General features: G+C 41.1%; 4 protein-coding genes across 5 annotated transcripts; 2 read left to right on the top strand and 2 right to left on the bottom strand.

The window, feature by feature from the left end:
* Window positions 1–227: 227 nt before the first annotated feature.
* On the bottom strand, window positions 228–12,966 carry LOC109641227 (noelin-3). The gene is made up of 6 exons (XM_020105612.2): window positions 12,661–12,966; window positions 9,670–9,813; window positions 8,363–8,518; window positions 6,687–6,906; window positions 4,735–4,841; window positions 228–3,150 (listed from the first exon to the last, which is right to left on the bottom strand). Exons 1-6 carry the CDS (start codon window positions 12,727–12,729, stop codon window positions 2,473–2,475), a joined length of 1,374 nt encoding a protein of 457 aa, XP_019961171.1. The 5' UTR covers window positions 12,730–12,966; the 3' UTR covers window positions 228–2,472.
* Window positions 12,967–18,504: 5,538 nt separating this feature from the next.
* Window positions 18,505–96,409, bottom strand: LOC109645414 (collagen alpha-1(XI) chain-like). Of its 2 annotated transcripts, XM_020111022.2 has the most exons (67): window positions 96,116–96,409; window positions 90,430–90,594; window positions 87,378–87,591; window positions 86,192–86,354; window positions 76,140–76,268; window positions 72,749–72,841; window positions 72,367–72,465; window positions 70,244–70,552; window positions 69,000–69,065; window positions 67,722–67,763; window positions 67,233–67,295; window positions 64,165–64,239; window positions 63,534–63,617; window positions 61,443–61,499; window positions 60,930–60,983; window positions 60,705–60,758; window positions 60,283–60,336; window positions 60,148–60,201; window positions 59,421–59,474; window positions 59,273–59,317; window positions 58,475–58,528; window positions 58,328–58,372; window positions 57,072–57,125; window positions 55,980–56,024; window positions 55,569–55,622; window positions 55,438–55,482; window positions 54,905–54,958; window positions 54,766–54,810; window positions 53,891–53,944; window positions 53,686–53,793; window positions 52,366–52,419; window positions 49,666–49,719; window positions 48,155–48,199; window positions 47,787–47,840; window positions 46,849–46,893; window positions 46,493–46,546; window positions 46,289–46,342; window positions 45,522–45,575; window positions 45,150–45,257; window positions 44,925–45,014; window positions 42,248–42,301; window positions 39,346–39,453; window positions 39,128–39,235; window positions 37,596–37,649; window positions 37,078–37,131; window positions 33,916–34,023; window positions 31,554–31,607; window positions 30,735–30,788; window positions 30,574–30,627; window positions 30,246–30,299; window positions 29,030–29,137; window positions 28,853–28,906; window positions 28,552–28,605; window positions 28,064–28,117; window positions 26,531–26,584; window positions 24,910–25,017; window positions 24,616–24,669; window positions 24,266–24,319; window positions 23,529–23,636; window positions 23,175–23,228; window positions 23,054–23,089; window positions 22,875–22,928; window positions 22,215–22,473; window positions 21,399–21,511; window positions 21,201–21,269; window positions 20,650–20,883; window positions 18,505–19,816 (listed from the first exon to the last, which is right to left on the bottom strand). In XM_020111022.2, exons 1-67 carry the CDS (start codon window positions 96,228–96,230, stop codon window positions 19,670–19,672), a joined length of 5,475 nt encoding a protein of 1,824 aa, XP_019966581.2. In that variant the 5' UTR covers window positions 96,231–96,409; the 3' UTR covers window positions 18,505–19,669. The 2 variants fall into 2 exon arrangements, with proteins under 2 accessions (XP_019966581.2, XP_069367332.1); XM_069511231.1 differs by lacking the exon at window positions 72,749–72,841.
* Window positions 96,410–120,180: 23,771 nt separating this feature from the next.
* Window positions 120,181–124,932, top strand: LOC109639001 (alpha-amylase). Its single transcript, XM_069511015.1, has 9 exons — window positions 120,181–120,597; window positions 121,246–121,392; window positions 121,522–121,719; window positions 122,665–122,895; window positions 123,281–123,414; window positions 123,638–123,860; window positions 124,159–124,280; window positions 124,406–124,531; window positions 124,694–124,932. The coding sequence occupies exons 1-9, from the start codon at window positions 120,430–120,432 to the stop codon at window positions 124,881–124,883; spliced, it is 1,539 nt and encodes a 512-aa protein (XP_069367116.1). The 5' UTR covers window positions 120,181–120,429; the 3' UTR covers window positions 124,884–124,932.
* Window positions 124,933–126,080: 1,148 nt separating this feature from the next.
* LOC109641175 (alpha-amylase-like) lies at window positions 126,081–130,669 on the top strand. Its single transcript, XM_020105545.2, has 9 exons — window positions 126,081–126,366; window positions 127,070–127,216; window positions 127,499–127,696; window positions 128,219–128,449; window positions 129,118–129,251; window positions 129,379–129,601; window positions 129,690–129,811; window positions 130,057–130,182; window positions 130,435–130,669. Exons 1-9 carry the CDS (start codon window positions 126,091–126,093, stop codon window positions 130,622–130,624), a joined length of 1,647 nt encoding a protein of 548 aa, XP_019961104.2. The 5' UTR covers window positions 126,081–126,090; the 3' UTR covers window positions 130,625–130,669.
* Window positions 130,670–144,179: the final 13,510 nt, after the last annotated feature.

The following is a 144,179-nucleotide window of genomic DNA, read 5'->3' on the forward strand; positions in this document are numbered from 1 at the left end:
GGTGGGTGTGTATGCATACTTGTGTGTAGTACAGAAAATATTGTTCCAACACTGTTAGTTACCTCTGGGCATTGGGCAGTGGACACACACACACACACACACACACACACACACACACACACACACACACACACACACACACACACGGTTATCTCTACTCCGATCCAAAAATGTTGTTGGCTCCATATATAACACCTTTTTTAATCTGTAAATTAATATTAACATCGTCCACAGAAAGTCTTAGTTTATTTACTCACAAGTTATTTGCTTGGACACAGATTCTGACAAAATGTGAAGCTTGAACTGAAAAACTAAAGTCTTCTTGTCCTGTTTCATCCACAAACATTCAGTCCTCGTCCATCTGAGTCATTGACATGTGAGACGTCTGGCACCAATGGTCCTGGTTACATTCAAATAAAATTATTTTTAAATTAGACAACATGTGTAAAACATTACAATAAACTTTAGACCTTGACTGCTTAACTCAAAGAAAACACCTTTGCATTTAGAGAAACATGTTTGTAAAATTCACTTTAATATTTGAATTAAAAACTGCATCTGATCACATGGTCACAAACCCACAAATTTCTTTTAAATGTATTTATGATAAAATATTTAAAAGTGCTTGTCTAGTTATTATTTCTGGAGTCCTAATTGAGTCTCAGGTGTAAAACAATAATATTTTTTTTCTATTCAAACCAACATGAAAACGTCTGAGGCTGAATACATCTGACTGAATGAAGACTTTTAACATTTCTCCGCCTCATGTCCCATTTCCTCTTCACTAATGTTCGCTAACTGCGAATGAAGTCAACACCAGAACAAAGTATTTCCAGCGGCTCACTGTACAGAACAAAACTGCAACACATGTCCAATCAATACAGCACGGCTGAAAGTCACAATCAATAATCAAAACGCAGTGAAGCCGACGCACACAAACCAGAGCTCGAAGCTTTGATGAGCTGTTGTCCTCCAGAACAAAGTGTGTGTGGAAGCTGCTTCTCCCTCACTGAGAGTAACATGAAAAACACACACGTCCATAAAAACACACACGTCCATAGACAAAGATGTAAAATGGAGAAATAAGAAAAGAATAATATCTTTATAATAACAATACATTTATTCGTGTAGAACTTATCTAAACAAGGTTACAAAGTGCTTCACAAAAACCCAATGAATAAAATAAATAAATTTAAGTCACGTAACAGGTTGAAGTTTTAGAGGACAGAGGGGTGACTCTATTTTGGCTGAGAAGCTCTAATGCGCTCACGTCGGTGGCTTGAAAGTGACGTCAAATGAAATACAACATTTTTCTTTTTCCCTCCTGTTGCAGAAAAGCGTCTGGAACGAGTTAACGAGTTCACGTGACATCCTGAGAACACAAATACACAGAGCGCCGCTTTAATGAAAACAATGCTTTTATTTTTTTTAAGTGATGTATAACTTCTTATTTACACCAACAAATGTCCGTTAACTGTATCTACTGCTGGCTTTATAAATGGATCTTCATCGTAGCTGGAGGGGAGGAGAGTGGGATGTTGTGCAAATACAAAATACACAGAAATACAGTTACAGTAAAAATGCTATTGGGATAGCCAACATTCATGCACAAGAGCTGTTATCCTTGGGCTTAAAGAAGGTACTTCACTGAATAAGGCATACAAACTGTCGCTGGAAATACAAAAACTACATCTCAAAGTATTAAGTTAAAGGCAGCCAGATTCTCCGTTTGTACTTTGACTTAGTACTTGCAGATATCCTGTGACCTGCACGACTGAGAAATCTTTGTCGACACACAAAAAAAAATAAGCAAAGTACAATAACTACACAGGTTCATTAGGGTTCGGCGTATTCCTCATTGTCTTGTACAAGGTCAAGTGCAAAATAACCTCTGAAAGGAAAAGTAGAAAGAGGCATTGAAAGCTAAGTGGTGGTGGTGAAAGGCTGGAATAAATTAGCAGATGATGACGAACAAATGGCGAAGGGAAGAATGGAAACAAAATGAACAATTAGTGAACACGGTCGAAAAATATGAATAAATTAAGGGGGGGGAGGTGAATAAAAATGCAATTGAGGATGAGAGAACCATTTTAAATACAACGAGTTCACTTCGTGGAAAAGCTTTCAATTCGTAGAGAAAAGGGAAACGGTAGAAATCCTCAGTAGTTCAGTCATTCTAAAACTTAGCAAAGTAAAAGTGCCAGTATTGAGTCCAAAATATATCTCCTGCAGTATGTCCCACCATGTGCCACAAACTGGTTTTAATTTGTACGGTAATTTATTTTGTAGGAAGAGTGGAGAATATTTTCAATCTCAGGGATGGTGTGGAAACAGCTCGATGACGCTAAATAAATGTGCACCAAACTAATCAGAGGAATAAAATAAATGAGCTAATAAATAAAATTCATCAGAACATTCAGGTGAGACCATCAATTCAATCATTTCCTTCATGTGGTTCCTTCATTCCTCCGCTTAAGAGTCGTCCTCAGTTTTAATGATGTGGAAAAGTGTGACATTGAACAGGACCTGGTGGCCGTTGTTCCAGCCGTACAGGGTTCGATCCCTGGCGTTGTAGTCCAGCATCGACATGTGGAAGTACTGGTTATGAAAGGGGATGTCTGTGTACTCGTACGTGGACGTCTTAGTGGAGTAAGCGTAGTACACCTTGGCCCCCGTGAGGTGGGAGTTAGTGATGTAGAGTGTCCCGCAGATCATAAAAGACTCGCCGGCGTTCCTCTTCGAGTACTCCGTGTTCCACGTGTTGAGGATTTGGAGCGTGTCGGGGTTCAGCTGGCTGATGACGATGTTCCCGGCGTTCTGGTTGGTCGCGTACACGGCCCACAGGCCCAGCTCGTCCGCCATCAGGTCGATGTCTGAGAAGCCTCCCCACGTGTAGGGGTACACGTTGTGGAAGCCCGCCGACTCCAGGGCCCTCTGCGTGACCACGCGGCCCGTCTCGAAGCTGTACCTCACCACGATGTTGCTCTGCATCTTGTTGTAGTACAGCGAGCCGTTGTACACCACGTGGTTGGTCCCGGCCCATTTGAAAGGAAGGTTGTATGTTCTCGACTCGACTCCCGCCACGAAATCATCAACGGATTTAAACTCTTTAACGATCTTGTTGTTGGTGTAGCTGTCCATGTACCAGACCTGCAGACGAGTGAACACAGAGAATAATCCAGTGATTTTTGGTCCAAGGTCAGTTTGCAAGAAACTCTATCTTTACTGAAAAACAAATATGAAACGATGCATTCTGTAAAAAAGAGCCAACTAGTTAACGTTTAACTTTTAGTAAAGAACACTGCAACTAAGGACAGGCTGTTTCAGCTACCCGTAGAAATAAGAGGATTCTTTTTTGTCGATGAAGTATTCGAGGGAGTTTGTTTGTCTGCAAGTTTACAGATTTCCATGAAACTTGTTGGGAGGACATGGGCTTTTTTTTTTTTTTAACTTTCTTTAACATCTTTCAACATTTTCACCAATTTCCCAGAACACAATTCCCAGATGTTAAAAAATCATTAAGAAGACTAAATAATAGATATTCTGATATATGTTTCCGTCTAAGAAACAAAAAGGAATCTTCATTTAGCACAGAATTCAAAATGACGATTATAGTTGCACTTTAATTACAGAAAGAAAGATTCTTCTGTTCCCCTCATGACTCCCCACGGTGTCTGTGTTTTTACGTTCGTGTTCCATTATTACAGCTCAGACTATCAGAGGAGACACGAGTGGTGATAATTGGACTTAAAAATATTCTCTCTGTTGTTTTTTTAATACACAAATAATTCACACTGTGTTAAATAGTTCCCTATGAATATAAATGCAACACTTCAGTCACGCAGAGCTTATTAAACATGAACTACTTATTCTTCTCTCATTCTCTCTGCTTCGGCAGCAGGAACGTTATCTGTACGTTTTTTAAATATTTTATTCGTCACTAGACTCAAAGATGTATTCAGTTCAGTTATTACAGCACAAACCATAGATCCATATTTCGAAAAATCAATTAATTTCATGTTCCGATGTTGCTATGACCAAATTCTACAGCAGATGTAACAGAAGAAGATCGCTGCTGGTTTCGTTTAGTTAAAGCTCGGATGGATCCAAACACATGTATTTTAAAAACACTGCATCAAAAAAACAGAGAAAGTTCAGAGCAAATTTAGAATAGATGTGTGAAAAGCTTCTACTTGTTGGATGTAATGACTGAGATGTGACATCTGACAAATAAAAGGCTTTTTTCCCAAGATTTTTCGACCTTAAGAACTCAGTCCTTGTGAAAACGGCACCAGACCTCTGCAGCTTTAGTTTATACAAGAAAGAAATGCAGATTATCTTGATGCACTGTAATTAAAATCACAAGAAGTTTTCCACAGGGTAACACCCTCCTCGTTTCTGTGCCTCTACCCTTTGACTATTTGCATGTAAAGTTTTTCAAAAGCAGTTTTAACTGTCAACTGGTTTTAAATGCGTAAACATTTCTAAAGATGCTTCCCCCTTAAAAGGCTCAGCATTAATGTGTCTAGCTGGTGGAGTATATATATTAGCTATGGTGAAGACTGTGCCAAGCAGTAAAAAGTGCACACACATTATTAGTGTTATTGATTAGTTATTTCACATTGAGATAAAAGCAATAAACAACATGTCTTCCCTCTAAACAACAGGGAAGCAGTAAGTCAGTGCATTATTAAACCTGACTGGAAGATAAAGAAAAGCACATTAAGGCCTCACCCGGTTGTTTTTGGGAGACGCCTGCGGGTCGGTCATCCAGGCTCCGAATCTCGTCCCTGATGTTTTCACTGTCAGCGGCCCGGTGATCTTCATTAGCTTCCCACATGCTGCGAACACATCACACAGCTCCGGTCACACACAGCTCAAACTTCTCCCTCCCCACATGATACAACCGCAGCCAATGTTGTGATGTGACTTCTGGAATAAATATCAAAGCACTGGAGTGATTAAATCTGTCAGTGGCTGATTTCTCCAACCAGAAATAAAAGTCAAAGTTTTTTGACTCAGTGTGCAGCATCTCTGCATAAATGAAATACGGAGGATAAGAAGAAAATCTGCCACAACACCACAACCTGTGAAACAGCGTCTCATGATCTCAAAGCCAGTTTAACATTTTATCCCACATGGTTTAATATCATCTCCCCACACTCCTCGAATTGTTCCAAATGACAGTAGATTTGAACTTGAGCTTAAGTGTAAGAACTTAAACAGCTATTTTACCTAAATGTCAGAGCTTAAGCACATCGAATGCTCAAGCAATCGTTTAGAGCTCCGAAAGATTTCCAGCCACTTTCCATTAGCATTCACGTTAGGTATTTACACTGACACTTTGACAGGTCCCATCCCTGTTGATAACCCGGCAGTTGGCAAATTGGAGCTTCAGTTATGCAAAACCTTTATCAGAGACAAAGCTGCTCCGGAGGCAGAATTGATCTTATTAACTGAGTTCACTGTCGATGGGCGGAGCAAAGAAAAACAGCAGCTTCTCAGTGCCCGGTCACAATAAAATAAAGAAATTATATGGTGCTTTTCCAAAAGGTTTCATGAGACAACAATAACACAGATGAGTCATAAAATCATCAGAATTAAAAGAAAACTGTTCAAAATGTCCAGATCAAGTAAAATCAAGAGAGTGTCTGATAAAAGCATGTCTTTAAAAAAAACGCCTTAAAAGAATCTAATGAGTCGGCTGACTTGATTTCCTCGGGCAGATTGTTCCAGAGCCTCGGGCCCTGACTGCAAAAGCTCTGTCCCCTTTAGTTTCTGGAACAGATAAGAGACCTCTGCCTCAGGATGTGAAGGTTAGAGCACTCAAAGGTACGATCTACTCCAAACCAATGTCGTTAAGAATCGTAGAACTGATCATTGAGATCTTATAATCATTTAAATAAGATGTTGGGAGCCAGTCTGAAGAAGCTAAACCAGGAGTAAGGTGATCGTGTTTCCTGGCTGCTGAGTTTTGCTCAGTTGCAGTCGATAAAGAGATTTTTAGAAGATGTGCAGGATAGTCGCTGTGTCTTTAAAACTTCAAATAGAAGGTGTTTTCTATGATGGTTAATATTGACAGGTATTAACCGGTTCTATGGCAGGTTGATATGTTCCACTAGGGCACCAGCAGGTGGCAGGATTTGAGTTAAGGGATCTCTATTTTGCTTGAGTTTAACATCATTGGGAAAAGACATGAGGTGAGCTCAGCATTCCAGGTTCTGTGGGTCTGACAGGTACATCAGCGTGTCATCAGCATAACAATGGAGAGAGACACCATGTGTGTCCAGAAAGTGATTAAAGATGTGTAAAGACAATAAATTGGTCCCAGAACAGACCCATGTGGTACACCAGACTTAACAATAGAAAATGATAAAACATAGAGACACAGAACCTTTTATATGACAGTTGAAAAACACTGTAGGGTTGTACCAGATATCCTCACCCAGTTCTTTAGTCTGTAGATGATACAGATCTAGAATTATTATTTTTTTTAAAATGATGCAGCCGCTTTTTATCTTAAAATGGGAAAAAGAAAAGTTGGTTCTGAAAGCAGAGGGGACCCAGCACACTTTCTGCCTCCAGCAGCAGGTCTTTGTCTGTCCCTGTAAGAAATGTGTCAGTGATCCCTTTGGCATTAACAAATCTAGAGTCCCCGAGCCCAGCTGGGATTTTTCTGGACTTACTGAGTTTGTTCATACAGTTACGAAGCCTATTTTCCAGGTTCAGGACCCTCTGCTGCAGCTCCTCGTAGTCGTAGGCTCCCATCTCCTCCTGGATTCCCATCAACACACCCGACAGGTTTCTGATCTCCTCTTTGAACTGGGAGATAAGCTTGGTGTCTGTCTTGTATTGCTCCAGTACAGGGATCAGCGGCTGCAGGGACTCCATCTTTCCCTTCAGCTCCTAGACACAATAACAGCAAAGTGAGAAAAAAAAATGCATACCTGTCTGAACAAAGTCTGTCTGGAAGACGAATTGTTTGTTGTGAATGCAGCAGGATGTTTTGCTGTAATAGAGCCAACATCTTTAACAGAGGCAGAAAGTGTTGTCTCCTCCCGACTGGCAGCTGCTTTCATTTGTGTAAGAAAACTGAGCTCCTCAGACTCAGATCAATACCAAAATATAGATATGTTCTTATGGCAGTGAGTCAATAAACACTTTCAATTGTTTTTGCACAAATGACGACTTTTTGTCCACATCTTACTTATGGATTATTATTGAACTCACCAGACTTAATGGGGGAAAGGCATATATTGATTTTCTTTCATGTTATTGAAATAACACCATAACATTGACAGCAGCGAATGTCTATATTGAAACTTTATCATTTGTGCTGTGATGGAGGAGAAGGGCGGAGGGAGAAGCTGCTGTTGGAACCAAACAATTTTCACTGATGATAATAGCTATAATTATTATTGTAATTACTCTTATTATTGTTATGTAAAGGCAATGTCAATTATATAATGTCAGTTCATGTTGAAGTCATCGCTCCTCTGTGAAAGTTCTTTCAGAATTGTTCACAGTGGAAATTATCTTTGTATCAGAAGATTTGGATTTCAAGAAAATCTACATCTTGGATTTATTGTGACAGAAAACTTCCTTGTTGAGGAATAAACCACATTAACTCACGTTCTTTCTGAGTCATTTCTAACTATGCTGCTTGGTCACTGCTGTAACAAGTATTCCATTTTTTTATTTGTGTATTTATTTCGAACATGTTAAAACTAAATATATGAATAATACAAAGGAAAACCCAAAAACATCAGCTGACATATCAAAATCCCAGAGTAAGAAACTCATAGAGTCCCTTTATTGTGCCAGATTTTTTAAAATCAAGATCGTATGAATTATTCTCTGTAATCTCTCTAAAATCTGAAATCTTGCAATGTTAAAGAAAGAAAGACAGAAATCCTGGATCTGTCCACGGATCTGTATCCACACCAAAACTCAGTGGGTACTTCTCTGACCCTTCTCATCCTTCCACTGCGCTTCGTGAGAATCCGCAGAGTAGTTTTTGTATAATGATGCTAACAATTGGACAAACAAAGAAACACTGATATAAACATCCTCCTCCTTGGTGGAGCTAATGAGACAATCAGAATAAATAAAAACCTGCACTCAGACAGTTCCCTCTCCTTCCTAAGAACAAACTGAATAACTTCATGGAACAGTCGCTCTCACTGATGCAGAGTCTTCAGTAGGTGTGATGGATACTGTCCTCCCAGCCTGTCCAGCTCTAAAGACAATCATGTCCATGTTGGACCTGAATTGATCTTATCCAGAGTGAAAGTTGACAGGTTCAGATGCAACAGATATTTTCTTCTGTGATATTTCTCACTCGCTTCTCAACACAGTGTACCTGAAAGTTCTTGTTGACGAGAGTCTTCCTGTCCGACTCGATCTGCCGGAACTTTGACCGCAGCCCCTTGATCTGGCTCTCCATCCTCATGATGTACTGAAAGTCCCTCTGTGTCCGCAGGTTCAACACCTCGATTGACTGTGACATGTTCTGCACCTTTTTGAAAAGAGTGAAACAGCGCAGCATTGATTTTCCCGTCTGGCACAAGATTAAAACGTCCTCCGTGTTCAGCCGTCTCGGGGCCCGCTGAGCTCCAGCGTCCAGAGGAATAAATCAACATTTTGACCTCGTACGTGTTTGTCTTGAAGGCGTTTACTTGTGATCAGAATGTTTCCCGGACCTGGGACTCTTACGTGGTCGTATTCTCTGTTTTCTCTCAGTATTTGAACATATTATTCACTTTATCAGTTTTAAATTGCTCGTGGTTTTAAGAATAAACTATAATCTGCTGCTTGAGAACACATTTATTTGATGCTTTTATAAAAGCTCACTAGAAATGTAATGCAACCAGCCAACACTATTGGAGCCCATCAGTGGAAAAGTGGCTCAACACTCACACTGTACTCTGAATACTTTTCCAGCTCTGGTAGACGGATCCTGAAATGGCCTCACAGAAGCCCAGGAGCAGCTTAGTACATTAGTGTCAAAAGGCCCCAGTGAATGACAGTGAACGCCCTTTGGCGTAACACATTAAAATGTAGGTTAGAGTGGTGCTTCCTTACATGGCATACTAATTGTTTGTTTGTAGAAAATGCATTAAATCACTATTGTGATAAAGGAAAAAAAAAAACATGGAATTAAATGTGATGTTTGCACTTCAGTTCACAATCTTGGCTGTTTTGTTTGGTTTATTTCATGAAATCAATAGAGAATTCATGCTTTTGTGGTAGAAAACAAATCACACGAATTCTTTAAAAGCCGAGTCGCCTTTCTGACAGAAATAACATTCCCAAAATGTGTAATAAATAAAACTCCAACAGCCTTGACTGGCTTGTTGCAGGACAACCAGGGGCAGCTCCGTTTTGTGAAGATGAGATGGAGAACGCTTTCACCTTCACAAGCCGCCATTCAGCTGATGTCACTCATGTAATATATGCATTAGTAGAAAATAGGGTTAGGGACCTGGCGGGGCCAATCTCTGCGAGGATTTGGGCAACAAAGAGGCTGAATGACGAAAGAAATCGATGTCGTGTGTCTACGTGGATTCAGGTGGGCTGGTTGCTTGCAGTAAATATGCGAGAGTGTGTGTGTGTGTGTTTGTGTGTGTTGTCACATAAACAGAAATGCGTGTGGCTGCCTGCACGCACCTTCTCCAGGAGCTGGCGGAGCTGTCTCCCTTTGGCATCTCTGGAGCACAGATTCTGTTCAGGTGCCACCACTGTGCAGACACAACGGCCATCTGCATCCTGAGCTGAGCTGTAGACCTGCCACCCCTCCTTTGGCCTGATGGTCTGCACACCAAACAGAGGCAGGGACGTAAATTCACAGCACGGACACACACACACACACACACACACACACACAAACACACACACACTTCTACACAGAGACACACAAAATTAATCCAACTCTGATGATATCACCAACATGAAATTGCGACAACCGGTTGCTATAGTTTTCTTATTTTCATCTCACAGGTCATCCATTGTTCTGCGTCATGCCCCCCCAAGCTTTGACACCAGCCACTTCCCCTGACTTATAAAACGTCCAGGCTTTGAGAAAACAACGTGCTCACAGTCGACGGTCTCCAGTGAATTTCCTCCTCTACAATAAATACTGTTTCCTGGCCTTGATGAATCGCCCGGGTGTTGAAATTCCTCTGTTTCTCCTCGCCAGGCCTTCCGACGGCTTAACTGAATGTCCTGCCGCGAGACGCAGATAAACGTGATTTGTGGGAGCTTTTCCTGCTCTTTATTACATTCAATATGCTCCACAGCTCAAGAGCATAAAGTCTAAAGAACATAAAGTTATGCATCATAAGCCAATGCAGCAAATTGCAATGCAACAACATCAAACACTGTCAGGAGTGAGCGCAGTAAAAACTAGTTTTGCTCCAAATATTGATCAAAGTGCCCTGAAGTGCTGGAAAAGTTGGAACCTATTGGACACACAAACAGAATAAGTACTTGAACAATACTTCTGTTCGCTGTCAGCCTGGGAAATTAACACAAGCCTGCAGCCAAATACTGGCAACCTTTGACTGCAGATGGTAAATCTGTCTGCACCACTCTCCTCATTGGCAGAAAACCAGATATCATTTGAATTTGTTGTTTCCGTTCCATCTGTGGGGAGAATAACGTGTGGAACATGTGAACGGCGGAACCCCGGCAGCGGCCTTTTGAAGCTGGCAGACCGAAAATGGAAGGACCCTGTTTAGAGTGCGGGCATTATTTCCTCCTCCCATTCATCCTTGCTTGTCGGCCGTGGCAGTTTAAAGAGCGTTTGGAATCAGCAATGAAAGATCATGTCCCTTCCGAGCAGACAAAGACGTCAGGCTAAGGAGAATGAGCAGCTTCGACTCATCATTTTCACTTATGAAGCTGCTTCTCTGCAGGTAAAAGATATTTCAGAGTTTATATTGGAAATTCGCTATTTTTAAGCCAATGAAAAAGTGTTTTGAGGCTAAAATAAAGAAATAATTTGCAGAACAGAATGTGATACTCCTTCTTATTATGTTGTTTTTTTCCCTCTCGGATCCTGACTCCACTGCCACATCTTCATCTTTCATTTTGAAAAATAAAGAAATAAAGAAAATGCTATGCTATCAGTCTCCTGAGCTTTCATTCTTTTCCCAGAACATCTCTCTTATGTTACTTTATCAGATTGTGAGAAAATTGTTTCTGGTATTATCAAAGCAGACCGATCGTTGTCCACCTTCCTATTGGTTGCTGGTTACGTTTGTGATCCGGGGAATTAAAGCTCAATTGACTGATGCCCCTGATGTAATGTAATATAAAAAGGAGCCGAGGTAAAAGCCTTCAAAGTGGGCTATGATAATGTCACCTTTACAATGTCACCTCGTGTATGTTTCACCTGTGGACTTCAGTCTGATGTTCATGAAGAACAAAACCACAACAAAGCAGCAGAAGAGACACTTGACTGAAACATCATGGAGGTCACGTGTGGTAAATTGTCAGGGAGACTAGATGTCTCCATGCATCATGGCTGTACCTGGATCTCTCTCATTGCATCATGGCTGAATGGAATGAGAGAGGAAGAGGGAGAGAAAAAAAAATCCTCAGCTTCCTCACTTTGCTTTGAAAGCGACAGTTTCTCTAATCTACTAAAGCGCTCTTTCTCCTCTGTCTCTTGAGTGACGCACATCCTTTCCTCTCCTCTCACTTGCACTTCTCCCCACATCAAAATGAATTTGTTGCATGGCCAAGACAGATGCACTCTCCAGCGAGGCTTTTTTATTTTTGCGAGGAACTCTGCACAAAGAGTTTTTTCTCTCATTAAATACTCCAGACAGCTGGCTCCTCTTTTGTTTTAGCCGTTCATTAAGATTTTCTGACAGGATCCGAATTCAGTTTTTTTGAGTGCTCACTTAGCCCGTAAACATCTCCTGTTTCCTTCCCTCCCAGAATAAATGAACAACATTTATTCTGCAAACAACTTTCAATCATGGCGAAGTGATACTATGTGGGGCTCAGCTTTGCAATCAAGACACTGGCACAGGCGTTATTTTCTGCATGGGTGGGATGGACCTAATCGACCACTGTTCTTGTCCAAATGGCTTGGTGATCTGATCTGCTCCCATGTGCATCTCGGGGAGGCTCAAACTGGCAGCATGCATTTCCTTTTTAACATTTTGATAGCGTGAAATAGAAAACTGCAAGTCAGTTTTCACAGTCAGTATCACTACAGCGCTGCTGCCTCTTTTTAACAATGTCCAACTCTCCCTTCAAAGTGACTTATATTCTCGGCAGCACTCCAGGATCAATATAAATGCTATGTGGTTGATGTAAGCAATAAACAGGAATGCTGTGAGTGAGCCTCTTCCTCCACCAATACTTCCTATTCCATATTCTTATTATAAATTCGTCCCCCGCACATTTGGTGTCAGGTAACGCTTGCACTGGAGTGTGCACTGGTTGCATGGACAATAGCAAAGAATCAGCCAAACATGCAAGAATAGCATGGAAACTGAAATGACTCATTCTGTGTGTGCAGCGCTCCACCCAAATAAAATCCCATCCCCACTGACCTGAACTTTACAGCAGCATGTTACAGTGACAGTGTGAACAGAGTGTGTGTTTGTGTTTGTTGAGGGAGGAATGTAAAGTCATGTAACTCACCACTGAAGGACAGTAACCGAACAGCAGCAGGAACAGCAGCGGGTTCAGCACCACGGACAGCGACCTCATTCTGTAGCCTGATGCTGATGCTGATTCTGGACCTAAACCTAATCCTGGTCCTGGTCCTGCCCTGGTCCTGGTCCTGGTCCTGGTCCTGCCCTGGTCCTGGTCCTGGTCCTGGTCCTGGTCCTGCCCTGGTCCTGGTCCTGTCCTGGTCCTGATCCTAAACTTGATCCTGCTCCGGATCCTTGTCCTGGTCCTGGTCCTCCTCCTCCTCAGCCGCGACGGGAACAAAATAAATTTTCACGCAAGTTTCTGTCCCCGGGCTCGAACTACCGCCACCACCACCGCCTCCACTACACGCTGGTGAAAGCCGAGGCTTCCTGAGGAGGAGGAGGAGGAGGAGGAGAAGGAAGAGGAGGAGGAGGAGGAGGAGAAGGGACGCACATCCATCCACTCGTCCCCGTTACGCATGGCAGGTGGGCAGCGGGGAGAAGCATCGTCACTGTGCGAGGGAGGAAGAAAGTTTGTGAGCGTGCAGCGAAATAAAAAAAGACCCGAGCAGCGTCCAGGTCACAGGGAGACGTCTTCTTCACGGATATGACATCATCCAGCTGCCTCGCTTGACTTCACTAATGTGTGTGTGTGTGTGTGTGTGTGTGTGTGTGTGTGTGTGTGTGTGTGTGTTTGTGGCAGATGTGCAGACAAAATTTGCACGTGGTAGAATTCAGCAGATGATGATAAGAAGGTAGAGGAGCCGCATCACATCAGAGCTGCTGCGTCTGAGGGGGTTGTGGAAAACAAATATTAATACAATCTGTGAATATCTATTGTTAAAATACAAAACAGCCAACATCAAAGGATCTGTACGGAAGTCAACACGTGCCAAAAAGAAACCAGTAAAAGTTATGTAGATAAAAAAAATTCACCTATGAAATATCAAATCTAAATCCGAAGCACTAGAAGGTCACGTGTACAGAGAACAAATATATGAAACAAAAGTTTTAGATATAAAATATAAAAAATATATGAGGATAAAGTAAAACTTATTTGTACAGAAGCCTGTGTGTGCCAAGAACACAAACGGAGGAAAAAGTTTAAGATGATATGTACTAAAAAAAAAAATCTTTTTATGAAACGCAGTAATAACAAACTATGAGATAATAAGTCGAAGTCACTCCCTGTATGGAAGCTGATATGTTCCAAGAAACAAGGGTAAAAGTTATAGATATAAAACATACTCATTAAAATATAAGTAAAAACAAATTACTACCACTTGTTAGATTTACTAGATTTCCATATCTGTTGAAGTCCAAACCTAAGAGCAACAGCTAAAGCTAAAGCCAGTTGACAGGGATCCGGCCAATCAGAGCTGCTGCTTCTGTTGTGTGGGTTGTTCATTCATATTAATGTGCAGTCATGCTGAATTCTCTTTCTATTCATGTCTATGTGAAATAGGGCGAGACACATTAGCTTCAGGTCAGAAACAACAAAACAAAAAGAAAACCCATTTACCTCCATTGTATTTGGTTGGAAACAGACTGATGAGGCAAAACCTTGACTAACAAAGTCGAGAGATCTTATTTATTATTATTATTATTATCTTATATATTCTGAGTGAACTGACTTCTAAGACCAGAAGAATCTAAAATCAGTCATAGAGGTGAAATCACCTAGAACCAGAATTACTCACTCTACAATACGGATCCTCCCCTCATGCAATGTCTCTGCCTTCCTTCTGTACCTCTGCATTAGTCTCCCACGCACCTGACCAGACGCCCCTCACAGTTTGAAAAGCTCTGGACGGATAGAGATGTCTTCCTCGCTGATATGGCTGAACGACCTAGAAACAGCCAATGACTCGGGGCCTGAGCCACAGGCTTTTGTACTTGCGTTGTCATTCAGACTTTTCCCAAGATGCAGTTCCCTGTGTGCCAAAGTTTGTTCTCCGACAGCAGGAGTCACCTTCAGCCGTCCACTTTGATATAAGAAGCCCTAAAGTCAGTAGATTGTTCTTTTTATGTTTGTTTAGATATAATATATGTGCAATAAAAGAGGGTGCAAAGCTCCGGAGGATTAACAAGGCGGGGCACGACTGGTTTCAGAGATCCGGTGTGTGGTGTGGTCAGATATTAAGCTTTTTCAGGGCGCTCCAGGCAATACTGGACAGTATAAATTGGACACTAAGGGCTAGTGGCGTCCCCAGGCCGTCTTCAGATCAGCAGTCATCAGCAGGTTATAGGGCGAAGTGATGGATTGTGCAAAGATGCACACAGTATTGTTGGAGTGTTTCCCAGTGAAACAGTTTGAAAGGGGAATACTTGAACTCAAGGAGTGTCTTTGACAGTAGGAGACAGAAGTTTCTTGGCTCACTTGAACAAAGGGTTTTCTGTCTTGAGCCGTGACCTGCATTCCTGATCAGCTTCTCTCCAGCAACAACAGGAGCTTCAGCTCGCTTTGTGGCTCATCCCAGCTCAAATTGGCTATGACACATGCTGAGCCCGGGGTATCTCTGTGGTTCAAATGCAAAATATCAAGAACACAAAGTTGCTATAAAGGAGACACGAGTCAATACAAATGGTTTACAGCATTTTTCTTCGGAAACCTGAAAGATCATCGTGTTGACTACACAAGTTGCCTTCATCTTTCTTTATCCAGGAACTTGTACACTTGTTTTTACTCTTTTGCTTTAGTTACAAACTTTTGCCTCCATCATTTCTCCAGCTCTTGGTATCAGAACAGTTTCCTGACTTTTGAGAAATTTTGGCCAAATGTGTCGTCACAGTACAATTTGCTGTGTTAAAAAAACACAGTAAAGGTCTAAAGATTGGAGTAGTATGTGGTACAGATACTCACTGGAGGCCAGTTTCTGAGTTCTACATGAATAAACAAAATTAAACCTGAAAACCGACTGTTAGAGATGTATTTTAAAACCATTTCCGTTTATCGATACACAAATCAAAAGTAGGTAGGTTCTCCTTCATGCTTGGAAGGTGAGAATTAGGTGACGGGTATCCAACTGCAACATGTGACCTCACCACTAGATGTCACTTATTCCTACACACTGAAACTTTATGTAGAAACACCTGCAATAAGAAGTAACTGTGTAAAAGTAAGTGAATAAGTGTGTTGAAATATGTTTTTTTGGATTGTTTGTGTTGGGGTTTGGGTGCATTTGAGTTTCGTCCGATTTAAAACCATCATCTTAAAGATAATCTGAGACTTGAATTGTTCTTGTCCTCTGGCTTAATTCAGTCCAGCCCTTCATGACACAGGAGAGGATTCAATGGAAAGAGAAAGAAAGAACTGCAGAGGGAGAATTTCCAAAGAATAGAAAAATAACTCCTCCTCTGGTTTCTTCCTTTTGGAATCAGATGTGACTGTAGCCCAAAGCAGCTCTTACATTCTGACAGAGTTATTTGGGATCAGATTGTGACCGGCTGGGTTTACGCCAGGTTATTGAAGTGGATACGTTTGTAAATTATAAGCAAGCAGTCGTGCCACCAGCAAAATCCGCTCATTGCACTCCAGCCTCATTTTCTATTACTTGCTTGGACTCTGCAACACAACATGTTGTTCTGCTTTCAACGATGAAAAACAGGTGGCTGTGTAGTAATTTAAAAATGAGACCAAACTGTTGGGCTCCCAAACTTCGAGATTAGTCATGACCATATGTGCTTTCCCTGACCGAACATGGTGACAGCATGCAGGTTTAACAAGTACACACAGAATTCTACGAACAGATGTAATGATTCATACGGAATGAAAACAATTCCACCAGTTCTCATGAAAGTCAAAATGTTTTTTTATGTGTAGGTTAAAAGTATTTCTTATATCTTTATCTCTAATGTGAATATTTTGCAAAACACGGAAAATAGAGATTCATTTTTAGATTCAAAATTTTCAAATACTGCTCATACTACGAGCACAGTAGTGACCACCTCATGGATATATTCTTCGGCTAACCATTCAAGTTTTAGTTGTATTAGTTCGTTCTCACAAAAATAATATATAGTGAAGACTTAAAAGGTATCTGGATTGTTTAGTTTTGTCATAATCATTGTGTAGTTCTTGAGTTCTGGAAAACAAGTTTTAGGTCGCAGTGACCTTTACCTTTGACCAACAAATGTCTTTTCATTCATCCTTGACTCTACGTTTGTGTCCCGAATTAGACGGGCAGACATCTTTACGTACATATACAGTATTTTTGGACGGATGGATGGACAACTCAAACAACTGCAGCCTTGTGGTCCCTACAAATTACACCTCATACAAACTAAACCTACTCAAACGACGGCGAATATCATAACCACTTATCTGTAACCCTCGTCCTAAACCACAACCCACAAAACAGATTTGGAGGCTGAACTTCCTGATCCTGTTTGTCCTTCAGGTTTCCCCCGGCTGCAGCTGGATACTGTCACAGCTGTCACTGGTGTCGAGGCAGAAAAAGTGAACCAGATTAGTTGAAACCAGCAGATCTGAGACAAATAGTTTGTTAAAATCTCATTAACAAAACATTAACTTCATGTTTATGAGTCGTCATCCTTTGCTTCCAAATCACCTCTTTGAAAAAGACCCACCACTCCGAGGATCTCCTGACAAGTTGACATTAGGCAAGGGTACATAAATATTTAATGGTGGGCAATGGTCTGTTGTTGCTTTTGACACTGTAATAACATTTTACGAGAGCATAAAGTCTGCCATTACATGTTTTATGTACTTGGCAAACCAGAGAGGATGTGTCAGAGACGTTTGGAAACTAAAGAGCTTTTAGCTTTGACAGAGTCGTGTCATTGTCGACAACAACAACAAAACAAAAATCAGCTTGAAAAATAATAACAGGCTGCAGCTCACTTATCTCCCGACCGAAAACAAACAACTGACCAAACCTAAAACCAAACCGTAGAACCATAGATGCAGATTTAATAGATCAAATCCTTTACATCTTATTGCTTTAACTGCTCCTACAGGAAAACAAGGATTACACTGTTTTCAGTGTGATGGAAAGTCATACTTTATTTTCTGTCCAATCGTTTTTTTTTTTATAAAATCAGATGGTTTGCATGCTTCACTATCATAGTATCTACTTAAGTGCTTTTGTTGGATAAATACACAGAACTGCATGGTGCTGCTGTCTGTTGCTTAACACTCACACATAACAATGTTTTTGACCGCAGCCCCTAGAAACTCCTTCACAGAACATCGCCAATGTGAACGTTGAGATAATTAATGAAAAACTGCACTTTTGAAGCGACAGTAGCACTTTGGAGTGAGTTTGTGTGACGTGTGGTTTGATTAAAGAGCAATTAGGAAGCGTCACAGCCTGGGGAGTGTTGTCATGCAGTGTTGACACACAGACATGCACTGTATGATTAACCGTCATCATAAACTGGCTGAATACATCAGTTATAGTGATGTGATTCCCTCACTATTCAGATAAAGGATCATGTGTAAGTGAATGCAAACCAGTGTGCATTGGGCAAAGCACCAAACATTTATTTCAGTTGTACATAGATTGTAAACATAGTGTAATTACACAGGTTTGAAAGCGGCTCTGGAGTCTATGCTGGCATCGCTGTGAGCTCAGGAGATGCACACAGATCTTGATCAAAGTCAAATCTGAGTCAGGGGGAGGAAAGTGGAGGAGATCACAGCCCCTGGGCTCAGCACAATCACTCACATGAGCCCAAACACTTGGAAGAGCTAATCCTCCTAATCTTAAATTATCATGGCGGAAGGAAGGTAATACGTATAAGGAGGCGGCGGCGGCGGCGGCGCAGAATCACAAAAAGAGCACGAATCATTTCTACACAGCCAACAATACAGACATTCAACCCGACATGTTTCAGAATCCAGTTTTAATATTTTTGGAATGAACAATTCAAGGCACATGAAAACATTTTGTTCATAGTTACAAAGAAGAAAATTCAATGGAGCGTTTTTTTGTGAATTAGTGTAAAAAAACACAACTGGATGAATTTAACTACACAAAAATGTTTTCTCTTTGTTAGTTAGTCACCACAAATAATGTTCAAACTTGATTGTGTTTCCAAGATATAAGGACGAGGGATGAGGAGCCAAATATGTCCACATTTTGAAAAGAAACTGAGGTATAACATCAGGGTGAATAAAGTCTGTCTGGAAGAATAAGCCTTTTCTTACAATATTTATATTACTATCTCATCTTATTATTATGGCTTAATTTCCTAATGGACATACCGATGTGGTATGACATGAAAAAAAAGACAAAAATGATTTTAGAGTTAAGTGTCGTGTTCCAGTTTTGTTTGTTCTCATACAAGTCAAATAATGAAAGTTATATTATTTACAAAAGGATTATTTTATACTTACAATTTTAAGCTTTTGTCAAATTACGTCACGAATCTACCATTTCTCGAATTTGTTCTCAACAAACATCAAATATATTTATAGACTTTTCTAATATAGCGAACCGAATATTTATTTAAACTTAAAGAGCTGGGGCACATGCAAGTTTTTAGAGTGGATTCGGAAAGGAACAATATTGTACAAAATAATAATAATAATTACAGTTTTATCAAAAGCACTTTTTGTAGCACCTGGAGTGTTTTGTGATTCTGCACAAAGCACCTCTGTGGTTGTATTCAGAGCAGCACCTGGAGCATCCAGAGAGGGAGGCGTGGTGGGAGGGGGAGGACGAGGGAGGATGGGGCTTGGGGTGAGTGGATCCTCTCTCTGTTGCTGAAAGTGCGCCACTGTCCGCCACGGCATCAAATGCCCTTTTCCTGATGTCACTCAAAGTCATGTGATTCTGGCCCTACAAGGGCGAGGAGCAGTTTCCCCTGGTCAGCGCTTTCATGACAGGGCCTGGGGGGGGCACACTTCTTCTCCGGGCTTGAGTGGATCTTCTCGGCAACAAAAGAAAACACAGGTTTTTTGCTTCGCGGGGAGAGAAGGTAAAAGGATGTCGGATCTCAGCATGTGGGTGTTGATATGACCCTGTCCTTCAGCGGGAGTAGGGGCGTGTCTAGCCGAGGAAACAGACGGGGCCGACCTCGAAGCCGAACCTCTGGTTGGAGTCCCCAAAGTCATTCAGCATGACGTCAATGATGGGCAACTGGTCGATGCGAGGAGTGTTGATCTCCATCACTGACCTCGAATAGCCCTGCTTCAGCTGCGGACACGAGGGACAAACGAGACCAAGGATATTTAACAAAGTGGTCCAGGTATGTTTTAGTAACCACGACCTTGAAAATAGCAGGTACAGAAAATGGATGGATCTAAAGACAGGACTCGATTTCTTGTGTTTATGAATGAGTAGGAATTTGACTTTGTTTTCATTGCTGCATACTGACCAATAAAAAGTAATCAACAAAAAATTTGACATTCAAGGTAATTTATCATTAAAAAATTCCAAAAATTCTCAGTTTCCAGCTTCTCAAGTTCAAATATTTCATCATTTTTACGCACATGTAAATATTTGATGATGTCATCTTGGCCACTGGTAAACATTTTAAATATTGAAAGTGTGATTTAGTTAAAAAATAATTTAAAGTTGGAACTTTCTTTCCTTATTTGTTGTAAAATGTAAAAATTGCATCAATGAATCAACAAAAAGTAAATATTTCATATTCCATTCGGGCTGCAACTATATTTGTTCTGTTTCTAAATTCAGCGATAGTCAGTGATTCATTTATTGACCGAGAGTCAAATATTCTAGTTCATATTATAGAAAAAAAGAGGAAAATAAAACATTTATATTTCAGAATGTAAACCGTGAATATTTGGTATTTTTGTTTTGTTTTAATCGTCTCAGACTCACTTTTCAAATACAAACCATTCAAATGAGCATCAAACTGGATCAGCTGGTACAAAGAGTCCAGATTCTACCATTGGATTTCTTGGGTCTCTATGTTTACGAATGATATTTTGTGAAATTTTTTCTCCATATTTTTGAGGATTAATACGATTTCACCGCAGACAGAATGTTAGGAAATCAATGTTTACCGAGCAGCCGTCCGTCAGCGGCTTGATGAAGGGATTATTGTCGTACGACATCTCCTCATCGTTGGAGCCCAGGAAGCGCAGCGCCTTGTCATAGTTGTCAGCGTCGGCGTCGTACCAGGCCACAGACTGATGGCAAATGTAAGTGAAGTTCTGCCTTGCGGAGGAGCTGAGCAGCTTCAGGAAGGTCATCTGCACCGTGTTGATGGTGTTTTCCGCCACGTCGACGTAGTTCAACTAGGGACGGATAAAAAAAACAGTGAAAAGAAGAAAAGATAGAGAGACAAGTGGTAAAGAAAGAAGCAGATAGACGATAAATAAAAAGATGCAGCGAGGAAAGGTCAGGGTGAAGGAAAGAGAAAATGAAGACAAGAAAGGATGAAAAGGGTAAAGGGAGGAGAAGTATGACAGAGGAGGAGAGGGATCAGTGAGAGTTACTGTAAATGAGACTAAGTGATGAAGCAGAAAAATGGAAAAATGCATCTAAAATGGACGTGAGCGTTCGGCTGGGAGGTAATGAAAAAGAAAATAAGAAGTCGTCGGGGTTGACTCACAATTTTGCCACGTTTAAATTCACTGAACCATGAACCTGGAGACTCCTTGGGCCAGTTGGATATTCTAACCTACAACACAAAACAAAACATGTGATCCTGACGGTTACTGTGCAGAGCTTTTTAAACTTTTCACAGAATTCAGAGAGCAAAAAATATCGGTTCTGTTTTAATCAGGTGCTGATGAAGCCTTTCACTTACTCCTGTGGATTTCTTATCTGGGTAGATGCACGTTTCTCCCCCTGCTGTGAAGTTGCAGAGCACTTTGATGGCGTCTCCTATGCAGCCCTGATTTGGATCGATCCAGTATTCACCTGGGGGAGAAACGCAGCCATGAGACGAGGACAAAAGACGGAAAGTTGAGGCCGCTGTCATTCAATTTTCACATCGTCGTCCTTGACAAGATTGCTCAACTATTTCCAAAACAGACTGTGGTGTTATGAATTCCAGGTTTCCACATGGGAGAGTGTTAACGGGGAAAAAGATGTAGGGAAAGAAATGAGCTATGGGGTTATGTCAGTTTCCATATAGAGCGATATATTATAAACTCTGTGCACTTCTGTGTCGATTAGTTCTTGAACAATGATCATTGACTCTGCGCCGTATCAAAGAGTCTCGACTGAAAATCATTGTCTCAAGGCTGAATTCATCTTTTTCCATCATCTCCAAGAAATAAGTGACCGTCATTGATTGAATTAATTAATTAGCAGCTGATTTGAGTTGATCAATCATTTGCCACAAGCCAAACATTTGATGAGTCCAGATTTTTCTCCTTTTCTTGGTTTTACATTGAAGTAAAGTTAATATTTTGACAGTTTGTAAAACAGGCTGAGAGACAAAAAACAGGCTGGGAGACAAAACCCTGTGCACAAAGATCCAGAACCACATTCGGATGTTTTCAAAGCCTAACTCCTCTGATCTAAATGGGACTCGGGTTAGCGCGTCAGAATTTTCTGGACTTTGGTAGCTGGACATTGAGAAGACACTGGTTAGAGGTGGTGATGGTCGTCGTTTTACCATCTGGGAAGTCGGGCTGACTGAGGTGCAGGTCATTGCAGGTCCTGGCAGGATTGTCCTGGGTGCCCATTGGGAACTTCATGCGCTCAATGTCTTGTTTGAGGTTGTTGAGGGATCCAAAGACGTCCTCCATTCCCTCCATGCCCACACCGTCCACGCCGTAGTCAGACAGCGCCTCGTCTCCCTGCATCTCAGCCTGACGTCTCGTCTTTCTGGAGTGCTGCATGGGCAGCGGCTGGATGATGTCACCAGGTGGACCCTGAAGCGCAAAGGTAAAAGGTCAAGGATTATTTATAGAGATTTTCTCTGCATGAATCGTCTTTGTCAACGCAACGAGTGTCCCAGGATGAAATAAATCTACGTGGTCATTTTCACAATCAGTTTATCCGTCAATTATTTTCCAACAAAATCAATTACTAGTTCACATTACCTGAGTGACGTCTTCAGAATGTTTGTTTAACCATTTAAAATCCAAACACATTAAATTTGCAAAGATACAAAGCAGAAAAAAGCACCTGTTTGTATTCGAGAAAAGGTTTTAAGAAAATTATAGTTGATAATTCAAGATTAATGATGATTTATCATGTATTGTTATCTATTAGGTATTTTCTGATCATATTATTATTGTTGCACGTTAAGATGATTGAACAGGAAACGTACAGGAGGTCCAGGAGGTCCAATCAGTCCAGTGTCTCCCTTCTGACCAGTTGAACCCTGACAAAAGAAAAGAAAGACATCAAATATCACCGACACAAACACAAAGGGAACCCATGCTTACACGTATTTCCAGATGAATGTTATAAAACACTGAAAATGATGGAAACTTTGAGTTGACTCACGGATGATCCCTTGGATCCCTTCTGTCCTTGAGCGCCCTGTTGACAAACATTAACATGTGAGCAAGTTGTGATTTAACAGAGTGCAAAAATACACGTTTAACTGAGAGGAGGTGGAACTTACAGGAATACCAGGGGGACCAGGAGGCCCGAGAGGCCCGTGGGGACCACCAGTACCCTGATAACAGATAACAGAGTCAGAATCCAGCCAATGGAGATTTCATTTAAGATGATGTTTGATCGATGTGTTTGTCCAAAATGTCTTCGAGTTTGATGAGGACAAGGTTGAATATGATACACAAGTATATTTTAAATATTCATATACAGTGAATAAGAATAGGGCGCACATTTACATAAAATAAACAAATATACAGACTGAGTGCATAACATAAAAACTCTTTAAACAGTGTATACTGCATTTTTTCAGCATTCACAAAAAACCCTGAAAGCACTGTCTGCCTGACAGAGACTGACTTACAGCATCACCCTTGCCACCTGTAGATCCCTGAGGTCCAGGCAGACCTCTGTCTCCCTTCTCTCCGGACTCACCAGGGGGTCCGATCAAACCAATTAAACCTGGATGACCCTGGAGAAAAAAAAGAAAGAACAGGGAGTGAGACAAAAACAGCATCGAAACAAAAAGCAGACACCAAAAACAATATTTTCCAATTATCCGTCCGACAGAAAGCAATTTTCAAATCCACGGAAATGTAATTTTTGCTCATTTATCACCAGTAGAAAGTAAAAGCCATTTTACTCTAGTAAAACAAAAATGCTAATTCACCTCCGGCTTCCTGCACAACGCCGCACAACGCCACACGACCTCACACACACACTCTTATTTCTGCCTATAAATAATTCGAGTGTTTATAGTGGTCGTCATATTTAACAATAGTGGTCTGTCTCGGCACCTGCTGCTGTGCAGAGTTATGGCAATCTGCATCTGACTACTGCATGCTGGCATTAGACCAATGACCATTACAAAGATGATATTATTGGACCTATACATATTCATCCACTGCATCAAATGGCTGTGTGAAAAACTCCTCACAGAGCAGAGGCTTTCATGGTCTCACTGGGACAGAGCGAACAAAGAGATAGAGGCAACAGGCCTGGACGTTTGCTTACTTTGGAGGCTTCAGATAAGGTGCATAAGCAGATATGAGAAATACACAGTGAAGCAATTTGAGATTAGCATCATAATAACGTTCTTGCCTTCTCCCCCTTGTATCCAGAGTCACCTTTCATACCAGGAAGTCCAGGGGGTCCCTATGGAGAGAGGGGATCAGTTCATCAGGCAGCGCTGACAGTGACATGAGTTTGCATTATTTTACAGCCGGAGCAGAGCTGTGCATTCAGGACGACTATTCTGCTTCTGTCCTGCAACGGCTGCAAACAAGACAGCAAGTAGCAGACAGACATTTTGTAATGAGGAGTGGGCAGCTATAGTCCTGCTGTATTTTACATTCAGCACATTTCTTGACTTTTACAATAACAAGCTTTGTGCAATGAGTCGATGCAGGTTTGACAGGTTTCTAGTTGGGAGGTGGAAGAAAACGTCTTACGAGAGGTCCAGGAGGGCCGTCCTGACCAGAAGCACCAGGGAGGCCTTGTTCACCCTGAGAAAAAGGGAATAACAAATTATTCTTAGTATAAAGGGCCTTTTGTGGGGTAAAGAAAACTACAATTCATACAATTTAGATGAAATGAATGAGTGAAAACATCATGAGGATTATTCTACATTAAATTTCTGCCAATAGATCCTTTCACCTGAATCTTACACACTAAACCTTTAATTCTTCCATTCTAATTATTCAATATTTGACACCAAAGTTTTTCTATCACCACAATCTACTCACAACAGGGCCAGGGATTCCACGGAGTCCCTCAGGACCAGACTTTCCGTTTGGACCCTGAGGTCCCACAGGTCCGGTTTTGCCAACAGGTCCCTCTGCTCCAGCTTCTCCCTGTTAATCAAAGGGACGGTGTCAGAAAATTCCCTTTTCATGGTCAATAGAATTCACTTCTATACATATTAATCTTGTATTTACTGTTTGTCATCAATATGTGTTGTGTGTGTCCTTGAGGCCGAACAAACACTAAAGGCATTTTTTCTTTCGTCTCGGTTTGAGATGCAAACAAATGAGAACCCGCTCTTACAGTCTTTGCTCCACAGCGCTACTAGTGGTCAAAAACTCCACATCATTCCTTTAATACAGTAATTTATAATGCCAGAAACGTTCTATGATCCCTGAACCACACACGTCACAATAAATGTCGCATACGTCTGACAGTAATTAATAATGAAAGCAATCTTGTATTCTGGAGTCACATTGATCGATATCATGTTTTCCTCTAACAAAACCTCAGATTAGAAGGAATCCAGAATTTGTACCATCCGCACAAATCAAATGTTACCACAACTCATCTACTGTCTCTGAGCAGGAACAGCATTTTCTCAATGTATTGAATTTCCACAGATGTCATATCAACTCGGAGATAAGGACGGGATTAAAGTGACAACCAATTATGCCTGGATGTGTCACTTAGGAATCGCCACCCAGACTTTGTCTTGTCTCATCATGTCAACTCTAATCCTCAATGTGGATGGAATGAGCGTCATCGTGTGTGTGTGTGTTCGCTCTCACAGTGTGAATTTGTGAAGAAGAGGAATAAAGACATGGAGAAACAACAGAAGAGGCCGTGTTTGAGATTCGACAGGTTTCTGTCTGAGCGTTTCTTTGAACCATCTGATTTGAAGACAAGCGGTTTCTTTAAGCCTCACAGAGACAGCTCCTATTTGATGCTCTTCAACTGTGTAAACACATGGATTTTAACAAAGAAATCAAACACGCTGCAAACTTCAACAAAGAACGGGTTTGAACGGGTGTTGTTTTGCGCTCTAGGTTATCAGCTTGAAATCGATCATAACATTTTTTTTCATATTTTTCAATATATTTAAAACAACTTCAGGTTGTAAAGAGTAACTACTGCTGAATGCTTTATGTTGAAATGTACTGATGGATTTACAGCACTAAATCTGCAAACAAAAGAAATCCTTCAATATTTCTTGAAAATAAAACCATTCCAGGACTGATTATACACACAATTTATTTATTTAAAAAATGTAATAAATAGAAAATGTGACCAGTCACTCGTCCATACCTTTTTTTTTTCTTGGATGGAACCAGACAGAATAGAAGTCTGATTGATTCTACGAAGGTTTGACAGATTTTCTTTTGTAGTTCAGATGTTCAAATGTGAATTCTTCACTTTTGTCGACTTGAACTGAATTTGAATTTGAACTGATAATATATTATAAGTGCTAATATTTCTTCACTGACCTGATTTAATTCTCCTTGATGTGATGTTATCATTGTAAAAACGATTCAGCTGCATTTCTTTGCTTCCCCATATTTATCCGTTTAACTGTGATCCCCCCAAGAATTAGAATCACATGTAATTATGTTAGTGACTTACCTTGGATCCCTTCTCTCCCTGTTTGCCCTCCTGACCTGTTTTTCCTAGAGGTCCCTAAAAAGAATAACAACAAAGCCATTAAAACTTAGACATGAATTCTTAACATAAACAACACATTAATGGAATTAACACACACATTCACTGTAAAACCTTTTACAACCTACTGAAAAGAACACAACACAGGTCCTGTGTGATCAAACCTGGCATGCAGGAATTTTGTGCACACTCTGACCGTCCAGCTGAATATTCTCTGACCTTCAGTCTTTGCAAAGAGAGAAGGTTATGTGGGGCCACACGACATCAGTGCAGGCAAATTGCCCTACATTTCAAACACACTGGGCTAAAAGCACATCAGCATATTCACCAAACAGCCTCTGGTCAGAACCTTGAAAGTGGGCTGTCATTTGCCATTAGACACCATAATCAAACAGACCAAACAAAAGCCGTCCGTCTTCAATGTAGGTTATGAGCCTCGCCAACTGTGTTTGTGCATTAGTGGATGTGTGCTGAATGTGCGTGCGTGTGCTAATGTAGTCAAGCGGCCACATGCATCAATGAACACCGAACCTGAGTCAATTTAGAAGAGATATTGGGGAAAGAGACTAACTCAGAATAACGGTGGTGAAGGATGAAAAATCATATCACAAACTCCATTAATATGGACATGGACCTGGGCTCTAATTTGTTTTGTAGCCGCCGTCACCTGGATACCCCCCCTTAGAATCCAAATCCTGGAACTAAGAAATGTTTACTATGCCAGCGTTTTAAAAACCTACAATCAACGTCCCAGACCTGCATCTAAAATCAATCCTACTGCAGCAAAAGTAAGAAAAATCTACTGACAATATTAAAGACGTGTGCTTGCCCATATGAATGTACAATAAATGATTATACCTCACATTAGATGATTAATATCGATGCATCGCTAACAACCAAGTAGTTTATTATTGTATTTGGCCAAGTCGGGGCTAGTTTTAGCTACTTTACATACAGCTTGTTAGAAGTAGTACTCGCAATACAAAAGCAGAAAGTAGAAAGAAGTTCTGCTACAATTTATAATTAGTCATTTTCTTTTCAACTCTGGTTGATGTTGATGCTCCGGAGAATGATTTAAACTTTTTTTGAGCGACATTTCTGCTGAACTACTCAACAGACGAGAATAAAATAACTTTAAATATAAATCTCTCTTCTTTCTTTTCATTTCATTTCGCCATCCTCCCATACAGTACAAAGATGGCATGCTTTATTGCCAACTGTAAAACATTATTAGTGTAAATGGAAGGTATCGTAAAAAACGCTGCACCAGAGAAATTGAATAATCTCAGCTCAAGTCTGATGTGACAGAAGGGCATCGAGAGCCAGAAATTAAAGTGACAAGTTAATTTCCTGACAGTCGCAGCAGTGGAGCTACTGCTTTCACAATACTGGCCGTCAAAGTCGCAATATGTCATTGTCCCCCACTTGATTGATTTCTATCATTAATTATTTTATCACGCTTTTTATCACATGCATCACTTTTGGGAAAGTACTCACCCGTTTGCCGGGAGGTCCTGGTACGCCAGCCTCACCAGATGGACCAGGAGGACCCTGAAGTCCAGAAGACATAAAACTTAATTTCACAAAGTTCACAAAAAACTGAAGACGCTTGTCTCTACATTTGTAGAATTTATTTTCATTGATTAGATTCTGTTAGGTTCTCCTTCGGACTCCATCACCATATTGTTGCTACATTTACAGCCTTGTACTTTTTAGTATCACAGAATTACAAATGAACAATAAACTACCAATGTGATTTCAAAAGGCACAGATACAAGATTTATTTCCATTACTGCTATTTCTTTCATACATTTTGATTCTGCTTATTCAGGTTATGGCAAACATTAAGGAGTGAATTTCCCTCTATTCTCCCACATCATTGAGCACACAGGAAATTGTTCTGAGAAGCAGAATGTGAATGGCCAAAGTTTTTAATATCTTTACTCGGAAAGTTTTCAACAAGTTTAGACGTCTGCTTGACTTACAGGTTGACCGGCATCTCCATCATCTCCTTTGTCCCCTGCTAAACCGTCAAGACCCTAAAAAAACACAGAAATTAGTCAAAAAATAAAAAAATAAAAAACTTAACTTGAATCAATATATTTCTTCCCTCAAAAATAATTCAAAAACCTCTTGCAAAATATAACGAAATCCAGAAACAGTAAAATGACTAATGTCTTCTCAAAAGTTAATGAAGCACAAAGAAAATGAATTTAATGCTCACTCATTGTTATAATGCCCTTAACATGAAACGCCAACTTTAGACTGGTCAAATTCAACACTTACAGCAGCACCAGGCTCACCAGGGGGACCTGGGTCTCCTGGGAATCCGACAGGACCCTGTGGACAGATTGAGACACAGGTTGATCTTTGACATCACATCACTGAGGAAAGTTTGACTGAGAATTCACAGAGAGCTCTAATAATGCATCAGACATGGCTGTGTGTGTGTGTGTGACGTACAGGGTTACCCTTGGGACCATCATCTCCAGAGGGTCCGCGGGGACCGGCGGGTCCAGCAGCTCCTGGAGGGCCAGATTCTCCCTTCTCACCGGTCTCTCCTCTGGGGCCCTGAGAAAAACAAGCATCACAGGCTTGTGAGCATGTAGACCACGTGAGGGCACAACACGACTTTGACAACATCGTGCTAAATGAGGCGTGAGACAAATGTTTTATCAGATCCGTCACTCCAGCTGGCATCAAAAAAACGCACCAAGCGGACTCTGAGAACTCAAAGCATGACTTTGGAGAAAAAAGAAGCTAAGATGAACCTTTAGGATCATCCTCTGTAGTAAATTATTTTTTCATCTAATAAATGATTACACCGCTCATCGCTCCAATATCTAGTAATTGCTGACACGATGTCTTAAATTGTTGGCCATGACTCAGACCAGCAGCTGAAACATAATTACAAGCCCAGAATCGTTAGTTGGCTTATTAGAGCCGAGTGCTTCTCTAGTCGATGCCAGCATGGCACCTTTGAAATTGATCCGCGTGTGACGTGCAACACCGGCTCTATCTGTCACTGTAAACAGACGCGTGGCGGCAGACGGATACGTCAATACAACCTGATGGACTCAGGAGGAGTCGACGGGGGCGACTGGCCCGTGCCCCCGAACTAAGGAGAAGCCTCCCTGGTGTACACAGCAGATCTCTACTGCTTAGTCTGAATCGATGGCACTGCTCTGATGTGAGATATTCAATATATCAGGCCGCCTACTGTGAATACTTTATCCTTATTTGTGCGACTGAGATGTAAAAAGAAGAGGCGGTTTGCAGGCGAGCACAATATGCAGCATCGTGACACAGATTTTATGCACGTCATGCTGCCAGGTGCATGATGAAATGAAATTCCTGTCATTTATGCTCTTGTGGTGAAATGCCTCACGGGCTATTCTGACTTTTGCCTCTATTAACAGCCTGGTATAGGACTTTGGATTAATGACACCAGCAGCAGAGGTATCCAAATGTGGCCGAGTTAATTATCTGCCGAGAAGCCCACAGGTTGCAAGGATTACTGCACATCAGCCTGAATTCAAGCAGCTGCTTGTGGGGAGAATTGTACACGAGGAAACAAGGCAGGAGGCTTTCTACTTTTAAATACTGTTTACACATTTAGAAATCATCGGTTGCTTTTCATTTTCTCCAAGATGAAACTTAGGCACAATGGTGTACTTACCCCAATACCAGGCTCTCCAGGTGATCCTGGGTTTCCAGCCTCTCCGGTTTCTCCCTGTTGAGACAGAGTAAATGTGAAACAGCACAAACCCATTAAATTACATTCAGGAGTTTTATCAGTCTAGTCAGTGCTTTAGGTTAGACTCTTCTACTTCTATTTCAAACACACATTTTATCGCACGGCAGAAAAAATATGTCCTTCAGAAGCAGAAAGAAAAACATTATGCGGAAGTCACTTATATTGACAAAGACAATACTGAAGTAAATGAAAGGAGTATGTCTTTAGAAGCTAGGAAGTACTAACATAAAAAAATATCACCAGTTCTTACCTTCTCACCGACACCTCCCATTGAACCGATACCACCGGGAGGACCTTGTGCACCCTGTGGATCAATTACACTGGCATCAGTTCATTAGATTTTAGATTCACAGACATTTTTGAAGTTTCAATTGATAAAATGTTGAGTCTGAAGAAAGAATTGAAACTTACATTGGCTCCGCTGGAACCTTGAGGACCTCTGGGGCCTGGAGGACCAGGTGGACCCTGTCAGAAGAAAACTGAATTTAGTCTCTGTCCAAAACAGCAAGGTGCCACAAGCAATATATATACTCTAAAGGAAATGTATGTTCTACCTCCCAAATAAATTTAAAAGCACCAGGTGCTAAAGTAATGTTTTTTTTCCAAAACATAAATCTTGGTAAGAAAAAAGCCATGTCATGGCAGCTATTAAAGGAAATGCACATTTCAATTTAATTATTTTCAGAACGTTTTGTTTAGATGACACCTGCTGCAGAAAAGCTGTGCATGTGAATGACAACCTGTGTGTTTCCTGGCAACACACGATGTCTTGGCAGCAACTGTGACAAAAACATAAAACTCATTTGGTTCAGAATTTCAAAGACTAGACCTAAGATATGACTATGTGAACACAGTCAGACACAGATGAGGATGCACTGAGTGCGCTTGTTCTGCAGGTGTGAAATATGTTTGAAAATCAAACCCACGTTCAAAATACTTCAAAAATACTGCCTTTGTACTTTTATTGTACTGACAAAAGAAATAAATGATAGAAGGGAAACACATTATTTAAAAAAAGAGAATGCAAAGTTTTCACCGGCTGAAATGTGTATTTTGTGAATTGTGTCGAAACATCTTTCAAAGGCTTCAAAAACATCTGCCAAGTGAGGGATAGCGTTGCCAAACTCCGCCACCGGCCAAAAACTTCAGAACAATCAGAACAATTTCCCACCTCACCAGGTTGTACGTGCAAACAATGTGAATTCCTGCAAGAGAAAGACCAAAGCTCACCATCGCTCCGACGTCTCCATTCTCTCCCTTCTCACCGGGAGGGCCGGGCAAACCCTGAGAAAAAGACAAATGCTCTTCAGAACAACAAAAACTGCACATTGAAGAGTCCACACACAAGACGAGAGCATAAATATATTTTTCAGCTCATTACCAGGTGCGCTCAGACGATGTGTATTGAATAGTGGGCTTTTGGATGCGATGTGATGAAGAATGCATTAATACGAGCAGAACCCCTGAGAGTAAACACACAATTAGTCAAAAAAGACACCTATTGTAATTAAAGGGTATGGGAGTCCTGGGAATAATCAGGCTGTGTAAATTACAGGGCGGGAGCTCCATCTATCTATGTCCGCAGCAAAGTGGAAACAAAAGGGGAAAGCACGAGCGCTGCATATTACCCAGTTCTGGGATTCAATCATGCTTGAATAAAACAGTTTGAATACAACCTAGGAAGGTGTATCTGTAACAAAAATGAAGGAGCTCTCACTTTGCCATTGTGGCTTATTGTCTATCTGCATAATTGCAGTTCTTACTCGTTGTGCTGGTTTAACTCTGATGACGGAGCGTGAATAATCAATAGGTGGCTGGAAAGCAGCGGCGATGATAAGTTGGGGCGAAACAGAAATGACGTGGATATCGATCACTGAGATCACATACGTGTAGTTTCAGCCCATTTTACTGATTTACTGTACCTGCGTTGGCGGAGGGGGCTAATTTATAACAGACTCTGACTGGGACGTTAGTCAGAGTAATAAAGCATGAGGGTAGCGAGAATGGAAAAATAAATAAAGCATCAACTTATTTCATGTATAATGTTTGGAGGTGACAGGTTCTTGATCAGCGTGGGACTTGTTTGTAAAATGTATGAAGCAGTGGATTAGAAGCTGGTAAATCTAGATGGAGTAAAACTAACACACATTTATATGTCTGCATATTTACTACAATGATTCTCATCTTATTTGCTTTTATTCTCTCTTATTGATTTTCATTTTTCACATATTTTCTTGTTTTTATATCTGTAATAGGCTTTTCTCTTATATATTTTCATCGCATACGTTTTGTCAATCAAATCTGCGGCCACATCTCAACCTTTCATCTGATCAATCCACAGCAAACACAGCCCCCAATGATGGAAGGCTTTCAAACTGAGGCCATTCATTCCCTCAAAAAATCATTAATGCTACAGATAATTGAATTGAAGAGCCGAGCTCGCAGTGGCTGCTTCCATCTATTGAAGGGCAGCTTAGTCAAACATAATTAAAAGAGTGGAGACGGAGTGCATTATGGCCAATTAAAAGCCAATTGCACTTAATAACAATGTTATCTGGCCCTATTGACCAGCGGGGGCTTCGCTCTAATTTCATCCTCAGTCAGTCCTTGGATAATTGACTTTGAGATTTTCTCAAGAATGTTGTTTCTTTATTCACTGCCACCAAAGCGAGTTTCTTTGACTCCAGCGCTCAGCTGTCTGACATTTACCCTCCTTCTTTCTCCCTGTTCTACTTGTAAGGAAAAGAGAAGAGAACAAAGTAGTGGAACAGCAGTGATATAAAGTTTAGTTTGTCTGAGTTTTATGTCGAAACCTGACACGTGGTCAAATTAGTGACAGAAAGTGAGAAACATTTACTGAACAGAAACTACTGCAGCCAGAGTGGCAACTGAGACAGAGACAGAGATGCTAAAATACAACTGTAGACGACAAACTGACTCCTCACGTTCAGTTAAAGAAGAAGAAGAAGAAGGGGTGATTAGGAGAAAAAGAAAATTTCATAATTTGTAATTTCACCAAATGAAGAGGAGGGAGAGGATGCATTTATGCAATAAATACTGCATGTACAATCTAATATGCCTTAAGACGAGACACATTTGGAAGAGGCTGCTTAAGTTATGATACACTGATTGAGACACCTGATATCTGGTATTTTCTTCCCCCAGCGGGGGAGCAGTTCAATTTCGTGATAACGATGAAGAAGAAGAAAAAACAACGTCCGTCTCCCCTCCAACATTAACGTCGCGGCAAAATGACAAATGCAAAATATTGGCTCCGGTGATGGATTTTTAACAGTGTCTACGCTGAGGAAAGTCCTTGAGGGGGAAAAAAGCATTATTTGCCCGGGAGCAATAGAAATTGTTGTTTGGAGCCGAGGCTGCATTAATAAATGATGCTGTGTTTTGATGTAATGTAAATGATGTAAAGACGGATGAAATGTTGTCGGTTTAAGGAGTAAGGAGAAGCTCATTCTGCTCCGGCCGGCTCTGATAGAGGGAAAGTGATGTGCGGTTGTGTTTCCACGTGATCTGGTTTTCATGTGTCCAGAGAATAATCGATATGTGTGTGTTTCTCTATAGGACGCAGACTTACCTGCAGCCCGATTGGTCCTGGTAGACCTGGGAATCCTCTAGATCCTTCGTCTCCTTTCTGGCCAAACATACCCTGCTGTCCTCTCGGTCCAGACTCGCCGTCGCTGCCCTGTGGAAGGTCAAAGTTCACACAATTCAAACATCTTTATTCTGAGCAAACACTGATATCTATGTGGTTTTTCCTCTTTGCCCTGTTAATCCTCCTCAAGGTTACGCAGTTTATTCAAGCTCACATGGAAAAGAGTGGGTCAGTGCCCATATTCAAACACAGGCTGAGGATGGAGAGTTGCCTTAATGCCTTTTCTGAAGGTCAATTTATGGCAATATCATCCATCCACCAATTCTCTCCCCCCACACGTTTTTACTTTAGTGTCAGGACCATTAACTCTGGGCAGGCCGATAGTCTCCATCTCAGGGCTAATGCAAAAAATGCCACGCAGAGTTTAGAGGGAAACGCATGGATGATATTTAAACTCAAAACAAAAAAGGACAGGGATGAGGCAACAGTCCTTGCCATTGATGATCCACTGTGTTGCTGTGCTACCCGAGGACACAGCAGACATCCTACTAAAGCGTCTCATTAGGGGAAGCAGGATAAAGTGTAGCCAATGGGTTGTGATAAAGATGCGAAAGATGCTGACTTCATCTCTGAAGTCAGATGTGCAGATAGAAAGGGGAGGCTACAGGGAAGGAGTGAAGAGTGCTGACAAACTGGGAGTTTTCAGTTCAAACGCATGTCAGCACTTGAAAGTGCTCGAGGAGTTCTCACTGAGCCCTGGGACACGGAGGCGGCCTCAGGTGCTTGTACTGAATGCAGATCAGTTAGGAGGGAAATGTGATTACAGGTAGCGTGACTACATCTTTGAACTACAGTGGGAGAGACGAGGAGGACGAAAGTTAAGAGAGACTACAAACAGTAAAAGAAGTCGCAAATCTTGCTGTGCCAACCGCTGCTCGGGGGGACTGGACTCAGAAATGGCTGTAAAATCTAAAAACTTAAATACAGGATCATTTTTAACACTTTAGGCACAAATTGCACCATCATCCGTTTTGATGCAGTGCTTGATGAAATTGGAAAGAGAAATCCTATCAACATGGAGGGCAGCCCAGAACTTGAGGTTACAAAGGTAACCCTGGTTCTCTGATAACAGGAGGTATCTCACCATGGGGCATGTCTCTATGCGTAGTCATCAGAAGTCCGATATAACTACTCCAGCCCCCTGATAGTACACCGGCTGCGATCACCTGGTATGTTCGGCATCGACAGCGCCACGGTGGGAAAATCTCACTTTTGGCAAAGCGTATTTAGCAAGCATGCCACTAGTATGGAGGCTAAGTATCCGCTACAGCTAATGTGGAAGCAGGCTAATGCTAGCTGGACTAAGGTGTTTGGTTTTACTGTTTGGCAACAAGATAATTTGAAGTCAAGTATAAATGTGATCATGAGGAGATATCACATTATAATCATAATCAACATTGCAAGTGTAAAACTGTTTTGTAAGATGTTTAAAGTTGCAAACCAAGATTTGGGAACATCCTAATTGTCCTTGATTCAATAGTCAGCAGGTCTAACGCCTACAACTGTCCACATGTCTCCATTACTGTCCATCATTCACTTGTATCATACCTGTGGGTATAAGAGATGTTTAGGCCTGGAGGCATTACTCACTCAGGTGTCAGCCGTCACCTCAAGTTGCCTGACTTTATGTAATGTCACAAACTTTTTAATCGTAAAAAATATGATTTAAATAAAAACTTTATATTTTATCTACAAACTATTTTATAGAATAGGAAGTCTGCCATGATGAAGATCTAAACTCTCCTGATATCAATTATTTTATTCTCAGTGCTTGACCTCTTTTGCCTCCTGAGGACAACAACACTGGTGATTGAGCTGGAAACCAGATCAAGCCTTAAACTGAAAAAGGAAATTGCATAATTTTCCCAACAAACAGCAACATTTCTCCTGGAGTGAAAGGTGAGCTGGATGTAGTCAAAAGTGTTGACAGCGTCAGGACATGGCAGTAATTAAAAAAAGAGGGCAGATAATGTTGAAACTGCACAGCACGAGTCAGGACTCAGCGATGAAGATATGAATACACATGAGCAGACTGACTCACCAGGACAAACAACTGTTAATTTGTTATTCAGCTTGGGCGCACTACCTGCTTCCGGCAATCCGTCTCACCAGGTCTATTCTAGCCCCCACAGAGCCCTGCAGATGCTGAATATTTGCTAGAATGGTTGTTAAGGCCTGATAATTCACAGCAATGAGGTGTTAGTTGCCCAGAGGCCATCAGCCCATTGTTGTGTTGTTGTGTTAATGAGGTGGATGAAAAGATGATGCTTTGGAGCGTACGCTGCAGTATTTTCTGCTAGGTCTGCTGCCATGTGAGGATATAGGCTGAAATTGGCAGGTTGGGGTACCATTGTGCTTTGCAAATGGAAGGTCACAAGTTTATTCCTATATAACAGTCATGAAGCAATGCATCATCTGAATTCATAAGTGTACTGTAGAAAACCTTCTACTAAAGGTCAAGATGTCAGTAACTGTGATGACAAAACTTCTTGTGCAGTATCCTGACATTAATGCGCTACATTAAGCAAGCTCATATCACAACACTCAAATAAAATATGGGATTTAGATGGGATTTATGAAACAATATGATGATAAAGGTAGTGGGATTTTTAAATAAAGGGGGACTGCAGCTAAAGGCTGGACTGCAGAGGAAAGAGGAAAAGAAGGAATGCCTCTGGCACAAAGTATCCCTGACCTCACTGGAACAGAGTTAAATGTCCATCATGAGAATAAAACATTGTTTTTTTTAAATTAGACTACGATGTTTTTGTAGGGATTTCTAAGTATGCACCATTAGGAAGTAGGTGTCTACCTTTTAAAAAGTAAAAACCTGCATACAGTACACATTACTCTTTACATAACAAAGTTGGAAACTACTGGATAGCTGGGTATAGTACTGCAGAAACAATATTTCAAGTATTTCAATATTTCAAACTTGTTTTGCCATTTCTGGTGAAGACTTGTAAAATGAATACTGGCGAGCCCTGTAGTAGAACTCTTTTCATTTTATCCTGACTGTGACGTCCTTTAACAAAAGCATACATGATGATATTTCATGAAACGGACAAAGAAAGTGACACTTACAGCCGGACCAGGAGCTCCGACCACACCCTGAAGACCACTTGGACCTGGTGGACCCTAAAAACACAAGGAATAATGAATAATATGCAAAATAAGATAGACTCACTGTTTGACACACTAGAGCAAAAGGTAATCATAAATCTGTTTATCCTCACACAGTCTACCTGAAAGGAAGGTACTTTCTCAAGGAGAGAAACATATTTCAAAATGTACTTTATTTGTGATCCAAACCTTGGTTGGTTAAAAAAACAGATGTTTAAAATGAGGACTGAGCAAACTGGTATTCTTTATTATATCAAAGCAGCCTTTTAGGAAACATAACAGCGCTTCAGTTAATAATTTATATGCTGCAGACCATTTAGGTCATGATAACCTTAGATTAGTCATTGCCAAGTAACCAGTGTTCTTTAATTTATTCAGCTCATTTGAGAATTATACTGTTAGTGTTCTTTGCACATTTTGCATGGATTATCATTCAAAGTTATGTAAGAAGTTATAACAGAGTGAAAATCAAGACTCACCAGTTCTCCCTTGTCTCCTTTGCTTCCCTTCTGTCCAGGTCCACCAACTTCTCCCTGTGGTGCAACGCAAACAGCACAGTTCACATCTTTGCTCCCATGTTGAGTCAAAGTCCAATATCTTAGCGTCACCTCTGCCACCACAGGGGTGGTTCATACTTCTCCAGAGATCCTGCTTTGATTGGAGCGACTCAAATCATTGGCTTCCTGTCTAAACCCAGTGGCACTGTGATTGACGTGATGCCGTGATAGCAGATGTGACTGGGATTTGAGAGGTGTGATGGTTACAAATGCAAAGACGCAGATCCGTGGATCAACTGATGATGTGGGATTTTCTGGCCTGAGGGTAAACAGGATGTGTTGGTGCTCTCAATAAATATACTTGCTTATCTGTGTACAGTGGAAAACAAAAAAATAGGTCAACCCTTTGGAATTACCTGTATTGGTGTATAAATGTGTCTTCCTCTGATTGTTTTTATTAATTCTCAGTTTTTCAAGTCCTTGGGGCAAATGAAGTAATCATAAGAGGTTATTTTAAAATTCACATGATGTCGACAACGATAGCCTTAACACTGTAAAAGCACTCAGTTTTCACCACACCCTCGACCTTGTTCTGGCTTATGGCTTAGAAATTCAACATTTAATAGTCGTCCCTCAGAATCCTCTTTTATCAGACCTCTATTTAATTACTTTTAAACTCCTATTACTGGCCTCGACAGAAATGTCTTGATAGAGCTGTAACTAAATTTAAGAAAGTGATTCCATCGCCACTTAACCTAGGACTCCTGTGCTAAATTTAGTCCTTCCCAAATTAATTTTATCAATAGTGTTTCAGGCTCTGCTGACTCTATCCCCTCAGTACATGTAAGGTAATATAGCAAATACTCCATGGTATAACTCAAAAAATTTGAAAAAGATACAGCACTCCACCTAACCTGAGGAATCCTGGATGGTCTTGAAAGATAGTTTTAAAGACATAAAGTAAGTTTCTCTGTAATACCACAAGAACATATTACTCAGTCATAAAGTAAAACAATCCTTTGTTTCTTTACAGCAGAGTCCCAGCTCTGTTGATTCTTATATCTCATTAACTTCTTTAATGATACAATTCATGCTATCAGAGGCAAAATGCAAAACTTCCTTCCCTCAATTTATCTTCAAACACAGGAACCTTAGAAACATTTGTAAAACCTGAAATATATTCAGACCCTCATCAACTATCTTCAACAATTTGTTTGTCTCAATCTGTTTCTTGAGACTCAATCACAACTAGTCTGCCGTATTGAGGTTTTACCTTAAGTTAGATATATTTTACTAGATATGTGCAATGCTAACAGGCTAGCAGCTTAAACTGAGAGGAACTTAATTGTTTATGGATGTGCCCTTCTGAAATAGCCATGATGCATCATATGTAATACCAATATATGCAGATGTTCAAAAAGAAAAAGGTTTTGCATTCTTTGGAATGGAGAAAACGTTGGACATTACTGATGAAATACCAATGAAGTAGTCTAGAATGTGAAGATGTATTCTACCTTGTCACCGTCCTCTCCAGGGGGACCTTGAGGACCACCTGGGCCAGGAAGACCAACGGGACCTTGAATGCCATCACGGCCGGCAGGGCCCATGGGACCTTTCTCTCCCTAGACAGCACATTGATAACAGACGTAAGGCAGTGACACGTCACCAGCGGACAAATCATCAGTTTGCAGATTCACAGAAGAGTTTGACTGAATAATAGAGAATTACTCACAGGACCCCCCTTTTCTCCAGCAGGGCCGGGTGGTCCTTGGGGACCGTTTCGTCCTGTCAGACCAATGGGACCTCCAGGGCCAGCGGCACCTCTCTCTCCGGGTGAACCCTGTCACCAAGGAACAGAGGCCGATCACTCACTGCTGCTTTAAGTGGCCGTGAACACGAAGTCCCGGAGTAAAGATACAGTAGCACATGAAAGCCACAGGAACTTGAAACAGGACAAGTTTGACTTTGTTATTAAGATCTGCTGATTAAGTCAATTTCAAGAAATGTCCTTCTTCTTCAGCCAGTGATGAACTTTACATGGTAAATGAATACGATTCACTGTTTTCCTCAATTATCACAGAACAATAACATATTGAATGTTTTAAGGACAAATAAGAATCAGTTTATATTGAATTAGAATAGAATTCATGTTTTTATTTATCATTTGATTATTTACTTATTTGACAGCTGCAACGAGCTGTTACATCAATAATTTAAACTTTGATTTATGAGAATAAAATTCCAAACCCCTCATGAACATTAACCCTGTTGTCAGCCTCAGAGTCAGAACTGTGGAGCTGAGAAAATTCTTATGTAACTAAAAGGGTTCGGCCTCATAGAAGGACTTTCTTTTCTTCCCCCACATTAGCATGTCTGATTACCCTGCTCTCCACTCTGGGAGCCCGTCGCTGTGTAGGCGGCTCAAATCACATAAAGTGCAGATACATCTTTGATCACCAGGTCATTATGGAGACATTCTACCTGAGGAAGGTCTGAGGCAAATAAATCACACCGAAACACACAAACACACACAAACACACACTTTGATTCAGCTGCCACCTGGCACTCACATCCCGGGCCCATTTCACAATAGACATTGCCAGTAGTGACACACACACACACACACACAAACACACACAGGGCTCTAAACTGTCAACCCCAGCCTGCCCACAGACACACACACACACACATTTGTACAGCTATCTTAGTGAGGACACTCATGCATTCCCCAGCTCCTTAACCTAACCCGAACCCCAAAACCAAGTCTTGACCCCCAAACAGTCGATTAAAGGGGGGGGTCATAAAGTGAGGACGTTTTGGCCAAAAATGTCCTCACTCGATAGGTTAAAGGCCAAAACTGGTCCTCACAAAGACAGCTGTACAAACACACACAAGTTTCTCTGCCTCGTGTAACTTCATTTTCTATCTGAATATTTTCCTCCCTCTCATTTCATCAATGTTTTTCTCCCGCATGTGAATCTGTGGCGAGAGATCAAAAACAAACTCAAAAACAAAAACATGCAGACACACAACCAGAGTTTCCCGTTCAGCTGGTCCCATTCATCCACCGTGTTTTCTGCTCAGCTCATTCTGGGTCCGTCTCTTTCAAACACATGCACACAAACTTCATAAAAGACTATGAAACCGCAACACACACACACACACACACACACAGATGCACACACACAGCACTCAGACTTTCCCACAGCAAAACAGCAGCTCAGTGTCTGGCAGGAAATCGATGGAGGAAAATATCAGATCTCTCTTGTGCGTGGGCACTGTACGCTGTCCTCTCTCTTTGCTTTTTTCCAGGAGTTTTTCAGACACTACCAAAACAGTCAATCGCATGTTTTCAGCCAATGGCTCACTTTCAAGCCAATTTAAGAAAAACTATCTCATTTCGCTGTGGAAACGATTTGACTCTTTCAGAGCGAGCCCCTCTCCTCACTTTCATCATCTTTTCAGCCGTGCTCTGCATATCCGCTGTCATCTAATCTGGTGTTGCTCTGTCGCTGGTGAGCGTGGGGCAATTATCGGGAGCCTGCGTTTAACGCTTGAACAAAATGTCAGGCGGTTCAAAGCTGCCTGTCAGTCAGCGTTCTGTACAGATTCACCGCCAGAGCTCCCGAGGCTGGGCTCAAAGACAAAGGCAGCAAAAGAAGTGGCCCACTTATTTTATGGATTACCATGCCACTCCTGCTGCTTTTTAGGGTCCTACATTATGTGAGTGCAAGTCAGATGTGGGACAGTACAGTGCACGGCTGCAGCTACAGAATCTAAAAGGATGCACATTACTGCGATTAAGTCAGGGATGCAGAAGATGTGAAAGATTATAATAAAAGTGAAAATTTTCTCTAAAGGTGGGGATCCTAAACATTGTTGCTATAGTAACAATTACATGTAAGTGGATAACATCACACACAAATCAAGTTACTGGGATGAAAAGTAGTTATTGTTAGATCAGGCAACTTAGCAATGAATAGACCGTGTCCATTTCATACCTAAGAATATCTTTTAGCTGCCGTAACTCAAGCAGTGTGCTGCTTTTATCAACATGTGTTACATATATTCACAGGCTTCTTATTTTCAAACTGCTGAAGCTTGATCATTATAAACCTACCTTAATACTTGTGGTCTTCCTCAGTTAAAAGTTTTTGATTTGTTAATGGACAGAGGATGTCAAACCTTGCACAGATTCTTAAGCCCTATGAGGCAAAATTGGGATTTTTGAATATGGGTAAATAGAAAATTTAAATTTAATTTGATTTGATACTGAAACACTGGTGATGTTCAGTTAAATTTGATATATTTGCAAATTGAGTAAAAGTGATATTTTTTCAATTCAACTAAACAAATAAACCAAAAATAGAAACGACATTAGACATTTAACACCCTGATTCACAATCATATTGAACGCCACGTTTTTAACCATACTGGTGTTGAATATTGATTTCACTCACTCTGCCCTGCTCTACTTTACCATCCTCAACAACGAAGCTTACATCGCACACGCTGCTGAATCACCGGAGCAACACAGCATGTGCAGCAACTCCATTCTCCAAAAGCACAAGTCACTTTTCACTGCAATGTCTGTAGCGGAAGAGATGAGGTAACCATAGCAACAGGCTACTTACGATGGGGCCGGGGGGACCCTGAGGACCTTCTCCTCCCTTTAAGCCAGCTGGACCCTGAAAGCAGAGGACAGGGGAGGGTTAGATCTCACTCGCTGCAGGCCGCTGCTCAATGCCATTCCACGAGTGGTAATTACAGCTGTCAAATGGAGCTTTAAATGTTACTGTGTGCGTGCATGGATGTGTGAATAACATTCAGTGAGCATGTGTGTACAGAGGACTTGGCAACAGTGTTAATACTAAAGAGCAGCGGCAATTATACATCTTAAAAAAGAGAGGAAATCATATACTGATTAAAATTCGGTCGACTCTCTTGTTTTGACTCTCAAGTTTCTATACCCTACTTACAGAAAATACCTTGTTAATTTATGTACATACAAGATGTGCTTTCTCCTCATTTTACGCCCACGGTCGGTGCGTTATTAGCTCTCAAAGTACTGAGGCAGCAGGTCAATAAAATACCAAAAAAAAACATGTTTTGTCTATTACTCCCAGACGTATCCGGCCCAGCAGATACCTTTGATTTTACTTTTTTTCTTCCATCTTCATCACAAAGAGCTGAAAGGCTCTTTGGCTGTGGTGCTCTCAGTCAGGAAAATTACATTGAAAATATCCAGCAGCACAGATTTTACAGCTACTACTTTCTGCCACAGGAATTGTTCACACTGAGGTCTTTGGATTATCCAGAGAAACGAAATGAGAGATCTTTCTGGACAGAGATGCAGCTGCTGAATCCTTTAAATTAAATATTTTTACCTCCATTTTCTTGGGTGGTGAAAGAAATCTTAGAGACAGACCATAACCAAAGCTATCGTCATGGTTATAACAGTCCATTGATCAATTTTCTTGATTTTCTACTTTTATTTCAGCTGTTTAAGTCAACAAAAATATTAAAGGTGACCTGTACGATGCCCAAGGTCAAAACAAATTTCATAGAAATTTAAAATGAAATTCATAGACATTTAAATAACATTGTTTTATCTAAATTTAGCAAAATATTATCTTTTATTTATCTATTGTCTAGATTATTAACTGATCTCATCAACTAAACGTTAGGGTTATCGTCAGGGTTAGGGTGACCCTTATAAATTGGTTTTCAGTTTGAACCTGTTTCCCTGGTTCATGCCTATATTACCATTTGCCACTGCGGTGCATACAGTAGCTGCAGAACAGAATACGTTATGTATTTGATAAGCAGAGCGGCAGGTGAGCTGCTGAACGGTGGGTGGGGACAGAGGTGGGGGTGATTTGCAAATTCATATATCTGTGAATACCAAATGAGGCAAAGGTGTAGAATTGCATCCAAGCCAATTTAAGGCCCTAAAGGGATGTCCTTTTTTTAAAATAAACTTCTGAATAGGTAATTTGAGGATGAGATTTGAAAGGCTCAATCAATGGCAGAAGAGCTGCTTTAAAAGGAGCCAATAAATGAGGTTCAAAAGAAATGAAAAAACGAAGGGATGAGGTCTGCAGGGGGTGAAAAGGTTCAGGTATGGTCCATCTATCTCTGGAATCCCTGTCACCTCCTCCAGATCCCCGCCCTTGAATGGCAGTGCCCGTGCTGCTGAATCATAGCACCAGGAGGCTGAGGCTGCATATGGAAAACACAGTTCACTGGAGGCAGTAAAGACTTTCATTATAATAACTAATTTACAGGCTCTGACAGAGCCAGGAGGTGCGAAAGCTGCCAAGCTGGCTCTCCTCCTCCCCGGCTTCCACAGTTTACCACGCTGCATTAGAAGCCTGGAAGGATCTTTCTGTGCCGGACACACAAACACGTTATTTACTGGCTTTTATATATCGTCACTGTGCCTTTCCTGTGTTGCTCTATGCCAAAACCAAAAGAGAAAAACAAACTATACACATGAGTACCTCTCAGCAAAAGGAGCGAGATAAACGTTAAAGCTTTTGCTCGTACAACAGGTGTGTGACTGGATGGGAACACTTGAAGCGAGCGTGGGAGGATGTGTGTGTGAGTTTGCTTGAGCAGCGTGTTCTACAGTTGTAAAGAAGAAATCATCCTTCTACACACGCGGAACAGACATCACTGCGGTAATAAGTCTGGGCAGCGCTGTCGTCTCTTCACTTAATGGTCAGCCTTGCGATGAGCTCAGGCCTCCGTCGCTCCCGAGCTGATCCTCTGTCAGCCTCTAACAACCACCCACTCTCACCTTGAACTTTTCTCACCCACGCCCACTCCCTTTGAGGATTAATTTGAGTTACTCAGGCACGGCTGCACGCTCACAAAGATGTTGGCTTTGACTCATTCTTCCATCTGAAGGATTGGAAGAAAAAGGCTCCGAAACTAGCGTAGCTGTGAATGTAGAGTTAAACGCCCTGAACACAGCGAAATATACCAGTTCAAAAGCTTTGCCAGAGCCACATTTACAACCCGGTACAACCTACTTCAACCTTGCAGAGTTAAATGATGACAAAGTGGGTTAATATTGCGTGTGGATTAGTCCTCTCCATTTCATCCATGTAAGCTAATTCTGCCCCTTGTCGTCAGGTCCACTGCCAAGCCTGACATTTGGTTACACAGCAGGTTGTTAGCCCAGTAATTAGAGTTTGGAAGCTAAATTCAACCGAGTGTGAGCAGGATGTGGGATAACACACTGCTAAGTGCACATGTGAGTAGGTTTGCATTGGTGTGTTAGAGTGTGGGTGGTCTGTGTGTTACCATGGCCCCTGGAAGACCTCTAACACCCTGGAAGCCCCTCAGGCCAGCGGGTCCTGCCTTGCCACCAGGACCCTGTGAACCTGGATCACCCTACAGAGGGAGACACAAGAATATCTGCTTAACTGACATCTCAGACAATGTCAGGTAATCGTTAAACACAGAATTTTAGGTGTTACACTAAGGCGTTAAAAATCCAGTGTGCAGGATTTATCAGAATCCATTTACCTTTCCTCCCTCTTTTCCGGCAGATCCAGGAAGACCTTGCTCACCAGGTGGACCAGGAGAGCCTGGGTGTCCTCGCTCTCCGCTGGGTCCTGTCTCACCAGTTGGTCCCTGTCGAGCACAACGGAGATGTATTAAGGTCAATGTACAATAAATAACCTGTGTTCTAAAGGACATAAATGACATTGATGCAATACAAGTACTAGTGTGTCAAAGGGTTTTTCATGCATCTTGATTGTTATCTGTCCATACAGGTATTGTTCTGTAAGATTTCAGCTGTTGTTACAGTTATATACTGAGATTTATCCAAAACCAGACACAGGATGAAGGAGGAAGCAGATGCAACCAAAGTAGTGAAGTGTGCTGAGTATCTACCTGTGGTCCAACCACCCCTCCGGGTCCTGGAGGCCCTGTCTTTCCTTGGAAGCCCTGAAGAGGAGAACAAAGATAAAACTGACTCTACACAGGTAGATTCATATTGTATGCACCGTCTATGAAAAGGGTCTAAAGTGTCTGAGCCAAAGATCCAAAGATATCAGATATGATGCAATTAGAGGAAAATTAAATGTCCCGTTTCCTTGAATAAAACAGGTGATTTCTCTGGGTTCACAAGTCAAGAAAATATATAGAGATAGTTTATAGATATTTTAATAAATAAATTGTTACACTTAATATTTTTCAGTTCTTTTACTGTACATACCCTATTGGCTAATATTTCCTTTTGGGGACAAATATTTCTCGTCTCTGTAAAGCTCAGTTACATTCCAAAAATAAGGAAAATATATTTTTCCATCAGAGGGAAAGACATGTAGGATTAAACCTAATTAGACAGTATTGATCCCTATGTATAGAGTCAGGCCCCGAAGACAAATAATCAATGATCTTGGACTGAAATCAGTGAATGTCAAACGCAAGTGTACTGAATCTGCTGAGGTGTATTGCAGTGTCTATACTGTCGACAGCTTCTGCCTCTCGCTCTACAAACACTTTGCCATTTCAGTTTTCTTCTTCCTTGCTGTATTTTCTGTTTAACCTATCCGAGGGGGCGAGAGGCTGAGCTGGAAGTGAGTCTGCACTAATGCACGATGTTCAGGATCAGGTGTCGGGACACAAAACATTCAGAGATGAAACTGCCCACTCACAGTCTCTCCTCTCTGTCCGGGATGACCAGGCAGCCCATCCTTTCCTGGCGGGCCCTGGGGGGTTGAAAAATTAAACAGTTCATCAAAATCAAAGCATCGTGGTTGTAAGTGTGTTTTAATATTTAAAAAGCTTATGTAAAAAGCAAACTGGGACATTGCTGTGGACGGTGCAAACTCACAGACAGTTTGACAGCAGCTACTTACGTTGGGTCCTTTGGGTCCAGGGAAGCCGACAGGTCCCTGTGGTCCTTGAGGTCCCTTGGATGAAAATGAAAAGAGTGGAGTGAGTGAGTGGAGAAACACAACATGACCAAACTTGTCAAAGCACTTTAATTGGATTTTAACTTGTAATTTCCACTTTTTTAGAATTGTAATTGGGAAACAATTTTCATTATCATTCCAGTAAAAAGGTTCAGAATCCACCTTTTGATTTTGACGTGAGAAATAACTGTGATTCACTTTTAGTTAAGATTCAGGTACAATGTCCCTGGAGTACGTTTACGGTTTAACTCTAAACCTTAAAATTTCAAGAGCCACTGAAGAAATAATCTGATACTGACCCTCTCTCCTGGTGGGCCGGCGGCTCCATCATTGCCTGAGGTGCCCTGAGGAAAAAGAAAAGGTGTAGAGAAAAGTTTGTCAAAAATGTAAAAGTCTGAAATGAACCTGAATTAATCAATAAATCAACTGACATCATCTGATGACAGATCAAGCAGGGTGGTATTATATTACATGCATCTTTGTCACAATCAAATCAACGTTACTGTTAACCAGTCTTTTATGAACTGTAATTCCTCATTCAAGCCCTCGTCAGTTCTCCAGACATGGGAGCTCATGTGTATAGTGTGGAGTCGTCTGCGTGTGTTGCACAGCTGGCATTATCCAAAGGGCTAGAAATAATAATAATAATAATAATAAAATGATAACAATAATAATAATAAGAGGAACTGTCTGGCATACGTGCAGACAGACGATTTAAAACTAGACAGACCCCTTTTTCTCTTTTTTGTTGCTATGCACTTGGCAGATGTAACTTCAGAGTTCATGTCCTTTCTTGATGATGATCCTCTTGTTGACCCCGATCTGTGTAGCTAGCAAACTTCCTCTTTCATGCAGAAGCAAGAGCAGAGAGCTTCCTGTTTCAACCAGACTGCAGGTAGCTTCAGTTTTCATGCTATTACTCAGAAAGAACTTATGTTTCCTGTTTACCCGACTGCATAAAAACCTTCTCCTTTCACTATTCGAGGTGTTGCACTCTGAGCATTCATGCTGAGTGTGAAACCCTCTGCAGAGCTTCTATTAAAGACCCGCTCCGGTCTGAGAAACTCTTTATTTCACATCTCGAGATACATGTCCACCACAGTAACTACTGACCAATTACAGTATATCAAATCTAAATATTCCACCTCCGATCTGTTTTATCGTTTTGTTGACATTTCGACACATTCATTTTTTAATGAACTGAATTCCAGGAGTCAACAATGACCCTTGTTCTCACCTTTGCACCAGGTTTTCCTGTTGGTCCTCTTGCACCGCGTCCACCACGTGGACCCTGGACACAGTTTATAAAACAATGGAGCAATGTTCTGGTAAATAAATGCCATTTAAAGAATTTTGCTCTATATTCGAAAGTCTAACAATAGTATAAAAAAACTAAACAGAGTAACAGCATAAAGCGGAGGTAATTAACATCTACTGCCCTCCCTGCCTGTTTCTACAATTCCCCATGCAGTGCGTATCTCCTTCAAATGAACACGAAAATAAAGGCAATACATGACTACACAAAGAAGGAGATTTTCATTTGAACATAATAAATCATTCATGCGGATGGCTCGGGCTGCGTGGGCAGACAGAAGAATTGCTTACCGTTGGGCCACGTTGCCCTCTGGGGCCAGATTTGCCGGCGATTCCCTGAGATAGAAAAACAAAAGCTTTGATTTAGCACAAAATCATCAGTCAGTAAAACTTCATCTCACTTCAGAACTTTGAGCCAAAGAAATTCTTAACTACAAAATACGCTCAAACATATCAGGGACAGAAAGGGGGGGGGGCGCTGAGGGGGTTTGGGACTGAGACGAAATAGAACCATCTGAGCGTCTTTGGACAAAAAATAAATAATCAAATTGCTAAGTGATTACACAGAGGCACTTGACAGGTGGAACTACCTGTCAGTTGTAGCACGATGGGGCCAGGAGGTGTCTGCCTCTCAATGTCCCTCTCAGAGCGGAGAGGAGCTCGTCTTGACAATAACAACCCTCCACATCATTCTGCAACCCTCCCTCTCATCGCTTAAGCGCTAACCCTTTTCAACTGGACCCACTCTACGGTGACGATCACAGAGCTGAACATAGCTGTTAGTCCTGCACTGAGTTTTAAAACCTGATCACACCACTACACAGAAAGTATACAGACACTCCAGGTCAAATCTTATTGGGCATTTTTGTCTGGCGGTGCTTTTCGTGGTTTAGCTCCGATTAAGGTAAATCCTGATGCTACAACAAGTGATGATAGTTGCTGGAGATAAGTGTAGAAGGTTTGAGGCTTGGAAAACAGCCCTTTCCCTATTTCTAAATGACAGTGATGTAAATAAATACTTGGTTTTCCTGGTCTTTTGTGCAGGAGCTAGACTCGTCTGTCCTTACCTCAGTTCCATCCAGAAGAGCTGGAACAACAGGCTTTATCACTTAAGTGGATGAGCAGGAGAAAATACCCCAAAAGCTAGTTTCTGAAATCCTCCCAACAAAGTGGAGAATGTGATAGCAGCATAATATTGCTATTTGTTCTCGATTCGAAATAAAGCAATCACCAGTTCAGGTGTCGAGGTACTTTGTTCTGTTGTTTACATACTTTAAAGTGCAGTTCATACACAGTTGGGTTATAAAAACTCTTATATCAATGCTTGACTCTATTTTATGCCTGGACCCAGTCTTAGGGCCTTTCTAACATAAAAGACCAGACATATTTACAACCCGTCGTCATCATCTACGTGCGAAGCATCTACTTTTACTTGACATTTATTGATTTAGAGCATCCAACGTCAGCGTGTTGTCAGTTATTTACTTATTATTATTTTAATAAAGAGTCAGATTCATTTCTTAAATTTTCTTGCCAATATAATATCATAATTACTACCATCTTCTTCTATTGTTTAATGACGTCCCTGCTTTCTTAATTGGTCCCAAAGTCCAAACTATCCACACAGCAAACAAACAGACAGAGTCCGAAGGTCCAGAACAAACAAGTTAAAGTGTGATTGGTTCTTTATTGTGCATCTTAAACTGCTAAGAATCCTCGACCATGATGTGTTTTAATATTCGACATGCCCTGCCATTACTTCCCTTTCAACAGGAAAGAGCATAATACATTTTGTGACTCACTCTTGCTCCTTTCTCGCCATTTGCCCCAGGGAATCCTGGGAAGCCATTGGAGCCCTGTGAGACACATAAAGAAAATGTGAGAAACAGAAAGGTATGAGTGAAGGGGGGTATAAAATAAGAGAGGACCTCACAGAGTTTCTCTCGTACTTTACTGACAAATGATAATTAAAGGTCCAACCATAAATACTGCTATACCAGCCAGCACATTGTTTCCATTAGGTTACAGTTTGTGATTCATGAGTTCCGGCTGATAAATGAGCACCTTCTTTAAATGAACAAACTCAGAAGGATAATTTGTTCCTCCTCCCTGTGAGAGAAGTGCTGTTAGGATGTTGGCACAGTTAGGAGGCAGGAAGAGGAGGTGAAAAAAACAGCCAGAGGGAGCAAATAAAGACAAAGGACGGGGAAAGAGCAGCTCCCCTTTGATACCCATCAGCAATTTAGTTATTGGGCTTTCGCAGGCTGTGCCCTCTGATAGCAGGTTTGGTGCCAGTCAAACAAATACTACGGAGTGGAATCACTATTGGATGAATGAAATGAGTTCCAAGCAGCTTAGCAGTGCAGCTTCACTTAATGCAACATTAGGTGGGATAAACGCTGAATATATTACGGCTATTTAAGTTAAATATTTATTTGTCTCCGGTTTGTCTTTGTGTTTAGAACATAATCCAATGCAGGGCACATCTGTAGCGCTCATTACTGATTACAGGCATATGTATACAAGGCGTAATTATGTGTCATGTACGCGGGAGCAACCTAACAAGGTGCCGTGGCCAGAATTGCAAGAGGTAAAACTGCCCAACAACTGTGGAGGCAGCAGGAAAGGAGATCTATGCAGTTTAATGAGTTTTTCACAGAGGTGCAGTTATGGTAAACTGAAAGGATGACCGGTGCCGGACGAGCATGACTTGTGCCACAGAGATAAGAAGGCACTCTGTAGCTATTGCTAATGGCATCGGGAGTTAACAGTGTGGCAAGGCTGTTAACAGAGGGTGATGGGGTGCAGCAGCCAAAAACACAGCCAGTGGAGGGATTCATGCACACGGCTGATGGACGAGGATAAAGGCTGCAAACGAGCAGCCTCAATGGCATTGACCCTGAACTTACTCATGAGGACAATGTGACATTTTACAACACTGGTGTTACTCTGCAGTAGTATCAGGCTTTGTAATGCAATCATGTGCAGATGGTCTCCTAAAAACTAAGGGGATAATAAGGTTCGGTGAAGAATACAGTTAAAATTATCTTAGGGTTTGGTCTCTGAGAGCATTCTCATTATAAATTAACAGTGACAGCTTCAAACTTTGTTTCAACTCACATCTATTAAACGCTGGAAAAAAAAGAAAAAGGGACCGTGGCTCTGTTTATACCGTTGTAGAGTCAAGATGCTTTTATTCTCTCTCTGCCTCTCTCTCTCCAAAAACACTTGAAGGAGTCTAAAAAGAAGATGGGATCCACTGGGGACCTTTGTGGGCAGCCTTTGTTTACAGACTTTTATGGATACAAACAGAAGGGAATCCTTTGTATTTTCCCTATTACTGCAAGCTTTTATTGCTTATTCATTACAGCCATTTCACGTGTGAACTGTTTTATTCCACAGTGAAAAACGCCACTAAACAAAGTGAACTACCTGACTTTAAATGACTGCAACAAATGATCACTTCTCCCGAATCTTCGAAGTCTCTCCCAATTTATTTCGGCCTCGTATTAATTTGTGTGGCACACTCGGATCTGATCTGGCTGACATTAACAGACAGAGCGTCTGGGTGTTGTGAGAGAGGGTGTGTCCGACTCATCATATCAGTGCCAAGCTGTCAGTGCTGACAGCAGCAGAGGTGAACCAGCTGCAGCAGCACATTTAGTTTGCAGGGGCCGTGGCACGCGATGGTCAGGGCTGCAGTTCAAGGAACTCCAGAGCGTTAGATAATGTCTGGAGGAGTTTAAGGAGGGGGGACAGCTGATGACTGCGGCAGGTGACTGTGCAAGTTAAGCGCCCTCTGAGAGTCGTGGCGAAGGGGCGGTGGATGTCTGCTCGAGTTTGTGTTCGTGCAAATCGGGGTCGGTCAGCTAATCAGCAACTTTTAGAGAGACATGCAGGAGCAAATTTAGAAAAGAGCCAACTCTGAGACTTATGTGTGAATCTTGAGGAAATTGTTCAGACATATTTAGGGGGTTGGTCATGATAAGTCCCGATCCAAATAAAAATCTGGATTTAGTGGATTTAGGTGATCTTTTTCAGCTGCTGGACAGGAACAAATCAGAGTTAGATCAGAGTCACTTCCCTCAACATGTAGCTGAGAGATGTACAGGGACCCGAGCAATAAGATTTGTTGTAATTTAAGTCGATTGCTGGGCCTTGATGGAGGCATGAGCTCTACTGAGTGCAACTCTATTACAATTAAGTTAATGTTTAAACATGAAAATCAAGTTTTAATTAGATTTCTCTATTATAAGGTTTTGGATTTTTGAAAATATATATGTCAGCTGATATGCTTCTTACTCCCTAATATCAGTTTCGACATTCGCCCTGAAAAAAATCATTCAGACACATTTCTCAGCTTTTTAGTTTCCACACTGACAAGCAGACTGAAAAAATCATCCCTCAAAAGTTCACATTTCTGTGATGGCAGTGAACGGCTTCTCTTCTGATTCTCTTCTTATTTCTACACATTGACCAGCGGAGGTTGGTTCATCACATACCTTGGAGCCTTGTCTTCCAGGGTAACCAGGCAAACCAGGGACTCCAAGTTTTCCCTAAAAAAGAAAAAAAGAAAACAAAAGACACTGTATTCTCATTGTGTCACTGGAGACTGCAGCAAAGTTCACAGAAGCGTTAAAGCAATAAACTTATAACAATAAAGTTTTACTCCTGGAGTGGGAATTATTTTAATACCATGTTTATGAACATGACATCATCCGTGCACACACTTTTCTGCTTTTGCACCCAAATGTGGATTCGTGTTGGTCCATCCAGACTCTTTTAGATGGTGTATGGTCATTATGAATTACACAGAATCCGATGCAACTCTCCTGGGTGCTTCTAAACATAAAGGTCAAGTCATATATTTTCATGCAGAGACTATGAATCTGATACTTCTCACGTCCGTGCTGGAATTTGAATTTCTACTTAACAGCTGCAACAGTTCCAAAAAAAAAAAAAAAAGCTCAAGATGAAGATGACAAGAAAAAATGTGAAATTTATTGATTAGATATTTTGAATATTAGTGATATACAGCAGCAGAAGCAGCTCAGAGAAGTCAGTTATAATAATGTCTGCCATTACACCAGGTGGGATTCGTTTATCTGTGAGGCGAAGGTTGAGTTCAATTTTAGCAAAAGGATTAAAATAACTAGCGGTAAATCATTTTCCTTAAGTCTCCTTTTCACATGGCGTCTAATTATCTTTCAGTATTTCCCTTCCACAGTTATCGAAATCATAATTTCTTTCTTTATTGTGCAGTTTTACCCACAAACAAATTAATCTAAGCCTATTTACTGTAAAAAAAAAAAACAGTTCATTAATCAAAACGGATGAAAACATCCCTTGATACTGTACTGAAACCTTATTTTTAATAGTATAAATACTGCAGCACTACACAGTGTGAAAACTCACTGGAGAAACATTGTCAACACGAGCCAATTAAAACGGGTCTGAGTGCCGAGCTGAAGGGAGCTGGAGAAAATCTTATCTTCACATGATCAAAATGGCTGCAAAACTAAAGCGGACAGTTCCTCACAGACCTGTGTCTTTCCGGTTCAGTTCACTAAAGACGTGTTATTAAATCCCTGTTTACTGAAAGAAGAGAGCAGTTGTTTCTGTGGTCTCAGTCCCACAGCCCCCGTAAATACTTTATCTATTCACATATGACAGACTATCTATATGTGTATGTTTACACCGTTTATTACACTTTGAAGCACTTTGATTTGGATACTCGTCCATTACGTTTAAAACAACACAATAATCAATTAAGGCAACACGGAGAATCCACAGCTTTATAATCCAATCAGGTGATTATTTACCTTCTCTCCAGCTGATCCCAAGGGGCCGGCCTCTCCGCCAGGTCCTGACTTGCCCTTGGGGCCCTCTGGACCGTCCTCTCCTCTGGATCCTTCCACACCGACTTCACCCTGGATGCAAAGAACACATGTATACAAATGGAGTTCCTTTACTAGGCACATGATTCATCTCTTATGCGAGTATCATTCTTTGGAGTTGATGATTCACCTTGTCGCCCTTGAGACCCATGTCTCCCTTAAAGCCGGGGAATCCATCTTCTCCCTGAAGACGTAAAACAACAAATTAGTCAAATACTGTTCAGAGCTGAGAGTTGAGTCCAGTGTCACATTGTCTCAGTATCTCATTGTCAAATCTTGTTAAATAGTTTACACATAAAGTAATAATGCTCAAGTGGTACAATAGTAACGATAATAACAGTGATAAATATTTACAATAATGCTGACTGACAGGCTCATTATGACAATACTGACATCTAGTGGCCTTTCTGGCAATGCATTCACATAGGCACTTTTGAAGTTAGTGTTATTCTACTGACATCTGGTGGTTGATACTGAGAATGCAGTTTTAAACGTTTTCAAAAGTCCTTTGGTCATTGTTTTTAATGAAAGCTGTGTTTTCTGTATTATATTATATTTTATCACAATACAGTAAAATATATAATGTTATAACTTGAAATGTTGGCATTGTTCAGATATTTAGGAAGGAATGCACAAGACATTAGCTGTTAATGATATATTCATGTATTTCAGATAATTTCTACAATCCTCTAACAATTAGTGTAAAATCTACACGGTGCCATCAGGCTACGTTCAATCCAAGAACACAATGTCAACTGATCAGTCTGCACGGAAACTGCAGAACAAACAGCCTCATTCTAGTTTAATGCTCCACACTCAATTACAGCTCAGCGGCGTGACGACTTAACTGCCAGCCTGATGGGCCTCTGTTAGATTTTTTTTCCACTTGATGGATTCAAACGAGGCCTCGTTTGAGGAGGGAGTTACAACTGTGATGGCAGGACTTTTAGAAGAATGACATTTGTCCACAGCTGAATAGAAGGAGGAGAGTGGGAAAGTGTTTACCTTTTCTCCTTTGCCACCTTTAAGGCCTCTGATGCCCTCGGCTCCCTGGAGACAAAATAAGAGTCAGAAATGACATTCAGGGAGGATGTGATTGTATCATGGCAGGGTGGTGACACTGGATGATGAAGACAGTGCTTACTTTCACACCACGGGGCCCAGGGTAGCCGATGGATCCCATAGGACCAGGATGACCCTAAAAAGTATGAGAAACAGCCATGTGATGTAGTTTCTTTACTTTTATTTGTCTCTGATGTATATTCATTGATGATTTTTCCATTAAATTAAAGACAAAACCAAGTGGACAAAGGTAAATGGACAGTACCATCTGGTTCCTAGTGGACATACACTATAAAAATGTAACTAGTAAGGTTTCACGGCATCCAAACTTTCAAAAATCTACAATGCAACCTGTGGACATGATTTTACCAACAAAGACAAACAAAGATCGTGTGCTTTAATTTGCAAAATTAAAAACTTTCCGCACACTAAACCTAAACAAATGCTAAATATAATATTATATATAATATATATATATATATATATATATATATATATATATATATATATATAAACTTCCTGACTCAGCCTGTGCAGTGACACTTTGGGGGAAAAACCATAATTACACATTTTACTGTGAAATCCAAGTTAAAAACTAAACTACATGATACTCACAGATGCTCCTTTCTCGCCTGCAGGACCCTCTTTTCCTGGATGACCCTGAAGAAGTCAGATTCATGATTTATCAAGAGGTGAAGATGTAAATAAACGAACAGGATGAAAATTATAGTGAGTGGGTTACTTACAGGAGGACCATCTGCACCAGAAAGCCCAGCCAAACCTTGTTTACCTTGAGGTCCCTACGGAGACAGGATAACAGGTACGTCAGACACACTACACCAGCATTACTGTACGAAGATTGCCAAGAGTTCAAATTCTGTTTTATATATTATCAAATCCACAAAACCACTAAACAATACTTTGAGTCACACAGTAAGTGCTTACACAGGGGCACTCTTACAGTGAAATCTACATAGTGTGCACGTCTGTGTGTGTTTTAGCCGTCAGTGCTGTGCGGAGCCGCCAGTAAAAGGCCTATAGCTCAGACAGCAGCGAGTCTGCAGGATCACTTATGAGGTCTTGAAACGTTCACTTATCGGTGCAGCAGAGACGTGGTGGGGGGACTGAAGGGAGGACTGGGCTCCCACTTCACTTACTTTGTCACCAGGAGGACCGATTGGACCTTGAGGACCAATAAGACCCTGAAACACAATGGAAATATGTATTAGAACAGTCAGGCTAGTTAGTCTTTTCCCATAACAGGACTTGAACAAAATGACGCAGGGAACAGAACACTGGTTTTTGTCAGTTTGGAAAAGTCTGTGTGATGCATCTGTAATTTACATATTTTTACTATAATTCACCTTCTCTTTTCTAAGTCCAACCATTGTTTTTATTGGTCGGCTACTTTATGCTGCATTTTCGCATCTGTTCTTTCAGCTGTGCAAAGAGAGGTTCATTATTTTCTACAGTTCATTTTTTAAAGACGTGTTTGGAAGTCGCCCAAAGGAGAATTAAGGAAAAAAAAAAAAAGGTGTTAACGACTTAAAATAAAAGAGCTGTGTTATTCATCTATGGCCTTCAGTAGATGCCATCAATCTGCCTCAGGCCTGGTAAAACTAAAAGGAGCAAGTTATTTACTCGACCTGTTTACCACCAGGACAGGTTCCTGCTAATACTTTCCAGGGAAATGACGTCTTCGTGTCCAGGCTGTGAGTGTCAGCAGGACTTCCAAACTTTTACCTGGCGATGGCCACAATACAACGTGTTCTGGTTTGTAATAAGGATGGAAAGTTTTTCACTGTGCCACCAACTGAACAAAGTAATCAGTGCTACCAGATAAAAACAATACATCTCATCTCAGCAGGACAAAAAGGATGTTTTAACTTCTCCGTGGCAGCAGAGAAAACATGTGGGTGACAACAAAGTTCAAACTGAATATGAGTGAGTGTTTTGAAATGCCTCACAGAGCGGTGGTTATTTAAGGAATGAGGAATAGATAGAGCAGGGAGAGGAAGTAAAGAGAAATAAAAACATGCCTGCGAACATCTGATTAAGAAAACAGGAGTGCGAGTGATCACCTGGGTTCCCCCCGCTGCAAAAGAGAAATGGCAAAGAGGAGCATGAAAGGGGACAGATATGAGGCAGGGACAAAAGAGAGGGAGACACAGCAAGAACGACAAGGGTGATCCAACAGGGTTAGGAAAAACAGAAAGATACTTAGAGAGAGGGAAGGAGAAGGAACTTACATGTGGACCAGGCAAACCCTGCTGCCCATGAGGCCCTGCCTCTCCTTGTGGACCCTGCACATGAGAAAGACAAAGGAAAGGGTGCGATTAATGTTTATTTCTGCAACTGATTCCCTTCTACTCATTATTAAACATGGCAAGTACGAAAAAACAATTCAGCCCAAATATGACATACATATTAAACAAACACAGCGTAAATCTAATCCAATGTCTAAACTTTACAAAGACTTAAGTGCATCATGTCTTTTGCTCTAAAGCACTGGATTCAAACGAACAGCTACTCTACAAGAAAACTGGAGCTGGCTTGAGTGAGAACTTTGGATGACCTTGTTTGGTTAGATTAGATGAATCCATGTCAGGAATGTGCAGTTAGAATTGGTGTTAACGTTTGGGGGGGCGGTAATGTCTTCTTTCTGGTGAAGTTTGGTAAATGAATTACTTCCTCTGAACACACGTTGCCATCAGCGTATGGAGTAAAGCTGATAAGACTGAAAGTGGTGGGCTGCTCCGTGGCCCTGCTGAGATTTAGTGTGCCACAAAACAAACAAATACAAAAACAGAGCGCAGCCCTGTGACGCAGTCTGATCCAGCTGTTGCAACAAACACTCAATACAAACAGCGTCAGCGCGGCCTTTAAAGGAAATTTAAAAACTGAGCTTAAATGAAGAACTGGAGTGAAGTGATTAGAAACATTTGGGTTTCTCACTCTTAAAGGATGATATAAAACCTCCATATGTTCGAGGAGCACCGTGAGGCACCATAAACCCGCTGGACAGCTTCGCTACTTTGGATACGATCTGCTTCGATTTTGAGAAAACGCCAAGATCAACAGCACGTTTGGAGAAATTAATGAGAAGCACACATCATTTCTCTTGTGATGTGGTGTTTCAACAGCTGTTTGTTTCTTTGGCTCGGTTTCTCAATGATTTAGCGACTCACTCCGCAACCACAGACAATGTGCGAGCTTGTCCAACTGTCATGACCAATGATCAGTTTACCTCACTCAAAACGTCCCACTGGGACCCTCCGGGAAGCTGAATGCGTGATGGGACCACAAGCAGACAGGATTTTCTGTTGTACCCCTCACTAAGACTTAAAGCCTCTTCAGCATGGACTACTCAAGTCAGCAGACTTTGTTAGAGAAGTATGATTAGACAGTCTCTGCTGCGAATTACCATCTTTAATCAGCAAATAAGATGAGTTCCTAGTTTTCCTGGCTTAATATTACAAAAGAGCAAAACATAGATATTTCTCACCATGTTTCCTTTGGGACCGGCTTGCCCATCAAGTCCGGGAAGGCCCTATGGAAATCAGAATTTCAGAATTACAGTTGATAGCTTCATTAAACCTAAAAACTCTTAACGAGTGGTGTAAGAATTGTAACGTATGGAGAATGTACTTACGCGCTGTCCCCCAGGACCTTGAGACCCTCTGGGGCCAAGCAAACCTCTAGGACCCTGTAGATAGAGACCATTGTGAGTTAGTTAAAATAGTGTAATATTATTATCTAATATAAATTCATTTATTCTAATCTGACTGAAACAGTTGAAAATAAATGTCCAGGACTTAAGATGCACTGGTAATCCTTTGAGTGATTCACTATGTAGAATACTGACCTCATGAGGTCATGCATGGTAACTGCAGGTGCAATTCAGGGAATGAATAAAAGTTGATTTTATCCTCAAACTCTTGAGATGTTCATTTACAATCAGTTTCCTTACTCTGCTCTTTTATCGTACAGACACCGAGTGATGAAATAGTGAGCAACAATTTAGTTTAAAAGGACAATATTGTTTTGGGTAAGAAAGGGAGCGAGTCATTTTTCATGCAGCTCGTTGGTTCATTTAGACGGAACCAGGCAGAATATGGCAGTTTCTCATAGAGTAATGACAGAACAACACATTTCCCCCTTTTCTATTTTCATGATCTATTATTCAGAGCCATTCTGACTTGGCAAGGACAAGACTACGAGTGCAGTGGTCCTTTGCAGACAGGAATGTTGATACAAGACGAGAGGAGGGCGAGGCTATGTATTAAAATAATTGCCAGAATGAATGTCGGGGTAAAGGAATGAGGGGAAGAGGACTGCGGCAGCAAAGGAAAGGAGTGGTTGTGTTAGTTATGTTTCGTATCGTATTCTCTTCTGTGACGTGAGCCGCACTTTAACCATCCTGGTTCGTTCAGATCATAAATGTACTTACACTCTCTCCGGCCACACCTCTCTGTCCAACCTGGCCATCTTCACCCTGCGAATAGACAGAAATACAGATGTTTATTGATGAGGGTAGAGGGATTATGATGGCGTTTCAGAACAAGGTGAAGGTGAATGGTGACTGAGGTGCTACTTACTCTTGGGCCGTCCTCTCCTGGAGGACCCGGAGGACCCGATGGACCGTGTTCTCCCTGGAGAGAGATCACAGGAGAAGGGATATGAACAAAGGAGTGGGAGCGGCGGGGTCACAGCGTCTAGAAGCTAGAAAGATGCTCCTTCTACTTTTTTTTAAATATGATATGGGTTGCGAATTCAGAAGCAACAAAGTGTCTTTAATCTACAATAAGCTCGGTCACCACAATTGGCACTGGCCTATATGGTTTCCACTATTCATAGTGCTCTATAAGAACTAGTCTACCCCGGGTGGCCCTGTAATTACTTAGTATAGGATAAGGCATGTCTAGAAATACCCCTCTGTGATCTCAGTGCTCTTTTACGCAAGGCCCCTGAATTCCACAAACACCGCACTCCCTGTTCGCCTCCAGGCCTGGTTAAAGGCAGCGCAAGCGGTTCTGGAGTCAGTCCCACCGCTTGTAACTGGGTCAAGTGCCCTAATGAGTTCCACTCCTTCAGAATTTATATCTGTCAACAATGGGGCGCGCGTGAGATGGATGGGAGGTGGCCTCTGAGCTACCAATTGGACGTGATGCTGCTGTAAGGATAAGGGCAGAAACTACTGGGATCTACAGAGACCAGAAATAAGAGACTGTGGGATGTTATTTTTGGAGACGGAAGTTTCTGATGATGTGTTTCCTCTGATCTTGTTAATTCACGAGACCCAAAATGATCTTTCATCTTACTCACTCTGTGTCCCTTCTCTCCGGGGAGACCAGGGAGGCCGTCAAAACCTCGGTCACCCTGGAAAAGAACGGCAACAAGCGATTAGCGCTAAACACAGATGATCAGAATTTTTTTTTGTAAGCCTGGTTCATACTTTACCTTGGACCCAGACTCTCCTGGCAAACCTCGAGCACCATCAGCGCCATTACGACCCTGGAAGACATGGAAACATCATCATGACTGCCTTTATTTGTAATGACATTAGAAAATATTCAATTATCTTGAAAGGTTGTGCAAGTAAACACAGAGAAGATAATATAATTTCTCTGACTAGTTCATATTTAAATAAACATGACTTTATAAATGTGCTTGACACAGAGAGATGTTATTGAGAGCAGCTGACTTTTTTGACATATAGCCATGTTTCAAACTAGACAGGCTCTTCTTTTTGGGCATTGTAGAAATTCTAACTTTTCCATTGCAACACCAGGGGATTCCTGCAAGAGCTTAATCAATAAATTTAATAAAGATTAAAAACTTCTTACTCAAAAAACTGGGTAAAGATAACAAAGTATTCTTACCCTCTTTCCTGGTTTTCCTGAAGGCCCTGTCGCACCTTGAAGACCTCTGGGTCCCTATGGAGAACAGATATAAAAGTACACTGGTAACGGATAATACTGGAAGAAAGGAAGCTGATTGTTCGAAGAAAAGAGATAAAGTAAAACAAAGATTATAGCAAGGATAATCTTTAATAGATAATATGAATTAAATGAATATATATATGATAAAAATTGGTTCCTTCTCACCTGTGGTCCAGAGTCGCCACTGTCCCCTTTAAGTCCAGGAGCACCAGGACCTCCCTATCAAACACATACAGACATTAAAAGAATTCATCTGTCTTCACTGATGACATTTGTCTTGAAAACCAATATAATCTAGGTTGGACCAGAATTTAATATGAATCCAAACACACAAAATGAAAGGATTTTAAACTTGGACTGTAAATCTACAACTGATAGACCTTCTGGAGCATCCTGCGTATCCGAGAATTACAGGATTGCTCATCATATACAACATTTGGATTTTTTCTTTTAAATTAGCCGTTCAATCCACTTATCAGGTAGATGTAGAGTAAAATAAAACAAATTCATCTCACAAGCAGGACAGTGTGTGTGAGATACACGTGTGCTGGGAAATGATAAATGCTTGAAGTTGATTCTTTCACACGAGGTTCCTCTAATCACCTGTTTCTCATCAGTTCTAAAAAGAGCGAGAGGGTGAGGCAGATCAGTGGTGTGTGTTTGTAAATAGCTACTCACCACAGGACCAGATCTTCCTGTCATGCCTGCAGGGCCTGGAGAACCTCTCATAGCCAGCTGTGGATCAGAAACTATTCATTAGACCACTCCCCAACAAACAATCACAACTTCTTTTGTTTTTATATCTATGATGAATAAATGATTTAACAAAACTGTATTTCTTCTCTCAAACACAAGACATTAAAGAAATTACAAGATGTATTCTTTTGCATGAGAAGTGCAGCCATGTCTGTACATGATTAGGTTGTGTTTGCAGTCAAAGCATCAGTTTATGTTCATGAGTGTTCTGCTAGATTAAAAAATAAACTCTTAGTATTGATATTCTTAAGATCATTTATCTATTTTGAAATTAACTTGGTGTGGTTTAAATATGCTGCATTTAGTTGCTGTAATAAAGCAGAATTTTCTTATATTGAATTGGACTCAGCATTCAGTCATCTGACTGCATTTAACACATCAAGGGGTCCAGACATAATAAAACAAAACACAAATCAAAAGCATCATATTTTAAAAACCTTAAAACGTGCAAACTTTACTTTGATGTCGTTCACAGTTTCACAGGTCTTTGTTGCTGTTTAAACTTGACCACAGTGTGGTGCTGCCAATAGTTTGTCTGGGATGTAATTGAATGACTGGATTTGCTAATTCCATTGAACCAAATCACGCCCAATGCTACATTAAATCACACATTAACCCATTGTGGGAATTTTGTGTGTGCCAGAAAACATAAATACAGGGGCACTAATGAAAATTACCAGACTGCAAATACCTCAAAAAGACCATTTGTGCCTATGATTCACTTTCAGTTCATTACTGCCCTAGTTTTTTTTCAGTTTCCTTCCTCCAACACTTGGCAGAAAAGAGAAAGGTGACAAGTGTTTTCTAGATATTACCAAAAACCAGGTCTGGCAATGCTCCAGCTCCACAGAGCGTTGTGAAAGTGTGAATATTTTGTGTTTGTGCCACACTTAAAAGTCTCCATGTGTTGCAAAATAAATCACACCTTGCTTAAAGCCACATATTTCATCCTGTTTTTTCAACACTGCCATGGTTATCGCCCCTGAGTGGGTGTGAAAATCTGCTGTGGGTTTTATTTATAACCTTTATTTAAACTTGATGAATCACTGAGGGCTGGGGCTCATTTACAATGACGTCAAGTAGGTGACGGTGTTAAGGACTTAAAAGATAGTATATAAAAGAAGCAAATCAAATAAAACAACTATTTACAAAAGAACAACTAATTGCTGAGAAGAAAAGGGACAAAATTTGATGAATTGTTGGTTATGTTGGATTTAAATTGTAATTTCTAAGCTGCTGTGTTCAAAGACCTGATCTGTCAGGTTGGGACTTGCAGAGAAAGCCTGGCATAGTGCAGACAACCTGTTCTTCATCAAAGCAGTATAAGAAGGGAGCTTCCCAATGAGAGTCCTGTAAATAAACATATACAGATGCCTATGAGTTCCATCAGTCAGTGGAGACCACCCAACTTTTGCTTGCAGGATGCAAAGCGAGCATCACCGGTGATAAGCCTGAGGGCAGAGTGATAAACAGCATCCAAGGGTTCAAGAGTGGAAGCAGAGGCATGCCTATAAATCACACCAACATAATGTAGAGCAGAAAGGAAAACTGCTTCAACTAAACAAGTTTGTCATGATTCTTTATGAGGATGTCTATATGAAAGTTGAATTTGCCGTCTATCCAAATACCGATGAGTTCATGTTGTGTAACCCTCTCAATAATGGATCATTTTACATTGAACACATAAACTTTTTTTCTGTAGCTCAAGAGAAAAGCATGCCCTTGGATTTAAGTTCATTTATCACAAGTTTTAGATCCTTAGGTGTTGTTTTGAGAACATTTTATCGTGTAACCTGAAACAGTAATATTTTTAATTCACACATTTTATAGGTTGAGGGGGACTTGAATGGGAATTACTCTTTTTATTATTTGCTACACTTTGTGGGTCATCGAAAAAATGTTTTTGCATTTTGTATACACCCGCTCATGAGAAGAAAATCAAAGTTAAAGGGTGAGTGTTGGGTTAGTTCTCTAAACTGAGCAGGATGCACTGAGGAAACCCCTGATACTCACCCTGGCCTGAGACAGGATGGCCTGAGCCTGAGCTTCTTGGGCTGAAACCACTGGTCCCTTGTGTGACTCACCACCCGCACGGAACTGTCCACCACAAGACAAAAAAAAAACACAATTAAATATCATATTGACTTGTTCGTTTTAACAGAGTGAGACGTTTAACGACCTCCCCTGGTGCCCGTGTTCAAACATTTGCTCTATTCTGTTAAAACCGTAAAGCTGTCACCATGCCACACACACACACTTTCAGACATACAGTACGTACGCTGGCCAACGACCACAGGCAGCTCACACACACACACACATACACACACGCACACACACACACACACACACACACACACACACACACACACACACACACACACACACACACACACACACAAATATGTGTCACTGAGCCTTTCAAAACCTCAGTCACTGGTTCCACTCCATTGCACTGGCTGACATTTACAATGTAAGTGATTTGTAACCCAAAGAAAATAAGTCCTTTGGCCTCCTGGTGACGCTGTGAGGTAGACGTACTAAATGAAGTGAGTTTGCGGACCAATGCTTGACATGAAGGATGCACAGCATGTGAGGAAAATACGACAGAAACTCCACTGGACGTGTGGAAAGTTGCAGGACTTACTGGCAGCATCAGAATGGTACCTGGAGGCCCAGGGACACCGTCTGAACCAGGAATACCAGGACGTCCTGGAGGACCCTGGAGTATGAAGAAGGAGAATCAGTTGCTTCATCTCTGAGCAGGAAGATATCATGCCTCAGTGTGATGCAGCTACAGCTGAGGTCACCAACAAAAGCAAAGTCAATCAAATCCCCATCAAGTACAGTAATGCTACTCAAAAGGCCTGACAGTATTTGCTGCCGACAAACATATCTTCAAAGTATTTAATTTAGATTGGCTTTTGTTTTGTGTTGCATACCAGCCTAACAATGAATTAAAAGTGGTTAATAAGCAAGCTGTATATTTCCCCATGGGATAACATGATTATTTTGCCATTCCTCTATAACCCCCTGGAGGTTCTGTGTAAACTGAAAAGAAGAAAAAAGACTTATAACAATAATAACAAACAACAGTAATAACAGTGACAGTGCGGAGGCTGAAAAACTAATCTTTACACAGCAAACCCCTTCTTTATCTGAAACAATAATTGCAATGCAGAGGTCCTTTGTTACACTCTGTTGCTTATTCCGAACAGATAATTGACTAATCCTACAGAGAAGAAGAACACAGGGAGCTCAGTCACAAGCAAAGACAAAGCAAAGACAAAGCGTGTATTTCATTAAGGACATTTCCTTCAGGAGAGCAGCGACCTTAAATCAAGACAAATGAATCCACAGCCGTGTCCCTATGAGGCTATAAAACTCCAAGACACAATGGATGAAAAATGGCCTGCGTTTGGCGCAGAGGAGAGATTATATTGTTATATAAATTTGAAAAGATAAATACTTTTCATGGGGGCTATTTTAAGAAATCTCATCCGACATAGCAAAACCTTCATCAGTCTTTGACTTATGCTGAAATTTGCTAGCTTGGTTGCTTTGGGCTCAGTGATTCCTACTACACATACTACGTTAGCATTGACTGAATAGACTGAAGATGGACGACGCATTTTCACTTCCTCCCGCTGCACAAAAATGAAGCTTTTTTCCCCCAGAAACAGGTGCTGCCATCTTGCGCCTCTATGATTTCAGTTTTAGCTTGTCGGCTTAGCTAAACTTTCATCAGCCTGAGCAGAAATGAGTTAGCTTGAGGATGTGATTTTGTAGAGATGTGCTTTGAGCTAAGCACTAACATTAGCATGCTAAAATGCAAACTTTAGCATTGCATGTTCACATCCCTACTGTAGCATATTAACATAAGAATGGGAAGAGCAACAAAGTACAGCATGCTATCTTAGCATAAGGTTGTGGACTAAGACAGACGACATGTCTCCACTTGCTCCTGTTGTACAAGAATGAAGCCAAAATATCCTGGCAATGGGTGCCGCCATCTTGAGCTTATGTTGTAATTTGGAGCAGGGAGCGGTCGTGGTGTGAAGCCGCGGTATCAAGGTCCCGCCGATAAACATACTCGACCAATCTCAAGTCAGGCTTCATAGTGATTTGGCTTCACTTTCGGGGGCTTTCATGTCGTCAATCTTTATATAAAGTCTATGGATATGGTCAATAGTTCTATAGGGATACTGTCAAGAACAGGTGCAAAAACATGTTTGGTGACAGATGAACAGTCAGAGTTACCTAAGTCAATAGGATTCACCCTCTGGGAACCATGCATATCTGTACTATGCAAAAGTTGTTGAGGTATTTTAATCACAAACTGACTGACATTCGAAGAACCATGCCAAGAATGTGGATAAAATCTCCTTGATTACATAAAGTTGCTCATACTGAAAAATTATAGTGACATTATAATACATCTAGATCTTGATTTAATAAAGGCAAAATAAATTATCATAAATCAGATCAAGCCTAAGTCGTGCCCATTGTTTCCAGAGAGCCAGGATCTGTTTAGCAGTCTTGTCATGTGCTGCAATCTCAGACTGTCGACTCAAATTGATGCCATGTGTTCACATCTGCCTTTTCCCCAGAGGTGGTAAATACCCTGCATCCAATTGCTGATACAGTATGCACAGCGGCACCTAGTGTTAAGGATCATCTTGAATAGTTATGAAAGTGGTATTTGAGTGGAAAGGAGAGAGGCCATGGTGATGATGAGCGAAATGAGCCGATCAAACATTGAGCCCAGGCGGATACTGCGCAACGGAAAACCACAAGACTACAGAAACGAGTCACTTTTAATCCCCCTGTCAATCCTCAGCAAGACTCATTCTTGTGGGAGGAAATGAAGGGAGGGGGAGGGGGGTTCTTTTGGACTATTTTGCAAAATATTGTCTGATTACTTTGACCCATTGGAACAATAAGCCTTTTGTACTGCTGAGAATTGCCGGTCATACTGAAGGAGGCACGTTTAGGTGTTTTGAAGCTGGAAAAGAAAGAGTTAACCCCCAGAGACATGAACTGATCTGCTGAGAGTGCGATGAGAGAGGGGTGCGGGGCAATCACCACATTTGGGAGAGAAAAAAAACAAGCCGGGATTCAGCTCTCTGGAAGGGGACAGGCACTTATTCTGTGTCATCCAATCAATCACACAAATGAGAGGAATCCCACAGTGCTGGGGAAAAAGTGGCTACGAGAATGTTTAGACTTCTACATATTTTTTAGCAAACTTCTTGAACTTCTCACAGGTCCTGTGTTATACCACACAGCTCTAATGCAACAACACAACTTCTCTTTGTTACATTGATAGTTTATGGGCATCTCCTTTTTCCCCCCAACTGCTGCAGTAGCAAACTGTGTCCAATTGCATTATTCATTCCATGACATCGAAACAGTACTTCACAGTTTTCCAATATACAGGAAGACGACAGGATAACAAATTCAGGGGTGTTTGTGCTGACTCCCATAATTCCACAAAATGAATGGCTACGGTTAACATTTGTTTTATTTTCAGGTTTTTTTTGGCAATTATAGCCTGAAAAACATGCATTTCTGTTGATATACAAGTCATCTGGAATCTTAATTGTTTGTTCCAAATGCCTTTTATTCACAACACAACTTGCTGGGGAGGAGAATGGGAGACAGGGTTTCTCAACATCTGTAATCAGCTGTGAAATGAGGCCAGCCTTCACTCACCCTCTCACCAGGATCTCCTGAGGCACCTGGGGGACCCTGCAAACCTGGGGTACCAGGAAGACCCTGAAACCACACACACAGACACACATAGACTTAGCATATTATATCCCAAACTGCTGCTAACCAGCAGTCCCACCACAGTCAGTCGATCCAATACTTCACATGTGCAGGCCAACAAAGACAGAGGGAAAGACATGGGTTTAAAAAGACAGAAGCCTCAAAATAAAATAGGACCCCAACCCCCTCTTCTCTCTCTCTCTCTCTCTCTTCTGTGCTTCCCTACAAACACACACACACACACACACACACACACACACACACACACACACACACACACTCATGCACAAATTCACATTTTGACTTTCTCTCCCAACTCAAGCTTCACTGGCGATCAGGACTGACACTCTTTCCATAAAGACATTTTTTCCCTCTTTAGCTGTTCTCCATCTGTGGAAGGCAGACAGGAGTGTGGGAGAACGTGATACTCACTGCTTGGCCGGGGGCTCCTTGGGGTCCTTCTATAAGCATCCCCTGAAAAAGGAAAAAAGTGGATACAGTAGCATTATAGGGCAGCTCGTAAATCCAGAAGCAATGGAGGAATAGGGGAAGAAATGAAAAGAGCCAGTGGGCACTCAGGGTTTGATGCTGAGGAGTTGTTCTTATACAAAGCTCAAGATGTTAACATAGCTCCGGCTATTTGAAGCTCTATGCCATAAAGTGTTTGTGGTCAAAGACTTGGATGTGAGGCTGTGGTGGTAACACAGTGGTAAATTGTATAGAATGGCTCCGTAAAGACCTTATGTACTGTGGTATTTTGTGTAGACAGCAGTTGTTGTGTCTACGGAAGCAAAAATGAGTTAAATCTCATCAGGAGGGAAGATAGTCTTGGCTGTAATTGCCTCGATAAAATAAACAAGACCTTAAGATGAACTGCAATTAAATGTGAAAATTTTAAAAATATATATAATTTGTTGGCTACAATAACAGAACAATCAAGCTAAAGATAGACAGTGGTTAGAGCTAAGGCAGGTTTAAATATAAATCATGTCAAAGTAAAGTGGTAAAGTTGAGATAGACTCAGTTCAGTATTAACATCTGTCTCAGATGATCCGTTCACATGTGGACAGCCCTAAGTTCATCAGTTGACGACACCCATCTTTAGAAATCATCTCCATTCTTTAGTGAACACTTCATATCGGATCTCACTTCACCGCTCCATGAGCTAATAAACACGTACTATGTTATATCTGTGCACAAAAAACACAGTCCGACTGTACAGGTGAGTTTTTACTCATTTGAAATATGTGGCACTTTTGATATAATAGCTGTGGCACAAATAATTCCGTGTATGGGAAACACTGAGAAATGTGAAAATGCTTTTGTTCCATTATGAAACTGTAACAGGTCCGAGGACATCAGGGGAGAAGGCGGTCCTCCAATGTGGCCCAGGATGCATGTGTGTTCAACACAGCTGAACACTTGTGAAAGCATCGCCTGAGCCAGATGTTAATACCAGGTCTGAACATGGCTAATGATGTATGATATCAAACCACCGTTAGCTGACAGATGATCAAGGATGAAGGATATAGGAATTTGCTGAGGTCCTATAGCTGTAACATTAGCAGGCTAAATACTGTGATATTGTTAAGTGGTGGAGTTAATTCATTTGTGAATGTGACTTTCCAACATGTGCATTTATCCTGTTACTCTGCTTTGAAATTAACTTGAGAAATTAATTGTGAGATCTAATGAGTATGCTTCACTTACTGGCTCGATGACAGCAGGTTCGCCCTTCTCTCCTTTCTCCCCCAGGTAACTTTGACCTCCACCCATCTACAGACATAAGACAGACCAGGGGAGCTTTTTACACAGGAACAGTTAAGAAATTCATAAGTGAGGCAGAGCACCAACGGTTTGACAGCCAAAAAGGGAAAATGTGAGACCAATGAGCAGCAGATGCCCTGACTAATGCCCAGGGTGTCTCCTCTTTTATAGAGGTTACAACTCCTACATATCTGCTAGAAAAAAGATTAGCAGAATGCTGACTGGTGCTCTGCATGCTTTTTAGGATTTAAGGAGTTCTCAAGGCAAAAAGAAGGGGGGGAGGGGGGGGGGGGGGGTTTCTTCAGCCTGCTGGAAAAATAAACCTCAAGAATAATTTTGCAAGAAGCTATAATTTTGACTTTGGTCGGACTCCTATTTATTAAGCTTCCTAAAAGCCAGTGACTGAAAAAAGACCCCAACTGTGCAGAAATGTAGAGGTTGTTACCTGACACTATCCATACAATGACTTCACATGAAAAGAATTCACAAACCACCTACAGCCGCACGTCCAAAACCCACCAGATTGTACAATCAAGCCTGTAGATGAGAGTCCTTTCATGCATTAGGGCTGTGGTGTCCTGAGATTGTAGAGTTACGAGCACTAATAGAGCTGTTTCGATTAATAGAATTACTAAAGCAGACAGATCTAAAGCCAACATCCAGACATGGACTGTATCACTTCCTGCCTCTGTGAATCTGGATCCTGCGGCCAGGACGGGGGCTAGAGAGAAGCCTCCACAGACACTGGCTCAGCAGTTTATTTCTGCTTGGTTTTGGATGTTGATCTGGATGTGATGAAAAACGTTTCCTGAGCCTGAAGTTTGTCATCAGGTAATCCAAACAGATCATTGGTGTGATGACCGGGAAGAGGCATGTCTTTGATAAACAGCAGAGGTCACCGGATCGAAAGGTCACAGAGGGCGTGTCTGTGCTGACGGCTGGGTCGACATCTGTTTATCTCCCGGAGACTCAGCTAGACGAGGTGTAGGTTTGAGGTTCCTGGTGTATTTGTGAATGCTCCAAGCTATAACCCGATACCAGTAGAAACAACAAACAAAAAGGGGCACAGCAAACACCCCATCACACAGATACCACCAGCATCTTCTCCATCTTTCCACATTCCTGCCCCACCTCTACCACCTCTCCCACCAACTACCATCATTCCTCCTAACCACTCCGGCACTTACGCTGCTCTCTCGGAAGTCTGTTTCCGCTGGAACACCCGGACCAAACTCTTCCTCGTCCGTGGGAGATGTAGGCTTAGCATCAGTTGGGCCGTAATCGCCATAGTCGCCATAGTCGTAGGGCTTCTCTACAAATGCCTTGTCGTCATATTCCTTCAGATCATACTCCTTAAACTCATAAGCGTCAGGAGCAGGCTCTGCCTTCTCTTGGGCATCCACGGGGGCAGCTGCCGTTTCCACGGCTGCCGTGGGGTCCACTCCGACCTGTTCCACGCCGGTGATGTAATCATCCACTATTTCCCCATCGTAGCTCTGAGATGAGTCCAGGCATCGCAAAAAGAGGGCAGGGGTTGTTAGGATAGGAGAGAACATGAAGGTTGAATTAAACCATGTGAACAACATCAGTGATTCACATGTTTATTTATAACACAATCAAAGTATTAGTGTCTAGCAGTTTCGTTGAGTCATCAGACGCAAACTAGGTAAAACTCCCGAAAGGGAATTCAACTTAGTTGTGAACACATCCTTGTTTCTAATTTGGGATGGCTCTCATAGCTCAACATATGTGAGAAAAAATATGCTATATTAGAAACATCAAACAGACAAAAGATCAACTGCTGTATTAGTATTTAATAAGAAAAATTCTGAACTTTTTAAGAACTTAACCAAACGATAATGAAATATGAGTATTAAGAATCTGTCTAGAATCTGAAGCAATACGGAAAGTTGATTGTACAGTAACAGTTGCACTTTGGTTTGAAAGTTTTAGTTTGTAAATCTCTCTTCTCAGCTTATTGAAACAACCTCTCATGCAAATATTGTTTCTGTAAGGATCTTTTTGTTGCACACAATTTTCCATTTGTGCAATCCTGGTTGATTAACGTGCATTTAAGGGCACAGCAGCTCACATTAGTAACTTTTCACTTCATGGGATAGTGTGACACATCTTAGGCAGAATTATCGGAGGATATATATGTATATATATACATATACGTTGTTCTAAACTAGTAATCAGCCCAAATTTCCATAGACAGAGCTTAAAACTCTCAACTTCTTAATTTACCTTTATTTTATTTTATCACTCTAATCTTTCATCATTACATGGTACATTTAGCGTAATATACAAACTTAAAAGGCAAATTCCTCAACTGGACATTTACCAAACCACAAACTAGGGCTAAATTTAGTCTAGACCTTAATAGTTGGTTATATTTTAAGCAGCGTGCGAACCCAGCACAATGTGCACTAAGAGACAGCCAGTGCAAAATCCTACAAAAAAGGGATAATGAAAGAATAATTGGGTGCACGGACTGTGGAAGTTATCAGTAATATAAACAACCTCCCACTGACAACATAATACAGCAACACACTATTATTAAATACATCAATAGCAATTTGTTCTATGGGGAATTTGAACCAACTGTATGATATGACTATTAAGCTGTCCAGCACACCACAGTCCTCAGAAATCAGACACATGTTCCAACACGGCACAGCACATGTTAAGTTTCCATGGTTCGTCCTCTGGCCTGTCATCTCAAATAAACGTAATGTCTCGAGCTGAGTGAAGCTGCATTATCCACCTCGAGGTAAATCACAATACTATTGGCCGTATTGTTTTAGTTTAACCCCCAAATGTTCCTCATTAAGCTGAGTTTTATGTGATGGTTTCGCACGAATTAAGACAGGATCTGCCAAATTCAGGATATGGCAGAGACGTAGAGATAGGATGCGTCTGTCTGCTGATTTTCCATCTGTTACGGTTCGTTTAATGACAAAGTTTTCCTGTTTCGCTCTTTATCCAGACTCCGTTTGATGGAGGCGGTGTCTCGTTGAAATCAAGGAGTAGAATAAGCTGTTTGATGTTAGTGAGGCCTTGTTGGGTTTCAACTTCCAATGGTGATCATAAAAATATGCCTAATTGTTGGTGATACCCTGAAGTGTTTTTTGTCATAGCTGTTCTACCATATAATTTTACAAATATCCTTAAAATCCAAATTGTTCCACTATAAATTGCCTTGATTGTTAATTTATATCAAATAACTCAGAATATATTTTATTGCAGACAAGTTATTGCAACGAGGTTCATAAAAACAAAAATGAAAATGAACCCTTTGTCAAGTTACCTGTCCTTGTCCGGCGGTATCAGTGGGAGTTTCAGGCTGACTTCCGTCCACTGTGGAGTAGTCATACTCACCTGTGTAGTATTCTCTACCCACATTTGTCTGCAATGAGAGCAGAAACAGCACAAAGGAAAAGCATTACACATGCCATATGGGTAAATGCAAATCATTACAGTATTGTAGAGCTTTTTTAACACAACATTAGTCAGTATTTAAAGACACTTTGTAATATGTGTGTATAGAAGTACAATTATTTAGCATCTAGAGTATATAGCTAAATAACTATTAAGAAAGGGGGAGAAAGACAGAGTACATTTGCAGGAAGAAATCCTGTTGTTGTGTTATCATGGTAGGAGCCATGATAACGGTGTTAGTGAAGTGTTACCTCGGTCTTGACTCCTTCAGTTGGGGGAGGGTCAGTGGTTAACTCTCCTCCTTCACTGTAGTCATAGAACTCACCATATTCATAGTTAGTGTACTGTATGGAAAAAGGGACGGGGGGGGGGCAATCAGTTAGATCAATCATGTAAACACGGCAGCACAATGTCACACAGACATGTTGCACAGTGTTTACATGGTACGTAGGAGTATATCATTCCCACAACAGAGTACAAACTGTATCATGCTATTTTAGAAATAACATGTTTACACAATGAAAATCTCACATCCATAGTAGAGAAGGGATCTTATTTTGGATATGGCTGACAGCAGCATTCATCGATTCCCCTTAGCTTCACATGTCCTTGCTTAGAGATTCATATCCGTAATTTAACAGCTATTAAAATTCCCTGTTTTCTTCAAACAGGATATTAGATTAATTCATTTTACGCCAGTGAAAATGCATCTGCCTCTAATTGTTAATATTGTATGCAAACATTAGCCATGGGGTTTCTTGATGCAGTGCATGTTGTTAAATCCTGGAGAGCATAGACATTTTGTTATCTTGTTGGTAATCTAGAAAATATTCCACTAAATTATAACATAGACAGTTTAGTATGCTATTCTTCTGTTTTTCTACACAGAAGATATAATTTCAACCTGACCCACCACAGAGAAAACATACTAAATTTCATGAAAGGATAATATAGTTACTTTAATTTAGTTCAACTTTTGGGAAAATATTCTTATTAGTGTTTTTTAGCTCTGAAAATCTACTCCACTTTAATGTCTCTCTGTTGTATATGGATCTGAAGCCAGGAGACAGTTAGCTTAGCTTAGCATAAAGACTTAAAGCGGGTAGAAACCTGATTTTGTTGAAAACCACTTTTTACATGTTTAATATGTATTAAAACTGGAATGAAGTTGCTTATTGTTCCCTGGTACTAAAGAGAAGAATCAATTATCTTGTTAAATGCTGGGCAAGAAAGCAAATATGTGTTATTACCCAGAATGTCAAACTATTCCTTTAAATAACTAATGTTGATGGCATATTATGTGATTTGAACATTTTACCACTTAAGCCTTTTTTTTCCCCAAAAACTCTTTGTTTTGTTTTTTGCTCCTCTAACCATTCAAAACGGAGGCAAGGTAGATTAAGTTAACAGACCGACCCCTGATACGCAACGCTCTATCAACACAGGGATAAATATTAGTCCCTGGACTACTGCTAAGCTCATAAAAATAATACAAGATCCACGGTTTTGCTGCGATGCTGGCTTGGCCTCCTTTCAGCAGCCAAGACGGAGTGAGGGGTCAAACAAGAGAGAAGCCCTGGCCAGACCGACTAGACTGACTGACAGCGGAAACAGAAAGAAGGGACAGGGTCAGAAAATAGAAGATAGAGGACGAATGAAGGATTTATAAAGATTTATGGCACTGAAGTGCTTGGCTGAGTTGAAGGTCTTCACCACAGGCTTGGATCAAAGACATAAATACTGAAGTGAGCTCATAAAAAAAAAGCTCCCTCTTCCGTCTCTTGCAGCAATCTCCTTTCCTCCTTTAACCCAGCTGCAGACATGTGGCTCACAACTGCAAAGGCAGTGCTTAAGGTCAAGAAACATCTTCAGAGGCTAAGGTCAAAGCCACGTTCTGTGCAATTATAGAAGTTTGGTTATTAAAAAAAAAAGAGGGTTCAGACCTCTAAGTAATCAAATTGGAGATATTTTAACTATTACAGGGGTTTAACAATTGGAGCAAATACTATTCAGTTTGTAAGTTGTGCAGGAGGAAATAAATTATTTTACTATTCCTGTTATAAATGTACAGAAATCAACAATGAATAAACCAGATTTATAATGTTCTTAAGTGCAAAATCCTCCCCGCTGTCTATTCAGAATTGACAAGCTCCTTGTCTTGGCAATGAAGAGCAACTTGCAGATGAAGCAATATTTTCCAAGACATGGTACCAACTGTACAGCCAATATTTTCAAATGGAGTATGGACTCTTGATTTTTTTTTTTTAACCAGGGATTCAAAGTCTACTTTTCCAGGTACTGGGATTCTAGCTGGGGAAGGAAAAGCTTAAATTTCCCTGGGAGTCTGGGCAGAGCCTGCAGAACTCGTTAGTGATATAAATCACGGGGCCACTCCAAAGTGGGCTCAGACTTCGTGGCAGGGAAAAGGAAAAAGTTTCCAGAGTGAGCTCATCAGTTATTTAGTGAAATGCTGAAGGAAAATGTCAGCCGACAGAAAGGCTTGAACTAGCAAAATAACAAAAATTAATGACGAAAAAAAAGTTCCTGACACAAAGAAATTTGAAGGAGCCACTGGCTCTAAAACATCACTTGTTTTGGAGCCAGTGGCAATAAAATGTTAAATATCAACGGAGTTCAAACTCAAAAAAGTATTTTGATACGCCAACATGTTTCCACCAGTGAAAGAGACAATAGAAAGAGACGAATTAGAGTTTACATAGAAACTCATACCAGCCTGTCTCTGTCAAAGCACTTAGGCCTGAAGGAATGTTTGTAAAAAAGTTTTAAGAGCATGCAATTTGCAGAGGATTTTCTTTCTACTGTTTTGTGTATTTCTGGCACAATGACTGTGCACTGGCTTCTACTATTACTAATATCTGTCAAAGACCATTGTTTATGGTGCTGAAGTGTATTCAGATTTTTTTTTTTTCAATGGGGTTAAGGAAAAAGAGGAAATTGATGATTTTTCCCTGGTCTATCTCAAATAACACAATACTGTACAACCCCAATCCTTACTCTGGGCATTAAAGCATAATGTCTTTACTTTTTATACTTTTCCTAAACATATCTTCATTTGTTGAAAGGGAGGACAACATCTTGTGTCTCAGTTTGTACGGCATACAGGCTCATGATGTTCTCCGGTCAGCACAACAAGAAAGTTGCACAGTGCAGCTCAAATGTTGCTCTCAGAAATATGTCCAAATACAGACATTCTATCAGTTTAGCTTACATTTCCTGACACAAAAAGTGGTAAACTTCAGTTCAACTCCCTGTTTTTTATTTTGACCTACTTCATTTTCACCATTCCACGCCTTCTATTTCCCTGTCTTACTTCATCTTTTGTTTTGTAACTGTTACTGACAACACCCAATTCTTAAGTTCTCTTTCCAAGGTCTTGTTATCACCGTGACTAACTTTCAAACTCCAGCTCTCATTAACTCTTCATCTCTTCTCATCTCACCACAGCTTTTCTTTACTTCTCTCTTCCTCACTGAATCCAACTATCTCTAAAAACCTCTTTACTTCCTCTTACCCTCCCCCAGCTCTCTCTTTTCCCTTCCCTCCCTCTGGACAACAGCTCATCTCGCTACCTCCTAAATCCACACCGCCTGGCATGACTTATTTTCCCTTCCAGATACATACCTCCTCTTCAGCTTCCTGAGCCTGGGGGGTGTCATGGTGGTTGGGGGTTTCACAGTCGGGGCTGTAGTGTTCACAGTAGTCGTAGGCTGCCCTGGGGTCTGCCACAATCAGCAGCTGCTGGATGTCACCCTGGAAGAATAGAAGAAGAACAGAAAAGCAGCGTGTCAGCAGAATGCAGTAAGTCAACAAATTCACAGAGTAGAGAATCATGGACTGGGACATATACTCCCCCACTGCATTCTTTTCTTTCATCCTCATTGTTACCCAACAAAAAAAACACATAATGTATAACATAAAAAGAGGGGGTCTGCTGGGTAATTTACAATGGTACATGAGTATGTTATGGCCATAAGTTTAATTAATTTCAACCGAGTTTCTGAGAAATCAACTTTTTCCAGGTTGGTTTGGAAAAGGGCTCTACTAGTCAGGATGCTCAGCCACTGCTGCTATGGAGGAGAAGCTATAGTCAGTAGGGCTGGGTACCAAACTCAGTACTTTTTAAGGGTACTAAACCGAATTACGTCTGTACTACCAAGTTATAACAGACAGTACCATTCAGTACCTGGGAGCGCATCTGGATGGGAGTAATAAAGCATAGAGAGAAAGTAGGAGGGCAAGACTGAGTTGACTACACAGTCCAGATCAAAGGGAAGCAGTAATGCACCTGAATGCTGAAGAAGAAGAGAATAACGTTCATCGTAAATCATGACAACGGTGAGCAGAGCAGGTGTGGTGAAACAGTTGTGATGTGAAGTGTAAAGCTTTCTGGGGGAACACATCAAACCTGAAGCAACAAAGCAACCACAGGCTAACAGACATTAGCACCACAGCAGTCAGAGCCAAATACATTGATTAATTTGTTTTTTCACTGTCTTGTTTGATGGAAGCTTAGAATTTTGTCTTGCATTAGCCAACGCTCAGCTGTGTCCAAAGCCTTAGTATAAACATACAGTAGTGCAAGCAGAGTAACCAAACAATATACTGGTAAGTACCAGTACTGAGATCCAGGCTCCAGTACCAGCACTGTTCAAATTTGAATGGTGCCCAACCTTATTAGTCAGAGGCATGAATCAGGGAACAGAAGAACAGACCACTTCACTTCCATAATCCAACGTTTACATCATATTCTTCTGTACACAGGCTTGCACACTTTTTTCACACAGTTGCTAATCTTTTTTAACATTTTAATGGAGGGGCTCCAACTGTCAGTCACCAAAAACTGTGCAATAAACTGACTGGGAATTTTACTTTTAGAGTCCTGACACCCAAAATAACTCAGGAACTCAGGAAACCCTTTCTCACCACTCACACTATTCATTGTTTGTTTCTTTCATGATTACAAATAGAAACCAAATGTTAATGTCCTTGAAGTATTTAAAGCGTCCTCTTCGCCTGATTGCCGCAGCATTGCACTGACGTGGTGATAATTAAATGTGACAATAAAACAACAAGGCAGATGTTGTAGCTTCCCAGCCGCAGTAGTCTCTTAGCTATTAATTACATATAGTTTTATGGAATAGCTCAAGGCTTTAGAAGGGTCTGTAATCTTATAAAAAAGAACTATTGTATAGGCCCCTTCCCTCAGCCCTTCGGGATGGTAAGTCCGCTACACAGCAGATAAATAACCAAAGTCTGTACTTATCTTAGGCCGTCTGGTTTTCATGAGCTGTTGGAAAAGGAAATTAGATCCCTGCTCACAACTCTTCGATCGGCCAAAGGCTCCTTTTCCATGATTTTCTCCAGAGGAATTTCTCAACCGGGAACTGCTGTGTCACTGGTGTAGGGAATGTTATCTATACCTATAAACCATATGGCCACCTCCGCTGACCTTTGTCAGAAGTCGCCTGGTGTAAGTAACCTAGAGGACGAATGAATGGGCAGAAAAACCTCAGTGCTGTGCAAAGGTGAAGAAAGGCCACAATCAGGGTGGCCTCTCCAGAGGAAGCACATACATGCAGATTGCATTAAATTACAGGAGGCAACATCTGTACAAGCTTAGACCTCTGGATTGCATTAAATATTAACTGCCCTATGCTCCCATCATATGTGACCACTAACTCTCAACAGGGGATTGGACAACCCAAACAACTGTAACAAAGGTGATATTAATAAATTCTTCATATGGAATGATGCATTGGTGTTTAATAACTTTCATCCCACCTGCGGTTCTGCCATTAAGGCTTTAAACAGTAACATGTGTTTATCAATGACTTGCAGATCTCTCTTCTCACAAGAAAACACGTTCATTATTGGTTTAATATGAATGAGTATTTTCACAGTTTACCCCACGTGGAGTTCCTCTACCATCCACTAGTCTCTGAGGTTTTTGAGGAATAACATCTTTTCAGTTTGCAGAATCTTGGGTGTAAATTGTAGCTAAGGTCTCATTATAGAAGAAGGAGATAAAAGTATTAAGTATAAGTTTCAAACAGTACTACCCACAAGCCTAACAATTCAAACCTTGTCTGTTTCAGGTTTGCAGCTGTAGGAAGTTCTCCAGAAGAGTTGCAAAATAATAACAAGAGAAAAACCATTTATTCATAGTTTCTCTCTTTTTTTCTTGTCTCTATTCTGAATCCACCTCCGCAGCCTCTTCATTAAAATAAGTGGGCAGCATGTGAGCAATGCAAAGTGAGGCCAATGAGATCCGACTGCGGTTGCACTGGGCAGCTTCCAGGTGTGAATGTGTGTAACCGAGTGTGGAGCAGGGCGTTTCGGCGAAAAGAGAATCTGCTTATAGAGGGGAAAATATCATGCTCGCTAAAGTTCACCCTGCACCTTGTGAACCTCTACTACAATGAAGAAAAACTACGATGACAAAGGTTTAGCACAAATGGATCCAACCTTAAAGCCAAAGAACAGAGAGGGCCTTTAGAAAACAAAGACGCGCTTCATGGACCTTTTTTCGTTTTTACTCACTCTGTTTTCACTCAGGTCCATTTGTTTGGTAGTTGGTTGGTTGGTTTGTTTGCTTGTTTGTAAGTAAGATAATGCAAATTCTGTGGTTTCAATGAAACTTGTTTAAAGAACGCATTCAACTTTGGTGAGGATCAAGTTCAGGGGGGAATTTTTCTTCATCACTTTTTTTAACATTGCGAGAATGTGTTTGACATTATCACTGGTTTTGCAGGCAAGTATTCATGGATCTTGATGAAAAACAAATCTGGCCTGTTTAGGGAACTGATATGTGTGTGTGAATTTGTTTGAATTTAAGGAAGCTACTGGGCCTTGGTGGAGGTATACGTTGTGTGTATATGTATTCAATTATAATACAAAGTGTATAAAACAACAAAGTATTCAGTAAAACAAGAAAACATGCAGGAGGGTCCAAAAACATCATTCAGGGCTTGTCAAGAGACCACACACACACTTTATAAAACCAGTCAGAGATTCAATCACTCCCATGCTCCTCTATCCTTCCACTCTGTGTTTCCTCGTTCTGCATCTCTGTGCTTGTGTTGATGTTATTGTCTGGATTGTACTGTGCATCTCTCTGGCATCTGCTGAGATTCCTCCTCAGAATTCAAGCAGTGATCTAGAGCAATGCCCTGGCTCTGGCTCGGGAGCTGGCACGGACACTGTGGAATAAATCATCTGTCTAGGCTGCACTACAATCGATCCATTAATGGGTCTGTGTACAATTTGCAAGTGTGTGTGTGTGTGTGTGTGTGTATATGTGTATATGGCACGCCTCAACACATGTTAACCTTCATCTCAAACTGTAGCGACAACTGGTTGGGAAAAAGTACATGTAAGGTTTAATGTGACTGAAGAAAAGAGAGGACACTGGAATCATTCTTCCATCGACACTCCACCCGTGGGGCAAACCAATTCAAGAGTTTGTTAAAGGCTGCAAGACAAGATAAATACAAAAGTACTTAACACAATAAACACACCACTTGTAATAAACACAACAGTTGTTTTTTCACTTGTGTTAATGTTTCACATCTGATTGTAAAGGATCCAAAACACCACACACACACTTCTGATTTTCCCTGCATGGGTTCGTGACCCAGACGTTTCCTGCGGACAGTACATCCCCCCCAGACCTACTAGGACCACTTAAGGAAAATAACTGGCAGATGGACGATCACCTAATAGTCAGACTTTGAAATGTGTCCTTGTCGTTGCACTGTTAGCAGGATGTCAAGAGCCAGCATCAGAATGCTGCTCAGAGAGATGGAGAACAATGATGAGGCGAGTTGCTGACACCCGATTATGAGCACACATGATCTCATCCACGAGCATCAAGCACATGACCGAACTCGAAGATCAAGACACAACTTTGATTAAATGCAGATAGCTCGTGCTGGCACCGGATCAGAGATGGGAGGAAGCACAAGGGTTTTCTCATCCTGCATTTGTTGGACTAATTTAGAGACATAAACAAAATGTAGTCTGTGTTTGTCTCTACAAAATTAAGGCAATGCTTGATTTACAAACTTTATCAACATAAGAGTGTCCGTTTCTGGATGGATACCAACCTTGGTCTTCATATTTTCACGGCCTGTAGACATATTGAAGAGACAGAGACAGAATTCTTCTTAAGCAGTATTCAAATACTGTCTCATTCTGCCAGAGATCAACGAACCCCACCCACACTCCTACTTCAAGCACAGTTCTTATGTTATCCCTTAACCATCCAAACACTGCACTGCATTTCTGTGACTGAGAGTAATGCTGGAATGAAGTGCTGCCTATAGGAGATTTAAGATGCAGGAAAACTTTTGCATTTGGTGAAAATAACAAGTCATATCTGCACTAGCCTGGATATATATGTCAATATCTGTGTTTCTGCCTAAGGTGAAATGTAAAAATCAAGAAAAGCTGCAGCTCTCAATCTCAAACATATTTGTACAGTATGAGTTTAATGTCAGAATTTTACAGCTGCAATTACTTTCACTTGGATGTGGCCAGTGTCTCTTCTTTCAATCTGGACACAGCTGGAGCATTAATCAGTGATTTGGAAAACTGAAAAATCATCAACATCATCCAATATCAACATCCTCAATATCAAGATCTACGGATGTACTTTGTTTTACATCACTGTGAATTAGAAATGTTGGTGGTTGGTTGGAAACTGAACCTGGCATTTTTGAGCTTTAGTAAAAGTAAATAATTAGCAGAGTAATCGATAATGAAAACAATCAGAGTATAGCCTTACTATTGTTTTACACAGAAACTATAAATAGTTTTCTACAGCCTAGAGAACAAGGTGTAAGTGCAAAGTTAAATGGCTGAAAGGTTTTTGTCTGTGGCCAGATGCAATAAGACACTGTCTGCAGGAACAGTTGTGTGATATTAATGTCCCCAGAACAAACACTTGGAAATATGCCCAAAGCGTTTACAGTCTGACCCAGTGAGACACAAATGCATACGTGCAGAGGTGGGAGGAAAAAAGGCCCCAATATTTTCACAAATTATATGTTTGCTTGATCAATATCTAGTTGACTTGTTGCTATACTGAAGAGAAAACATCATATATCGGCAAAAGTGACCCTGCAAGCTCTCAACAAGGGATAAACAGTCATTTCACTTTAAGATATGAAATGAAAGTAAATAACTATATTAATTAGAATCTTCCAGGGTCCTCACTGCAACCTGCTTTAATTGCAAAAACCAAAAAAAAAAAGTTTGATGGTGTCACTTCACCTTTCTGGTGACACTGAACCTCGCAGGCCCCATCAGCCAGATGTGGCCGGTTCAGAGGCCTGTTCACATCAGATATTTTACATGAAAACTTAAATTATCTTTTCTAACCATAACTTTATTCCTGCATTTTCTTTATGTGATTCCATATGCCCACCTTTGCACAAGCTTGGCACGTGTGCTGCTTTTCCAAACTCTGGGAGGGGAACACATCTTGAAAGAACAAATAGACAGATGGAATTTCAAAACTGTACAAGGACAACAATTAACCAAGAAGCAGGGAAGAGGAAAAATGTATAATACTCTCCAGATTTCTCCCAGCATTTTTATCAAATGCAGCCTTTGTGGTCAGCGCAGGGATAAGGTTTCTCTTCTAGCACTGGGGGCATACAAATGTCTTGCACCCTTCAAATATTAAAACATTTTGCTTGCCAGTAGCTCACAAAACTTATGAACTGTTTGAACCATCTGCTTGTTTGTCTACCCGCCTTTTTCTTTACTTCTCTCTCTCCATCTGCTTTTCCTCGCTCTGCACTTTTCCAATTGCAAAAGTTTTTAAGAAGCACCTTGGGTCCATTACTTCCAGGTCGTGCTGAGACCATTTAGTGGGTCACAGCACATGGGACAAGGAGGTCAGGTAAAGGTACAATGTTGAAAAGCTTCGGATACGCTTTACACACACACTCAAATAATGACTGTATTACTGTTACACCAGCAGAAAACATTCTGTGACGGGTACTAGAGGTTGAAAAGTGTCTGAGACAGATGAGAAACAGTCAGCGCATTTCTCTTCTTGCCAACCCAACCATAAACAATGATTCACTTTAAGGCTGAGAGCCCATCAGAGCCGTGTTAGATCCAGCTGCCAATGACTCGTCCTGCTGGAGGGACAGCAATTTGGAACGATCTACCATGGAGTAATGACAGTCATATAAACAAACTATCTTGGCCTACTTCTCCCATGTCTTCCACAAAGACAGACACATACCTGCACTTTTATGCATGCATGCATGTATTGTACATTATAGCACCCACATAAACACACATGTTGACCCACGGAGCAAACAAAGGATTCCACTCAGTCTTGAAAATGGATTTGCATAAAAATGAGACGAGGAGATGATTTTTACTTCAAATATCTTGTGGCTTTTATTACAAGGAAGAAAAGCAAGGAAAGGCGGAAAAGGCATTTGGAGGCCTGGTCTGCAAGCATATCTTTTAAACAGCTGTGCACTCTGAGCCAAGACTGAGCGCACACTGATCATTCTTTCCCCTAAACTTCACTCTTGTACTTCCAAGCTTTGACACCTGCTTATGCAATCTACTGCAGCAAGGTAGCCATGTGCTCAAAGCAGTGCTAGTGGTGAAAGGGCAAAACCAAAAACCAGAAGAAAAGGCTCAATTGGCAAAGCTAACTTTATCTTTTAGGTTCCAGAAAGATTATCATAATTGTAAATCAGTGGAAAGAAAGCTGCAGAGAATGTCCTGGTTCGAGTTACCAAGTCAAATTAAGTTTAGATATGAATTTGGTTGGGCAAGATTTGGTTGTGGCCAATGTGAGAGAGAAAATGTGGAAAAGACTTTGGCCTCTTCCAGTAAATGAACCAGGATCCCCAACAACATGTCCAGAGGATATCAAGAACATCAGTGAAGGTCCTCTGGGTATCTTGAATAACCACATTCAACAATAATCTTGCAATTCGTTTCAAGGTCTGTTAACCTACACCAACATAATGGCAAAAGTTAGATTTTAACCAAACAATGTTGTTGAACAACGATCGAGAATCAACTAAATCATTGGAATCCATCCTCTGATGACTTTGAATGTGCATTCTGAATCCTAAAGAGACTGGAGAAATATGCAGGGAAACGTCTAGCTTGGCTCCCTCTAAAATTTAACCTGCACCTGATAACACCTCTGCATACTTGGCAGATAGATGACGTGACTTCTGGAAGTCTTAGACTGGAGACGTGCAGGGTGGATGGGTAGACCAGGTTAGATAATAAACTGTTCCTGCACGACCAGGGGTAGTTGTTTCTGCTTGCTTCCTGTTTATATATTTATATGCTTTATAATTAATCACCTCTTGGCCGCAGCTCCATATTTAACACAAAGGGGCATGAATGTCCTCATCTAACTCAAGAAGAAAGCATATAAATGTCAAACTATTCCTTTATTCTGTCAAGTAGTTGTCAAGGTGTCTTGTTGTCCACTATCTGAACCTATAGCGCACAATCAGATTTATAGGCGATGAAACATTTTTATATCCAAGTCTTTATTTTGGTGCATCTCTGTAAGATTTATATTCTCTAAACATACAACACCTTTGTACCTTGGAGGGACTAAGACTCAAAAACCTAAGAGGAGAGGTGACGTGTTTCAGATTTTGACAACATGTTTATCTGATAAGCTAATTAGGTGGGCAATGTCCCAGACGTTTCCACAGCCACCAGGCATATTGATTACAGTGCACCTGCAACAGCTATAGAACTAATGCCAAAGTAGAAATCCCAAGAGAATAATCCAAACCAAACACATGGATAACATCTATTTTACAAACCTGTTATTAAGTACACGAATATTCAATAATTACCCACATACACTGCAGCCAGTAAGATTGTTTCCCCGTCCACAGTGCAGTTTGCCTTGAAGTAGCCAGTTTGAAATCAGCAAATCCAAGATTATTAAACTTGAAGTGGAAATAATTACCTTTTGAGATAGGCCTTTTTAGCTGGGTCACGACAGCATTGCTATTGTGTGATACACTGATTAAAACCACCTTGCAACGTGCTAAAAGCCTCAACTCTTGGAACCAAAAGGAACCTTTTTTTTTTCTCAGTTTTTGAGATGAGAATAAAACAAATGACTGTAATTCAACACCATTTAGTGTAATATGTGTCCAGAAAAAGAGCAAATGACTTGTAGTGAATGTGTTGGGCGACTTTTATCCACTCAACTCTTATTCACACTAATCACAATCTCAATTCGAATCATTGTGGCTTTCACTCTTACAGTCTTTATCTTTGTTAGTGTTGTACTACTTGTGCTTTGGCAGTAGTACATGACAAATATTAGGTCATCATACTGACACGTCTGCTTGTCTATATGTTTAACCACGACATGAAGCAATGTGAACTCCTTAACGAAAAGCAGATCACACTCAGACGATCAGTGATCACCCTGTTTTTAAGTGGCTCCTCTGGAAAGACATCTCGAACCTGGAGGCAAACAATTTGGAAACCGTTCTACTTAGCATTCCACATGCAGACTACAAAGACAGGCCATTGTCTTCTGAGGTAGCATTCAGCTCACATTTTCCACTCAGCTCAAACCTACCTGTGCTAAACCTGGCAACCCGGGCCACCATTTCATAATCTCCATCTCAGTAACTATACACTAATCTGTGAATTCCTATTCTTACTTGAGTTATTAAGGGAAATATCCAGAAAACCCTCACAAATAGCAGCATAAACCTTCCATCCTAAATAGCACATTGTCCACAGTCATTGTTTTATTAAGTCAAACCTGTGTAAAGAGGCAAAAAAAGGAATATAAAGCACTTTGGACAGCACAATGTGCAAGAAGCCTTTCCACAGACATTGCCCAAGGCTCTTACCAAGTACACAAAGCCAATATTGTTGTTCTGGCCAATAAAACTCAATATTTACTGTATGCACACGCTAATGAAAGACAAATAAATTCTCAGCCTTAAACCATGTGGATTTAAAGCATAAGACACTAAAATTATTAGTCAATAAGATTCATTGAAAGTAGGATTCCCAGTATGCTTCCAATTATACTTGCACTCAACCAGACCAGAGAAGTCGCCTGCGTCTCTGTGAGCCTTCAGAAATCTGCCAAAACATAATTACTTCAATGTAGCGGTGAATGTCTGCATTAAATTTGTGAAAGACACTCCTGTGTAAAAGATGGGGAAATCTTGAGGCTATCTATTTTCAAAGATTTACGTGTCAGAGGTGAAAAGTACTTTATCTTCCTCAGAATACCATGTGCAAAAACCACTGATGACAATAATAATCTCACTGTGGCCACTGCAGTATTGACATCTTCTGCACAGGTGCAATGAGCACCTTGGCAACTATGCGATATTTGGGGAAATACGCTGTATTTGCTGTATTACCAAGAATTAGACGAGAAAGGTGAATATATGTAGATACTTCATAAACAAAGGTGGCAAATAGTTTAGTGCAGCAGAAACTTTGGTAGGTTAAATTCAAAGTCTCCTTGTTCCACGTCAGAACTTAATGCATAGCCAAGATCCTCTCGTCCAATTCTCCACAAGAAAAGCAAAAACTTGTAATTCTCAAACAAAGTCACACCCCAACCATCACAGTTCAGATAGTTTAATCCATGTAAGCAGGGTTAAATATGGCTGTCTTACCTCAAAGACCTCCTCATCCAGGATTCTGGTGCCAAAGACAGTAATACCCTCTGTGTTGATGACGGCCTGGTCACTTCTGCCAAGAGACCTGGTCAACTTCTTCTTACAGTCCACAATGATGGTGACGCTCTTCTTCTCCACGCTGATAGCGACACGATGCCATCTGTGCAGCATGAGAACAACACTTAGTGCGTGGGAAGACAAATGCTCTCACACTTTCTATAAGAAAATAGCTTCAGTCCTTGAGTCTTTTATGATGTGATAAAAACCGTAAGAGCTAAATCCAACATCTGATTAGGCTAAAGGTTGATTTGCTTGCCTGAGTCTTGTTTGGCAAATTGTTCATCAATAAAATACAAACTGTAAAAACACATGTGCCGTTACAGAGAGGTTTTGATCACTTTAATCAGACGTGGTTTTGAGGTTCCGCACCTTTGAGTATGTAAGGAAATGTACACACATTAAATGATACAGTGCCGCAGAGACACTCAGGAAAAGCCTAATGATATCTGACAAATCTCTGGTGTGGGTATGGTTTTGCTTTTTAAGTGCAGGGACAGCTCTTTGGAAATTTGAAGCACATTTCAACTCGGTCAAATTTTCTAAACTGCCCACTACTGAAAGCAAAAGATTTTGGAAAATTGAATGTAATGATTGTACTGCGGATTTAGAACATTTTTTTCCCCCCTCTAGAATTCAGACAGACAACCACATATGGGATCATTTCAACAAATTTCTTTGAGCATATGTGCAAATGATCGATGGCAACTTCTAACAGTTATTTATTTCAGCACCACTGGACGGCAACTTGTGGAAATCATGTCCATTACTTTGTATACCACTGTATAATAGGCACTCAGCAATTTATTTACAGTGACATTACTGTCTGATTTGATCCATGTGGTATTAATGACCGAACAAATATGATGATAATAAATCCTCAGTTTACCAGGCTTGAACAGTTTTTGAGGGCTTGAGAAAATATGTTAAGCAGACTGGTTTGGTTTAGCGTACAATATAACCTATAAATCTTGATAAACTGCTCAAGATGAGCCTCAAACTATGCTGCTTTGTTTTGGAGCCAATTAAGCAAGCTTCACTCACAAGATTTTAAATTCCTCACTTAACAACCTTGATTCATCTGGTTATATAAAGCACCCCGCTCTCTTGAGAACCCGTCACTTACTTTCCATCAGCAAGGTTGATGGAGCGGAAGAGGGGGTACTCCTCTGGGGCAGGCTTGCCATGCTGGTCTTCATACAGGAAGACGGGGGCACGGCCCACCTCCACGCCGAGCTGCTGGATGCCTTGCTTGTTGTACACGGACAGCAGGAAGGACTGGAGGCCAGCCTTGGGCTTGATGGTAAACAGGATGGAGAAATCTTCTGGGAAAACTCCCCCTGAAAGTGGAACAAGCAGCAGGCATATAGGTTGGTATGTTGGTAAAGACCAACAGATATGTAGTTAAAAATGTTTGGGTTAGTGCACATTTCTGCCAGAGGTTTTACAGCGTTGCTGTGCATCAGATTCATACAAGTGCACACATGGGAACGTCCCAGTATAACCACAGTATTTCTAATTACATCTCATTAAACAGCTCTTGTGGGGATGTTGGGTCAGGATGTTGCAGATAATGGGCCACCATTCTTCTTAAAGTTGAAGAAATCCTGTGACTTACAAGGAAAAACACTTATTCTTTCTGAGAGTTGGATGAGAAAATAGATATCAGTCTTGAGAAGTGAGTGCCAGCATCTGAGTGTAGTCTAGCAACCATACATTTAACTAAAGTGTGATGTTTTTACACTCCAGGTTTGCATGAATGAAACAAACAAGATTCAATGTGTAAATGAGTGACTGCAACTGGTGGGAGCTTCATATCTGACACAAAGATGTGCGAGTGGTATTGTTCTTTACATCTAACTCTCAGCTAATAATAACAAAACATTTTATTTATGAGCGCCTTCAGAGTACTCACTGTCAGGTAGAAGATGAATTAGCATCTTTCGGAAAATAACAAACTAAAAACGTGTGTTTTTGAGATTCTCTATTTAATGTATAGGAGCCAAATCTAATGTAAGGGTCTGGATTTTCATGCAGACTCCATTTTACCAAATGGGCTTTCTTCCACATCAATCTTCTAGTGATGTCATTACAAGGGCGACTATACTGTAATGCCCAAACTGAATAATGTTGAGTTTATTAACCCTCTGACTTTCTCTCCTCACAATAAACCCAAACGTCTGGACTGGACCTGGCGTTCACTGAAAGGGCGATGTCGCCACTTTAAAGTTACAAATACTGTAAATACAATGACTCAAACAATAATTCTGAGGACGTTTTGACACTTTGCTTCCATGACGCCTCTCAAGCATATTTACATTCTTCAAATTTACGTAACAGAACGTCTAAGGTGTGCTGCCAGTCTAACACGAAAACACAGAGACTTATGTTTTCATTCCTTAAAACTATTTTGTATTTTCTTTTTACTGTTTAAAATCCAGCCAAATTCAAAAAGTCTAACACGAACTGCACAGACTGGGAAAATGCATTAAACAGCACTCAGTTTCAAGTACATCCACGTTCTTGCCAAGTCAGTGTTGAGTAAGTAAGCAACGGGGGTCTCTTTCTACATTTCAACCTGGTAAAAAAGAACGAAATGGTCTCCGAGGGATGTGAACATTATTGTTATATAGTATTATGGATGGTACTCATGTTTAAGTGCAGCGTGTTTCGTAACTGAGTTGGACGAAAGGCAAATGGAAAAGCAGTAAACTGGCAAATACCAAATGTGAGAGGTTCACTGGTTTTCTACAGCCACAGATGACAGACGTTCACACTGGAGGAGATGACGGGAAGCAGTGAATACACCAGAGCGTACGGAGGTAGCTAATCTAATGGGTGCACAGTCCAGCAGCTTTTTTAGTTTTTCCGAGTGGACTCTTTCCCGAAAAAATAAATATGCCATTATTTCTTACAAACAATCAGGCATCAGTCTTTGAGTGAGGAAATGTGCGTTCAATATGAAAACCCTGCTAGATCCACCAAAATACGCCATTCCCAAGCCTGCCAGCAATCAAACTTGAGGACAGACATTTTATCGACACGATCACTCCGCAAAAATTCTCTTCTCATTGATTTGCTGAAGTAAATTGTGGGTTTCCCCCAAAATATCGAATAACAAAAATCCGGTGTTACTCTCCCTGAGTCATATGTTTACATGACATTTCATATGCTGCATGTGCTGAGTGACTCTCATCCCCTTTGGGCTTTTGGAGCCAACTGAAACGCCACCGCACACATGGGCGTCCCCTGGAAAAATAATTGCTGAACGTCTGCACTGCATTTTAGAAACGCAGGTGCTTGGAGCAATGGGCTTCATTAAAAGTTTTTGATTGCATCATTGTGAAATAGATATAATGTGTCTTTAAGATGTTTTTACTTTGTCATTAAATGGAACAAGATGGTAAAACCAAAACATCAGTTACACTTTCATACAAACAATCATTTTTTTGAGCAGGCATTAAATTTTTTAACGATGCACATGACGTGGCTTTATGGACGGCACTGTCAGTCAGTTGGGGGGTGAGTTCCCCCCTTTGGTCGAGACTGAAACATCTCACGGCTGGTTGGATCGCTGTAAAGTTTATTACAGACATTCATTTTTCCTCTCAATTATTAATAACTTCAGTGATCTTTCGAGTTTTAGTTTTAGATTTGTCCAATACTTCCAACAAATACCTTCAATCATGATATTTCTGGTCACCTCAGCTTTATGTTTTATCCGAATTAGCAAATGAAAACATGCTAGAATGCTAAGCTATTGTGAGAATGTTAGTGCTGCTAACATGGCCATAGTATAATTAGCAGTGATAGCATTTTATAATGCTACGCTAAGATGGGGAACATTTTAAGAGTTGCCTTTGCAGTCTCACAGAGCGGCTAGCATTGGCTCTTAGTGAAATTATGTCACCTCTTATCGTAAAAGATCATCTGAGACCCTGTATTTTTACAATATTTACTTGAACAGACTTCAGATGTCTGATAAAAAGTGTTTATTTGACGTTCCGCACTTCCAGGAAGTGAGAGCCACTAGAATAAAATGCTATCTATCTCCTGAACAGCATTAAGGAAGAAAAATGCTGCACTCAACAACATTCAAACTTCAGTCTCTAGATAAAGTTGGTATCTATTTGTGCAAAGCACATTAGACCCAGATGAGCTGGTGAACTGTGAGTTACCTGGGAAGAGCTGCTTGGTCGGAGCGCTGATCTGGGCCTGTTTTCCCACTCGGTAAGCCACGTCGGGTTTGGATCCTCTGCGGGCCGTGCAGAAGCCTGTTACTTTCCGAACTCCATCAGGAGAGCTGTGGAAGTCTAGCGCCTTCAGTACGTCCACGGGCTCAGCTGTGGAGGCAGAACAAAGAATTCATTAAAATACTCAATCATATGTAGGCGGCAAACTAGCAGTACATTCACACAGTAATGGGGTATTTGGGGATTTTTCCAAACATTGATTTTAAGCATCTTCTTTTTAATATTTTTTGAGTATGAGGTAGTATGAGGTAGCATTCAAGTGCAGTTGAGTAATATGGAAATGAACCTGTTTAAATGCTGAATTTTAAACTAAAATGATGTACGAGAAACAATGTATTACGAGTGTGTATGTTGTAAATGCCGCATGTAATTTTACACTAATTCCAGCTGTTGAGAGAAGAACTAATAGGACCTGGCATTTTGATGATAAGTCAACACTCACATCCATTACACTCCTTGCCTGTTCAGGGACCGTTGGCCAAATCTGTCAGCTCAGCCAGAGGTTTGTTTATGAGCTACCTTGGCAGAGGAGCAGTAAAAATGCTAGGAACCATTCAGCTGGCATAATTACCCCCCCTCCTCACCTCCATTGTTTCCCCCCACAGCATCTGTGGGATGATAAAACCCACTGCTGCTGATCACTGAGTCTATGGGCCAAGGAGAACACGAGGGGGGGGGGCAGCTTTACAAGCTTCTTAGTATTACTCTGCTTCTTTTCCTTCAATGGACGTGGAACCACTGAGCTTTGCAGCCATTAACACAGTTTCTCACTTCATCTCTCGCCTGCAATTGTCTAAATCTGCCTTCATTCCTGAGACATTTGAATTTTACACTCAGCATCTTTCTCAAACCCCCTTGTGTAAATGGTTTTGCTCTAAAATACAATTCCCAGTTCCCAGAGGCACATCATCAGTTATATTGTGATTATGTAGAATTTAAGAAGTCCAGCAGAGTGTGTTTTAAGGCTTGCCTAGAAGCAGGGGCATTGACGTGATTTAATGCACATCTGCCTGAGGCTGCATTTGCTTAAACATATGCAATAAGAGTTGGTCTTTAATTCAAGCTCATCGCGGGCGTGGTGGTGTGGAGAATAGTAAATGTACGTATGAGAAAAGTGTAGGCTTTCATTCTGCCTTTTGGTCTGTGACTGCGACAGAGTGACTCTTAAATTATCACTCCACTGAAGTAATCCATTAATTATAAAGTATTGCAATACCACCTGACTCTGTGAAAACAGTAAATGAGCTGCAAATGCTATAGATTTTTGACTCTGACAACAATATTTAAGAGTTAAAAAGTGTTTCAAGCCCAATAACACATCAGCCGATGATTGTTCACAATTATGTAATCTACGTGAGTGCAAAACCTCAAAGCTACTGTACAAAAACAAGAAAAGTATAAAAGAAAATATATGGAGACAAAAAGTAATCAACTGAAGTAAGTTAGACAGCATTGTATATATCTAAAGTTATATTGAAAGTGTGCAAGCTTTAGTCACCATAACATATTGGTCATCAGTGAGCAATGCTTCATACTATTGCTTAGACTTTTAAACTCTGCATTTGTGTGAATACATTTGTGATACAAATCAAACACTTTATTGTAAGGTGAAGCTTTAATGTTGTAAGTTGATTTGGGTGAAAATATCCCCCAACTAAGTGAAAGTAAATATATGTAAATGTACCTTGTAATCTGATGACATTCCCCACAAGCAATAACAGCTCAGTTCTGCTGCACCGTCAATATTCTAATGTAAGAACAGTGACTGTAGGACCGGTGCAGTAGTAAGTATTGACCTGATGAAAACTTTGACCTACAACTGTCCAGAAATGTCTTTTAAGAGAGGACATTAAAATCCAACAGAGGTGCTGAGCTCCAACGTATAAAATGAAGTGACTAACAGTGTAACCTGATAGCTTCTAGTTAAACTGTTACACAAACCGCAGCGACCAGCTCAGCTGAGTCCAGACATCACATTACAAATTTGATTTCTTTCAGTGAGTCTAGAGGCAGGATGTTTCCTCTTCAAAGGCTCAGCTATGATAAACAACCACTGCTTAACATACCACTGGGATGATAAGGCCTTAAAAAAATTGCAGATAACAACAGGCTTAATGTGAAATCTCCCTCGGAAAAGAAAAAACTGGATTCATGTGTTTGATACCGGCAAGAAAGCATTGTGGGAATGATTCAAAGGGATCAGACGCAAGCTTTACTTAAAGTCCACGTTGCAGGAAATGTCATCAGCCTGATAATACTCCATTAAACAGCATGAACCAGGAAGAACAGTTGGTCCGAGATAACAGACGAACTGGGACAGCGTCGACTGGTGGTGAGAAAAGTATTCACAAGAATTTCATTTAAAGTTATAGCGCTATAAAAGGTTTTCCCATCAGTGGAAGAACCATATGTTCCTCATCTCCATGTAAAAAGTAGACCCCAGACAGTTCGGTCCATACATTCATCATACTTTTCTGTGGATCTCTCTTCCTCATCAGTCCAAAGAGAAAGAAAAAGACTTGATTGTAAAAGTATATGTATGTTTTCCATTTTTCTTAAGTCACGTGAGGTCCTGAAATGCTGATTGTGCGTTTCCTCTTCTCTTGTAGTGACCGGGCAGAGGGGGGGTGTCTGATGGGTGGAGCTACAAGCCCACATGCTGGACCCATTATAGCTCTGGCACCACTCCCCATTCCCCCCCACCCCCCCAACTAAACATACATGAGACTAAACTGAGGAGGCCCCATCCCTGTAGCTACCTCTCCTGTGTCCAGAAGAATAACAGCTTCAGAGGTGAATCGAACTCTCTTGATTCCAGCACATGCTCAGGGTTTGTTTTTTGGAGGGTTTTTTTTGCCTCTAGTTTTTGAGGCTGTGCAGATCTGCTCTTTAAGTGACGGGAGAAAGGACTCGAGTCATGTGTGCTGAGTTCAAAATCATCCAGTGCCACAGTTGAGCATCAAGCAAGCTGGGAGATCTTTTGATTTCTATTAAATTTGGTCTCACTGTAATTTTTGGGAGAAATTACGTTTTTAAAAAAACTTTGTTTTAGAAAGGAGAAAGTAGATTTTTAACAGACACAGGGTTCACTTTGTCCTGAAGACAAGCAGACTGACTTTTGAGTGGCGCACAGAATAAAATGCAAACGCCAAGTTTTAAACCTCACACCAAATGTCTCATAAAAAGAAAAATAGTCCGTGGCTCTTCTGAATATTGTCCCAAGTACAGAGCTACTGGTTCTTGAAAGGGAAAAAGAGAGAAAAAGAAAGAAAGCTTGGATGAAGGTCTCTTTGTGAGTTTCAGAATGTCTTTCTGCATTACTGCATACCTCAAGGCCTCATATATTCCAGATGTGCTGAACTGGCCTGGACCTCCCCCCCTCCCCCCCTCCCCCTACAACACACACACACACACACACCTGCCCACCCGCACCCCAACTCTTCAACCCCTCTCCTTCCACAGCCATCGCTTCACAGAAGCCCTGAAAAACAGGCAATATCCCAAAACCATTAAAGACCCCAAATGAGTAGGCAGCGCTCTTTAAAAAGCTTCTTAGTCTCGCAGGAGTTTGAGCCAGCACATCCTGAAAAATAAAAAAGACTCTCATCCCTCCACCCTCCAAACGATTATAAACCAAATTCTAATCATAAGGATGAAAACCACAAGAGAGAGAAGATGTCTCTCTCGTGCCGAAGGTACCAAAGCAGTCGCAGACTCTCAGTCACGTCTGAGGGGGTAATTTGTCAGTCTCTCTGATTTTTAATGACACATCTCCCTGGCTGCTGTCGGGGACTTGTGATAAACTATCTGCCGTGTTAACAAGCTACTAACATGACAAAGGAGAGTGATTTGCCCCAGAGGCAGTGAAACATGCAGCGACACGAGAAAACCTCTGTTAAAGTAATTAAAGCAATTTCAGCCTTGCACATTAAAATACAATTTTCAGCTGTATACCGGCTAAATTTCCAGCACTTCCCCCGTCTCATAACTCATCAGAGATGCAGTCTGATGTTTAAGTTTAAACTCGTGATTAACTTTAAATCTGTGACACTCTTGACTTAATGTCTCTGTGGCTCTGTGGTCGCAGCAGCAGCAGCAGCAGCAGCAGCATCTCGGGATGTCTTGACAGTCCTTCTCTTTTTTTGTGTCACTGCCATCAACTGAGAGTTGGCAGCATAGGCAGCAATTAAAGTGCACTGGAAGGCCTGTAAATGTTTGCTAGCACATCATGCAATTATGGTTAGTTTAAATATCAGTCATAGTGAGGAGAGATGGGCAATGGGGAAGCCATGCCACTGTGGTATTTGCTTTAATGATCGTTTCATCTATGAGGAGCTTGAAGCAATCTGCAGACCGCTGAATGGTTTCTGCCAGTATCACAGGGGTTAAAAATCAACAAGTGATGATGGTGAAAATGGGGTGGGACCTCGGAGAGAAAATATCTAGATAGGAGCCAATGACCAAACTATTATATCACACACTCTTATTAAAATGTTCTTTAAAAACTTAATTTCTGTCACTATTGGGGCTGTTGCACAACTTTGCCTCACACAGAATTGTCCTGGATAAAGTCACATTACTGGGTGGACGTGCCGACTTCACAGACAAAATATAAGAGAAGAGGTTAATGTGACCCACATATGTCTTTTAAAGCAGAGAAAATACTTCTTTTTTTTTACATTTTCCATCGACGCCCCTTCTTGGACTCAGTGGGAGCCCAGATAATGTGGAAAGATGGAGATCCCTCAGGCCAAAATATGAATTTCACTCACAGATTTCTTCCATGATATGGTGCCCAGTGAAATTAACCACAAAAGCCTTTTTTTTTTCAGCTACAATGTGCTGCTGATATTAGACAATCCACAGCTTGTCAGACAAAAATAAGAAACCACATTTTGTGTCTGTTGGAGCTCATTGTTGTTTTGGAAAATAAAAAAAAACGTATGCGTGAGCTTCTAGCTATGAAATCCGAATAGTTTCCAATATTAACCTCCTGGAAAGTGATGGAGTGGAATGAAAATACACAAGGAATGTTTTTTTCCTGTGATAATCTCAGCTTCTGAAACTACACAAGCATTTTTGACCACCAGTGAGATCCATCATCGCTCACTCATCACTTAGACGCACACTTTTTCCACAGTCCTCCAGGAGCTGACCACACCTGGAAGACAGACTTCACCTACTTAGACACCCAGAGGACTCTAGGAGACACATCACATCTGCTTTGGCTGCAGGGACTTAAAAAAATAAATCGTAAAGCAAAAACCAATACCAGATTAATTGTGACACATTGACACAATTTAAAGTTCACAATTGAAACGTGGATTCACAACCGGGATGACACACAAACGAGTTTTGAATTTACTTGCAACTTGGATGTGGGTGTAGTCACGTGATCTGGGCTCAATTTGGTGGCAATCACTGTTAAACTTTAACAAACCAATCATCAAATTTGCCTGCAGTGTGTCGGGTGTAGTTAAAGGGATATTAAAGCATTTGGAGATGTGTATAAAGTGAGTTAAGGTGAGTTTGATTCCACTAACACCCGTGCGCCCCTGTGCGCTCCTGGAAGCAGTTGGCACAGTGTCTGAGATGCGCTGCGTCTTCTTACCTGCTCTGACTTCGGCCGCTTGTAGAAGTAAAATTAATGTAACCAAAGCGGTTAGCGTTGAATCCCATAGCCACCTTTTCGTTTTCCACCTGGTGGTCCATCTTTGCATCTCCATGGTGAGCGCCCGCGGCTGTGCAGAGAACGGGCGACTTTTGAATTAAATGAGAAACGCTGTCCCTTCCACAATCCACACAGAGAAAAGTGTTGCTACTCTACAGCGCCATGTGTGAGGGAAAACAGATGTGCCTCTCACAGCCAGACTGGGCCCTTCAGATCCTCTCCCCCTCAGCCCAGCTCTCACACTGATGGTGAAGGGCTCTCATGTAAAAAAAAAAAGCGCACAAACCACTCCGCTGCCTGGGCTTTGCGCACCGTCAGGAGGAGGCTGGACAAACGCCCCGCAAACACGAGCACGAACCGAGTGGAAGATACTGACACTGGAAAATCCTCCGCTCATCAAATCACCGGTCGGGAAAGTTGCCTCGGGACCCGCCCCCCCACACCACTGATCTTTGGCACGAGGTCTGAGCAGCATCAAGCGCAGCATCACTCCATCCCGGGGAAACCTAATTACAGGACACAGTGCAGTATCCCATTCAGATACTAGAGACAATCCTCGAAGAACCCCTGGACACACATCAAGCTAAGAAAAGAGATGCAGAGGAACAGAGCTCAATAAATAAACCAAATTGCAAACATCTCAGTTTCCCCACAAAGAAATAAGCTCAGATCAGATCCCACAGGATGAAACACCCTAAAGACCAGTGGTTGGACAAAGCAAAGTAAAGTTACGTTGTTACTGTATGTTTTTTAATGCATCTTTAGTTGAGTAGCTTTAGGATTTGTTGTATTGGACTTGCTTGAGTTTACTGAACACGTTTCACATCTCATCCAGAAGGCTTCTTCACTGAGGTTCAGGTCTTTAACCTCTATGAGCCTGTTTCTATGTTGAGAGTCGTTACTTTACTTTAGTTAGTACAGTTGCCTTGAAGATACCTGAATATCCTTACAGATGTGTTTACTTGTGTAGTTTCATTTCAGGTACTTTATACTTTTACTCCACAACAAGCAAATATCTTTACTTTCTACTCCACTTCATCTTTACTCAACATTGTGTTACATGATCGTATTGTCAAGGTGCATTTATCCAATCAGAGCTGGCAGGTAACATTAGACTCCGCCTCCTGCAGCAGTGGCACAACATGGATTTGGACGAGGCCACCAATGAGATTCAGGTATTAATTAATGTGACAATGTCAACGGCATCATCAGAAACATACTTCTTCTTGCATTAACACAATATAGCAGACACTGTTAATGACGCAGTAGACCATTGCAGTGAAAGCAGACCATCTGTACTTTTACTCAAGTAGAAAAGTTAATACCGACTTACACTTGAGCTCATTTTTGTCTATTTATTTGTACTTTTAAAATGTTTGAGTGATTACCTACTGCTAAATGCAAATTAGGTGGTGCAGTGAAGTTGTCATTTTGGGAGGTTCCTAAAGCATACGACAGCAGAGCCTGAATAGCCCCTACATGGACCGATCACTGACATAAAACTTTCAGTGGTCAGAGGGAAATGTTTTCCAGACTCTAGGAGTTTCCTCAAGAAGCACATAGATTTTTTTTTTGACAGCAGGGCTCTGAAGGCCTGAAAATAATTAATGGTTGAAGATGACTGGAACAAAGAATGGAAGCACAGGTGGCAGCTATAGAGTCGAGCCCTTGATTTGGTTTTCCATGTGTGCCGATGAAAGACGGATTTAACAGTGCAAGGGCGGCCATTGTCATACAAACCCCAAACCGTATTTCGGAAAAATGGTTGAAGTGTTTATGTGGTTTGTCATGAGATTGAAATTAGAACCACAGGCTCAGTGTGTTGAACTACAGAAGTAACACAGCATTGTACAGTTGTAGCTGATTAAATAACGGTTTTAATCATGTATACTCTAATAGGGATTACATATAAAATGCAGATAAGTGGCTTAATGCTAAAGCACATTGTCTATGATGTGTGAACATTTTGGGGCAGTCCACCTGGTAGAGGTTTAGATATTTCACCAGGCCAATGACCAGTTTGGTCTCTGACAACATGAAAAGTAAGGAAATCACCAAAGCCATTATGCTTCTTCACTCTGGGGAATAAAAACGTTGCACATAATTTCATGGCAATCCACAAAATTGTTTTTTTAGATATTTCAGACAGGAGTGGAGAAATGATTGACATCACCATGTTAGAGCTAAAAAGCTGCGACCAAGACAAACATACAGAATAAGATGAAAACGTCTGATGAAAATGAAATGAAAATATGAAGGGTCCTTCTTTAAATGATGAAGTTGGATCAAATGAACTCTGTGACTACTTTTGTTATCAGGCTGTCTGCGTTGTTTGCATTTGATGGCCTTGTGTTTGTTCAGGAGTAGAGAAGTCTCTTTGAGAGCAGCCTGGCTGTGCGCTCTGGTAGCTGGTTGGCTTTTTTTTGTCAGTTGTTTGGCAGAAATGTCAGAACCCCTTGTTCATGTTGCTGCCTGCATGGGACAGTGGGACTGTGGCCCAAAATGTTTGGTTTAATTTGATGAGCTCTGCTGCGCTGGCAGACAACTGAGCCTGAACGCTGAGCAACCAAAACTTAAGTTTTCAGTTCTTGGTTCAAATGGGACTCGGACAGGCGACAAAATGTACTGACGGATCAACTGCTCCTTATAGATTCTTGTCTCTGGGACAGTCTACAATTTTCAGCAAGGTTTGACATTGGAGCTGCTCTCTTTGTAGCTGGAAGCATATGATTACAACTGATGCATTCCCTGCCAATGTGTACCAAGACGACATTGTATAATTATTCTATAATAAGTCTCCACTCTATGCACGGTTCTGCCCAAAGCAGCTATAAAAACAAAATGTCTTGAAATGTTGCCCAGCGGCTTCGTTTTCTATCGGGGGCAGCTTTTAATCTGGGGTGCTTTCAAGTTTCAGAATAAAATTATTTCCAGAAACAGTAGACCGGCAAAGTCTTCTGTAGGTTTACAATCGCTGGAGTTCAGGACCTTTACTTTTACTTACACTGTGTATTACACTGCAACATATAAAGTTACAAGGGCCGTTGGGTTCTATCGAAAGCATGATGATTGATCGACAGTGGCATTTCCTCAGTTTATAGCTCTTGATGACAGCAGCAAACCTGGGGCAGGTAGAAATTCATTGCATGTTCAAAGTTACAGTTGAGTGACATTGATCTTGTGAAACCAGGTCCTCCAGTTGAATGTGGTTCCCTTCATCAAGTTGCCTAAAAAGCTGCAGTAAGAACAAAGTTACAGCCAGATCTTCTGAACTCAAATGTCCTCGACCAGATCACAGGAAGCTAACCTCAAGAGCTTCTTATTACTATGAATTATCCAGCTAGAAGGCAGTGTGTGGCTGGGTGGGGGTGGAGAGGGATACGTACTAGACACTGCAGACCACATAACCACTGAGTGGAATGTATGTTTGTCTGGGCATGCTTATTATAGGTGCATGTGGTACCCAGACAGCCTCACCTAGTGGGAGACGGTTAAGACATGGGAAGGTCGGCTTTCACTTTCAGATTCGGTAAGGACACCTGGTTTTACTTTGCCAAGTCATCACTTACTGTACTGTACAACGACCAAGTGCATGGCAATACCACAACCGCAATAATTCTGCGATATTGTGTGATACAATACTAAGCTTTTCTAAAGTTCAGCTGAGGTTGAGGGGACTGTCATTAGTTCTACAAACTAATGCATGAATAAAGTAATGGAAAAATACAAAAAATAAATATATCATAACAAGTCACGTATAGAAAAGCTTTGTTTGAAGATGTCTGCTTAGATTCCCAGTCATCCAGGTCATGGTCTCTTCAGAGGTTGTACAAGTGTACGTACTGCAGGCAACTGGACCTGCTTGTTGTGTTTCTTGAAGATGTTTCACCTCTCATCCAAGAGGCTTCTTTACTTCTTCAGAACGCAAGCAAGTCCAGTTGCCTACGTACACTTTTACAAATTCTGAAGCTTTGTTAGAAGTTTCGTTAAATGTCGTACATCCAAAAAACGTCCCTGTACATTCTGGGGTCGTCAAATATACACCAACACAGACACACAGAGATTCATCCTCTTGCCACTATGAATATCTGCATTTCATGACTTTCCAGGCAATAGCTGTTAAGTTCACTCAGGACAAAACTGCTCGACTAACATTGTCATCCCGAGAGTTACGCAGGTAGCATTGCTAACAACAATCAAAAATGTACAAAGACCAAGAGATATCACACTAACTGTGAATGGGATGAACACAACAAGGGAGAACTATCACAGTACACATGGGCTGAAACACTAAAGCTTCCATTATGATCTTTATACCCAGAGCAAAACTGCACAATAAGAGAAGTTCAGAGAGAGTCCCAAATGAAGATCAGATATCACCAAGCTCAACCTCCAAATCCACCGGGGGAGTGACAGAGATGAGGACAGTCCTTCCTATTTTCATGTTTCTTGTCAAGTATGTGTGATGAATGCCTTTCCTCTCAGCAGTGAACAGTGTTATGGCGAGTTAAGTGGAGAGGTCTGAGATAATCTAAACATGCCCGGAGCTTCTCGTATTTCACAAGCCACAATCTCCCTGAGCCCGGTTTCCAGCCGTCAGCAGTAAAAAGTGATAGTACAGAGGGACTGGCTGACACCGAACGTGGAGGCTGACAAACAGCTAAGCACAGACGGACACTGACACTAAGTCACGTCCCGTTATCATACTTGGGGGAACAAATTAAAAAGATCAACACAATTCAGTTTACCTAGGAACTACTGACTTAAGTTTTAGGCTTTAACCTAGAATGACTTCATGTGATATAAGTTACAAGGTGACTGAGGAGAGACTCCAACAGATGAGAGAAGACAAGAGAATAAAACAGTAAAACAGAAAAGAACTTGGCAGATGGAGGCTCGTGGCTCGTGCACTGAGGATGCTTGAAGTCGTGAACCTTTGCTGTATATTCGTGGGCCACAAGTGTTCCTTGTTCTCTTCTTTTTTTGTGGCTCTGTCATCTTTGATGCTCTGCCTGAAAAGCGTTTGTTTAGAGGATTGAGTTTCAGTTTGACATTTTTACAACAGGAGTTTTTTCACAAACATCCTTTTGTATGCAGGAGGATGACTGTTTAGAAAGGGGCGGGATCTGGGAATTAGGTAATAGGTTTGAGGACGTAAACTGTAATGCAGCGTGTTGGATTGATAAATTGATTGATAAAACCAGCTGAAACTTTTGATTTATTGATTTTGTTTCTATGATCGATCTTATTTACAGCAGCAAACCAGCTCTGATAAAACCACTGTATGCTAATCGCTGATCCTGAAGGTCACAGTTAGCAGCTAGCTGGAGATAGCTCGAGTTAATAGGAACTATGACGTCAAGTTAGTCAAACACCTAGAAAACGATGATATTTCCCTCAGGACTCGGCAGACACAAACAAACAGACTTAGATTTCTTGGTGACCGGAAACATGATTCCACTTGAATGATAAAGATGAGGTTGTGTGGATAGTTTTGGCTCACTTTTGCTGGACCTATAAATCTAGGTGAGCAAAATTCCTTGCAAACATCCAATCCGCAGTTCAGCCAAAGCTCACATGAGGATCCAGCTAGCTCAGATAGTCACATGAAGAAGATATTTCCTAAGGAATCGTATGGTAATAATTCTCTAGAATCAGTTTTTCAATGTATTCTGGCACAAGTTGCATAAGCACACATCTTCCCGTCCACATTTTTTGTCACCTTAATGCTGTTTACTTCTGCCGAGGAGGTTTTAGTTTCATTCCTGTCCATTGGTTTGTTGCTTTGTTAGTTTGTCAGAAAGATTACAAAAAAACTAAAGAAAAGACTGGAGCATGGGGTAGATCCAAATTTTTATATTTTTACCAGATTTCCAGGGGAATGCCTCTCACATGACTCAAAGACTTAATACGTTCAGTCTTTGAGTCAGTTTGTGGAATATCATGAAAACAGCAGAAGAAACGTACACACGCTCTGTTGCATGCATGACATGAGTAAAACAGTTGCCCTTTCTCAAAGCTCTTTGCTTTGAAAATAGCTTTAAGATAAACTAAATAAATGTTAAACTGCCCTGTAAGGTCGTTCGGGGTCTCTGGGGCAGAAGGGTTTTCTTTTCCCACTGATCTGCTGAGCCCCGACAAATCAGGCTAGAGAGAGAGTTTGCATTGCTCACAGTTTAGTGACTAAGCAAAAGTCTGTTAGCTGACATTTTATTGCAACAGGTATATTCTTTCTGACATCTTAATAAGTGGGTAGGCAAGCAGGGGTTTCCAGTCATAAAAGCAGTGACTGGAGAGACTCCCGTTCCAACCAGCCATCACCCGTTTAAGATAACAGTTCCACACAAACACATATGGGCATATTTATTGAATCCAGCTGTGCATGGAGCTGAATTTTGGTATTTGGCTAATTCAGATTGTTTTTAGCAGCACTCAAAGCTGTTTGGACACATGCTCTCATGAAGTCTTAAAGGGGACTGTAACATTACTGGACTAAGTACTGGGAATGAAACCAGTAACAATTTAAGCTCCAGGTGTCTTTCACAAATCAGCCGGCAAAACCTGCCGTGACTTGTCATGTTTTCTTTCTCATGAAAGCACAGTCATGTTTTTTTTATTATGTGAATAAATAAATAGAAAGTATGAGGAAAATGAATCAAACGGGAAAATGAACGCTCATAAAACAACAGCAGCAGCTAAACTGGCAGATGTGGATTATTTTAAGAACTCAAGGGATTTTATACTGGTAATCAACAGTTGATTAATTTTGCTCCAAATCCGAAGAAACCTAATACAGAAAACAAGTACGCTTATAATCGACTGTGTATGACTAGTGACTGAGAAATGATCAATAAAAATGTCTGTGGTCTGTTTTGTATTTAAAGGTCCTGTCGGCACCCTGTAGCCATTCTGGTGCCGAGAGAAATATCTGACTTTGGTGATTGGTGACTTTCCATCTGGTGTCACTAACAAGTACAAGTTTTCATATATCCAGTGAATATCTAAAAAATGTATTAAATAGATTGGCACAGATTTCTACCGACAGACATGGTTCTCACACAGTGAACCATAAAAACTTTGGTGATCTTCTGACTTTTACACTAACGCCATGACAACGCCAGACTGCAATGAAATTTGATTCAGATGTCGATGTTAGTCACTGGATAATCTGCAACTCTGGTTTGTAAGAGGTTGCCAGTACTTTCAATTTCGCCTAAATCCAGCTTCTAAGATCCATTAGCAGGACTGAAATCTTTCAGTCTGGTTAATTACTAAAAAAATTGTATGATCACCATTTACCTTCGCACATTACAGTTACAACTTTTCTGTTTGTAAGTGATGTTGAAATATTGCTGGATCACAATATCCTCAAAGTAACTTCATGTTGAAAAGAAGCTGAATAAGAGTTAAATGAAATAAAGTGGGGCACACGGGAGAAGCCGAGGTTTTCAGCTGCCATCTGAATAAGTCCTTCATGTATCAAGAATTCAAATCATGACTTGGCTTCCAACTTACACACCCAGGATCACATGTTTTTCTGCTTAGTCACATCTAGAGGGGCTGTCTAACTCTAACTCTGTGAGGAAAAATGTTGATCAAGCATCCAATTGCTGAAATAATACTCACTTTTTACAATGTTGGCCCACGGCAGTTCCTCTCGTCTCACTGTTGCTGTAATAAGATGACTGGTGTTCATTTAATTGTAGCCTCTTTGAATAAAGTGTGTGTCATGCGTGGATGTGGCTAATAAAGGCGATCGAATATGCTGATAAAAATGATGAAATTCGTGGTGCAGTCAAGGCCAAAAGATTTCTAATTTGTTGCACTGGATGAGATCTGCGCCACAGACAGTGTCACCATACCTCAAAGGAAAAAGTGGCTGAAATGCAAACCACATTGGCTTAATTAGGCTTGTGTGTACTTTCATGGAAGCCTGCAGAGAGAACTGTGGCTGGAGATATGGAAAATCAGATACAGTAGATTATAGAGCTCTGCACTCATATCACCCACAGCAGTCTCTCTCAATATGAATGGGCCATTTTGTTCCACTAGCAGTGAGGCCCCTGACTGGACTCCTCTTGAAACAATGAGTTGTTTGAGTAAAGAACCATCAAATGTGGAAAATTAGTAAATTTGAAAGAAATCCCACTTCAAACATTTCATCTTCGCCACCAGGGCTTTACATACATTCCCTCGTGATTGTTTTAAACAGACAGCTACAGTGGAGAAAGTCAAATCTGTTGCAGTAGAACAGTAGCTCACAAATGTTCCATGTTCATCACCTCCCAGAGTGTATGGATTGGGTGATTCCCAACATCGTGGTTTTGGGTTACGGTCACCACTGGCTGGATGGAGCGTTGTTTCCACGGTGCCTGGAAGCTGCGGTGCCGATGCGTCCCCCCACAAGCTTCTGCAACAAGCCAATCGAAAGCCATCATTCTAACAGGCAGAACTGGGATGAAGAGTAGTGGAAAGACATGTGACTTTTACATTAGTGTTTTACATTTGCGTCATCACAGCATCGGACGCTGATGCTGCTGACGGAGACACTAACACCGAATACAAACGTCTTCAACAATGATAACACATGATCTCTCAACAAGTGGAGAAGGAAGTGCTCAAACATTTTACTGAAGAGTAGAAATAATAAAATCAGAAATGTAAAAATTCTGCATTTACTTTTCTACTTGAGTAAAAGTAAGTACTTACTTTATACTTACTTAAATGTTATAAGTACTCGTTTTAAAAGCATGCCGATTAATTAACTATGAGCAGTTCAGTAATACAACAATACACAGTATGTCCACACAAACACCTCCGTTTTACTGTGACAATGAAGAAAACTTGAACACGAGGTAATTCTCAGGCAAGTTCTGGCGTCCCTCGGTGTGCGTTTTTCGTATCTCTGTGTTTGAAGAGGATATTTAGACGTTTGCTCTGAGATGAAGTCCTCCTCTGAAACTTCAAGTCCCTCTGAACACAAACACACGTCTCCTGCCTGTGTGTTCAGACTGGATTGAGACACAAACAAGGAACAGGAAGTTGACACAAACCAGCGTCCGTAGGTACTTTGACTTCCTCCATGTGCTGCGACACATCCAGCTGCTCACGGTGCTGATAAGGGGTCAAACCATCTTCACTCACCTGTGAGCTTCAGTCATGCTCTTCCTGTCGCCCTCCAACCAACCTGCGCCCCCTGGAGGAGGCCTGACTCAACTCTCCAGCTGCTAAATGCTTATCACCAGATAGTTGCTGCATTAGTCTGTTTGGTTCTGGATATTCACTTCACTTTTATATGCACAGCACCAAATTACTACATATGTTATTATCTCAAGACTCTTATCATCTCCAGACCTTTTTTAATATTCAAGAGAAAACACACAGTTCTCTCAATAAGTAGAAGATTTGTGAGTCTGGTGAAAAATGAAAAATGACTCTCTTTAAACTGAGAAACTTCCAGAAGAACTGGCTCCAGTTTATTGCCTCATCAGCACTTTAATCTTAGATATAAAAATACATTTGATAGACAAAGAAGTTCTTATCTAATTGAATTGTTGTTTAACTGTGATGATATTTTATCTCGGACACAATAGTTATAATAAAACAACAATACAAAATAATAATAACTGTTGAAATCAAATGAATGAGAGTGGAGCGAGAGAGAACCAAAGCATGGAGGTGAAACTGCTGGTTACAGCTGTGAGGAGCTGTGAGGAGGAGGTTACATCTTCTCCTCTGTCAGTTTGTTTGTTTGTTATTTGGTTTGTTAGTCCGTCCGCAGGATCACACAAAAACTACCGAATGGATTTACATGACCAGTGGTGGAAGGATGGGACGGAGGCCAAGAGAGAACTATTGGATTTTGGTGTGGATCCGGACAAACAAATGTTTTCCAGCAATTCTTTTTTTAGGATTGTGCTTTTTTGATCGTTGATTAAAAAATCTGACATCTTCAGGAGACTGATATCTATTCTGTGAATGCAATTCAGTGCAGAACTCCCAAAAATCCAGATCTAAATGCAGTTTCACCAGGGGACTGTTTGTTCACACATTGAAGAAGTAATGTTACGTTACTTTAAAGCATTTTATTAATTGCTTTATTCTCAGCTGCTGTAACTCCTCCACTCTGCTCCTAATAAGAGAAGTTGGCACCGTCCAGCAGAAGACTTTTTTTTCTGTCTGGGTCCAGCATCTGGCCGTCAAAGAATGCCAAATCCAGGCTGTGAGGAGAGGAAGCTGCTGGGTGGATTTCAATAACACAAAGTACCATTATGAACATTTTTGAGTGACATTGATCCATTGGCCTCTCCAGCGGTGTTACATGCACTTCTTTTGAGTGAGCACACAGAGGTAAAGGAGCAGCTGGGTTTACACGAGCAGGAACAACTGTCTCTTGTCTCTCTGATGCCAAGTGCCATAACAAGTCACTGACAAGTGATGCTGCAGCAAAGAAACACCTCGAATCAGAGGAGGCCCTGCTTCTAAAGTATCCAAGCACTGAGTGTGTGTGATTGTACAGCGGAGAGGGAGTGGAAGTGTGTGTGCATCTTTTGAGCATACACTCTCACGCACGTGCACGCTTGCTGCCCGTGCACCCGCGTAAAGCCGATAGGGAGCTCAGCATGTCTGGAATCATTTAAACTGAGTGAGAACACATTCCCGCATGTGGAATCACTCCCTCCCAATAGGAGTGTCATTGTTTCCAAAGTCAGCTTCGCTTTCACCATGATTCAGGTAACATTTTTTCCTCTGTATTTCATTTTTCCTCCCAGGTCTTTACAAAAATCCCAGGACGGGATCCAGGACGACGTTTTGATTGTTTTGATCTGAGACGTCTGACTAATGATACTGAGGAAGACAAACACAATAATGTTATGTCTTTGTAAGTTGAGGGTTGGATTCTGTGATGATACTTTCTGTGAAAAACACACAGGCAGCTCCCTCAGTGGTTATACTGTCAACAAATCCCATGAAAACACCAAAACCAAAAACGTGCTGTTTTGGTGCGATTTCTGTCCGACTTCCCCACCCTGCCTGTGACTCTCACAGCCCGAAACCCTCTGATCCATCATGAAGGAAATCTTTTTAAATGGGTCACAGATATATATATATACTTTCATCTTCTTGTTTGTTTTCACACAAAATTCTCAATAGCTGCTTAAAACCACCGATCAGCAGCTGAGTATTTGTACATTTGGTGTATTTACTGTAGCAGGATGGTGTGTGTGTTTGGGCTAAGACTCAAACTCAACCACAGACCGAGTGTTCACAGTAATACTTTTTATAAAAAATGTTGTTCACTGATATTGTAAATGGTTTTTAGGATTTTTTTGGCACAGAGAAATACAAAAAAACTTGTGAGGCAGATCAGGTCATTGTTATCTCCGCCAACGAGACAATGAGACAACACAAAACCAGCTGAACGGATTTACATCAAACTTACTGTCAATTTTGGTGCAGATCTGAATCCAGGAATATTGTAGCATTGTGCGATAGCGATCAAATCATGTTTAATGTCTTTAAAAACATCAATATTTTACCTCTGCCAAGGAGCAAAAATCCAGATCAGGTGGCATGCAGTTTCAAACATTTTCCTTGATTTCTCTGAGAATAATTTCCAGATCTTGAGACTGATATTTATGAATGTTTGCATTTCGTAAGTGGATGTTTGTATTCTACTGATTGCCACTGTAGTTGCTTTAGTTTTTTTTACATGGTTCTTGTTTCTTTAAGGTATTTTTCTTGGTATTCATAATGTAAGAGAGAATTAATGAAGAACAACAGATGAAAGTTCCTTTATGATATAAATAGATATGAAAAAAATGTGGCGACAAAACACTTAAAAATGAATCCTTTTGAATAATGATCTAAATTACTGCCTAGAACCAAAGAATCAGCCACGACTGCATGTTAGACATCAGCACAGGTCGATTCTCAGTCCTGTGCCATTATATTACATTAGCTTCTTTAAAAAGCCCAAAAATGACTCATCTTTAAACTCTACGCTGCTTTGAACCCTCGATTCATCTCTCTGTGTCTGAAAGCTGTAGCAAAGGGCCAGTGAGTCATACCAGTCGAATGCACGACTCCCCTTGTGGTGGCACGGGCGGCCAGCCACATAGTTGCCTGCGGTGAGGGCCACTGTACAGGCAGCCCTGGAATAGACGTTTATTACTGGCCACCAAGTCAAGCCCTGCTCACCAAATTGATACCTTGGAGCAAATATAACGCAGAAAATCACATACGTGCATAAACTGTGAAGCAAACGCACTCCCCTGCACGGCTCCCCTCACGGGTGGAGACGCACATGCACGCACACACAGATGCATACACACAAAGTTAAAAGCTATACTTTTAAAGTTCCTGTTTAGGTGTAAGTGGGTGAGAAATGTGGGCACATTGTTCAGCCTCTAGGAAGAGTTGCAGTAGCTCAAAATAAAACCTAAGATTGAAGCTTTCCTAGAAGACGGAGACGCAAAACAAAAGAGTTCCCAGTGGTGAATGGATGAAGGGATTTTTAACTAATATTAAATCTAATATTTATTACGAATCGTCCTGGAGAGACAATGAGAGAGACAATGAGAAAGAGAGAAAAAGCGTTTCATAGAAAGCTTTCAATCTTTTGACAAATGTGACAACTGGCCCTGACATGATGTCACATTAGTGTCGTAAAGTTGCAGTGACGCTACAGAAACCGCCGCTGCCCACATTTCCCCAGCCCTGGGTGGTTTTGTCAGACAAGCTCCAGATACGTTCTACAAACACTCTTCTAATAACAGTCTGGACGAAGGTTTGGCTCCAGACCCTTTTTGGCTGAAGCTCGATCACACTTAATAAAGAGCAAACAGGAGTGAGTGACAGGCCACGTTTGCTGCAGCCGCTTGGCGCTCGAACGACACGGGAGTCATGACAGGTTGAAATCTGAAGAATGTGTGATTGAGAATCCGAAACGGTTTTGCACAAGACATCGGTGGAAACAACCTCAGCAGTAAATTGTGGCCGGAGACATGATTTATAAGAAATGTTCATGTCAAGTTGTTTTGTGTTTTGGCTTCAAACGCTGCTGTGTTGACGAGGTTCAAACACAGCCAGCATCATTCAGTTATTGTCCCCTGTTGTATTTTCACAGATTATATCATTTGACTATTACTCCTGATGCATTACCACGAGCGTGAACGTTTTTAGGCTGATTTCTATATTTATTGGAGTAAATTACTTAAAATGTGTTTCAGAAAACGAGCTTTAAACTGGTATTTAAAGAAAATATAAGTGACAAGTTAATAAAACTACTCTATTTGATGTCCTGTCAAATATTACTCATAGAAACTGAGATGTCCAGGGATTTATTACCTCGGCCGATGATCATGTTTCTTTGTCTGTTGTTTATCAGGATTATTTAAAAACTACGGAATGGATTTCCACGAAACTCGGTGCAAGTATAAAGCATTGGTCAGGGAGGAACTACTTCCATTTTGTTGTGTTTTGATCGGATCAGGGTGTGGATAAAGAAGTTTAACTTTTCTTAATATTGTGAAAATACATTACTTTTCAACCTTTTCATCAAATGAGCTTCACAATTTTGTTCATTAAGTTCCACCAATAATTCCCTGAGAAACTGTCATAAAAGTACGTGGTGAGGTTTTCTTTATCTTATTTTATCCAGCAGTGAAAGTTCAGTGTTTCAATCTGTGGATTGAAATTTTACAGTGGAAGAAAATGGAAATGCTCAAATAAAGCACATAAAAACTGCAATTTTAATACAAAGTGTATTTGGGCATTTTCCACCCCTGAACAATATGTGTGTGGAAAATAAAAATGGATTATAAAACTCATCACTCAAAAAGTCAAAACTTAACATCAGTGCAAAATGATATTATTCACACAGAGAAAGAGAAAGAAACCTTAATCTGCATTGAGCTTCCTTCTTTAAAACACTATATTCCCATGGCCCATACGCTTTGGAAACTTATTCCAGATTTCATGCCAGCAGAGTGAAACTGAAATTTGAACAGAAAGTGAATAAAGAGGATAAACATCAGGCTGTGAGCTGTTTTCTTGAGGTTTAAGGAGTCAGACTGCACTGATGGCACCAGATGACTTAATTACTGCTCGACAAGATGAGCTTAATTTGCAACCGAGGGTTTTTCTAATTGTCGGTTTGTTTGCTGAGCAGCTTGGCTCCTCACACCAAATCCTTAGAGAGACCCCTAGTGTCGGTTACACTCAAGTGCACCCGCAGGCCCGGAGAGTGGTGTTTACAGTGTGATGTTGCTCTGTGATGATGATAGGGGTATTTTGGGATGAGCAGACAATAGACAGAGTAAAGACTCCCAGGGACACGTTGGACGGGAAGAATCTCATTCAGCTGCAAACTCTCACAACTCTCGAGCTTCCAATTTAATTTTGGCTCGAAGTGGGTCCTTCCAGATTGCTTCGTGGAAAACCTCCAAAATTAACTTCCTGGAAATTCTACAGAGCCTCTGTGTCAACATCCTCTCTCGTACCCAAATGTTGCCCTGGCCAACTTCCACGGTGATGTGTTGAGTGTGTGTGAGCGTAAAGGTATTTGTCAGGGTGTTGAATCGAAATAGAGAGAGGAAAATAAGGGAGAGGGAGGTTGTTTTAAAGGAAGGAAACATCAGTGTGAAGTGTGTTTTCAGCTTTGTGATAATGCATTTCTCAAGTGGTCCAGTGGGTTTTTAAAAGGTTTATAAGAAACGTGAGAGTTTTCTCAGCACATAAAAGAACAGGAAGAATTCTGAAGGATTAATCCTTCAACACATTTGGAGATACTTAATTTTTATTAGAGAGCAAATACTGTATGTGTGGGGTCCAAATTAATCAATTGGCTTTTTCTAGAAGCAACGTTGCTCACCACCGTGCCACCTCTGAAAACTGATCCACACTCAAACATCAGACAAATATCAGTTCAGTTAAAGGTTTTAGAATTATAATTATATCTTTGAACCATCAATAGACCCTTCCTGAAACCTCACAGACTGAAAATCCAGATGATCCCTCTTTCAAATTCTGACAGGTGACACATTAAAGAACAAACCAACATGAATCAGCAAGTGAGAAAAATAACAAAGTGTGCTTTAAATCCTTCATTCCTGGTTTGAATCCCGGGTTTACGTTTCTGCATGTCGGGTTAGTTTGATTAGAGAGTTGTTTGTCTCTGTATGTTGTGTGAACCCGTCTCTAACCCAGCTCAGCTTGGACTGGAATCGGCTCCATCTCCCCCCTGTGACCCTCAAAGGATAAGCTGTAAAGGTAGATGGATGGATGGATGTATTTTTGAAAAGTTACTGAATCTCCGCAAAGCACGAGAACAGACTCAGTCCTCCTTGTCTTAGATTCTCAAAGTCTCTGTGAACACCCTTCTCTGGTGATGGAGGAGCAGACGATGGTAACTCCTCAATAACTCTCACCTTGTAACTTTTCATCTATAGTCCTTCACCACCACATCGATCTCAGGCTGAAGTGTTTTCAAGATTCCAGAAATAAAGGACAAACGACAAAGTGTCGTCCTCAGATGAAATTGTCTGTTTAAAAAAGATTTACAAAGGAAAATACACTAAATAAAAAAAGCAACCATACAATACGATAATATAAAAATATAAAAAAAGGAGAGATCATATGGTGAAAGTAATGTGACTGATATAATAACTGATAAATAATGTGAATATCTGACAGGGTATCTGAGTGATATGATGAATATTTGATAAAATAAATATTGCACATCATACATGTTTTTTTTATTGCTCAGTGGAGTCGTCTCAGACTGAGTAGAAGTTGTTCAGCTGTTTCAGTCTTAGGGAAGAAATGTTTCACTTTTTCCCATGAAAAACCCAAACTGGGTTAAATGTATAAGCATATGGAGACAGGATGAGCTTCATTACTCCTCCCCTTTATCCACCTCCACCCACAGCCCCCTCCCTGTCTCTGAGAAAGAGGGCATTGTTTCCTAATTAATACGTCATGTGTTTGCAGCTCCCGGGACTAAAATAGGTGGAATGTATGCGGGTTGAATCGCGGAAGATATCCCCCACACTGGCCATCATCAGCTGGAAGTTACAAGCACTTAAACCTGGAGAATTTCCTGTGGTGTGAAGCAACAGTTAAAACGCTCAGTTTCAGACATGTGCTGGAAGGAATTTGAGTGAAGAAAGGGAATTCAAACATATTTTCACTGCTAAATGTATTCGCAAAGACAAAATAGAAACTGCAGAGTAAACTATTCAGTAATTTTAACCCACTTTGGGTTTTTTCATCTCCACGTTCAAGAAATCCTTCAATATTTCAGCACTGATAGCTCCAGATGGAAATATTTCCACATCTGTGTCATGAAAGTCAAGTTCTTCACTTATAAGACAAGACAAATGTTATTTATTGACCCACTTTCTCCCAGTCCAGCACATATCTAGGCCTGTGTGTGTGTGTGTTATGCCAGAGAAGAACTCATTTGAAGACAGTAACTTGAACAGTTTACGACTCCAAACACAAAAATTGCACCGAGAACAAGCGGCGGGTGCTCGATGTGTTTATGCAGAAGCTCATTAGTGTGAGATCAGGTCAAGGTTTACAGCCGACCTCTTCCCAGCTCCGGGCCAACTCCACAACCTGTGATTATGCTCTGTAAGTACAAGCCTGGGACCTACAGCGCTGCGTCTTCCCTCTTAAAGACCTGTTGCTATTTCTTTCTCGTTGCAGAGGATAGGAGAGTTTCCAGCGATGATTTCAGTGTAACACCAGCTCCTGTGCCACAGACAGACAGACATCTGTCCCGCACATTGCTGCAGCAGCTTCAACTGGACGTCCTTCATCTGTACTGAGCGTTTTCTGAGGAGCAGCCTGGTCACTGATTAAAAGCCTCACATTTCCATTCAGCAGAATGCAGTAACGGCAGCGGCTGGTCACTCTCACTTTATGTATATGTTTTAAAAAATCATAGAGATAAGAGCAGTGGTGGAGGAGTTGGACATTCACCTTAAGGAAAAGTACAAATAAATAGACACAAATGTACTCAAGTTAAAGTAAAAGTGCCAATTCACGTTTTCTATTTGAGTATGACTAAGTATAACTTACTTTCAAATAAAGTATTTAAAGTAAAAGTACTTGCTAAGTGTAGCCTATTTCCAAATACATGATCTCATTATGGCTGAGTCTCAGTGGTGAACTCTTCAAAACCCATTCCAGGTTTTTCTTCTTCACCTGTGATGTACATACATACTTTGCTGCCATTGAAGGGGGCGGAGTCTAATCTTAACTTCCCGCTCTGATTGGATCAATGGACCCATTCCACTGTCATGGAGTTTGGTGGTGTAAAGTAAAAAATGATATAACATGTTTTTTTTGGAGAATATACACATACTTTTTGGGACTGTTGAAAGCTCAAGTATTATCGGGAAGCGATTCACAAGGAAATTACGGAAAAAGAAAGATGTATATATTCGTTTGTTGATGTTCTGTACGTGCTGACGTGTTTATGGTCGGCGTGTTGTCGGGAGATGTTCTGACTTAATCAAGACTTCATACAACATCCATCAAGAGAGTCTTCTGTGCATTTCACCGTACTTTGTTTCAATGATGGCAGCGGCACTAAATTTGAAATATGTAAATCTTCATTATATGAACATATAGTGGATTAGCATGAACAGATATTTGATCAGTTAAGCACAGATGCATTAAAAACGTACGTACAGTAACAAAGTAAATGTACTTTGTCAGAACCCATCACTGGATAAGATTGATAAGATTGTCTGTGCTGGTGCGTTGAGGCAGGACTCCAGCACGTGTTGGACGAATGCGAGGCTGCTGTTGATATTTGAAAGATGTCTGTCTGCTCGTCTCATCGTCCTCGCTCTCGAGGAGCAGAGCTCTGCGAACCAAAGGAAACTCTCTGGATCATGGAGCCAGCAGTGATATCATGGAAAAGGCAGAGAGTCAGACAGGTGTGGGAGAAACTCACAGGGATTTCTGCCACTCTCTCAAAACAGATTTCACTTCATTCTGTGCTTTCACCTCTCAAATGCTAAATAAATACTTCATAAAATATGTTAACATAAAAGTTTCATTTTAAATTTTGCCCTAACTCTTCCGTTGGTTGGAAATATGTGAGAGTATAAACCCTCCGCCCTTCCTCGTGCTCTTATTTTAGAATAAAGGTGAACAAATGTTTTAGGAGGAGAAACTACAAACATTTCAGGAGCAGTCGAGCTCGGGAATTTTCCTCCACAGTAAAACTGTTGCTCAGCTTATGACCATGAAAGCAAAGCTCTCATTTCCCGCTGACTACTGTGAAAGAGGATCATAAAATTGACTCCATCTGTAATTTTATGGTGAACTTTCCAGTCTCGAGCAGCTTTCGAGTGGCATTCCTTCTATATATGAAGTTTTACACTGACACTCACTGAAGGCGTGTAGTGTATACAGACCTTTAGCATGTCTTCACAAACTACGGTTTAGGTTGGGTTTTTTTGTAGATTGCTGTATCCTGTCTCTTTGGACATTTTTAAACGTGGTATTATGATGTCATCAGAGTTATCTGTGCTAAATTTATAACATGAAAGGTTGCGGTAGAAACTGGAGGAGTAAAGATGTCAGAATATGCAGCTGGTTTTATTATAGAATATATAAAAGCCATAGAGCTTAGCACACACTAGGGATTTTAAAATCAGCTCATCTCAGTCTCAGTTACTTCACTTTTAAAATATCTCTCCCACAAGATTCAAAAGGTTAAAGTGAAGTGTCTTCAATTACATAATTGAGCAAATTAGAAATTCTCGTGTCATTATTAATTAAATGTCTTATTGGTCTATGGGGGTGCTAACATTTGTTGATAACATTACGCCTGCTTCACCGTACAGTACAGAGTTAAAATCAAAACAATACCAAGGCTTTATCACTGTATACTTCACTATATAGTGAGTTTTAGTGAAGTTTTTTATACCCTAGTGCACTCATTGTTTCCCACAATGCATCGTGAAAAGTATACAGATGGTCGCTAACCGAGCACTTTATACCATCATGCATTGCACTCGCGGTGGAGAGGCAAGAGGAGCGAGGGGAACAGGAACAACCCGACCTGCAGCATCACAGCACAAACTGCGGGAAACAAGTTTATTTCTACATTTAAAGACGATCATTCAATATGTTTCGTATCTTAAAGTAAGTGTGAAATTATCATTTACAATTCAAATAGTGATTTTCCACCAGTCGACATTATTGTTGTTTTACGTCATAATCCTGCGTCAATGACGTCATCAGTGTCCGAAAGTGTTTTCTTTCTTTTCCCTATGAGCTCACCATGTAGTTCTCGATATAGAAATCATTACGTAGTGAAAGAGTGAGTGAGTGAGTGAGTGGGTGATTTCGGACACAGACCCGGAGACCGAGTTTTAAGATGTTGTGAAACAGCGTGGAATCATGGGAGTCGATGTCTTCACTATATGACCGTTTGCACTTCACTGGGAGAGTCTCGGAGACAGAACGCACAGCAAATGGGAGTTAATGATTGCCATCCGTCATGAGTGACCAATAAAAACCGTGGGAGGAGAAACAGCTGACTGGCTAGCCGTGTGTTTTTTCTTTCATCGTACGTATATTTTGGTCCAGATGTTAGAAAAGAGACGGGCAAAGCAGACATGACGCAATTCAAGGTTCTCTGCGAAATGTTACCTTGAATTAAATTGGGGATTTCTCTGGGCTTGAATGTCGTTGGGAACATTTTGGATAACGTAAGAAATCAAGGCAACAAATATATATAACACAGACCTATAGTTGCTTTTAGACATTTTAATGAGGAATTGTTATTTTTCTTTGACATCATCATTGTCACTGTGTGCACGTTAACTCGCCTCATGATGTCACGTCACATAGTTGAGCCATTTTCAACTTTTTCTCTCCAGACGACATTGTGCTGGCACCACCACCAGGTCGGCCAGGGCACTGCATTTTCTTCACGCAGGGACAAAATCAGTGTGGACGTCTTTTTCTTGGAAGACAACACCTTGGTCTCTAAAAAACTCATGACAGCCGTTTGTTTATAATCCCCGACTGATTAAAAACGACAGAACAATGAATCGTTAATTAAAAAAATACATCAAATAATAATTACTCGGGCCGGTAATCCTTCTCATACCACACTACTGTTGTCCTAGTAAAAGATGTGAGACTCTGACATGAATTATTTGGAAGTGACTTTAATGTTTATGGTCAGGATTAGAATCTACGCATGTTCCTTTAATGTCTCAATGTGAGAAGCACATGTCCCTACAAGAGCCCGTCCGTAAAAGAAGAAGTGTCTACTCAGAATGGATGAGGAGCATGTGTGTGAGACGGAGAGAGAGAGAGAGAGAGAGAGAGAGAGAGAGGGTGTCTGATTCGATGACTAGAAACATCAAGGTGTTTGAGTTCATGTCTGCAAATTCACGTGTGCGCGCCTGTGTGTGTGTGTACATCGTGTCTGGCTGTATATGTGTGTGTGTGTGTGTGTATTGGTACGTTTCAGAGCGTGAACCTCTCCTGGGGGACTTCCGCTGCTGCTGTTATTCTTTGCAGCGAGATGGAAAGCTTTTCCCAACATCTGCACAACATATCATCGCAGCAAAAGGCAAAAAGAAAAAAAAAAAAAAAAAAGGAGGACACTGGGCTGAAACTTTCCATTGGATGAGCCTGTGGATTTGACTTTAAAAGCCTTTTTCTCACTCGCTGCGCACAGTCGAGGAAAAGGTCCCAAAATGTGATTTATTTGGTGAAATGTTTGGGTGAATTGTGGTGACACACCTCTTGTCGTAACAAGAAACTCTTGTTATAACACTTGATGGCGTTACTTGGATCATTAAAACGTCATGCACAGCTAAGGGTAGTAAACTTTTGCAGTGCAGCGACTAAATGTGACGTAAATGTGAGTTTTCATTTGAGACTTTTTCACAAAATGTTACGAGGATTGTTTTTATTTCCAAAAACCCTTTTAACTCTTTTACCGTGTCCACATATCTACACAGTGCTTCTGTATGCAGCACTTTCTGCATCATACATACACGTTGGCTTGCTTTGGGGAGACTAGGATTTGAACTGGCAACATTCTGGTTCGTGGACAACCCGCTCCTCCTCCTGGGCCACATGTGTCCCCATGTAAGACCCTTTAATCTCTCCACACTGTGCCAGTGCTTTTGTTCTTGATTCCATGAGCTACCTGTTCACCTGCAGCTCAGAGACACACACAGCTTCTCATCCCTCCCTCCACTCATCTTTTTTCTGATACATTTTTACTGCCTTTCACTTTTTCCGCTCTCTCCCTCTGTGTTGTTCCTGATTTGCCCTGAAACACAGCAGCTCCCCCTCCGTCGTCTCCCGTCTCCAATTCTTTCTCATTTGTCTTCAGCTAACCCCACCTGTCACTTCTCATTCTCTTCTCTCTTAACCTGCTAACCCCACCGCCTCCCTTTTTCCCTTTTATCTCCCGCTCTCCGTCTTCCTCACTTTCTCCTTTCCCTCCTTCTTCGGGCAACCCCCCTCCCCTTTACGTTATGACTCGATCACTTTCCCATGACAGAAGCAGGGGCGGGAATCAAACAGCCGTCGTCTCTGCCTTCACCTGGTCTCTGAGCTCGGGCTGTGAAAGAAAGCTTTGTCCCCCTCCAAACCCTTCATCGCCCCCGGAGGTACGGCCTGTGTTGTTCATACAGGAAGGGACTTTGGTGAGACTGGAATTTTTGGGGCCCATGGGAAGGAATGAGCAACGTTAGAGCCTCAACTCTCCCTTTGACATCTCTGCCCACGGAGCAGACTGCATCTTACAATTCAAAAGAGACCTTCAATACTGTATTGTTGTAGCCATGAAAAAACAAAAAAAATGCATTGGATGTGACTTTAAAGACAAAAAAATCACAATAATAGAGAATTTTGGTGCAAATCCCAAAACACATACAAAATTCACATTATAATTCTCTAATTTTCTTTGTCTACTACAAAATAATCACTGGGACAAGCATTAAGATTTAAGAAAGGAAACGTGATTAAACACTTTATTTCAACACGCCACTCACATTTACTTCTGCTTTTGAGACGTTAGCAAACTTAATTGCATCATAATCTATTCTTGTTATTGAGAATATTTCAGTTCATTATTTTTTTTGAGCCATTTTACCTGAAAAAAGTCTCCTCGTCTAGACTGAGCATCACAACCTTAGAACTGTAAAATAAGATCCTCATCCCTTTAGTCCTTATGTGTCAACGCTCACAGTCTGCACCGTCATTAGCGAGTGTTTCCACCACAAACGTGCCAGGGGCCCTTTCACTTTTACACGCCTGTGACCCACAGGCTCGCTGGGAGGAGTGACCCGGAACGACACCTGGTAAGGGAGGTCAGATGTCCGTTTGACACGCTGTCGGCCGGGGTAGGGGGGGGAGATGGGAGGTGCAGCAGCTGGGTCAGACAGGGAGCAGGTGGGATGTGGCATGATGAGGCACAACAGGTTCTTTTTATTTATTTATTTGTATTAAAGCTTCAACACACACACACAAAACTGCAGCCGGTGTGGCATTCACTGCCCTTTGTTATGCAAAACACCCCCAGTGTCACGGGTACATACATTTTTATGTTGTGGGTTATGAGCCCATATGGCTGAGCTGCCCAAATAACCCACGTGAATAATATGTGATAATACATTAAATAATTCAGAAAATATTGTTTACAAAACGTTTAGCTTATGTTGATTTCCTCACAATATATATAATATATAATAGTTGATTTTATATTGCAAACAAAACAATTAGGTCTAATTTTATGCATGTGCATTTTCTTATAATTAATTAAGGGGGAAATGTTGTTATCGGACAGGAGGTAAAAGAATATGATGCATCTGTGTACTACATATTTTTTTTGAGTGAAGCAGTTTCTTTCAAGAACCATTGGAGGAGCTATTGTCAAATGAAAGCACATCCCATCATACCTGTTAAAGAGAGAGAGCGACTGTGTCACTGCAACACATTCAGGGCTTCATGGATCCAGAGTAAACATGTGTGATGCTGACAGTATAAATACTATTTATACTCCTCACTATACTAATTAATACTTGTAACTATTGTAGTACTTGTAATCTGACCTGTGTAGGTTTCTCTTCATTTGAGTTGCAGATTATCTGTTAGACTGTTTGAATGAAACATTCCTGCAGAAGTTGTTTGTTTGAACAGAAACAGAAAATGAGAATCAAGTCATTTGTAGAATTAACCACATGCAGCACAACAAATATTTCTCCTGAGCTGACTCACACTCACAGCTCAACCCTTCACCCAGATACAGTGAGCGGGCGGAGGGTCAGGTTGAAGCCCCTCATGGGAAAAGTCTTGTGTTTTGTCAGGGCTGGTTTAGTTACCTTGTTTTACATAACATATCTGACCTCTGACCTTTCTCACTCGAGACTAGCTTATCTGTATTGGTTTTTCTTGATGGACATGTTTTGTAACCACTACAACTCCGACATTTCTTCTCTTCTCTACTTTTTGTTCCTCTGATTGACCTGATGAAGGTTAAATTGGATGTAAGATCTGATAAACATTCAAACTCAATTAGTTGCCAAGAATATTGACACATATACATGTATAAACATGCTGTGATACGAGAATATATATATATAGATATATATATATATCTATATATATTAATCATTGAATATATATTATCTTCAGTGATGATAAGTATTTAAAATGCTAATCAAACATAATATAATAACAGCGATCCAACATAGAGATAAAACGTCCCAAATTCCGGACAAAAGAAAAAAAGAAATAATGCCTGTTATTTAAATTAGAGCTAATTGGCAAATTAAGGACAAGGACAGTCATTAACAAACATAATAATAATATAATGGTTTGCAACCTCACTTGGTTTATTTGACAGAGCAAACAAATTATCTATAAAAGCCTTTTGAGGTGAATGTGAGTCTCAGCAGCAGCGTTTCCGTTTGTTTTGAAATCAAATGAAACTAAACTTCAACAGATATGTCACTTCTTTTTTATATTGGGGCAAAGGCATCATGCACAACTCACGCATCCCAACATATTTGTCTCGATGTTATGTTTTTTGAAAGATGGAGCTGAGGCCATGAGAAAGCGACACCTGCTCGACCTCCACCTGCGGAGATGTTTGTCAGCCCCTCATTGGTCCAGCGGAGAGAGAAGATGTGTATAAATAGTGATGGTGATGCAGCAGCAGAGTGTGGGTTTTTCTCTCTCATCCAGGGAGAAGCATGAAGTGGTTCATTCTGGTGGCTCTGTTCGGGCTCGGCCTCGCCCAGCACAACCCACACACCAAGCACGGCAGGACGGCCATCGTGCACCTGTTCGAGTGGCGCTGGGCCGACATCGCCGCAGAGTGTGAGCGCTTCTTGGGCCCCAATGGCTTTGGTGGAGTTCAGGTATGTATGAATGACACAGGTGGGGAGCATCAAAATGACTTATTCTAAAACAAAGTGTCTGCAATGAGACTTTGCAGATCGCTGCTACAGAAGAGTTGTTTTTAGCATCATGTGCAGACATGATGTGTAAATCCCACTTTAATTACCTGCCTCCATGAGATAACTAAATATTTACATTTAATTAAAAGGAGCTGTGAAATTTCACCAGGTGATTCCAGGTAAAGAGATTGTTTCTTTCACTGACTTTCAGATTGAGTGAAAGTTATTTTACTTTGGAAATAAAACATTTTAATCAATAGGCAACCATTGTGTGTTCAGGGTGATAGAAAATATAACAAAACAAAATAAAGACCATCAGTTGGAGCTAGGATAGGAAACTTAAACGTCTAATATTGAAGATACAGTTTTATAAAAACAAAATATGGATACAAAACACAAATTGCTTTATAATTAGAAATCAGTTTTTTAGAAATGTCCCTGTTCGCATCTGTCTTCCACTTGATTTAAAATTCAGCACCAGAACTACATCGATATTTCTGGAAACTACACGTCCCCTAAATGCAAAGTAAAAGTAAAAGAATGGTCCTCTGCATTGTCAACTGTTAGGTGATTATTATTTTGTGATGTATTTTCCTCTGTGCTGCTCAGATCTCTCCTCCAAATGAACACATCATACTGAACAACCCCTGGAGGCCCTGGTGGCAGAGATACCAGCCAACAGGCTACAACCTGTGCTCCAGATCTGGCAACGAGAACGAGCTGAGAGACATGATCACCAGATGCAACAACGTCGGGGTAAACAACGGTTGATATGAATGAACGTTTCTGTCTTCAGGCTGAACCAGTGGAGATCAGAGAGAAATGTGTGAGGGAAGGTGTGAAAACAACAGATAAGAGGATAAGTGTTGAGTGTTTGTGTTGCAGGTCAACATCTACGTGGACGCTGTTGTCAACCACATGTGTGGAGCCGGTGGCGGAGAGGGAACGCACTCTTCATGTGGAAGCTGGTTCAGCGCCGGCAGGAAGGAGTTCCCCAGTATTCCCTTCACCCAGTGGGACTTCAACGACCACAAATGCAGGACTGGCAGTGGAAACATTGAGAACTATGGTGACTCCAATCAGGTGAAGAATACCACTGAGAAAACAGGTCCCTTAAAACCTTTTCCATTGAAACCATTCATCCTTACATGTGATATTCATCCTGATATGTATGATACAGAATTTTAAAGGCCACTGGTGATTTCAATATTCAAGAGTTTAAAAAGTCTGATGATGATTTATCTATATAAATATATTTTAATAAGGATTCTATACATGAAGTTATGGGTTTTGCGTTAGTATAATATTACCAGCTGCTTCAAAATGAAACATATCAGCTCAGTAGGTTAAGTCTGTAATCGTTTATTTCCAATGCACCTATAATAACTGTGCTGACATGAAAATCATGTATGAATTTACATCTTTAAGTAACTAAGCCACAATGAAAATACTAACACCTCATTAGCTCTCTACAGAAGAGCCATGGAAGTATCCGTGGTAACCACATGTGTTTCAGTTCCCGTCAGTGTGAGATTGAAGGAGAGAAAAACACTTATTTTCTCGCAAAAATTGTCTTATTGACTATTCCACTCATAAAATCTAATTTGTCAATGGGCTGCTGCTAAAACCTGTCAACAAGCGCTGATGAGTGTTTTTCCATTAGAAGATTGTAGTGGCTTAGTGCTGCAGAAGCAGATGTCACGAAGAGTTTGGTGCAAGTTAAACAAGAGGAGAAATGAGGCGCCGTGATTTATCGTCATTCTGGGGGAACGTATTACATAATAAAGTAAACACCATGCAGACGCAGCACATTCTACTGTGCGGCGCTCAGACTGGTGAACAGTGGAGTCACAGCACTCTCTGGTGGATTAACTACACAATAATGACACTGGTAATAAAGTAGTTCCAGCCTTTATAAAGACAGACACCGTTTATCTGCAATTAGCTTAAATCACCACCGGCGTTTGACCTTTAATTGGTAAATTAGATCATATATAATGTTTTGAATTCTGATCTTCACTGCTCCAGGTGCGTGACTGTCGCCTGGTCGGTCTGCTGGACCTCGCCCTGGAGAAGGATTACGTCAGGGGCAAGGTGGCCGGCTTCATGAACAAGCTGATCGACATGGGCGTGGCTGGATTCAGAGTGGACGCCTGCAAGCACATGTGGCCCGGCGACCTGGCTGCCGTCTACGGCCGTCTGCACAACCTCAACACCAAGTGGTTCTCAGGTGGCTCCAGACCCTTCATCTTCCAGGAGGTACACGTTTGTTTTATTTCCGCACAGGATTGATGGAATGTTTCAAACAGAGAGAGATAAAATATCGTCCAGGACACAACCGTGGACATCTGTCTATATACAGTAGGTGCATATGTCGTCATGTATTTGACAGTTTAGTGTTGTGCTTTGAGCTGAACCTGCAGGAAAACATTACAGCCAGTGAGCATGAATTTAAACATCTCTTTTAAAACTTTCACTGCCTTTCTTTGTTCTGATGCAACAGCAGCACGTACGTTCTCATCTTTGAAAGCTGCCAAACATATTATTGTAGACTCATAAAACATCTAATTCACCAACGTACCACAGCCTGCAGGAATGTGCAGGATACATGGATGATATCAAATATGTGCTGTTTTCCCTGCAGGTTATTGATCTGGGAGGTGAGCCCATCACATCCAGGGAGTACTTCCATCTGGGAAGAGTAACTGAGTTTAAATATGGAGCCAGACTGGGAGGAATCTTCAGAAAGTGGAACGGCGATAAGTTGTCTTACACCAGGTATGTGTGTTTCTGCTTTTGTGGCTGGATCATATTTGAAATTAAAATATTGGAAGATCATTTCATCTCATAACATAGTTACAATGCCGTTTGTTTAGAGAAAAACTTTTTACGTGCAAAGGTTTCAAGTGATGTTGAAGACATAGAGTTTCTGAATTAAACTCTTTTGTCCAAACTTTGGAACTTTGCAAGCTCATTGACATAATTTTGTTCTTGTCTCCAGGAACTGGGGAGAGGGTTGGGGTTTTATGCCCAACGGCAACGCTTTCGTCTTCGTTGACAACCACGACAACCAGAGAGGCCACGGTGCCGGTGGAGCTTCCATCGTCACCTTCTGGGACCCCAAGCTCTACAAGATGGCTGTTGCCTACATGCTGGCTCACCCTTACGGAGTACCCAGGGTGATGTCAAGCTTCCGCTGGAACCGACACTTTGTGAACGGAAAGGTACAGATATCTTTACCCATCTAGCAATACAATTTTTATCTTACCTTTTCTAGCCAAGAGCAATCAACACCAGTGTACAGTGTTTTGTTGCTTCAACTGAAGTAAGCATAGCTATCCCCAGGATGGATGAGGCTAGCCAGCCTGGACAACCGATCCAGGCTACTTGGACCGGTTTGACACTGTGGCGTCCAGTCCTGTGAAAAATTAGAAGCTTAAAGTTATGGTTATTAGGAACATGGCCTAAAAGGTGATAGTGAGTAAATGCACGTGTATTTGAAAAATGTTTCCATCACTGCAGGACCAGAATGACTGGATGGGACCTCCCAGCCACGGTGATGGATCCACCAAGTCAGTTCCCATCAACGCTGATCAGACCTGTGGAGACGGATGGGTGTGTGAGCACAGATGGCGTCAGATCAAGTGAGTCTTCAGGGAGCGAGGGGCAGCACGTGCACACAACATCGTTCACCTCTGCTGGGTCACATGCATGTGAAAACTGGGGTCATTTAGACCTCATGAATTAATTTTTTGTATCTCCTCTCTAGGAACATGGTCAAGTTCCGTAATGTGGTCAACGGACAGCCTCACTCCAACTGGTGGGACAACAAGAGCAATCAGGTCGCCTTCGGACGTGGAAATCGTGGTTTCATCGTCTTTAACAATGACGACTGGTGAGGACTTCATAATCTAACTAGAGTTGATAAAAACAAATGTCTCTCTCGTGACACTATTTGTTTCCATTCTGTTTCAATAGAAAATTCAGCAAAATAATACGACAAGGTTCTTCTAAGGAATTTTAAAATCTAAAAAAATAACTGTGTCTTCCCCCTCAGGGATCTGGATGTGACCCTGAACACCGGCATGCCCGGTGGCACCTATTGTGACGTCATTTCCGGCCAGAAGGAAGGAAACAGGTGCACTGGGAAGCAAATCCATGTTGGAGGTGACGGCCGTGCTCACTTCAAGATCAGCAACAGAGACGAGGACCCCTACGTTGCTATCCACGCCGAATCCAAACTGTAAAAACATCCTCAGTTAAATTTAAATAAAGTTAATTTTCTAACTTAAATAATGAGCCTGATTTTTTTCTCTGTCACATTTTTTTTTCTTTTTTGCCCAAAAAGTTTTCTTTAATCAACAAGATTGGTATAAATGAAAGCCTTGCATTTCTATTTAACGGAGGTATGGAGTAACTCCATCTTATTACCCAGCTCTGTTTTAATTCTTTTTGCTTATTACTCATACATGTATCCTGGATACAGATTTATCTCCTGATCTCTGGCAGCTTGGCCCTTCACCCACATTAGCACATGAGGGAAAATGCTTGCGTTTTGACTGGTTTACTCTATCTGACCTCCAACCTTTTCTCGCTTAGACGTTGCTGTGCAGCTTTTCCTTGATGCAAAGTGAATAACAACACAATGAAGTTACATGTTTTGTGAGTGATAATAGGATTTTGTGATAAAGTCAGTTACTGTGTGTAAAACAGGCCACTACGGAAACTTTTCTTTCAGAAATGCTCATCTGACTGATACTTATAATATCAGAAGAACACATTTTAATATGTTTGGAAGAAAGAGAAGAGCATTTTCAATAAACAAGGAACAGATTCGGTAATAATCTAAAAAGAGTGAGAGATAAAGGCAACCTGTTACTCCACATTCAGGTTGTGAAGCCAAACTAGTGTCAAGGACAGTCACCGCATTATATAAACAGATTTCTGTCCCAAATCCAGTTTGTGAAGCTGAGTGTAGCTTGAAGCTGCCTGTGTCAACATCACGTGGTTATTGAACTGAGTGAGCAAATTATAAAAAAGGAAAAATTGAGGTTTTCGGGTTCTGACTGGTAAGAGTTCCTAAAACAAATGTAATGTGGTCATATTTAAATGAATGTCAAATAAATCTCCTTAAAGTCTAAACATGACATCATTGTAATGTTTAAACGCAGAAAACATTGTTTTTGAGGGTTATAGTTGTTTTTGCATTTCTTAAAAGTTCATCTCACTGCTTCATACCGCGTGATGTTTCCTCTGAGCTTCAGTTTGTTTTGACCCATGAATAGAATGATCATATTTCAGAGGATGTTCATTTTTAGTCTCTTTAACCCAGAATTTTCTTTACATTATATTTGAGGAGGGACTTGATGTGCACCTCATGTCCTAAGATTTGCATTTAATCTATTTTTTTCCGCCGCTAGGAAACCTTGATAAAGAAGCACCTGTTTAACATCCATGCTGATATTTGCCGGCCTCTCATTGGTTCGACAGAAGAAAAAAACCGAGTATAAATTCAAAGAAGAGAAGCAGGGTGTGTTATTTATCTCTCATCCAGGGAGAAGCATGAAGTGGTTCGTTCTCGCGGCTCTGTTCGGGCTCAGCCTCGCCCAGCACAACCCACACACCAAGCACGGCAGGACGGCCATCGTGCACCTGTTTGAGTGGCGCTGGGCCGACATCGCTGCAGAGTGTGAGCGCTTCTTGGGTCCCAATGGCTTTGGTGGAATTCAGGTATGTATGATATCAACAGTGGGGGGTGACACATGGTTAGCAATGTTGCTACACAGCAAAACTTTTACCGGTTCCAGTATCACTTCAGCCGGGATCCTTCTGTGTGGAGTTTGCATCTTCTTCCTCTAGGTGTTTATTCCAGGAACTCTGACTTCCTCTCACAGTCAAAATACTTGGATTCTCAAAAATGTTCTGTAAATTGTCCACAGATGTGAACATAAGAGTTTATTTGTTTGTCTCTCTATATTGACCTTGTGGCCCCAGATGAAAAATAAAGCGATGTTCAAATCTTTCTTGAGAATCTCTCATCCGAAAAACCTTCTTGGATCATTTCATTCAGAAAACTGAAGTAGAGACAGATGGTGAATTATGAACTCTCTTCAGTTCTTCCATTTTCTATCACACACCTCCATCGCAGCTTTTATTAGACAATACTATTGCTACACACACGTCTTTAAACAGGACAGTTTGCATGGATTTAGTTAAATACAATTTAAATATTGGCATCAACAGGGTTATTTCAATCTTTTGAAAGTCCATATTACTGTTTCCAGAACTCTACATGTTAAATTGCTGCAATGCCTCTTTTATAACTGTTAAGTAGACTCATTACAGTCCTGGTTAGCAACGATCTTCTGTCTGCAGACAATCCCTGTGTTAAAACTGATTATTGCTGCCATGTCTTTTCCTCTGTGCTGCTCAGATCTCTCCTCCAAATGAACACATCATACTGAACAACCCCTGGAGGCCCTGGTGGCAGAGATACCAGCCAATCAGCTACAACCTGTGCTCCAGATCTGGCAACGAGGACGAGCTGAGAGACATGATCACCAGATGCAACAACGTCGGGGTAAAGGACATTAGCACAGTAATTTAGTGAGAGGCATTAGGAACGTTGCTCTCCTGTGTTCGACAGCAGCTCGTAAATCTGCAGCCTCGTACAAGACAACAAACTCCTTCCAGATACATAACGAACCATTTGACTCCATCTGCATCGTTATCAAAGTGTTTTACAACGCAGGTATTTCAGAACATAAAAGCGATCACTGAATGAAAAGCACCAATCAAAAAATTGATGAGTCTGTTGTGAAGAACTGTCATTTAACATTTTTACAAAGTAAATTCCCAACAGGTCAACATCTATGTGGACGCCGTCATCAACCACATGTGTGGAGCCGGCGGAGGAGAGGGAACGCACTCGTCTTGCGGAAGCTGGTTCAACGCCAACAAAAAGGACTTTCCCAGCGTCCCTTATTCCGACTGGGACTTCAACGACCACAAATGCAGGACGGCCAGTGGCGAAATTGAGAACTATGGTGACGCTTATCAGGTAATGACTGTTACTCAGAGACAATGTCAATTCTCCCTGATTAACGTCTTCCACTGAATTTAAAAACACAGTGTGGTTGGACGCTGTCATAATTACCCACAGAATATAATTACTTTTGATTGTAAGTCTGATCGTTGATGGAAAATCATCTTAACACAAACAACAGTTATTAATAAAAGCTATACCAAGGTGAATTTGATCATTTATATTAGTAGGACGAGTTTAGGACTAATAATAATAACAACAACAACAACAATAATAATAATATAAAAACTTTATTTCTATAGCAATTATCTAAACAAGGTTACAGAGTGCTTTACAACATACATGGGAATAAACAAAACAGAACAAAACACGACAAGAAAATGTTATAAAGTTAGCTCTGTAATATAACCTTCAATCCTGAATTTACCTGGCAGTCAATGAGAGGAGGCAACAGTTGGAGAGCTTTGGGGCCTTGACGCTTGATGTTGGTTAAAATACAAGCAGCATGTATATAACAGCAGATCTTCACTGCTCCAGGTGCGTGACTGTCGTCTGGTCAGCCTGCTGGACCTCGCCCTGGAGAAGGATTACGTCCGCGGAAGGGTGACCGACTTCATGAACAAGCTGATCGACATGGGCGTGGCTGGATTCAGAGTGGACGCAAGCAAGCACATGTGGCCCGGCGACCTGCAAGTGGTCTACGGTGGTCTGCAAAACCTCAACACCAAGTGGTTCCCCGCTGGCTCCAGACCCTTCATCTTCCAAGAGGTGGTTTGTTTTTTTTAGAAGTTGCTAAAGGAATGATTCGATATCTCAAGAAGACAGCAGGGAAATGTCAACCAGTGTGCAACTATTAACCTTCACTGAACCTAAAGGCTGGGTGACAATTTGCAGGGGGAAAAAAAGAAAATGTTGGCAGGAAAAAATGGATGTGCATTCAAGTGCGTGATTGGACAAACCCCCCGGCAGTAATCTGCATGCAAGCATGTGATTGGAAGAGTAGGAACCGCCCACTTGTCCAAATATTGGAACTGATAATGCCTCTGCAGACAGCAGAGCCGTGGGAAAGCAAGCGCAGGAATCAAGGTGGTGAACCCAAAAACTGTGGGAGCAGATGGTTGCATAAAAGAAGTCATTATCAGCCGACAAGCGCCATAACAGCTCACATGATTTAATGCTGTTATATAAAGCGTAACTTGGAGGTTGTAAGTTCCTAGAATGGCTGCAATCAAAAAATAACAGTGTGCTCTGTCTTCACTAAAAGATACAAGGGTTTAACTCCAGAAACATGGTTCTTATTATAGAACCAAAATGTTCATTTGACGTATCAGTTTTTGTAAATTCACAAATCTCTGACATGGTACAATTAAAATAAACTACATGACATGAATGATAGATGGATCAGCGATGTAAATTTGATGCTGTTTTCCCTGCAGGTTATTGATCTGGGAGGTGAGTCCATCACGTCTCAGGAGTACGTCGGTCTGGGAAGAGTGACGGAGTTCAAATATGGAGCCAAACTGGGAACTGTCTTCAGAAAATGGAACGGCGAGAAGCTGTGTTACACCAGGTTTCTGCCACATTTTATTTGCAAAGGCCTCTACTGACAAATACCCATCTCAACTACTTTGTGTAATATTTTGCTGATTCTTTTACGTGTGAGCTTCTCATTAATATAAGTGTGTTCTTGTCTCCAGGAACTGGGGAGAGGGTTGGGGTTTCATGCATGATGGAAACGCTGTTGTCTTCATTGACAACCACGACAACCAGAGAGGCCACGGTGCCGGTGGAGCTTCCATCGTCACCTTCTGGGACGCCAGGCTCCATAAGATGGCCGTTGCCTACATGCTGGCTCACCCTTACGGAGTACCCAAGGTGATGTCCAGCTTCCGCTGGAACCGACACATTGTGAACGGAAAGGTACGGTTTAGCAGAAATGAACATGAAATGTATTGTGCATATTTGAAATAGGTTTTTCTAAGTCAATTCATTCCTAATGGTCCTCCAGGACCAGAATGACTGGATGGGACCTCCCAGCCACGGTGATGGATCCACCAAGTCAGTTCCCATCAATCCTGATCAGACCTGTGGAGACGGATGGGTGTGTGAGCACAGATGGCGTCAGATCACGTGAGTCCTCAGTGAGCAAGAGTGCATCTTTTCTACAATAGCTAAATGTGCGGTTAAACAATCCACCTCATTGCACCAGTTAGAAATGTCTTTTTTTCTTTTCTTCCACATACAAACACAACTTTTTTAAAGTCGATCACCTGAAACTGAGACAAGTTATTAGGCCCAGATGAGATTTTATACTTTGCTAACAACAATTACAAGAATCAATCAGTGATGTAATATGAATATCTTCTCCGCGTTAGCAACATGGTCAAGTTCCGTAACGTCGTCAACGGACAGCCTCACTCCAACTGGTGGGACAACCACAGCAACCAGGTCGCCTTCGGACGGGGAAATCGTGGTTTCATTGTCTTTAACAATGACGACTGGTGAGTATCATCTGCTCAGAAGCTTGGCAGATGTAAGTGCTGTTTATAGTATAATACCCTCACAGATATCATTCATTAAAAGCAATATTAAGTAATATTAAACTGATTTTCAAATTTCAAAACTAAGCCTAAACAAAAATTTCCAACAAATGATATAATAACCAAAATAAGAAAGGTTAGCAGGTCTCTTTTCAAATAAAGTTTAAATGTGAGGTTGAGGTGGTTTAAAAACACAGTCCACTCTGTCTCCAGGGATCTGGATGTCACCCTGAACACCGGCATGCCCGGGGGGACCTACTGTGACGTCATTTCCGGCCAGAAGGAAGGAAACAGGTGCACCGGGAAGCAGATCCACGTCGGAGGTGACGGCCGCGCTCACATCAAGATCAGCAACAGAGACGAGGACCCTTTCATTGCTTTTCACGCTGAATCCAAAGTGTAAACACGTCCTCAGTGACTTGAAATAAACTGGATTTTTCAACTTCAATAGTGATTTTGATATTTTTACTAACACAAATTATGAGCCAGACATTTTTTTCACACAGTAAATCAATTCATGCTTTAATGTTAATATTTTTTAAGATTTAAGGTTAATCTTTACACTAGAAATAGTGTAACTGGAGCACAGACGACTAGAGTTAACCAGACGTTAGTTGGAGTATTACTTTTATTAGAAAAACACACACTCTCCATGACAACATGTGAAGAAACCAGAAGTTTGCCTGACCTTCGACCCCTGGTTAAGTTTACTGAGCTATGATTGGACAGGCATAGGGACGAGATTTCAGGGATTTCCCAAACAGTGAATTGAAACATGAAACAACAATGAAAAGGTTTTGACACTGTTGTCAGGAAGCTGTTCCCTCAGACAGCGGCACAGGCACTGAGTGTCCTGGACAAGACCTGTGACGCTCACGCTTGTCTTTCACTGCTGCATTGTGCATTCCCCTCACTTCCATGACTCCTCGCCATCACACCGCAGCCACTTCAGTTTCACCTGAGTGCAGCACTGGCATCCGTCATTAGGACATCACAGGGGCCCGGAGGGGCAATGAGTCCAATATCCGTCCTTACTTTCTCCCTCACTCTGCTCGTCTTCCTGTCCCGTCACCCTCACTTTCTTCCTGTCTCCACCTTCCCCGTGCAGCCCACCTACGTACCAGCCGCCACCTGAGGTGAGAGAGTGGAGGTGATGCCTGCCAGAACATTCAGCTCATCTCTTGCTGTCATGGCAATGTGACCCTCAGGCAGGGGAGAGTTTTTCCTCAGCGCTTCACTTAAACAATAAGAAACAGCAATGAATGATCAGAAAACCGTCTCGGTAAGAGTTGTGTAAACACTGACATGTGTTTTGTAATGTGACTCACGGTACACTGAAGTGCACCGCAGCTACGTGTGAGTGATATCCAGCAGATTGCAGTGAGAGACTCGGCAACATGAGGGTTTAAATGTGAACCTGTGTTCTCCTCCTCATCTGACAGAATCAGTTGAAGGTGTGAGAGGCTGCTTCTTTTAAAACACAGCAGATGAGTCTTTGTGTAAAAAATGTGCAAGAGAGAAAGTCAAAATGACAGAGAGTGCAGGGGGAGGATAGACGGAGGCCTGAACGTCCGACTAGCCTCAACATATTGCAACTGCTAAATTATTGACCCTCTCTCCATCTTTTGGTCCGGCAGCTGCGAGGGCCTGTACATTCCGATTAGCTGCAGAGACGTCAGTGTAGCAGAGCGGGGTCCTTGGTCCTGTCATCCTCACTGATGCTTTGTGACATGGCTGTCAACGGTGTCCCCATCCTGTTTCATATTTCATATGGTGCACCAGACCTGTCTGTCACATCAGCCAGGGAGAGAGACAGTCATCAACTTAAGGATGAAGCCAGTGAGTTTTGGCTCTATTCAGCTTTTTCAAACACCAGTGTCGGAGAAGCTCGTGCTGCGGTCGGTTAAAGATGGAGCGAGGGATTTTTGAATACAGTTGATATATAATAATCCACAAAACTCTTCATTTCAAAACAGTGTTTTTCTATAAACTTAATTTAAACAAATACAAATGTTGGTTTGAAATGTCTTTTTTTTATTTTGTCTTGATGTCTATTTATTATTTCACTAGTTGTGACATCAGCATGTGATGTTTCGTTCAGGAGTAATGTTCAGCTTCCCACCACTTGGGGGCACTATTGAAGCAAGAACTATGAAACATACATTTTTTCCAAAACAAGATTAAAAATGTCCATGAGACACGATGCTCTCTGTTAAATTTATTTCATGACCGCTTGAAATTCAGATCAGAATTACTGAAGATGATAAAATAATTGACGCCTAATTTTAAACTCTACAAATTGAGTATGAATAATAAGTATTGTCGATGGCAGTATAAGAGGTTTCCCATCTTACACAGATTGTATATTAGTATCCATTGACGTGAGGAGTATATATTTTTTTATTTGTATAAAATTAATACCGAATTATTCATCTTATAATTCTGGTAAAGGCCTCAGTGAAAATTATTGATCCCAAGCTCTTGACAACTGAATATTTATTGGTTTTCCGGTCACTGGCGAGTCCCATCATGCTTCCAGCTTCCACACCTTCCAGCTGTCACTTCATATCTCTGTGTAGTGGCACTTTCACCATGGCAACGTGCCATGGCAACTCATACATCTGAAAATAGGCTGAGTATAAGTACTTTGAGAGATAATTCTGAACATTTGTGAATTTTGTGAAGATTTCACGTCTGCAGTTTTTAGATGAAAGTGGATGAAAGAAGTTTAGATGTCTTGGTCTGAACTGAATATGAATTGCATTAAGTGCTAGTTTATTTACTATGACCAAAGAAAATACAGTTTTGTGTGTGACTATACAACAACATAGTTCAAAACAATGGAGAAAGTTGTGTTTTGACTTCATTTCACTATTTGGAGCCTCCTTATTTCCCCAGTGGAATTAACCATTAGTTTTAATATTTGTGAGATGAAAACTAAACTGGATATTATTTCTATTTTTTCTGTTGTGACAGAACCTGTGACCGTTGGCTTATTTTGTTTATGATGTCTGAATTATATTTAGTGTTTTATTGTCCTTTTAGATGAGTCTCTCCTGAAAAAAATAGATTTTAATCTCAATGAGACTTTTGTGGGATTTAAAAAAAAAGGAAACTGAAATTAAACTAATGATGCTGAAACTTGTTGTTTAGATGAAAAAATTTGTAAAAGATGAGTCATGGGAAAATTATTTGGAAAGTATTTGACATATGCATCCCACGCATCCGGATGTGATTCTGCAAACTGTGTTCAACAAACATATTCCTGAAGAAATATAAGTATCATGTTGGTTACATACAATTAACTTTGTGTGTAACAACAGAGCGATAAATTAATAAAGAATCCATCTGGTGAAAACGGGATCATTTTACCAAAAAGCACCAAATTATATGAAAATAGCTTGAAACTACAGTAATGCATGTGTTTATTGATCTGTGTCACCGTTACCCTTTCCCCACACCTTTGCTGTCCTTGGGATGTTCTTATTCATACCCCCCACTAACAGATTATACAGCAGCACACAGAGCAACGTGAAGGTTGGCCTTTTGTGTCCTCATACATTTCTCTGCTTAGTCTTTAATGTTATCATTGCCTGGCTAAGTCATCTTTAATGGCTGACACCCCACAGGGTGGCCAATATTTAGTGTGTGTGTGTGGCATCCTAAATGTATGTGTGACAAGCCCCTACTTAGCCCTGAGTCTTATAGCCACACTAATATGAAGCTAAAACACCACTATGTGAAACAGGCGCCCAGCGCAACTTTGAGATAATTGAGACAAACTCATTCAGTCGCGGCTCATTTAATATAATGAGCAGAGTGAGCTGTTCAATTTGCATACTGATAAGATGCCTCCATCCGATTACATAGCTCCCTCTCATAGATATTCACCATGGATATTACATTTAATCAGAGCATGGATTTATTTTACACACACACTCAGAGAAGTGCAAACTAAGGGTTTCAATTAGGCCGTTGCCAGGTCTTAATCACCTCAAAGACAAATTGGGCAGCGGGTCAACAGCCTCCGGAGTCCTGGTGCCGATAGAAGTGAGAAAGATTGAAAAAAACACAATGCACATTGGGTCTCTGAAAATTTGCTCCAAAAGAAGATCCTCTCTATTTCAGCAGCATTTATATTTCATGTGTTGGCTTTGGGATCTTGTGTGATGACCCTTTCAGCTGTCGCACTTGTGCTTTCTTTATTGATCCCTGTTATTGCTGTGGAAGTCCCCCGCCGCTCGTGTTTGCTCCCTAACATTCTCTTCCCGTTCCAGCAGGTTTTCAATTGCACAGGTGCTCTACCTAGATGTTTGTATTGCGTGTGGCGGTGGAGCCGAGACCAAAACAATGAGGGCGGCAGCGCTGGCTGGTCTAAAAATCACATGCTTGTGCAGTGGCTCTGAGCGCTGCTGGAGGAATTGGACCAGGGATGCAGCCCACGGGCGGCTTCCAGAGCCCGTAAGCCTGTGGAGCAAGACTTTCTGAAAGGGAGCAGATGGTAACATGAATAGTGCAGCAGGTCCTGTCCACCCCTGCCCATTGCCTTGCGTGCAGCACATTACCTCAACAAACGCTTCTCATAATTGATGTGCTGGAATGGCCCCATCATCGCTGGATTTTGCAGAGTGGCAGAATCATCAAGGTCATTTCTGCATCTCTGGTACACTCGTGTTCGGTCTAGTACTTCAAGAGGAGTGGACTTTTTGAAAGTTCTTGGATATTACACACGCAGATACACTGGGTTTGTCTGTCTCCGTGTATGCAGCAGGGTGATGGCGGATGAAGCTTATGAATTACTTACCTGGCCATGCGTGTGTATAAACTGTAGTTGTAGCAACTGGATTTTATTTTTATATTTCATTCAAGATACATTTTTAGAACAAATTTTTTCTTTCGTATCAACACATATTTTCATCTCTGAGAGTTGATTCCAAAACACTTCTGCCTCCCACCTAATTCCCTGTCTGTCTACCAGGCATAACGGGGGGAAAGCCCACAGAAACACCTTAATTATACATGGCAGCCCTGGGCAACACATAACATTAAATTTGTATGGCTTGGTTTAGACAGCGTATGTCAAAATCTGTTTTTCTGACCCAGTCAGCCCAGCGCTCTGCCACAGAATTCCCAATTTAATTTGTAAAAACGCAACAGAAAACATCTGGAATCAATCCTCATGTTTTCTGCATTACTGAGTCTGATTAATGGACAGTTTACAACAACCGTTCTGTCCATATCTGCACTTTTTTATAAACAGAGGAAAAAATGTTTGTTAAATAGAAGAAAATGTGTAATTGTTCCGATCCATCAAAAGGAGCTCAGACAATACTGATACTAGTTATTTAGAGAATTTGTTTTAAAATTTACAGTTTACAGGAAGAATATTATATTATATTATAAATAAAACTAAGAATATTAACCCCACAAATATCAAACTGTTCTCCAGATTGCTGATTTTGTTTAATTAATGTTGAATGCTCATGGGCTACTTTACAACTGCTAATCTACTAATAGATAATCTCAAATACAAATGATCACGGTCTCCAGAGGAGACGGGAATCCCATTATGAGTAAACTAGCAGGCTGACGTTAGTACCACTGCACAGTTGCATGGTAGCTGACTCAGTCTTGTTGGTTGTTAGTTTCAGAGAGACCTTGTTATTCACCTGTTGGCAGGAATACTTTGATTTTTTGAGAAATATTCTTTGAAATTTGCTTTGAGAATCTGGTCATGGGGGAAATCATAAAGCTCAAGCACTCTTAAACCCTATTTCATGTTTTGGGTTTAATTTACTCTGCGTCCCATGTCCCCAAGAACTTTTCTGTTGCCTCCGAGTTTACAAATGCATCCTGCAAGGTGTTGTGTCCATTAGTTACCATATTTGTTATGACTGCTGTTATCTGTAAGATTGTCCTTTGTGTACCGTATGCTCGCCATGAAAATTAAATGAGCACGCTTCCCTGCCAGCTGTGAAATACGGCATAATCACATGTACTTCATTGTACCTTGCTGATAAGTTGTCACTCACGTTGCAGCACCCCCAAACAATGACCAGACCGCGGGCTGAAGACATGTTCACCCAGGGGAACATGTCACATTTCCCGAGGATATTCATGAGCCTTTCTGAGCTTAAATCTGCATAGAGGGGAACAACAACAACAGGCAAGAGGCCTCTCCAAGGTGAAACACAAGTGTTATTTTATTTATGCCCTACCCATCTCACCACCCTCCTCCCCTCCTCCCCCTTTGTCTACTCTCCCTGGGGAGCCCGGCCGCTGTGCCCCAGAAAGCTGACATGTCCAGGTTGAGGGGAGCGGTCCAGTGTGGAGCGATGGGCAGCATCTTGGTCACCCAGACAGAGCCGCCACTGAACACATGCAGCAGTTCTCCTCCGCTGCACCGACACACACTTTCCCAGAGCACACGCATGACCTTCAGAGACAACTGGAGGATGTGGTGGGTGAAAACGAAAAAGAGAAAATAGTTAACTTTTTATTTGAGGGGTTAAGGGGGGGGGTAAAATCTATATTAGCGTTAGAATGTGTTCATAATTATACTGATTGAAAAGTGAAGGTAAATGTGAAGGTAAAAAAATTGTCATTTTAAAATCAAGAATATTTAAATGTACAATATGCAGCTTCGGCCACTAGGGGTCTTTCAATCAAAACAATAACGAAACATGTAGTTTAATGATGTCACAAAGAAGCATGGGATCATGGGAGTTGAAAATCATGTTTACGGATAAGGTATTAAAGTTGAATTTACGTTACGCAGCAAACCTCAATAAATAATCGTGATCCTTCAAGAGTGACCAATTCAAACAGTGGAAGAAAAAAACAGCAAACTGGCTAACGCACTTTTAGTGTGTTTTTCCTTCGTCATACGACATCTGCTACAGATGTTATAGCAGAAACCACAAGTAAAGCGGACGTGACGCAATTAAAAGGCGACCAAAATGAAAAATTCCGCTACCTTGAATAAAATAGTTGAACATGTCTGGATAATGTAAGAACACAAGTCATCATAGGTCGTTTTCAGTCATTTTAATGAAGAATGTTTCCATATTTCATCTTTAAACTACGTATGAAACAAGTGACAGGTCTTTCTGTGAGCTGCCCCTCTTTCCGCCAAAGACTGATTGGCTGCGAGCGAGATTGACACGTCAGTGACAGCTGCCCAGCAAACTAGCCCTGTTAGGTCAATGCACCCTGACAGCTCGCTGACACCCCAATTTCCTGATGAGCCGCCTGCTGTGCGCTGTCTTTTAAAGAAAGCTTAAGACATCTTCTCCACCGCCCGACCCATTCCTGCTGCTTAATTTCTTTCCATCACTTGTCATCTGATTATGCGGTTGTTCACTTTGTTGTGTCAGCAGATGGAGAGGGGGTTAATGACTTTGGTGCTGAGAGTGCTTTGGCGCACCCCCGCCTCACAGAACATGTAACTCCAGAGTGTGTAGTGGATTAAGAAGCGAGGGATGGAGTGAGTGGAGCATGTATGTGCATCAGCGACTTTAAAAAGCCCACCTGTTTACATACATGTTTTCTGTGTCTTCTCACCGTCAGAATACTCTGTGCTGAGATGAGATGTAGGCATCTGTTTAAATGCATTCTCAACCTATTTTCAAATAAATTTTAAGTCAATGTGACATCGAAATTATTGTTTTCTTGAAGAATGTTAAAACATCTGTTATATTCTTTGCATAAAGCACATTTTTAAACATTTAGCATTCATCTTCGCACTCTACTAGGTTATGAAATAGGAAATGGCCTCAGGTGCACAGTTTCCGCATGCAGCGAAACAAACTTCCAATAAAAGTTATTCATTTATATATATAGGATGTCACAAATATTCACAAACAACACCTTTGATTTTCACAAAAACATCCACTCTCGCTGGAAAATATTAATTTTTTAGTGATGGCAGCATGATTAAACTTTTTTAAGCTTGTTGGTAGTCAATAAAAGATCATGGTCTGGTTTAATACTAAAAAAGAAACCAAATAGCTTACTGCAATATTGATTACTAAATCAATAGTTACATTGACAGTGGTGGAAAGTAACATTTACATTTTACTAGCACTCTGAGTAAGTATTTTCATTTTATTGGACTTCATTCTTCCAGCTTCACTAAATTTCAGGGACGAAATATTGTGCTTTATTCCACTACTTTTAAATTTATAAGATTATAACATATGATTATATTCCTATAGTTTAAGCTCCCAGTACTATGTCAATAAGTAAAAGAATTAGAATCACCTCGATCCCTATCAGCTGCAACATTAAAGTGATGCAGTTTAATGCACAGATCCAATATTCATGGATTATAATCCAGTAAAATTATATATGCATATTATTCTTAAACGTACCATATGAGCGCTTTAAAATTCAATTTGAATACATTTGAATGAATGCAACACAAGTAAATGTACACCATGATATTGTTTTACCTATGTAACCTGATAATATTGACTCTGCGTGACTCTAAAGACAGGTAACAGGACTTTTTTTTTAACATCAATAATATCATCCTCTTGTCAGACATGATAAAATGAGCAAGGAAAAAGAACACAGCCTTTTTCCATCCGCAGATTTGAATCTGATTATAAACACACCTCCCTGAACAAGCAAAAACGTCTGGGCCTTCCTTTGCCTTCCCGGGAATGAATTCACCTCATGCTGTATAATGAGAGTTGGTATGGGGTCCATATGGTTACAGCAGGGTTGGGCAGGACCGGAGATAGGGAGACAGGGGGGGGTGGGGGGGGGGTAATGCATGTTTTAATGAGATGTGAGTCTGTGGCACACCTGCACTCCAGCGATCTGTGAGGATTGCTCACTAGAGCCTGGAGAGACTCGAGATCTGAGGAAAGTGCAATACAAAAGCTTTAAAGTGCCTAAAAATGCACCAGTGACTTAATCAAGTACTGCGTTCAGTGCACTAACCTGTCTGATTTGTACAAGACCCCTGATTTGCAGCATTACTGGATCTTCCCTCTGTTGACAGCGAGCTACACGGAATACTAATTAGGTATTACTTCTAATTCTTTTCAGCATGCTTTTGATGGTCATTCTGCCGTACAGATTGGATTTGGCCCTGAGTGGAATGTGACTCACAGGGTCTGTGACTCAGCCTATGTTATCTTCCTCTGTAGCAGCATCATAGAGCATTTGTCAACCACTTGGCTGAGTCCGAGCAATTCAATTCTGCTATGTGCTCGCAGCTCGGCGAAGGCGACTTCGTAGCTTTTGTGTCACTTAACGGCGATGTGGTCGTGAGGGCGACTGTGGAGAGGACGCTAAACAAGACGTCATGGATGGAAGTTTAATCTGTGATCTGTAAATCATCATTGCCCCATCAAAGGTAATAATTCATCCAATCAGCGAAGACAAGGACATTCATATGCCCACACACAGACACACACACACACACACACACACACACACACACACACAGACACACACACACACACACACACACACAGGGCACTGTAGTATCCAGAATTGTTTTGACCTTGACGTTTTGAGGGAAAAGATCTAAGTTCCTCTGCGGCATGGCCACCAGTGCACAATACAGTAACAGCAGTAACATTTATTGCCATTCAAAAAAAGCTCTATGATTTCAAATGACAGCCCAACTGGGCTAAATTATCATGGACTGACTGGGAAATAGCCAGCCAAGGTCAAACTAAGACAAACAGCATGTTATCCTGAGCCAGAGGGGGACCGATTTGACTGATCTCACACAAGAAGACTACACCAAGACCACCAGGGGCCTATTAGGGGCTACAGATTGTTGGGCCTTGTCATGCATTCCCTCTATTTATGCCTCTCAGTTGTCTTTTAAATAATACATCTCTGGTTAAGCAGAGTCCTGCTTTTTTAAACGCAGCACCTGGCATGCTTTGGTATTCTGCAGTTTGCTCCCTCCCGAGGCACCGATTTTTATAAGGCTTTGTGAGGGAGCTTTGGTTCAGAGATGTGAGGGGAGAATATGACTGAACTGGGAGCTGCTGCATGACAATGATGTTAGTTGGAGGGATGGTTGGTTTGTATTGTGCAGTCATTGAAACACATGACGCATAATGAAATAGGAGAGGAGAGTACGGAGAAATAAAAGCTCTGCAATCCAAACAGTTCAGTGAGAATTTCTATCATTATATCATAAAGCAACTGAACTTGAATAATGTTCACAAACTCAATGAAAATGTACAGATTCAATGTTTATCAATATCCTGCAAAGATTTCTTCTGTTGAGGATTTTCACAATAGAAAACAACAGTAATATCCTTGTAAACTTAATTTTAGACTTGAACTAACAGAGGGTTTGGTTCTAAGTGTATGCGGATCATATCCATATCTTGTGTGTGTTCCAAGTTGGCCACATTAAATTTTGAAGCATTCTATGTGTTGCAGTCCTTGGTTGAAGTGTATGCGTCTAATGAGGTCTCTCAAAGGCCTATTAGAGTGAGAGCTCTGGCCACTCAGATCCGGGTGGTTAGCACTCGTTCCCTCGTGGACCCTTGATTCTGACCCAGTTTGTAAGAAAAGCATAATGAGCTGAATGCTAGCGGAGTTATTGTCTCATTAGTTCTGACCTGTGCTCAACAGTGTTCTTTGTCCTCTGCTGTACAACTGCAGCCTTCTGCATTTGTCCTGTTGTAAGTCTGTAACTTCCAAACAGCAGGGGTGATGGAGAAATTGGTGTTTGGCATTTTGCTTGGGAATGTATTCACCTGATTGTTGTTGGTGCTGGTTTAAAATCCTAAAAGGTCACATTACAATAAAAATAGAAACAACCTTTAATGCCTTTATCGTTGGTTTGTGGTTCAGCAGTAATATGTTTTACAAGTCGAAATTTGGTAATTACAGTTACTTGTGTTTGGCACTTGTTGAATTCTAAATCGGCGCTCTACAAGTAAGTTGTTTGGAATTGATAGTCAAAGCTCACATTGTACGTTCTGATCTTCAGGCCACAACCTCACTGCTCACTGCTGGATGTACCTGTCAGCCCCTTCTGACCTATCTCACTATTTTCAAAGTAGAAAAAGTCAAAGTTTGTTTCTGAATACTAATAATGGCCTGTTTGGACCATACCCACTTCAATTCAGTTTTATACTTACAGCACCAAATCACAATATTCAATTGTAGAGAAATCCAGCAGTTCCCACAACAGCTTGATCAGCCAGGCGGCCATATTAGCTGTCTATCAACCAGAGTTGACTTAGGAAATTGTTTTAACTTCTGGAGAGAGCCGACCAATATTTCTGACATGTGGGAAATTCACCCAAACATCTGATGACTGGTCAGGAGCATCTGATCGCTCGCTGCAAATGAACACTACACGACAAACGATGGGTCAAAATCAGACTTAAATTGAACTTAAATGATTTGATTAAGATACCAACATCCAAACATTTGTTTAACCCATATATTTTGTCTTACAACAAGTGATAACTGCACAAATAAAGCTGTTACATCACATGTTCAACATAGATTTACTGGGGTTATAATGTTTATTGCAGTGTGACACACCCAATCCATATTTCTTATTACTGGGGTATGGAGACTGGTTTCAAAGGGTTTTAAACTGATCACACATGTCAGTTCACTGGTCACAGGAGGTACAAGTCTTTAATTTGCTGAATAACTTATTCTGTGGCCCTGGAGAAGCTTTGTCAATACAGTGGCTGACTCAGAGAAAATGACTCGTCATCCACCATCCTGGTTTAGGCTCAGACAAAACAAACGTCTGACAGAAAGCCTGCAATAGAAACTGGAGGCGTGTGAAAAAAACCAAAGTGCTTCACAATACAAACAATTCATATCTAAATGTTTGAAAATCATAAAAAGGCATCCTAAAGCGATCAAGTGATCAGATGTCATCTCCTGGAATTCAGTGACATAATGTTCACCGCTAACCACTAACTCCTGTTTGACATTGAAGCAAACGGTGGGGAGCAAACAATTAAAATTCCAAAAGATCTGAGAACAGACGTCTGGTGATTCCCATAGCGTGGCTGCGAGCGGTTATCAAAAGCGATGTCTTCTCAATCACAGAAGGCTGCACAGCGTGGGAGCGTCTAACTCTGCAGTGGAACAAAAGTCCGGAGACTGGCCTTGGACGGAGCTGGAGGTAATTAAACGGGATTTACAGTCATTCTTTTTCACAGTGATGGAACCTGAAGCACATCTTCACTCAGACTTCACACAAACGACAGACTCACGGCTCTCAGGTCAGCGGGGTAAAGTTCAACGGCAGACATGGACAAGGTATCCTGCAGGGTTTGTGGCGGGTGGAATCAATCCAGTTTGTCAGAATTCAAGGTTGGTCGTCTAAAACCAACATGAACACAAATATTCACTCTCAATTGTGTATTTGATGTTGTTTTGCTGAAGGTACTTTCAGACATTGTGTCTGAGGTTGGATGGGCTGGCAAACATCAGCCGGGACCAAATCTGTACCAGGCTCCGTCTTTTAATCTTTGATGTTTTCCCCAAACTCGACACCAGCATATGTCACCAGAAGCAAAAGTCTTTCCACACAGGGAACAAGAAAGTAAAAGTTAGTTAAGGAGAAGAAAGTTGAGTTTAAAGAAGACGCCTGGAGTCATAAATTCCTCCTTAAACAAGATTAAAACACTAAAAGCCTCATCATCATAAGCTTTTTGGAGAAAGAGCTCAACACGTATATACACACAAGCATACGTTTGAGAACGTGTGCGCACACACATCTTCATTATGATGAAATTACATGTCTTAGCTGGAAGCACAACTTTGAAATCTGCTCAGTACAAAAGCAAACATCAATAATAGAGGCATTAAAATTTTAATCATGGATTTATCTAACACGGTAATTGCTGGTGACAAAAGTAAAGGACCAAATTAAATGCTAGAAGCCGACAGTCATGCATCTATTATTTCAGTCAGTCACCCCGATGCGATTATATCTACAGATTGGTTTGTGGTATTCCGGGGCGATAGTATCACTGATTCTTAAAGCGCCTCTCACAGACAAACGTTTAGCATATTCAACACCCCAGGATCAATATGTTGTCCGGGAATCTGTCTCTCGCACTCCACAATTAATTCACTGATGATGACCTCTGGCTTGAGTTTTAGTGGAGCCAACATCAACCGCCTGCTGATGGGACGGAGGGGAACGCAAAGCAAATCACCTGTTTTAACACTGCTCATTAAAGCACCACAATAAAAGATCAAATGCTGCAGGAACAACCGGGATCTCGAACAATGACCTCAGAGTAAGACGCTTACCCTTCATTAATCCCGAAATGCCACAACCCTAACCCTAACCCTCATTGCAAGCCTAACCCTTATTCACCATAGGGTGAATAACTTCGCGCTGCTTGCTCGAAACGTGCTGAAATTCGGTGTGGTCGCGTGGCAGGCTACCCTTCATTAATCCCGAAATGCCCAAGTCTCTATGACTTTCAGAAAAAAAGTTATTCAAAAATATCTCGTACTTTTTTGGGGAGATTTGGTGGTTTCACCATTTCCGAAGGTCGTAGAAGCTCAGGGATTGTCCCAATGGATCGGACATAGCCACATTAGTGGGGATGGAACCAACTTCCAAGTCCCTATGACCTTCAGAAAAAAAGTTATTGAAGAATATCTTGATCTCCAATGGGTTTTCATTCCTAACCCTAACCCTAATTACAACCCAAAAATCAAACACTAATCACAACCCTAACCCTAACCCTTCCAATGGTCGTAGGAGCTCGGGGGTGGCACCAATGGATCGGGCATAGCCACATTAGTGGAGATGGAACCAACTTCCAAGTCTCTATGACCTTCAGAAAGAAAGTTTTTGAAGAATATCTTGATCTCCAATGGGCATTCATCCCTAACCCTAATCACAACCCTAACCCTAACCCTAACCACAACCCTAACCCTAACCCTAACCCTCATTGCAAGCCTAACCCTTATTCACCATA

The sequence above is a fragment of the Paralichthys olivaceus genome, chromosome 16 (assembly GCF_024713975.1).
Source record: "Paralichthys olivaceus isolate ysfri-2021 chromosome 16, ASM2471397v2, whole genome shotgun sequence".
NCBI lineage: Eukaryota > Metazoa > Chordata > Actinopteri > Pleuronectiformes > Paralichthyidae > Paralichthys > Paralichthys olivaceus.

Excerpts from the sequence above, each read along its gene's own strand:
- LOC109641227 (XM_020105612.2), bottom strand. The coding sequence starts at position 12,729 with ATGAGGTCGCTGTCCGTGGTGCTGAACCCGCTGCTGTTCCTGCTGCTG. Across the intron at positions 9,814-12,660 it reads TCGGTTACTGTCCTTCAGTG|ACCATCAGGCCAAAGGAGGG; the intron begins GTGAGTTACATG and ends TTTGGTGTGCAG. Across the intron at positions 6,907-8,362 it reads TCGTCAACAAGAACTTTCAG|GAGCTGAAGGGAAAGATGGA; the intron begins GTACACTGTGTT and ends TATTGTGTCTAG.
- LOC109645414 (XM_020111022.2), bottom strand. The coding sequence starts at position 96,230 with ATGGAGATGCAAAGATGGACCACCAGGTGGAAAACGAAAAGGTGGCTA. Across the intron at positions 60,202-60,282 it reads CAGGAGAGTCTGGGTCCAAG|GGTGACCGAGGTTTTGACGG; the intron begins GTAAAGTATGAA and ends GTTCTTTTCCAG. Across the intron at positions 34,024-37,077 it reads TCGGAGCTCCTGGTCCGGCT|GGCAGCGACGGCGAGTCTGG; the intron begins GTAAGTGTCACT and ends GACCTTCCACAG.
- LOC109639001 (XM_069511015.1), top strand. The coding sequence starts at position 120,430 with ATGAAGTGGTTCATTCTGGTGGCTCTGTTCGGGCTCGGCCTCGCCCAG. Across the intron at positions 121,720-122,664 it reads ACTATGGTGACTCCAATCAG|GTGCGTGACTGTCGCCTGGT; the intron begins GTGAAGAATACC and ends TCACTGCTCCAG. Across the intron at positions 124,532-124,693 it reads GTCTTTAACAATGACGACTG|GGATCTGGATGTGACCCTGA; the intron begins GTGAGGACTTCA and ends CTTCCCCCTCAG.
- LOC109641175 (XM_020105545.2), top strand. The coding sequence starts at position 126,091 with ATGCTGATATTTGCCGGCCTCTCATTGGTTCGACAGAAGAAAAAAACC. Across the intron at positions 127,697-128,218 it reads ACTATGGTGACGCTTATCAG|GTGCGTGACTGTCGTCTGGT; the intron begins GTAATGACTGTT and ends TCACTGCTCCAG. Across the intron at positions 130,183-130,434 it reads GTCTTTAACAATGACGACTG|GGATCTGGATGTCACCCTGA; the intron begins GTGAGTATCATC and ends CTCTGTCTCCAG.